Genomic DNA, 137,732 nt, shown 5'->3' on the forward strand with positions numbered 1-137,732 from the left:
AGTACAGGGACAGCCTGGGCAGAAGTGGGTGAGTTCTCGAGCATCTGTCCACCAGGAAGCCCCCAGAAATGGGTGGGGCCCGCCATTGTGGAGCAAGCCCTGAATCCATTCTCTAGAAGTTTCTCCTCCTGCAGGGCTGGAGAGAGAGGCTGCCCTTCTGGGCTGTTCTCTGTAAATGCTTCCCCACCATTCCCGGGTGGGGATTCCTCTTCCCAAAGCCTGCAGGGCCTGAAGGGTGAGCCCCTCACTTGGGCTCTGCAGCCTCCATCGTCAACACTCAGGGTTCCTGTCCTTCTCCTCTCCCTGCACCCTCCCCTCAGCATTGGGTGGGGGTTCCTGTAAAGCTCTGGGGTCAGGGTCTGGCCCTCAAACTCCTGTGGGTGGCGATTGCGACAAGCTGGTTCTGCTCAGAGCCAGGTCGCTCAACTCCGCCCCAGTCTCCTGGGGCAGCTCTGAGCTTCTGCACAGTCACCTTCAGAATCCAGGCACCTCCCAGTCCCTGGATCTCCCAGCCCTGTTTCATCCCATGTTGCGTGGAGCTCAGGAAGGGCCTAAGCTCTCCCCATCCCTGCCTCTGGCCCCACCCCTGCCTGGGTTGCTCAACAGCCTCACTGGTCCCCCACTGGAAGGCCCTTCCCTTCCATCGACCTGCACAGAGACTGTTGCTGGTGGGGGAGCCAGGGTGGAGGCGTCTCTCTGGGCTCCCAGAGTTTCTTGCCCTGGTCTGAGGGGCAGGAATTCCTGCCATGGACACGTTCCCTCCCGGTAAAGACAAATGGCAAAGAAACAGATGGCGCCCTTGAGCTGAGGATCGCAGGAGGGTTTAACAAGTGGCACGGGCAGTTTGTGGGGAAACCCAGGGACAGAATGGCATCCTGGGGCTGGAGAGGTTGAGGCTGCCTCCCCTCCAGACCAGAGGGACGTGGGGAGTAGCCCTGCAAGGTGCATGGGGGCCGACACTCCCTCCCCTCCTTTCCCTCACATCCTCCCCTCCCTCAGCCAAAGTCAGAGGCTCAGAGCCCATGGTGCAGCACAGGCAGCCACCAGAGCCAAGGGGAGGAGGGGATCACCGTGCACTGGCTGGGATGCAGCACACCTTCATAGTCACTCATTCACATGCTAGTGAGAATTTGTGTCTAAGCCACTTCCAAGGGAAGATATAGGGAGAAAGAAGGCTTGGAAAGACTGTGGGAAACAGAGAGCTGCACAAAGTGGCCCTGGGGATGGCGAAGGGATGAGACCACAGTACACCTCCAATGGACCAGTCCATCCTTTGCCTCTGCTCCTCCCCAGCAGACACATTCAGCTGCATCTCCCGAGAATGCGGGCCCACACTCCCTTGTCCAGCCTGAGAAGCCCCCAGTGACAAGGACAGTGCCCCAGGTAGCCCCAGGGTCAGCCCACCCCAATCTGATGCCAACTCCAGGCACACCTCCCACCAAGCGAGCATGGGAGGAAAATAGCAGATTTTCAAAAGTCACAAACGAGAGCATGAAATCCAATGCTTGACATAAGCCTTTTGTGCAGAAACCATGAGGCCCTCCAGAAGCATGGAAGCCCCCGTGGCGACCAAGCCCCTCCTACTGCTCTCCCGACAGAAGATCTCCCTTCTATCCACTCCTTCGTTTAAATAACTGTGTTTTAAAGAGAGCTTTCTATTTCCACTATTAGTGGAAAATCACTATCACTTGCCCTAAATAAACAATACCCTAATTGAACACAATTGCACTCAAACAGGCTCACCTGTCTCTACCCACATCCCATGGCCACTGAAGGCTCTGAGCCCAGTGCCTGGCCTCATTGTCAAAACAAGGACATTCTGAAGTGTCTGAGACTCAAGGAAGACAAACCAGTACTAACAGGTCCTTTCTCTGCACCCCACAGGTGTGCCATCCTTAGCCCTCACTCCAGGATACCACCTTGTTAGGTCCACCCTGCCTGCTTTCCCATAACTGCCCCAGGCAGAGGGCTGGCCCCAGGCAGAGGGCTGGGCACAAGGAACAGGCTGTGTGTCCTTCCCTGCAGCAAGACCCAGGACAGCACAGAGACCCACATCTCTCCGTGACCCGGGGAAATCCCAGGGCTCTCATGCCCCCTCCCTGCAGGGTCTGCACTGGTCAGACAGGAGGGGTGCATTCTGCCTGCGGGGCCGCTGTTCTGCTCCACCCCAGGAACCCCTCCCATTTATTAAGCCCATCCTTCCTTGGGCTTGTCCTCTCCTGCCCTGCCCCTAGATGCCCGGTCCCAGATACACAGGGAGGTAGGGGGACCTAGGGCAATGGCCTGGGGTGGAGGCTCCAGTTTCTTCCCAGCATGGAACACTCCTGTGGCATTTGACTTAGCGGTGGAGGGGGCATCCCCCAAGAGTGAGGTAAGAGAATACTCATGTCCCTAAGAGCAGACAGCAGCCTGAGAAGCCCCTTTGATGGCCCTCCTTTCTTACTGGAGTCACTCCTGAGAGGTAAATGGAAGGAGATGGAGATGAGCAAGAGGAAGTTAGGAGAAGATGTCGTGCAGAGATAGAAGACCAAGAAAAAGAAAAGATAGCACTTATAAGACCTATAGAGACATTTAGAAATAGAGAATCTGAAACATCAGCGAAATTCAGATCAAAAAGACAAAGATCAAAATCAAAAGATTTCAGATTTCAGGCTCAGGTCGAACATCAAAAGATCGCGTCGAGATCGAACAAAGATTTCAAAGACTCGAAGACTCCGAGATCGAAGACTCGAATCGAGACTCCGAGATCGAGATCCGAGATCGGAAAGACTCGAGATCGAGACTCCTCAGATCGAGACTCCGAGATCGAGACGTCGAGATCGAAGATCCCGAGATAAAAGAGGCTCGAATCAGCGTTCGAACCGGGAAGACTCGAAGATCGAAGAAAAGCTCGAGATCGAGAACCGAGATCGAGACTCGAAAGATCGAAGAACTCCGGAACCGAAAAGACTCGAAAGATCGAACTCAAGAACAGAACAAAGATCAAAAATTCCGAGATCGAAGAACTCCGAGACGAGACCGAGAAAAAGACTCGAACAAAGGAAGACAAAGGTCAGAAGAACTCGAGATCCGAAAGACTCGAAGATCAAAGGAAGAACTCAGATTTCAAAGACATAGAGACAGGGGAGAGACACAGAGACCAGGAGAGAGACAGAGACCAGGGGAGAGACACAGAGACCAGGAGAGACACAGAGACCAGCAAAGACACAGAGACCAGGGGAAAGACTCAAAGACCAAAGAGAGACACGAGACCAGGGGAGAGACTCAGAGACAGGAGAGAGACAGAGACTAGGGGAGAGACACAGAGACCCAGGGGCAGGTGCTCAGAGAGTGATGGGGACCTGAACCCTGAGAAAGGACTGGCAGATGTGTCCTGGAGGGAGGGACAGAGCGAGGACCATTCCAGCCCTACCCCGAGACCATGAGCTGCAGGCCATCCAGCACCTGTCAGCCCAGCCACGGATGGCTTTGTTCTCTGCACCCCAAGCCAAGCCACTTCTGAGGGGGCTCCACCTTTGCAGAACTGGTGCCTAGGCCAGCTGGGCCCCACAAGCGCCTCTGTGGCGGAGCTCCCTCTGGTGGGGTCCTGAGTGCTGGGGCCTCTGAGAACTTAGGGGGAGGGGCATTGAGCCAAGTCCCGCCCTTGTGACCAGGAGGGGCTCCATGGGGGGCACCTGAGGGCCTGAGGAAGGGGAGGGCTCCCTGTCAGATGCCCCCTGCTCCCACTTAGAGGTCAGGCTGTCACTGAGGAGGCCACACAGAGCCCCCGCCCCATGTGGACTCAGGGACAAAGAGCCCTCACCCTGTGGCCAGGCTGGCCACATCCAACCTCACTGGGTCCCACGGAGGGGGACCTATGGCTGGGAGAGACCCCGCCCCTGCTCTGCGCAGGTCTGTTCTGGGTGGTCCTGAGGCCCAGGTTCAAAAGGAAAGTGCCCTAAATGGGTGTCCTGCAGGGCCCTGCATGCCTGGGGTGGCCCCAAAGCCAAGCAGGAGGGGTTCCCACTGGAGGAGTCGAGGCCACAAGGCCCCAGAGCCTTCTCGAAGCTCCTGCCCCCAAACTGCATGTTTCTAGAGAAGAGAGCAGTGCTGGGGCAAGCTGCTCAGCCCTCACTCCTCCAGGGTAATTTGCTGACACTAAGATCCCTAGGTGGGGCCAGCAGGGTACCCTCCCCACAACACACCCTCTGGAACCCTAGGCTAGGCTTGGAGGCAATGGGAGGGAGGTGGCTGCCCAAAACCAAGAGGTACCCTGTAGAGGGGCCGGCCCTGGGCAAGGGGTGGGGGCGGGGGCGGGGGCTGCTGGCCCAGGCTCCATATCTCCAATTCCCCAGCAACAGTGCAGCGCCAGGGAGGCTAGGACTGGGCAGGTTCACACCTCAGGCCAAAATATTGGTCCCTGGGGAACAAAAGGCCTATTCCCGCCATGGGCCAGGCACCCAGCTCCCCTCGCTCCACACCGGCTCCCGCCTCCCTGCCCGCCCGGGCGCAGCGCTTACCTGGCCTCTATTCATGCCTGCTCTGCCCAGCTCTCAGCCCAGCAGCTCTGGCAAGGAGTTCCGCCTCTGGGATGGTCGGTCCGAGGTCTGTGCGTTCCTTCTCACTGGGGCCAGGGGGGAGGGGGCGAGGCTGGGAGCAGAGAGAAAGGGGCCGTGGCCTCATTTCCATGCGGAGGCCCCAGGCCCTGTGCTATCCCCACCCCATTGTGCGCCTGGGCGGGCTAACAATCGAGGTCTTTGTGGTCGGTCGCTGCACTCCCACCCTCAGCGCTCAGGCAGGCGGGGTCCCCGCCACCCACTACAAAGGGTGAGGAGGAGCAAGACCAGGAGAGGCCCTCCCTCTCCCCATCAGGCACGGGGCCCCACGACTGGCCTTGTCCAGACTCAAGCCCAGGGAACAGGTGTGGAAGGAGCACCTGCAGGTGGAGCCTCCCTGCCCCACCCCCCATCCTCGCCTCTGAGTTTGTGGGTGGGGGCAGTTGCCATGTGTGCACTCCCACCCCCTAGTCTTGGCGATCAAGCCGCCTGGCAGTGTCCCTGGAGCTCCTGGGGGTGGAAGAGGGCCCCTGCTGGGTGCGATGGGCCTTCGGGGGCCCCTGCTCCTCATGGCACCAAGCATCTGCCTGCCTCTGGGAGGTTTAGCCTGGTGTGGGAGGAATGGGAGGCCCCCCTACCCACAGGGGAGATGTTTGGGGTCACAGTCACAGGTGCTGGGTGGGAGGAGAACCCAGGCCTTGCTGCAGAGCCAGACAGAGGTCTCTGCCATCCCTGGGTGAGGCACTGGGTGGGGGCCTCTGAGCTCCTTTGACCACCCCAGCTGGAACTGGGAAGCTGTGAGCCACTGGGAGACAAGGGGCCCCACACACTCTGCCACCCACATCTGTACTGTGGGCACCTCCGTCTGGCCTCCTACATCCTCCCCACCTCCGCATGCTGCAGGGACTGGGTGGGGGGTGGTCTGCAGCAGACTCCAAAGGAGGGCAGGGTCAAGGGTCAAGAGGTGGTGAGCCAGCTGTTCCCAGATGTGGGCCGCGGCCTTTCCTCTTTCTGGAGGAATGACAGGCCTCCAGCAGAGGAGGAGCGGGTGGTGACGAGGGAGAAGGAGCGGAAAGGGAGGGGTTCTCCACGGGTTCTGTTGATTTGTTTAATCCCACGGTTTTCGGAGGCTTTCACGGATGGCAGACAGGAGGGAGGGGGAGAGGGTGGGGGTCTTGGCCCGTGTTCCCTCCCCTCCTCCTCCCGCTCCCGCCCCCGCCGGAGCCACCTGACCCGTAGCGAAGTTGCCGGCCCCGCTGCGCGCCGGCCTTTGTGCGCACCGAGGCGGCCGCCGGGAACCGGGAGCCCGAGTCGGCCCGGCAGCGCCGCCGCCCCCCGACCCTCGCACCCCTTTTCCCTCCCTCACTGTCCCAGGAGCTGGCAAATAAACAAATCCACAAACAAATTCTCCGTGTGCTCCGGAGAGTCGGCGGCGTGGGCGGCGGCGGAGAGAAAGCACCGGGCAAGGCAAGACTAGGCCCCCGCGGGGCGGGGTGAGCACAGACCCCAGCCCGGGCCCGGCAGCAGTAAGTTGACTTTAATGAAACCTATGAAGCTCGCGGGGCCACCGGAAAGGTCCCCACCGGAGTGGACGCTGCGGGGCGGGTGGGGCAGAGGCTGCAAGCGGGCTCCCCTTCCCGCGCGGCTCCTACCGGCCAGCTCCGCCCCCAAGCCCTGGACGGCCCTTCCCCCAGCCCTCCTGGCTGGGGGCCGCTGCACACCGGGGGTGGAAGTGGGGTGTCGGGGACCCCCATCGCTACTCAGGACTCCAAGAGGGGCCGGGTTCTCCTAGGGATGTACAAAAATCTGGGCTGACCCAAGGGAAGGGGGCGACCCCCATCCTCCCTCCTTACCACCCGCCCCCCCGGCCTGCCAGAGAGACCTCCGCCAAAGATAAGGTGGGCAGGAGGAAGGTGCTCTGCCAGGTGAGGGAACAGGTCTGCGAGGGGCGGCGATTCGCCCTGCTCCAGGTGGAGCCGGTCCTGTATGGAAAAGAGACCCAAAGAAAGATTTGGGGTCCCCGAAGCCAAGGCACCAATCAGGGGTGCTAACGAGTCTGTCCCCTTAGAATGGGAACAAGCTCCAGGGAGCTGGAATCCGGAGACGTCCTGGACCCGTCCAGGAAGCTAAGGGTGGGGGACGGGAGGGGAGGGGGCTGGGAGCCGGCCTTCCTGGCCCCAATCCTTGGTGGAGAAGAGGGCTGGGGGTAAAGTCCGAAGGCGAGGCGGAGGTTTCAGGGTTCCGTTTCAACACCATGGACAGCGGATGCCTCCGCCTGGGAGCCTAGGACCGCCCTGGGGACTGCCCCCGTTTCATTAGGGTGAGGGTCCGATCCCGACCACTGGAGGCCAAGGGCAACGGTCTCCAATGAAGCGGGGCTGCCGCAGCCTGGCCTCCCCAGCCCTCCAGCCCCTCCAGCGTCCAGCTTGCACCTGCTGGGGCTGCCGGCACCCGCAGGCTTGGGGCAGCTTCCAGAGCTTTGCGCTTGGAACAGAAGGTTCCCCTTGGGCTGTGGAGGAGTAGAGGGCTTGTGCGTGACCTGTGAGAGAGAAAGGCTGTCCCTGACACCTGCGAAGGGCGAGGAATTGCGGCTGGGAAGGGTCAGGTTGAAGCCGCACCAAAGGGGGAGGGGCGTCCTGATGGTTGAGGACCGGCGGAGGCGGTGGGGGCAGAACCAACCCGAGTTCCTGCCCCACTTCCTAACCGGCTGTCCATGGGCTGAGCAGTGCTGGAGAGGGTAGAAAAGGAAGGAAGCAGGACCTGCGCCCAGGGAGGCCCAGGCTCTGCTCCGAGGGCAGATGGCGCAGGGGCTGGGTTGGCCCTAGGAGGAAGGAGAAGGGGACAGAGGCCGGCCGGCCGCGCCGGGCCTGCGCTCCTTGCAGTCTGAACAAAGGCCCGCGGGGGAGGCTCCAGACGGTGAGGCTTGGGGAAGCCGCTGATCCCTGGCCCTAGAGGGCCAGATCGGTGGCGCCCCAAGGACCCTATCGAGCTGGCAGTGATTGCAGTCGGGTCGTGGAGTGTCGCCTGTGCTTCTGTGGTCCTTAGGGGCAAGAGCTCCCATCCCGGTCAGAAACGGTGAGAACCGCAGGCTCCGATGGGGGCGGGGAAGGACGACCTCTAATTCCCTCCCCCCCGTACGGAGCCCAGCAGAGCCATCTGCAGGAGGCCGGCGGGACCCTTGCCTTTCTCAGGACTGAGAGGCTTGGAGGGCTGCGGTGTGAGCTGCGCGGCAGAGTGAGTTCTGCGGGGGCGAGGCAGGAGACGCGAACCCGCGGTCAGGGCCCGAGTGCGGGTGCGTGTCTGCGGGTGCCGCTGGGCTGCGTGCCGGCGAGGCGTGCGCGTGGCGAGGCGTGCGCGTGGCGGGGTGTGGCTGGGGTGTCAATGTGCAGCTGGAGGGGCTGCGCGCGTGGGTGCAGGAGGGCCATATGAGGGGCTGGAGTGTGTGGGACAGGCGTTTCCTTGGGCCTTCCTGTGGCCGCGGGGCGCAGGGCACGGTCGAGGGCGCTCGAAGGCTGCGTCCGCGTGAGCCGAGGAGCGCGCGGGGCAGTACGCGGCGCGAATGCGCGGGAGGCACGAGGCGCGCAGTGCGTGTGTGCGCGTGTGCGCGGCGCGCGTGCCCCGCAGTTCTCAAGGACACCTCGGGGAGGCGGCGGCGGGGCCGGTGTCCGGGTGACGTCACCGCGCGCCCCAGTGATAATCGCCCGGTGCTGGAGCGGAGCGCGGATACGCGCGGAGGCAGCGGCGGCGGTGGCGGCGGGCGCGGGGACAGTCGCATCGGGGCCGGGCCGGGCCGGGCGAGCAGGAGCTGGGCGCCCGCAGCGTGGACCCCGTGGACACTCGGCTTGCAGCCGGCCCGCGGCGCTCGGGGACTTGCCTGGCTCCCTTCTCGGGGTTCCCGCGCCCTTCTCCGCCCAGGGCAGCAGCGCGCGGGGCCCCCGGGAGCCGAAGAGCAGGCGGGAACTGGCGGCGGCGCGGGAGGCGCAGGGAGCGGAGGCGGCAGCGGCGGCTCCCGCCGGGACTGGTAATTACGCTCGGGGCCGGGCCGGGGCGAGCCGGGCAAGCGGCCTCTCTGGGTCTCCCCGTCTTTCTCTCCACGAACAGCTCGAGCGCCTTCTCGCGGGCCCGCTGCGCGCGGAGAGGACGAGCTCGCTGGGTTGTAAAAAGAGACGAGTTTTCATCTTTGAGCATCAAGATTCGTTCTTTTAACCGCATTCGGTGCGCGCTCCTGGGTCGACACGGGCAGGGGGCACGGCAGGGGAAGGCAGCTGCGGAGGAGCTCGCGCCGCCCAGTCGGAGCGGTTCTGCGCCCCTCGGAGCCCCGCGGGAGGCGGCCGGGTGCGCACGCGCTCACCACCCCCACCCCCGGAATCGGTCTCCGCGATTCCCGGGCGCCCCAGCTCCAGGAACGCCCGGAGGGACGCACTCGGGGGCCCACTCTCTGCCGCGGAAAGGGGAGAAGTGTGGGCTCCTCCGAGTCGGGGGCGGACCGGGACCGCACAGTCCGCTGAGCGCAGCGCCCCCGCCCTGCCCGCCACGCGGCGAAGACGCCTGAGCGTTCGCGCCCCTCGGGCGAGGACCCCACGCAAGCCCGAGCCGGTCCCGGCCCCGGCCCCGACGCTCGCCGCCCGCCACAGCCCTGAGGGCCCCTCTGCGTGTTCACAGCGGACCTTGATTTAATGTCTATACAATTAAGGCACGCGGTGAATGCCAAGAGAGGCGCCTCCGCCGCTCCTTTCTCATGGAAATGGCCCGCGAGCCCGTCCGGCCCAGCGCCCCTCCCGCGGGAGGAAGGCGAGCCCGGCCCCCGGCGGCCATTCGCGCCGCGGACAAATCCGGCGAACAATGCGCCCGCCCAGAGGGCGGCCCAGCTGCCGGGCCGGGGATCTGGCCGCGGGACACAAAGGGGCCCGCACGCCTCCGGCGTCGCGGGGCGGGTGGGGGCGGCCGGGGGCGGCCGAGGGGGGAGCCTGCGGCCCGGGCCAGGCTGCGGCCAGCCGGCCCCCGGCCACGTGTGTCCGCAGCGCGGAGCGCCCAGGCGCCCGCAGAGGGCGGCGGGGGCCGGGAGACAAAGGGAGGGTCCGCGGGGAGCGGCGGGCGGGTGCGCGGGGCGGCGGGCTGGGGTGCGGCGCTGTCCGCGGTGCTGGCGGCCGGGCGGCCCCCGCGGGACGGGAGCGCGGCCAAGTGCGGCCCTGGCCCCCACCGCGGGCGCCCTGGACAGTTGCCACGGCAACGTGGGAGGAGGTGGGGCAGGGTCTGAGGTCACCGCCAAGTCTGCCCTTCCTCAGGCCGCTGCGCCGCGGGGCGGGGCGGGGGCGGCGCTCGCTGTGGCCCCGGAGCAGCCGCGGGAGCAGCCCCCGCAGCCCAGGACCAGGCTCGCATGGGGGCGGGGGTCTGCGTCCGCGTCCAGGGTCCGAACGAGGGCGGTGGACACGCCGGACCGCATCCCGCCCCCAAAGCCCGCTCTGGGTTGTGCAGGACCAGGCACGTGAGACTCCGCAGCCCAGGGAGAAAATGACAAATCCCTCCCCCGCCGCCATCTGCAGCCGCAGTGACACCCACTCGGGTTTGCTGCAGGGTTTTTTTTTCTGTCCCCGGAAGCCAGCGCCACCTGCTGACGCCCGGCACCGCCTCTGCGCCGCCTCCCCCGCGCGCATCCCAGGCCCCGGCTGCGATGCCCCGGGGACGGTCAGAGGACGACCCCCTCCCCAAGCGCCCCCTTCCCCTGGGGCGAGTGCCAGACCTGGCTCTGCAGCTTTGCCTCTTTTCTCTTAACCAGGTAGAGGCTTAGCCTCTCCTCCCCGGCTTCAATCCGAGGCAGGAGTCTGAGTCGCCTGAAGTTCTCCCAGCCCCAGGCCCAAGGCAGGGAGCAGAAAATCAGGATAAAAGGAACCATTTGAGTTTCAGGCAGTTGGCGTCTCCACTCCCCCCAACCGCTGCTGCAGGGCCACAAAGGGAGCCTGCCTCTGTGGCTCTCCTGAGCACAGACCTCCAGCCCCTCCACCCAAGTTGCTCGCTGCAGACACAAGCAGGAGCCACTGGTGCCTCCATCTTCCCACCCCCACCCCAATCAGCCAGGCAGAGTCAAGGCAGGGTCCACCAGTCTCCTCAGGGACAGGTTCCCCTTGGAGGGTGCAGAAGTGGCACAGGCAGCCCCAGCAAGCCCTGGCCTGACCACAGCACCGACCCGGGGGCTTGGCGTCCCCTTCGTCCTTCCTCCCGCTGCGAGGGGACAGGCAGCACCCCCCAGGGGCACTTCTGGTCCTAGAGAAGGAGTAGGGGCCCCAGGGTCATTCCAGGACAATACCAAAGGGACTGGTGGGAGTGGGGTGTTCCTTTGGGGTACAAGATGTGGCCCTAGCCTAGCTGGAGCTTCGTCTTGGAGCTCTGACCTCCAGCCTGACCCCTCCCTTAGAGGGAAGGTGGCCCCTGGTTGCTCCCTCCTCTGAGGCCAGGGATGGGGGCTGGGGCTTTGTTCTTGTACCACTTTCCTTCCTGGGGACTTGGCTCCTGGCCAGAATGGACCTTCCATGTCAGCAGCCTGGGGAAGGGGACACTTGAGAGCTGGTGGGAGCGCAGGGACAAACTGCCCTTGGCACTGTCCCTAGGCAGTCAGTCTCTGTGGGGTCTCCTAGGAAGAGCTTCCTGGACTGCCACGGTCAGGGAGCTACCTCTCCGACGCCTGCCCCCAGCGGCGCACCTGGGCCCCAGCCCCCAGGGCAGACTTGTGGTTTCTGGGCTGCAGCTCAGGGGGGACACGGGAAGGTGGGCAGCCCAGTAGGTACGGGGCCCACAATGGAAAGCTCACTACGCAGGACCTGCAGAGCTGAGTGCGCACCTCCTTGGGCCAGGCCTTACCGTGGCTGTGGCACGTCTGCCGCAGTGCGGGGAGGGCCCCAAGTGCCACAGGGTCCACTCGGACTCTCAGTGAGAGGCCCTTGGGGCAGGGGCCACCATCACCATGCTCTGCAGCCAACAGGGACTGCCCTGCGTGTCCAGCTCAGCCTCTCCTCCTCCTGCTCACACCCGCAGCCACAGTCACAGACATGCTCACACAGTCTCACCTCCCACGCACACACAGACACTGCCCGCCTCCACTCAGGAAGAGCTGGGTACATACCCCCGACTGAATCCTAAGCACCCAGCTGACATTCAGCACCCAGCCTGCATTGGGTCAGCTGTCAGGCAGTGAGCCTGGTGGACAGCAAACTTGAGTCAAGGGTTTGGGACACCCCCTGGCCAGACCATGGCACCCAGCAAGGCCAGCTCAGGGCTGTGGCAGCAGGGCCCTCCCCAGTGTGGGGCCAGAAGAAGACACTCCTTCCCTGGCCCAAAGATTTTTATTCTGAATAAAACCTAATAAAGCTGCTAAAGCTGAAGCCACAGGCCCCACACTCCCCTCTGAAATTCCTCCGAATCCCTCCTGTCTATGGGCAGCAGAGGTGGGAGGAGCTACAGAGGCCAGGTCACAATCAGCAGGGCCAGGGCAGCCAGTCCCTCCATTCTGCAGACCCTGGGCTCCACCCTGATCTCACCTCCAGGCAGGGCTCCCTGTGTGGCCTTTGGCCAGGGGCCCCTACCCTCCTTCCCCTCAAGTCCAAGCCCCCTGGCAGGTCTCTGGTCAGGGCAGAGATTAGGAGCTGGCTCCCAGCCTCTCTGCCCCGGCTGCCTCCTGGCCGTGTCCATAAGCCGGGCTCCTGGCAGTGATGATCCCAGAGCTCAGACCCTCACAGCCCAGCCTTCACCCCTGTTGCCCAGGCCAGCTGCCATTTCAGGGCTGTGGGTGCCAGGAACAGTTGGCAGCTGGGTGGGGTGGGGCACAGGGGACAATGTTTGGGAATGAATTAAAAACTAAAAAATAATGGCCGGGTGCGTGGCTCACGCTTGTAATCCCAGCACTTTGGGAGGCCGAGGTGGGCGGATCACGAGGTCAGAGATCGAGACCATCCTGGCCAACACGGTGAAACCCCATCTCTACTAAAAATACAAAAAATTAGCCAGGCGAGGTGGCGGGCGCCTGTAGTCCCAGCTACTCGGGAGGCTGAGGCAGGAGAATGGCGTGAACCCGGGAGGCAGAGCTTGCAGTGAGCTGAGATCGCGCCACCGCACTCCAGCCTGGGCGACAGAGCGAGACTCCGCCTCAAAAAAAAATAAATAAATAAACTAAAAAATAAAATGATACAGGGTGACTCCCTCCAACTTATTAGAGGGATGGAGAGGCCTTGTCCGACGGTGAGGGCCCAGAGCCCAGGAGAAGTTTGCCTCTGCTTGGTGACCCTGTCCCAGAGGCGCCAGGAGGGTGGCAGTGTCTTCTCGTCACCTCTAGCCAGGGACATGGGCCAGAGGCAGCCCCAGAGTCCAGCAGGCTTTGCATTGGTCCTGGACCACTCATGACACGCACGTGCTCACACAGACACCCTGGAGCCTTATGTCCTGAGGGCTCCAGGGCTGCCACAGCCAGAAAGCAGGACCCTCCCTCACATGTGCCGCCGGGAAGCGGAACCATCCCTCACATGCACCGCCATAGCCACACTCCTCCACCCTGAACTCTGGTCTGGCCTGATGGAGGCTGCTGGTTACTCACCAGATGGAGGTCCAGACTCCGTGTCTTCAGCCACCCTGCCCCGCCCCAGCATCAAATTCCCTCCGCACTGTATTTCCTCCTCGGTGGAGGGGAAGAGTAAAGCCAGTCAGTGTCTCCCAGGGCTGCCTGGGGGTAACCGGTGGTAACACCGTGAATGAGATAAAGAAGAGGCTCCAGGGGAAGCTGAGGCCAGGGTGGGGCCCAGCCCAGGACCGGGGATGTGTTTCAGGGGGAGCACAGCCAGGCATGCCCCCCACTTGCCATCTTCATCCCTGCAGGGCTGAGACACGCAGGTCATTCCAGCTCCTTCTCTGGAACTCGCATCAGCCAAGCCATGATCATCGCCACAGAGATGGCCACACCCCTCCTCTTAGCTCTGCAACCCCCACCCCAGCTGGCCAGGCCAGATCCCAGACGGCAGCCCTCACCACCCAGAAGGCTCACAGCAGGAATACAGGGATACAGGGGCGGAAATAGGCCCTGGTGCTGGGGAACAGGAGTGTTTCAGGGGAGACTCCCCCACCACAAGCCATTTCCACAGATGCTCTGATGGGGCCATGGGGTTGGGGGCCAGCTCAAAGCCGAGGGCGACTGAGCCCCCTCCTCAGGGCCATGAGTGGTAAAACCGAGCAAGATGGAAACACACAGCCCCTCTGACAGAGGGTGGGGCAGGGCCCCACCTTGAGTCCTCGGCAGATCTCAGCAGACCCAGTCGGGTTGCTCCTAAGGTGCTGTGGCCCCTGAAGCTCCTTCGTTCCCTGGCTCCCCAGCCCCGAGTCACCACCAGCTGGGAACATGGGCCAGAGACAGCCCCAGAATCCAGTGGGCTGGGCATTCCAGCCTGGTCCGGGGGCTGCTCTGCCACACGAGTTGATGCCACCACCTCTGAACACTTGGGAGGCACGTGGGCTGGGCTGGGGCACGGCCACTCTGGACCCTCTTGCTGAGAGCCTGAGACACAGACCCTTGGCCAACCCCAGGAAAGTCCAGCCCTGTGAGCAGGATCTGAGCCCCACATGAACCAACGACCAAGACCAGGCTTGGGACCAGGCTCCCAGCCCCAGGCTGCACCCAGTCCACACGGCACGTAGGGTCCGTGCTCTATACTGGGCACGTCTCTGCAGGGACAGGATGGAGATGTCCACGCAGCACACAGACCAAGCTGAGGTGAGGTCTCAACGTACAACCATGTGGCACACAACCATCCACCTGGGGCCCAGGCAGAGCTCCCCAGCACACCGCGCGGCTGCCTGGGCATGTGTGGTCAGGCCCTCCTGCAGGTGCCTGTGCTTACCACGTGAGGGCACCCTGGAGCTGCCACAGGATCCTGCACCTGGACAGGGATGGGGAGAGAACCCTGGCAGAATCAGGCCCCAGAGGGACTTCGAGCCTTGAAGGCCATCTGCATGAGCAATGGGTGGAGGCAGGCCCCTCCCCACGGGGAGACTGCCCTTTGCCCCACACACCTCAGACCAGGGGAGGAGGGACACACAGGGGCCCTTGCACACCAGGATGCTCTTTGTTCATTCATTCGTTCATTCAACAGATATTTCTGAACCTCTCCTAGGAACGAAGCCACAAGTGCCACCAAGGTCTAGGTGAGCCTGCAGGGATGGGACCTCCATGGGCAGAGAGGATAATCCAGGCTCTGCTTGGAACCCACCTGGAACAGAGTTTGGAACAGAGCAGGAGCATCCTGGTCACAGTGGGCAGGGAGGCAGGGCCCACTCAGCCATTGGTACAAGGACACAAGGGCATGTCTCAGGCTCCTGGAGTCAGTAAATGTGAGCAGTCATCATCACTATAATCACTGCCACCATCACCACCATCTTCACCATCACCACCATCAACATAACCACTGCCACCATCACCACCATCTTCGTCATCACCACCATCAACATAACCATTGCCAGCATCACCACCATCGTCGTCATCACCAGCAGCAGCAGCGGCAGGAGCACCATCACCATGGACCCTGCGGAGTGGGGCCACTTAAACTCCCTCTGGCTGGTCCTGTTCTCAGTTCTTTGAAGCAGTGGTGACGAGGGAGAGATGCAGATCCACTGAACTCTGGCCACCCAAAGGTCACTCCATAGACCCGTATACTTCTAAGAGGGTGACTGCATGCTGAGGACACAGGAGGGGAAGCCACAGGGCCTCAGTGCCAGATCAGCCTGGTGATGCTCAGGTCCCCGACTCCACATAAGGACAGCTCTCCTCCTGCCACGGAGGCCCTGGTCATCACTGCCCAAGCAGTCCCTGACCCAGCTAACCTTGGACAGTCTCCAATGTCCCTTCCCCACAAGTCTTCCCAAATGTCCAGAGAAGACCCCTGTCTTGGTCCCCAAAAGGTATTTCCCAGTGACTTCACACCCACAGAAGTGCAGAATCTGCTGGGGCAGGCAGTCTTGCTTAGAAGACATGGTGGCGCCGGGCGCGGTGGCTCAAGCCTGTAATCCCAGCACTTTGGGAGGCCGAGACGGGCGGATCACGAGGTCAGGAGATCAAGACCATCCTGGCTAACACGGTGAAACCCCGTCTCTATTAAGAAATACAAAAAACTAGCCGGGCGAGGTGGCGGGCGCCTGTAGTCCCAGCTACTCGGGAGGCTGAGGCCGGAGAATGGCGTGAACCCGGGAGGCGGAGCTTGCAGTGAGCTGAGATCCGGCCACTGCACTCCAGCCTGGGCGACAGAGTGAGACTCCGTCTCAAAAAAAAAAAAAAAAAAAAAAAAAAAAAAGAAGACATGGTGGCTACCCTGGGCAGGGTGGCACCCCCTTTCAGAGCCCACCTGCCAAAAGACTGGAGATGTCCCAAGAGCCTGAAGACCAAACAGCCCACAGAAAGGCCCATTTCCAGGCAAACCCCACCTTTCCTCACGTGCAGACCCCCAAGAATTACAGACATGAGGAGATGCTGTGGCTTTTTTTGCACCCAGACAGAGCAGAAGGTGGATCCTTCCCAAGGGGCTCGTTTATCTGGGACCATTATCATCTTTCCATTAGTTTTACAAGGCCCATGTGTGTGCGCCTGCGTGTGCCTGTATGCGTATGTGCATGTGTGTATACATTTGTGTGCGTGTGTGTGTGCATGCCTGGGGATGCCTGTGGGCATATGATCACACATGTCAGTGTGTGCCTATGGTAGGGCACATGATCACGTGTGTCTGTGCATTCCCATGGTAAGGCACATGATCACATGTGTCAGGGCATGCCCATGTTAGGGCATATGACCACGTGTGTCGGTGCGTGCCCATGTTAGGGCATATGACCACGTGTGTCGGTGCGTGCCCATGTTAAGACATATGATCATGCATGTCTGTACATCCCCATGGTAGGGCATATGATCACACGTGTCTGTGCGTCTCCATGGAAGGACACATGATCGCGTGTGTTGGTGCATCCCCATGTTAGGGCACATGATCACGTGTGTTGGTGCGTGTCCATGGTAGGGCGTATGATCACACGTGTCAGTGCCTGCCCTTGTTAGAGCACATGATCACGCATGTCAGTGTGTGTCCATGGTAGGACATATGATCACACGTGTTGGTGCGTGCCCATGCCCAGGGTAGGGCACATGACCACACATGTTGGTGCGTGCCCATGCCCATGGTAGGGCATATGATCACACATCTGTACATGCCCATGTTAGGGCATATGATCACACATGTCTGCATGCCCATGGTAGGCACATGTGTTGTGTGCACATGTTTATATGTTGTATGCTCTGTACATGCGTGCATGTATGTGCCTGTGTGCACTCAGATGCTCATGAATGTATGTATGCTTTTGTGTGCACCTGTGCATTTGTGTGTGGGGGTGCTGAGGTACAGAGGGCAGCTCCAGGGTAGGAAAGAACCACCCTGGGCCCTCTGGACTCCCAGAATGCTCAGGCCCTCCTGCCTGGCAGTCTTTGCCCATGAGGATGTTCTGGCTAGAAGGCTCTTCTCATGCTCAGGCTCCCACATCCCTTTCCCAACTCATCCTTCAGGTCCCAACTTGGTCTGTCTCAGAGAGGGTTCCCTGGCCATACCATGTGCGTCAAAGCTCGGGCACTCCTGAGGCATGGGCTCCCCTTGGCCTCCACTTCCCAAAGCAGCCCCACTCTCAAGTCCCTCACCAGCCACCAGGGGTGGTGACTGGCAAGGAGAGGCCAGACCAGGATTAGTCACCAGGTGCTGCTAGTCCACCTCCTTCTCCAACCAGTTTCCACCCTTCCAGGCCAGGTGGGGCCTCCTCCACCCCATTCTGACATCTGCTTGGTGGCATCCCTCCCCAGATAGCAGCCCGAGAACCTGCGGAAGGGGCAGGAGCAGAGCAGAGCAGGCTCCACGCTGCCTCACGCAGGGATCCAGAGCAGGCTCCACACTGCCTCACGCAGGGATCCCAGGCTGGGTGTGGCCCGGAGTGGTCAGCCCCAACATCAGCTGCTCCCCATATGGTCCTGGGGCCACGACACCCTCAGGGGCGTCTTCCATCCCAGGAAGGCCAGGTGGGACAATTTGCCTTCCGGGCAACACACAGTCCTGCCTCCCAGTACCCTGTGTCCCCTGGGCCTCCACCCACTGTGGAGCACAAGCGTGTGTCGACAGAACTTTGTGGCCAGGCCCCTGAGCGTCAGGAAGTCCCCTAGAAGGCTGAGCTGCCTGCCCCTGGCTCACAGAGAGGTGGGGGGCAAATGGTCTGCTTGGGGCAGGGCTGTGGCAGAGGGAAGGGCCAGCCCCGAGGGGCTCGGGCATGGCAGGGATTGGGTCTGCACTCCAGGTCTCTCTGGGACTGTCCAGCAGATACCCCCACCCTAGGCCCTGGCCTCCTCAACGCCACACTTAACCAAGTCCCCCCTCAGACCACAACCCCATGCCCTCACCTGCTCCTGACCCTCAGACACAGGTGCCCGGCTGCCAATGCCCTTCCCGCCTCTGCACCCCAAAATCCCCTCACCTCCTGCCCTGCCCTGATATGGGCTCACATCCCAGCCTCTGCACTCTCTCCAGTGCTGTGCCTGCCATCACCCCACCACCTGCCTCCCCACCTGTTGGATAAGAAGCAACTGTGCTTGTTGGGGAGACCGCAGACTTCAGGCCCCACCCCAGGGCTCAGCAGCCCTCCAGCCTGGCCCTCATGCACCCCTACCTCCTTGGGGAAGGCTCCAGGACACATACGGTCCATCACCAGCCTCCTCTTCCTCTGAGCAGCCGCGGCCAGCCATCCTTGGCCTCAGATCATGTTCTGTCAGTCCCGGTCCCCTGGTCCCACTCCCTTGAAGGCAGCCAGTGACCAGAACCCCAGAAGGTTCAGTTGCAGGTTCCAAGTGAATTTAGGGATGGGGAGACTGTGGGGAGGCCCTGCTGGTGCTGCATAAACGTACTTTCAGTGACCAGGGGCCTCCATGCTGGCCATGGAGCTGCCTGCACTTCATACAGCCCAGGGTCCTGCACTCTGGGCCCTTTCCTGGGAGAGGAAAGAAACCCAGACATCAGCCCTGGGGAAGTGGAAGGACCCCAAAAGGGACTGAGCCCCAGGCACTAGCCACTCACCGATCCACTGGTGAGCGGGGTTGCAAATTGGCCTCCGGCGGGATAGTCTCAGGCTCAGGCAGGAAGCACAGAGGCCTGTCCTAAGTGGAACCTCCATCTGCAGCAGGTGCCAGGTGTGAAGAAGCCAATCTCCCGGGGGTGGGGCAGGGGGTACGGACGGCTGTCACTCAGAAGGGCCTCCCAGAAGGGGTGGTCAGTCTCACAGACAAGGAGACCACCCTAGGCTTACAGGGACCCCAGGGGGCAGGGCCCCTCAGTGCCTCTCAGGAAGGCAGAAGGGGCTGTGGTCCTGGCCCTGTCCTGGGACTCCTGCTTGTGGCTGCAGGCACTCCCTTTCCTCTGTGTACTCGCAGGGACGAAGCCCACCTCCAACTCCACAGACTCTACTGCCCAGGGCTTCCCCAGACACAAAGGGGAGTTCGTGCCTGGGACAGTGACCACCCCCAGGACAGAAACACCCCCTCACGGGACTCCTCCAGGACCCACTGTCCTATGTGGGACCGTTCCACAGGTGCTACTCTTTCAGGGCGCAAATCCCTGCGTGCCCGGCGCCACACCCACGTCCCAAGGCTCTCAGGCTGTCCCTAGGCCTGCACTCCGCTGCACCCTGCTCCCACAGTGGGGCCCACTTCCCTGCTCCGCACAGCCCTGGCACCCCTTGACGCCTGCCCATGCCCCTCCAACCTTGTGCACCATCATTTCCTGGCTTCCTCCATGTCTCCATTTCCATTCCTTCCTCCTTCCATTCCTTCCTCCATTCCATTTCCTTCTTCCCTTCCATGGCTCCCCCCAATATTACAAGCTGCTCCATGAAACCCCCCATTTCCCCCAACCAGCCTGGCTGCTCCATGAAACCCCATTTCCCCAACCAGCCTGGCTGCTCCATGAAACCCCCCATTTCCCCCAACCAGCCTGGCTGCTCCATGAGAGCCAGTCGTTTCCCCAGCCAGCCGAACGCTCCCATGAGAGCCCCCCCCATTTCCCCCAACCAGCCTGGCTTATCCGCCAGACCCCCGTTTCCCCAACCGGCCTGTTGTCCGTGGCCCCATTTCCTTCCTCCATTTCCTTCCTCCATTTCCTTCCATTTCCTTCCATTCCCATTTCCTTCCATGCTTTCCGTCATTTCCCTTCTTCCTCCCTTCATTTTCCATTTCCTCCAGCCAGCCTGGCTGTCCATAGAAACCCCCATTTTCCCAACCAGCCCACAGCTGCTCCATGAAACCCCCATTTCCCCAACCAGCTGGCTCCATGAAACCCCCATTTCCCCAACCAGCCTGGCTGCTCCATGAACCCCATTTCCCCAGCCTGGCCTGAAACTTGCTCCATGAGAACCCCCCATTTTCCCCAGCCAGTACCCAGGCTTGCTCCGACCCCGTTTCCCCGGCCGGCGGCCTGGCAGCCATCGAACCCCGTTTCCTCCAGCCGGCCTGAAACATCCATGAGCCCCCATTTTCATCAGCCGGCCTGGTGCTCCATGAAACCCCCCATTTCCCCCAACCAGCCTGGCTGCTCCATGAAACCCCCCCATTTCCCCCAACCAGCCTGGCTGCTCCATGAAGCCCCAAGTTGGGGACTGTTCTCCTTGGTGATGACAAGGGTCCCCCACTGGTGTGGCCCCTCCAGACCTTGCCACGACCTCAGTGACCCCCTATTGTCTCCCCATCCTGCAACTTGGGGTATGGAGGCTTTTCGGTTGTCAAACTAGAACAACTCGAGGTGGGGACCTTGGCAGGGGGACCGGTGACAGGAGGATGGATGGCACAGAGCTCAGAAGAGGTGGTTGAGGCACCAGCCCCAGGGGACCCAGCAGGAAGGAGCCAGACAACTTCTGAGGCTCCCACTGAACCCAGACCCCACCAGGCTGAGGGGCTTGCACCTGCAGAGGAGGAGGCAGGAGTCACCATCTGGAGTAGGCAGGGGAGAGGTGTGGAGAGCAGTGGCTTTGCATCCTCCTGTTCTTGCCCAGGGCTCCCAAAACAAATGCCACCCCTGCACACACACCACACAGGCACATGTGCATATATACCACACAGGCACACACACATGTGCACACACACCACACAGGCACATACCTGTGCACAACACACCACAGACACACCACACAGGCACACACACGAGTGCACACTGGCACAAACATGTGCCCAGTACCACAGGCACACACACAGGCACACACATGTGCACACATGCTACAGAAGCACACGTATGTGCACACACACCAAACAAGTGCACACACACAGGCACACAGAGTGCACACCAGCACAAACATGTGCCCAGTATCACAGGCACACACCACACAGGCACACACATGTGCACACATACCACAGAGGCACACATATGTGCACACACACCAAACACACAAGTGCACACACAGGCACACACACGAGTGCACACTGGCATGTGCCCAGTACCACAGACACACACAGGCACACACCAGAGACACACGTGCGCACATACCACAGAGGCACACATATGTGCACACACACCAAACACAAGTGCACACACCACACAGGCACACACATGCATACAAACACAACTGCACATACGTCCTTACACAGACACACACTGGCATACATACTACATGCACATATCTACACATATACATACATGCACATAAGCATCACACTACATGCACAAACATGCAATACACATGCACACACACAGCAACCAAATGATCAAGGAAAGGGATCAAAATATTAACAATAAGTGAATCTGGGTGAAGAGTATTCTCTACACTATGCTTACTCTTGCAACTTTTCTGTCTATTTGACTTTATTTCCAAAGTAAGTTTTAAAAAAAAGGAATGCCCTCACCTCACCAGCCACCACTCCGTACCACCCCCTCAAATATACCTCAAGCAGCTCTTCTTGATTTTGGGACCAGGGTCCCTCTCTCACCGCTCCTCTGCAGGGATGCAGTGTCCCCAGCTAGTGAAGACAGACGTCTGTGCCCCCAGCCCAGCCCCAAGCTTCTGCTTGTCCCTCCAGGTGCTCACGCCCAGCCCCAGGGTGCAGCAAGCTTCCCAAAATATAAGGGAGAGGGGGAGGGAGGCCATCCCATCCCTGAGGCCTGGCAGAGCAGGTTGGCCTAGGGACCTGGTGTTCTGGGGCCCCATCAAGGCCACCCTCCTGTACACATGTACCCATACTGAGGAATGACCTCACCTGCCACTTGCCACCATCTCTGGAGACGGCTATGGCTACATTAGCCCAGCTCGGCCCAGCCCAAGCAGCAAACTGCACCTTGAGGTCTCCTCCTATGATGAGAAGATCACGGCAAAAGCTGGCACATGGGGGAGGCAGGGGAACCACGACACCAGCTCTGGACGCCCCTCCTGTCTGGGCTGGACACCGGCCCCAGGCAGTTTTCACACTGAATCACACCACTGCCCACCCCTGTGCCCTGGACCCTCCACAGGGCCAAGCAGGGGATGCTGTTCCGGAGAAGCAGCTGCCGCCCACCCACAGAAAGTCTCCTCTTCCAAGCCTGACAGTTCCACAGGACTGAGGCGACACTCTTCCTGGTCTCACAAGTGGTGGCCAAAGCCCAAAGCCCCCAAGGGCCTCATCACCTGTGCACCACCTACTCCATTCCCCTGGCCCCTCAGAAGCTGCCCCGCGGCTGCCCAGCCTGCAGGGGCCCAGCCCTGTCCAAGGTAGCGCGTGAAGGCTGCCCTTGGCCCTGAAGGAGACCCTTCCCATCCCACAGCTTCTCCCGGCACCAAGTAGTGGTGCTGCGGTGTCCGAGCTCCCCGTCTGCCCATAGGAGCCCCGCCATCACCCACAGGAAGCAGCACTGCAATCTCCGAGCCTCACTCTCCGCAGGACACCAAGAGTGTCAGCATGCTGTCATCCACAGAGCCCCGTGACGGGCATGTGCAGGGCTGTGGCTTGTCACAGCTTAGGACCAACTTCGGGCAGTTCGTCCTCTCCATGGGTATAGAGCTCGGAAGAGTCCCCAAGACACGCCTCTGTCCAGGATACACTGGATGCCCTGCGCCCAAGCTCTGCCCAGATGCTAGCAGTCGCTGGTCCTTCTTTGACTCTGGGTGGCCAGGACGCCTGGGGGAGGGAGGGTGCTGGCCCCAAACAGCCCCACAGGCCATGTGGACTTCCCAAAGGCAAAGGGGCCTTGTGGCAGACCTGTCCTGAGATAGGAGCCTCAGCCCCGGGCCACAGCAGGAAGCCAGCAGGTCCAGCAGGCACCCCGGAACTTACTGGAGTTGAGGCCTGGGCCTGATGCTCATTCCGACACCTGGAGCCTGATCAGCTCAGCATGTCTGGCTCCCTCTCGCACGAGCTGAGCGATGCAGCAGGGCAAGGCCTCGCCCGCGCCCAGTGCTGACGCTTCCACCTGGTCCAGCTGGCAACGATGTGTGAGACACCAAGGCCTGTGGCCGGCTGCCAGGAAAGGAGGAACCTAGACTGCCGTTCACCATCTGAATACCCCGTGACTTACCAGCAAGCAGGCCACTCTCTCTCACACCTCCACCACCAGGTTCCCCTCCCGGGTAATCCTTCTCAGTCATAAGGAGGAACTCTGAGAAGAGGCCTTCCAGGGAGGAGCCTCTGAACCTGACTTTTCTTCTTTTTTTTCTTTTGAGACGAAGTTTCGCTCTTGTTGCCCAGGCCGAAGTGGTGCGATCTCAGCTCACCGAAACCTCCACCACCCCGGTTCAAGCAATTCTCCTGCCTCAGCCTCCCAAGTAGCTGGGATTACAGGCATGCATCACTACACCCGGCTAATTTTTTTGTATTTTAGTAGAGACGGGGTTTCTCCATGTTGGTCAGGCTGGTCTCAAACTTATGACCTCAGGTGATTTGCCCGCCTCAGCCTCCCAAAGTGCAGGGATTACAGGTGTGAGCCATTGCGCCAGGCTTTCTCTTCTTCTCATCATGTAAGCACTATGAAGGAATAAGTGAGGTTTTTTGTTTTGTTTTGTTTTTTTTGTTTTTGAGACAGAGCCTTGCTCTGTCCCCCAGGCTGGAGTGCAGTGGCACGATCTCGGGTCGCTGCAACTCCCGTCCCTCGGGTTGACACCATTCTCCTGCCTCAGCCTCCCGAGTAGCGGGACTACAGGTGCCCACCACGCCTGGCTTTTTGTATTTTTAGTAGAGACGGGGTTTCACCGTGTTAGCCAGGATGGTCCTGATCTCCTGACCTCAGGTGATCCGCCTGCCTTGGCCTCCCAAAGTGCTGGGATTACAGGCGTGAGCCACTGCACCCGGCCAAGGTGCTTCTTTTAACTCCAGATGTGTGCACCTGAAAGTCAGCCAGTTATGTGACGAGCAACTCCAGGCTGCAGGGGAACGTGAGCGCCGGCCGCGGGGTGTGCAGGGAGGAGGGCGGACCACCAATGCCCTGCCACACTGCGTGGAGTCCACGGGATGGAGACGGATACTGAGGGGAGCCATGAGTTGTGGTCTGGTGACTGAAGTCACAGAGTAATGGAGCTGTTCCGAGCTGGGAACTGAGGTGCAGACTCCTTTCTCACGGGCCTCCTATGGTGAGAAGACCACAGCAGAAGCCGGCCTGGGCTCACAGCTGGTCTCCAGCCAGAGAGGGCATTTCTGTCCTACCAAAGACTGCAACAATTCTGAACAGCAAGGGGCCTGGAGGGACAGGATTCAGCCCAAAGCACCACTGGCCACACGTTTCCTCCATGTCATCCCCTAGCCTGGCCGTTTAAGACCCAATGCAGACAGCAACCTGCAGAGCTAGCCTGTAACCCACCAAGCTAGCCCAGTCGTTTAAGGCCCAGTGCAGACAGCAACGTGCAGAGCCAGCCTGTAACCCACCAGAAGCCCAGAGGACACGTGGGCTTGCACCTGAGCTACTACCCAGACCCTCCAAGGAAACTTCTATAGCCAGAGGCACCTCAAACAGCAAATCCAGCTTTTCCAATAGCTTAGAATTCATTATGACATATAAGAATTTTACCACACGCCGGGCGCAGTGGCTCACGCCTGTAATCCCAGTACTTTGGGAGGCCAAGACGGGTGGGTTACCTGAGGTCAGGAGTTAGAGACCAGCCTGGCTGACATGGTGAAACCCCATCTCTACTAAAAACACAAAAATTAGCCAGGTGTGGTGGCGGATGCCTGTAATCCCAGTTCCTTGGGAGGCTGAGGCAGGAGAATCGCTTGAACCTGGAAGGTGGAGGTTACAGTGAGCCGAGATCGCGCCATTGCACTCCAGCCTGGGTGACAAGAGCGAAATTCCATCTCAGAAAAAAAAAAAAAAGAGAATTCTAGCATGGTGGGCTTTGGAGATGGGTAGAGGGAAAAAGGAATAGGGCTAATGTGGCTGGCTTTTAGGGAGGCAGGGGTGAGAAATACTAACAACTTAAAGCTCTTTATAAAGCAAAATGAGATGAAGTCCCTCCCCCGCCCCCCTCCCAAATATCTCATTCCACAAACCTATGCCTTTCGGTTCTCCCTTCCCCTGGTGGGCCTGGCTCCTTGCCTGGCATCACCACGCACCAGGAATGCAGGCAGGAGGCCCTTAACACCCAGATACAGTGTCAGTTCTACAAAACTTTCCAAGCTGGCAAAGGGAGAAGCCACCGACTCCTCCCGTCTGGAGGCCTCAGGGGAGGTGCTGTCTAGACCGCACGATCCACTATCCATTCACAAGCCAGTCAGCAACTACCACCTGCCAGAGTCCCTGCCATCACCTCCCACTCTGTGGGGACAATAGCATCCACTTCTTCCACAACAACGAAACAAACCAAAGATAAAAGCACGGCACCCGCCGTCATGCTCGCCACCTTTCAGCACCTCTCGGCCCAGCATTCTAAAAGTGCTGGGATTACAGGCGTGAGCCACCACGCCCAGCCTCGGCCCAGCATTCTAAAAGCCAGGAACTAATCTTTAAAGGAGCCCAAGGACTCAAGAAAATGGCATAAAATATGAAGGAATTAGCTACTCAAGGTTGAAAACACACTTCCCTAAAGTAATAGCAGCATTTGGAGCTGCAAGTGGGAGTACACACAGCCTACCTCTAACTGGTCCGTCAGAACAGACACGTTTTCCCCTGTTCGCATTTTGTGTTTCCTTAAACCAACTACGAACTTCTGGCAGAGGCGGTGACTGCCTGGGAAAGGGTACGACAGGATTTTCTGGGCTCATGCTAATACTGTGTAACTTTATCACATACTTGTCAACTTCTGCAGATGTACACAATATGCATTTCAGTGCTTGTAAATTTTATCTCAAAAGGAAAACAAACTAAACAGGTATTAAACTCTTTTATCGCATAAAAAACAAGAGGCATTGGAGGATGAATGGAGGGAGATGGTGAGGAGCCAAGTCTGGAAAGGAGGAAGCAGTGCCCAGGTGCTGCACGCACTGCTGCGTCTGTGCATCCGTGTGCTGAGGGGTGGGCGATGGTGCCATGTAGTTTATAGTCTTAAAGAAATTAACAGCTCCCTCTTCCAAAGCAAGATAATGAGAATCCCACACCTTGAAAAACACAGGGGCTTTCTATGGTGACTCCCCGAATGGCTTTGCGGCTTAAAAAGCTCCAACACCTAAACTCATCGAGTAGGGTGAAGAATGAGGTGACACCAGGCTTGCTAAATAGTATTGTTTATTAAGGCTTGTATTCTCCTAGAGGAAAAACCCAATGTCGTCCAGGACTCCATTCAGGCAGTAACAGTTCAGAGGAAGTGACACGCTCTAAATACAAGTCTAATGATACAGCTGAAACGTTAACTCAGAGGGTCTTTTGGAGCAAGTAGTTTTCAGAAAGCATCTGCTCTCTAGGACAGTAAGGATCCTCTACAAGGGCACGTGCAGATCCAGGCGCTGGAGCGTCAGGCATGGGCACCATTTTCATGCTTCAACTCAAACTCCAGGTGGTAGTGAGCTCAAAGGTCCCTCATTCCACAAAACATGACAGCAAATTCATTTTCTAAAAAAGTTTTGTTTTGTTTTTACCCATTCAACAGGAAAAAAAATTAGACACACACAGTGAAATTTACACCCAGCAGCATCCCCCATCACACCGTCTGTACTACCAGACCCTACACTGAAAGCTCCGCATTATTGGTATAAAATACTAAGACTGCATTAGGATTCTTAAGAAAAGGGTAAAATTTAAAAAGATGTGCAAACAACGAAGAATGCCCGAACCTGAACCAGACCGAAGCACCTTCCAATTCCTCCCCACATCATGCCCCAACACCATCCAGCCCAACCGGACACCAGGACAGTGAGGGACGGGTGGCCGTTCAGTGGGCAACAGATCTGGAAGGAAAAATTTTCCAAAAACAAACAAAAAAAGTGTCTCCCAAATTTAAAAAATTAAAAGTTATCTGACTAGTAGAAAAATCAAATGGGTAAAATAGCACTTTAGACAAATAAAATGACAAATCAGAATGAACAAGATAATCATTCACCTTTTGATTTCAGTATTTTCAAGAGATTTTATCAGAATACTCTAAATGACAAAATGACTCATGGTTTCTTATGTTTGCTATGAAGCAATAAAGGGATGAGAAATATGAAGTCTCATAGAACAATATCAAATCACTGTGAATTTAAGAACATAATTTCCGCCAAAATAGATGCTTTGTTTATAAGGATACTTGTATTTCACATTAGATCAATCTGATTGATAAGCTGACAAAAAAATACTCCTTTATTAGTGACTTCTACAAGATTATAATACATAGAAAAAGTACAAATAAATGCAGATCCATCTGGGCAAAAATAAATGACAAGAAAGGCAAAGATGCAACACTCAACCCCCGCAAGGGACGACACACTGGAGCTGACCAAGCACACGTGTTTTAAACTGTTTTCAAAGTCAAACGTTAGAACATGTAAGAAACTGGTTCGTCCTTATTGTTTGTTTCGATTCTGCCGTTCCTGCAAAAAGAAAAGACAGCAATTGAACGCGCTGAGTAACCACCCAGATGAACCCTCCCAGAAGTGGGGTCCACGGCTGCCCGTAGCTGTGCCTGCAGATCCAGAGGCAAGACCCTGGATGGCACCCAGGCCGCACCAGCACACAACTCTGAGCTGCGCTGGGCCTGCTCTGTGGGGGACTGGCCACACTGGGCATGGCATTCTCCCCACCCCCTCTACCAGGAGAAAAGCATCACCCACAACGGTCACATGGGCTACTTGTCTAATGGGAAGCCTTACTTCCCACAGCTGTCTCTCCCTCATGTGCCACTATCACTCCACATGGAAAGACACTTAGCAATGTGAAAATCTCTGCACTCAGAGGGAGGAGCTGGCACGACCGGGCTCTCAAGCAGGCCAGGGAGACGGAAGCTGTTCTTCTGTATTTTATCTCATTTAAACTTCTCAGTGGCTCAAAGGACACCAAAATCCTTCCAACTGGCTAACAAAGTGCTGTGTCCTGTGGCTAATGAAGGGTAGGAGGACCCGTGTGGGCCTGTCCAGTTCAGGCCCTTCCCCCACTTCCCCATGGCTAGATTGGCTCAAGGCAAAGCTCCTCTGACCAAGTTTGCTGCCGACTCCCGTTAAGAGAATCATCTTTTCCAGAGAGTGTATGACACACAAGCTTGAGACTTACACCCGAATCTTTTCCCACACTGGCCTCCCTGAGTAGCAGTGTCTAGAAGCCCCTTCAGTCTCCTTACAAGGCAGCATCCAAAGATGAAAATGTGTGATCTAAGGAGCACACGCTGCACCACTCAGCTAGAGAGGTGTCCCAGGCCGAGTGTGGTGGCACGCACCTGTAATCCCAACTATTTGGGAGGCTGAGGCGAGAGGACAGCTTGAGCCCATGAGTTTTCGGCTGCAGTGAGCTATTATCTGCCCTGCACTCCACCCTGGGCAACAGAGAGAGACTCTATCTCAAAATAAAATAAAAACAAAACAGAAAGATGCATCCGAGGCACCTCCATCCTCGTCTGGCCCCTTATCTATTAAGACGCAAACTAATAAAGCCAGCGGGTGGGACACCCAAACATTTAACCTGAAACCTCTTCTTTTGCTAAAAATGGACTGAATGTGTCTTCCGGTTAATAACAAACTTTGCTGGGCACTGGAATAAACACCAGCCTCCTCGACTGTGGCTGCTCTCACAAGCCGCTGCGGTGTTCTCTGTCCCGAGAAGGCTCCAGAGTATTTGGATTAAGGACCTGGATAGGCAGGTCCTACTCTTAAGAATTAACATTTCCTCCCTACCCTCAAATGTAAAACTGGAAAAATTAAGAACTCTATATTTTGCATTCTCTTAAAAACTCTGTTTAAAAACTCTCTTCACAGGCTGGGCGTGGTGGCTCATGCCCGTAATCCTAGCACTTCGGGAGGCCAAGGCGGGCGGATTGCCTGAGCTCAGGAAGTCAAGACCAGCTTGGTCAATATGGTAAAACCCCGTCTCTACTAAAAATACAAAAAAAAAAAAAATTAGCAGGGTGTGGTGGTGGGCGCCTGTAATCCCAGCCACTCTGAAGGCTGAGGCACAAGAATTACTTGAACGTAGGAGGCAAAGGTTGCAGTGAGCTGAGACTGTGTCACTTCACTCCAGCCTGGGGGACAGACTGAAACTGTCTCAATCAATCAATCAATCTCTTAACAAAAGAGGTATTGCTGTTCCTAAAAAGCAAATGCCAATCTCTTGAGTTCAAACTAGCTGATGTTAAAGCCACTCACAGGGAAACACCCCACCTCCCTTCAGCCCTTATAAACAGCTACAAAGTTTACTGTGTGCTCTTTAAAAATACTATTCCTGGCCGGGCGCGGTGGCTCACGCCTGTAATCCCAGCACTTTGGGAGGCCGAGGCGGGCGGATCACAAGGTCAGGAGATCGAGACCACGGTGAAACCCCGCCTCTACTAAAAATACAAAAAATTAGCCGGGCGCAGTGGCGGGTGCCTGTAGTCCCAGCTACTTGGGAGGCTGAGGCAGGAGAATGGCAGGAACCCGGGAGGCGGAGCTTGCAGTGAGCCGAGATCATGCCACTGCACTCCAGCCAGGGGGAGAGAGCGAGACTCCGTCTCAAAAAAAAAAAAAAAAAAAAAAAAAAAAAAAAAATACTATTCCTCATAAAATTTCTCAAAAAAAAAGACAAAGAAGTACAGCTTGTTCTTTCGAGGAATGCTCAACAAGCATTCAGGAAATGCTTATGCCTGAGATTCTCTCTGCTCTTTACTTAGTTTCAAAGAGCCCGCCCGGAGGTCGATGTGGGGTCGGGTCGGGGGCACCTGCCGCCAGGGCAAGGACAGTTAGTCTGAGGAACTAAGCGATGCTCACCATGTGGAACGCTCACCACTTTCACTGTTTTAAGCTATGAAGTTTCTAGATTTTTTTAAAACCAAAAAATGTATCAACCCAGGACTTGGTCTGACTCTGCTGACATAAAAGCTACTGCTGTCCTAAGAAATCAGTATGTTTCCAAATTTATAGCTGGACAGCAATCTTGCAAAATGCTAACTCTATTTTACTTTCTCAACGTTCAACTTGTTTATGAGCTTTAGAGCAATGCGGCCAAACTCTAAATGACAAAGAAAAGGTAGGTCTGTTCTTCAAAGACCTGAGAGAACCTTGAGAAAACTGCCCGGGGGCTCCACCAGCACAACCGCAGTTTACAACCAAGAGGAAGGAGTTCCCACAACTCCTTCCTCTGGTGAAGCTTCCCCACAACTCTCTCTTCAGCGCACTACTTTGTTCTTAAAACTGCACTGACTCGGCCAGGCGCGGTGGCTCACGCCTGGAATCCCAGCACTTTGGGAGGCCAACATCACGAGGTCAGGAGATTGAGACCAGTCTGGCCAAAACATGGTGAAACCCAATCTCTACTAAAAACACAAAATTTAGTTGGGCGTGGTGGTGGGCGCCTATAATCCCAGCTACTTGGGAGGCTGAGGCAGAAGAATCGCTTGAACCTCGGAGGCTTAGGCTGCAGTGAGCTAAAGTTGCACTATTGCACTCCAGCCTGGGTGACAGTGAGATTGTCTCAAAAAAAAAAAAAAAGCTATTTGAAATTCCACCAAATATTAACAAATCAGGTTCTCATTTGTCACTTTCAATAATATGAATTAATGTTAACACTGACCCACACGGGCCCAGAGTTTCTTTAACAGTTTAGGGAGGGTTACCAAGGTCCATCCAGTGACGCTCCACCAGCACCGGTGGCTCTGTTGGACTTGCCTCGGAACACCCGAGGGGTCTGAGGAACACCTAGATCCTGCAGGCCGACACTCACAGGCCCTGCAGGCCGCCCACCAAGATGCTTAACCCAACACCCGACACAAAAAAGCAGTTATCTAAGGATCAAGTTTTTATAATGCAAGTTGTAGGACACTAGAATTTTAAAAACACCAACCAGGTCAGGAGTCCACACACTTTACAAAAACCCAAGTATCACGGTATTTAAGAAGAAAAACTGTGCGCACACACACACACAGCCAGCTTCCAGTGTAGCCAGCTAAGGCTTACCTAAACCTTCAGTAGCAATTATCCCTGCAAATTTAGCAATTCAGCATTTATTTTATACCTAAAAGAGCTATGTGTGTAATCCCAGCTACTTGGAAGGCTAAGGCAGGACAATCACTCGAACCCGGGAGGCGGAGGTTGCAGTGAGCCAAGATTGCACCACTGCACTCCAGCCTGGGCCACAGAGCAAAACTCCATCTCAAAACAAAACAAAAAAAAAGGGCTAAAACACAGAATTTCAGTAACTAATTCAGAATCCAGTAACTGGAAATAAATGACATCCTCTTCTCTTCTCACAAAAGAGAGGGACTGATACTCTTCCAAAGTTCTACAAGCCCCAAGTTGTTCAGGACTTGCATAACGTTAAGACTGCAGACAGTGCAGTCTTATGGATATACATATATGGATATACATATCCCCATATATGCCAAGTACACGCCTTTTGGCCCAAAATACAATAGGACACTTGGCGCTCACAGGTGAATAATCCCTTTAACATAGAGAACTGAAAAAGCACTGAAAACCCATCTATTATCAACTGACATTTCAGGAAGAGGTATTTTTTTAAAAGCAGGAGACAATCTCAGGATGAACTCTCTTGAATAAAGGAAGCATTATGAAGTATGTCAGCAGCATCATTTTCCCATTGCTGGTGCCAGTTTATGGGCGTCTGAGCCCTTCTGAGGAGCAAACACACTCAGTCCTGTCGTACATCACACGAAGGCACAGACTCAGGAGTTTGGCTACAAGTATCCCAGGAAATCAGGACTGTCTCAAAAAGGCCCAATCAATGGATTTTTGATACAGGATCCGTATTTGTTATTATAAAATGTCTGGATTCCAAACCTACCCCACCGCCATTTTCTTTAGGACCTAGATGGAGTGAGTTTGTTTCCAAAAACTGCAGGATACTGGGTTTTTAAAAGAAAAATAAAGCAACAACCTCCAGATCACAGACCGGAACTTTCCAGCTGCTGAGGGTCAGTGCCCTGGGAAACAAGGGCCCTTGGCCAAGTGAGGTCTCGATGCCCTATGTGCCCACTGCAGTGCTGCGTGAGTATCACCTAAGTGTTCCTCACGGACAGAGGCTGGGAAGCACTGTTCCAGAAAGTATCACGACTCAAAAAGGAGAGGAGAAAGTTACCCTCAAATTCTACACAGTGTACAGAATGTGTACACTGTGGCCCCAATTATTCAATTATAAGTGGAGAGTGATCAAAGTCGTTTGGTGACATCCACTCAAACATCATCACTGGTTACTAGCGGTACCCTCCGCGGGGAAAGCCCACGAGGCTGCCAGGACCTGGGCCCGCCCACCTGCGGCCAACTGGGAGCTGCCTGTCAGGAGACTCAGCTTGGCGGACCTGCCGCATCTGCTCACCACGCCACCTGGTCTAAGTGCAGCACCAAGGACACACCTGCATGGCAGCTGCCTGCAACACCCAGACTCACCTTGCGCACCACTTCCTCCTCCTCCTGGCGCTTCTCGTAGTGAGCAAAGTCGTCGAAGATGGAGGTTGTGTGCTTGTAGGAACTGATAATTTTCAGCACTTGTTTTGCTTTTTCTAAGGGCACCTCCTGGGTGTCCCGCGAGTTTGTGACCGGTTTGTTGTCATTATTCTCCAGTCTGATGTGCCGGAGCTGGTTATTGGGCACATCCTTAACAAAAATCCACTTGACATCAAATTTCCCCTTCCACTTGTCCTGAGACCAGACCCCAGCACTGGTGCCGTAGTCCACGGGGGACTTCATCTCGGCCACCCCACAAAAATGCCCACTCCCATTGACGCTGAAGAGCAGGTAGACGGGCCCCTTGCTGCTCATGCAGCGGAAGGCGCTGTCCAGGCGTTTGTTGCCGTGCTCTGTGCTACACCAGATGGAGTACTTAATGGAGCGATGGATGTCATCCTCAGAGTAGCTCTTGATGATGAACACACGCCCGCTTTTCAGATTCCAGTCAAACTCTTTAGGGTTATAGCTGTGAGCAGCCTTCAGTTTTTCAAGGACAGGGTGGGATTCGACGCTGGGGGTGGAATTAGGCTGGACATTTCCAGGAGAGTTGCTATCACTGCCAGCCCCTCCACTCTGCCCAAACGCCGCGTTTCTGTTGCGTGGGGCAACCCAGCGGGTCTGGGGTGGCTGCTGAGGGCTCTGATACTGCAGTTGAGCCACAGGTGGGGGCTGTGCTGGGAGAGGCTGAGCCACCTGCTGGGGCTGTGGGGCAGCCTGTGGGGAGGGTGCCTGTTGGGGGACTGGGGCCTTTGGCACAGGCCCCTTGTTATCCCAGGTGCCAATGTCCATGTTATGCTTTATAGGTGGAGGGGGCAGCGCACCCCCCAGGACAGGCCCGCTCTTTGTTTTCATTTTAGGCTGTGGTTTTGCAGGCTTGCTGGCAATGGCAGCCCATGAGGTCGGCTTTGAAACTGGCATGTTCACATTTGTCCCACCGTTGCCAGAAAGGACACCAGTCAGTGCCACGCTGCTGACAACGGAGCCCACCGTCTTGACAGCAGAGGAGCTGACGTCCCCAATCTTCAGGCCAACCATGCCCTGCTCCAGGCTGTTCATCCCGGGGGCCTTGCTGAGGGTGTCGCTGTGAAAGCCTGGCTGCCCATCCACCACAGTGCCACCCAGGGAGCTCGGCGGGTAGGTGTAGCTGCTCCCATACGCAGAGCTCTGGGTCTGCTGACCTTGAGACCCACTTGTCCCCCATGCTGAGAACGCAGGGTTTTCAGGGAAAAAATTAAACCTGTGCTGATAGATGTTGTTCCCCAGGCCCCCAGGCTGCCCAAAAACAGCATCGTGCATAAAATGATGGTCTCCGTTACTGAGCTGTCCGTAGGTGGTGAGGTATGGGATCGGAGGGTCCCCTGCAGTGGACCATGGAGCCTCATTGAGGGAGTAAGGAAATCCAATGGATGGCGGGTAATAGCTGGACAGGTAGGGGTCGCTCATTGAGGGGTAACTGTTACTCTGCAAAAGCAAACGTGACAAGTTACAGCACTTCCACAACACGAGGAGATGATGAAAATGCCAACCGCCTCTTGCTCAAGCACAGGCGGGGTAAAAGTAAGACCTGCACAGCACTGGGCCACTCCTTCCAGAAGGAAAGCTGTGGTCGCCAATGGGAGAACCAAATCAAGACAGAGAAATTAATGATGAACACAAACCAGGGTGTCGTCTCAAAATGCGAAGCATCATTTGCAAAGCTCTGAATTCAGGCTAAATGACTAAGCTAAGCCTCTCTAGAACTGGCAAGGGAGCAGCCCCTCCCTCTACTCTTACCCACAAAGGAATCCAGAGTTAGGACTAAACCCTTGCCCTGCGGACGACAATGCTTATGACAGACACGGATGGCATCATGGGCACTGAAACAGCTTTGTAAGGCAGAGATACTTCCATTGGCAAACCAGGATGTGCAGGGCCGTGAGGCAGTTTGCTCCAGAGAACAGACCCTAAGCTCACTAATTACTCAGCAGGCCCCAGGCGCCCACCTCTGGGCCTTGACACTCCTCCTGGGACACTCTTCCATACCTGGACCAAAGCTCTCCCAGACATCCTTCAAGGGTGCTTCAGAGGCTCCTTCCACACACCCTTCCTAGCAGAGAGCCCCTGCCTCTAAGTCCAAGGGGGTTCACATTCCCATGATTTCCTGGGCACAGCACTGGGCTCTTGGAGTAGGCCCCTGCACAGAGGGCCCTGGCTGGCTCCAGCTCCTTAGCCAAGAGAAAGCATCCTAAGTGGAGGACTCTGCACTCCGGGTGCAGAGCAGCCCTTGCTTTGGATGCCAACTCACCTGGGCTTCCTTGTGAAAACATGTCTGTGTGGTGACTGGAACCTCGGAGAGTGGTTTTAAAGTGACGGAACCTTGAGCCAAAAAGGTCTGCTAGAGAAGGTGAGTGCCTGAGTGCCCCATTGTAGGGGTCTCGGAAGAGCTGCCCAGGGCACAAATTTAGACTTAAAGTCAGCAGTTCTGGGACGCCACCTCCTTGGAGAGACTCAACCAAAGGTCTGGTCATGATTGGGTCCCTCCAATACTGCCTTAAAATGGCTTTCGTGTGAGGGGTGTGTGTGTGTACGTGCATTCGTGTGAGGTGTGTGTGCGTTTGTGTGAGGTGCGTTTATGCACACACACATGCACACAGGCAGGTGATTCGTGTGAGGTGTGTGTGCGCGTTCGTGTGAGGTGTACTTATACGCACACACATGCACACAGGCGGGCGAATCGTGTGAGGTGTGTGTGTGTGCATTCGTGTGAGGTGTGTTTATACGCACACACATGCACACAGGCAGGTGAGAAGGGGTCTGGTGTGATGCAAGAAGGCTCCCGCCTAGATGCATCGTCTAAGAGTGTCAAAATGCTATTACAGAAAACAGAGCAGGAAGTAAAAAACACGGAGCTCTCCAGTCTGTGATGCCCGTTTTTGGATTTGCAGTTTTCCTGCTCCCCTCCCCCCAGTCGTCCAAGTAACCAGAAAGTTCTACATAAAGAGAATATGCTCCAGACCTCATCTCCCAACCTCATCCCTGCCACGTTGACCTTTCATGTTGGCATCAAAGGCCACACTATGAAGGATAACAGCACCCAGTCGGGCACACCAGGTGGGAAGGCAGCTGAGGCAAGAGGGAGATTGGGATCTCAGACAATGAAACAGGCCTGCTTCACTGGAGGCGTGACCACAAGCAGCTCTCCCTGGGGGCAGTGTCCTGACACCAGCCAACACTGGTGGACTAATGAACCGGTGACCTAGCCACCACTTCCTGCCTCCTGCTCCCATCCTAGAAAACCAAAGGCTTCAGAAATCCTATTTTGTAATTTTCTTCCTGGTGACTTCTCCAGTTGTGAGCAGACAATTCCAGAACCTTTTTTTTTTTTTGAGACAAAGTCTCACTATGTTGCCCAGGCTGAAGTACAGCAGCGAGATCTCAGCTCACTGCAACCTCTGCCTCCCAGGTTCAAGCAATTCTCGTGCCTCAGCCTCCCAAGTAGCTGGGATTACAGAAGCACACCACCACATCCGGTTAATTTTTGTATTTTTAGTAAAGACAGGATTTCATCATGTTGGCCAGGCTGGTCTTGAACTCCCAACCTCAGGTGATCCACCTGCCTCGGCCTCCCAAAGTGCTGGAATTACAGGAGTGACCCACAGCGCCTGGCCCCAGAATCATCTTTCAAAATGCACTAACTGCTGTTTCCCTGTAATACAAATTTGAGATTCTGGGGGTATAAGAAGACAATTGAGATGCTATCAGTGTTGTACAAACATGAGATTAACCTGAGCTTATTCTCCCTCAAACAACTTTCATGATGCTGGGTCCTTTGCTGTAGCCTTTCCCTCGGGTGCTGCCCTGGCCAACAGGCCCAGACAGGAGGGTGAGCGAATCAGGGGACGGTCTGTGCAGAGGACTTGCTCCTTGAGTCGCTGGCCACAGGTGCCTTCAAGGACGGCAGGCAAGGGGACAGTGCCCCCACAGGGAAGCCAGCCCTCCTCCTCCCATCGGCTGGACACATGCTCCTCAGCAGCGCTGCAATCACAACACATCCTCCTTCTCACGCAAAAAGAGCAGATGAAAAAAAAGACCTCGATGGCCGTGTGGTACTGTAATCCACCTGGCCACAACACCAACCAGAGGAGTCAGGCCATGGACACATATGCCCAGGAACACTTCTGACTACACTTAAAGCCTTAACCAAGACAGGACATCACTTACCACATGAAAAAATGCACATTACATTAAGCATGTAACATCCTGAAAATCCAATTGAAGCATTAAATGGACACACCCAGCACACAGGCCACACAGACACAGAGCCCACAAATGACCCACCCAGCTTCCCTCTACCCAAGGTGCAGGGCCTACAGTTCTAGCTGGTACTCTGCAAACCCTTCAGCTCCAGATCACCACCATTCACACCCTGAGCCACAGAAGATGGTGACACTAATCAGCTCTGCCGGCAGCCCTAAACCCTCCTGACACTTCTGTCCTCACCGGGTTACACGGCCACACAGGCAGGCTGGATGTAGTGACCTGCGGTCCTGTGGGCCCGATTTCCATTTTTATCTCAGTCTTACTGACAGCCCATTTCCTGTTACATCTGCCATCCTTCCTTCAAAACTCTGAAGGTAAAGCAGCAGGTTAATTTGTAATGCTATGTGAAGTCAGTCATTCTGCACGTAAGAAAACCTGGAAACGCCGTCCTCTGCCGTCTTTATGAGCCACATGTCAGGCTGCTGTCCCACTCTCCTTCCCCGGTCAGAGACGCTGTCCCACTCACAGTCCTGGTCACAGCGCGTGGGAGACAAATGGAAACACAGTTTGGGCTGCCTGGAAAACACACGCAGCCTCCTTTCAGGGCCTTTGATCTCCCTTTGTCTCACACACAGTCAGGCACAGGTTCAGCGCTCACTTGCTGCCAAGTGCTGGAGGCGAGCTGTGCTGCCCCCTCAACATTCCTTAGCGCCATGGCTCCATGGGCACTGAGTTATGAGTGTGAAAGTTTACTCCTCAGGGATATAGTTGCATTAACTCCGGCCGCGGTGGCTCACACCTGTAATCCCAGCACTCTGGGAGGCCAAGGTGGGTGGATCACGAGGTCGGGAGATCGAGACCATCCTGGCTAACACGGTGAAACCCCGTCTCTACTACAAATACAAAAAACTAGCCAGGCGTGGTGGCGGGCGCCTGTAGTCCCAGCTACTCCGGAGGCTGAGGCAGGAGAATGGCATGAACCCAGGAGGCAGAGCTTGCAGTGCGCCGAGATTGCACCACTGGACTCCAGCCTGGGCAACAGAGCAAGACTCTCTCAAAACAAAAAAAAAAAGAACAAATTCAAAGCTTGTTCTTAACACATTACTACCTCTGAGCAAGCATATTTTGGTCCTGGTAAATGAGTGACATAAACAGACCTTTTAAGGACAATATAGGCAAAACCATGATCCTGCTACTCTGCAGCCACCTCCACACAAGACTGCTAAACACTTTCCAAGCTAGGCACCTCACTGCAGCCCCTGCGGAGAACTGAAGACCTCATCGAAGAAAGCCTAACACGTTTTCGGCCGGGCACGGTGGCTCAGGCCTATAATCCCAGCACTTTGGGAGGCCGAGGCAGGTGGATCATCTGATATCAGGAGTTTGAGAGTAGCCTGGCCAACACAGTGAAACCCCGTCTCTACTAAAAATACAAAATTTTAGCCGGGCGTGGTGGCGCGTGCCTGTAATCACAAGCACTTGGGAGGCCGAGACAGGAGAATCGCTTGAACCCGGGAGGCGGAGGTTGCAGTGAGCCGAGGTTGTACCACTGCACTGCAGCCTGGGCAACAAGAGCGAAACTCCATCTCAAAACAAAAAAAGAAAAGAAAAAAGAAAAAGAAAGACTAACACATTTTAAAGGAAAAATCAGAGTCCCCTGACAAAGGAAAATACAACTTTAGATTCTTGAGCCTCCTCCTGTGACTAACTTAAAAATGATAAACAAAATAAGACACTCAAAGAATTAAAGAAAACTTTAATCAGGGAACATATTATCTCCAGGTTATTTGAAAATCCAAACAGTAAAACACAAAAAAGCCCCAACTCTACATTAGAACTAGGCCGGGCACAGTGGCTCAGGCCTGTAATCCCAGCACTTTGGAAGGCCGAGGCAGGTGGATCACAAGGTCAGGAGTTCGAGACCAGCCTGACCAACATGGTGAAACCCCATCTCTACTAAAAATATAAAAATTAGCCGGGCGTGGTGGCAGGTGCCTGTAGTCCCAGCTACTCAGGAGCCTGAGGCAGGAGAATCGCTTGAACCTGGGAGGCGGAGGTTGCCATGAGCCAACAAAGCGCCACTGCACTCCAGCGTGGGCAACAGAGTGAGACTCCATCTCAAAAAAACAAACACACAAAAAAGAACTAAGAGCAGTTTTACATATTTACTCAAATTTAACGACATTATAAAAAAGAAACTTCCATCCGAATGAACAGAACCATTTTAAGTTGAAGTTAAAATGTTTACTTCCTATATCCATTTTTCTGAGATAGAGTTGGAATGACCAAGAGGAGAGACTAAAGCAGAAATGATCCCTTCAGAAGTCCAAGAGGAACAGAGAGAAGCATTTGCTTAATAAAAACACACACACACAAATAAATTATGTAAAAGGGAAAAGTATCGAGCGTACTGCTGAAAAGTGAGGGAGTGACACGGCTCCTGGGAACCAGCTCTGACCCAGGACAGGGAACAGGCCTACCAGGATGACCTGCGGCTCTTCAGGAGAAGCCTTAGAGAGCGCAGAGAAAATGTTAGAGGAAAATAACCAAAAAACCCTAATTTACCTACTTGGCTGCTCACTTTTCAGATCTGTTTTCAGGACTGGTCCTTCTGAGGCTGCAATTTCAGCCCCTCAGCTGGTGGCATCAATATGCAGAGACAGCAGTTTCTGACAGAATTCCTGCATTTGTTTCAGCAACTTGCCAATAAGAAGCATGTTAAGATCCCACTGTGTCCTTCCAGCTGTGTTTCTGGGAAGCCGCTGTGATGGCAAATGCCTACTTAGCAGGCTCTGCCACTGGGTATTTTAAGGAAGCCCATATTTTTAGATGTAGCCACAAGAAACTGACACTCCCCGGCTGGCCCTCAGGTCATCCTGGGCCTACCAGAGCTGCGCAGGCACAGCAGGAAGCCCTGTGCCAAGCGTCTCCAGGCTATTCTCAAGGAACTCCTAGACGCTCTGATGAGGCATTGTGTTCAGTGAAAAAAAACCACCCAAAATCTGATGAGCAATTTCATCAGTGTGTGATCAGTGTACTTACACAATTGGAGACGTGTGACAGTGGAGCCAGTATCCTTACCACACACTGAGGCCGTAACCTGTACAGTGTGTAACTGTACTGAATAATAGAAGTAACTATAACTTTAGTAAGTATGTGTGTGTCTAAACATATCTAAACACAGAAAAGGTACAGTAAAAATTCAGTATAAGAGATCAAGAACGGGACACCTGTACACTTACGGTGAATGGAGCAGGTAGGCCTGAAGTTGCTCTGGGTGAGTCAGAGAGTGAAAGTGAAGGCCTGGGCCCTCACTGGACACCACTGTCACCTTTAGAAACACCGTCCACTTAAGACTACACTCAATTTTAAAATTTTCCTTTCTTCAATAATAAACCCTAGCCTACTATAGCTTTTTTACTTTACAAACTACTTTTTAAAAAGCTTTAAAAGTTTTTGACTCTTTTGTAAACACAAACATATCACATATCTGTACAAAAATAGTTTTTCGTTATATCCTTATTCCATAAGCTTTTTTCTATTAATTTTTTTTTTAACTTTTTGAACTTCTTTGATACAAATGAAGACATGGCCAGGCACACTGGCTCATGCCTGTAACCCCAGCACTTTGAGAGGCCGAGGCAGGAGGACTGCTTCAGCCCAGGATTTCGAGACCAGCCCAGGCAACACAGTGAGACCTCATCTCTACAAAAAATCAAAAATGAGGCAGGAAGATCTCTTGGGCCCAGGAGATGAAGGCTGCAATGAGTCACCACTGCACTTCCGCCCGGGTGAGGGAGAGACCCTGCTTCAAAACAAAACAAAACAAAAAAACCAAAAAACCCAAAACGACACAAAAAACACACACACTAGCCTAGGCCTACACAAGGTCTGGATCTTCCACCTCCACATCTTGCCCCACTGGAAAGTATTCAGGGGCAACACCACACATGGAGCTGTCATCTCCTGTGACATCAATGCCTTCTTCTGGATTCCTCCTGAAGAACCTGCCTGAGGCTGCTTTCCAGCTAACTTTGTTCTAGTAAGTAGACAGAATATGCTCTTAAAAGTATAGTAAATACATAAAGTAGTAACAGTCAAGTATTACGCACTGTACGTAACTGTATGTAACTGTAGGTGTATACCCTGGTACGACTGGGGCAGTAGCTTTGGTTACACCTGCAGCACCTCAAACACATGAGTAATGCACTGCCCTTAACATGGCAGCTCCAACATCACCAGGTGACAGGAATTTTTCAGCACCATCATAATCTTATGGGACCACTATCATACTGTGGTCTGCTGCTGACCAAAACTTCATCCAGCAGCACAGGTACAGGTGCCATCTCCCCCATGCCCAGGTGGCCTTGGTAATTTCTGTCAGTGGGGTCACAGCAAACACACTCAGTCTGTTGGTCAGCCAGTGCGCAGGAGGCCTGGGGGGCCAGCGGCATCTATTCCCAACTCAGGCATCATGCAGAGACAGGGTCTTCTAACTCTGAGTAGGAACTGTTCTGGGTCATTTCACAGTCTTTCCTTTCAGAAAACAACAGAAAACTGGGAAACTAGAAGTCCCTGAGCAGGCAAAGCCTCAAAAGAGAAAATCAGCCAGGCACCATGGCTCACACTTGTAATCCCAGCACTGTGGGAGGCCGAGGCGGGCGGATCACCTGAGGTCGGGAGTTCCAGAACAGCCTGATCAACATGGAGAAACCCTGTCTCTACTAAAAATACCAAGAAAAAATTAGCCAGGCGTGGTGGCGCACACCTGTAATCCCAGCTACTCAGGAGGCTGAGGTAGGAGAATCACTTGAGTCAGGGAGGTGGAGGCTGCAGTGAGCTAAGACTGCACCACTGCACTCCAGCCTGGGCAACAAAAGCGAAACTCCGTCTCAAAAAAAAAAAAAAAGAGAGAAAATCACAACAATCAAGCCCAACCCAGAACCCTTCACTCCCAGTTCCTCTGCTTCCCCAACTCCCATTCGAGTCACAGACTAGAAGACAGATACTGAGTGGCTACAGTCGCAAGCACCTCAGGGGCAACTAGGACTGAAACTCTAGTACCAGAAGCACAGCAAGGTGGGTGAGGTGAGGCCTCTCTGAGGGAAGGACCCCCACCACATGGCAACAACCCTTCACAGCCCATTACAAGTTAAACCAACCTAACAGGCAGGCATTCTCCTAAGACTTTCTAAACCATTCTAAGTATTACAGTTTCACACAAAACACAGGAACCAAACTAGCCTCCAACTAGATACTACAAACCATACCTGGATTTTTCTCTTTTAAGTACCCAGGGTTAGGCTGGGCACAGTGGCTCATGCCTATGCTCCTAGTACTTTGGGAGGCTGATGCGTGTAGATTGCTTGAGCCCACGAGTTCGAGACCAGCCTGGGCAACACAGGAAGATTTCATGGCTACTAAAAATTTAAAAATTAGCTGGGCGTGGTGGCACATGCCTGTAGTCCCAGCTACTCGGGAGGCTGAGGTGGGAGAATCACCTGAGCCCGGGAAGTCAAGGCTGCAGTGAGCCGTGATCACACCATGCACTCCAGCCTGGGCAATGGAATGAGACCCTGTCTCCAAGAAAAAAGGACCCAGGGCTGATAGATCTGTTCACTATCGTAACCGTGGCCATGGCTCCACAGGCATGTCTGTTATGTTCACTATCGTAACCGTGGCCGTGGCTCCACAGGCATGTCTGTTATGTTCACTATCGGAACTGTGGCCGTGGCTCCACAGGCATGTCTGTTATGTTCACTATCCTAACTGTGGCCATGGCTCCACAGGTATGTCTGTATAAATCAAAAGTTATAAAACTGTACTGTATACATACAGAGCTAAGACACCCACTGACATAAAAATAATCTAATCCATTTGTAAAGAAATCCTTCCAAACAACACAAAAGCTCCGACTTTATAAAAATATTTTTGGCTGGGCATGGTGGCTCATACCTGTAACCCTAGCACTTTGGGAAGCCAAACCAGGAAGATCACTTGAGCCCAGAAGTTCAAAACCAGCCTGTGTACAATATACATAGACCCTGTGTCTACAATCAATCAACCAATCAATCACCAGGTATAGTGGTGCATGCCTGTAGTGCCAGCTATTCAGGAGGCTGAGGCAGGAGGATCGCTTAAGCCCAGGAATTTGAGGCTACAGTGAGCTATAATCATGCCCCTGAACTCTAGGTTGGGTAACAGAACAGGACCCTGTCTCCAAAATATACACATACATACATACATATACACACACATATACATAGACATATACACACATGCATACATTTTTAAGTGTACTGATGCAACCTCCTTTCACCTTTATTGGCTAAAATTCAGTACATAATACTATTAAAGTACTAAAATAATAACAACAGTAGAAAACAAGATATTCAAAAAATCAATTCATTTAACTTCCTGCCATTACCTCTATCCAAGGCCCATCACTGAAGTCAAGTCAGTTCTGCCCAGAGGGGGGACAGATTCTCAGAAGGCAACCAAGAGACAAGAAACAAAAGCAGGGTTGGAGCGGGGGGCAGGTCTGCCAAGGCTCCACCTGTACGAGGTTTCCTGGTCTCCAAGCGGCTTGATTCGCCAAGTGCAGTAGGAGTGAGGGGGACGAAGGAACATTCTAAGACACCTTAGAAAACGGCAGTCTAGTTTTATTCCTTCACAGAGAAGAGGTGAAGCCTGGTTTTACTTTAAAACATGCCCAGTAGCTGAGGGCTATTTGAAGCGGCGAAGGAAGGAATGCGAGCATCTGCTTTGTGCTGCCCCATGAGGCCTGCTCACCAAAGTGAGGAGCTCACAGAGGTGCAGCCTCTCATCCAAGCCACTGGCCTGGAGGCAGGGGAGTCTGGTTCCTGAGTTGGACTCTTAAGCAGATATGGCTTCTCTTGGGAGTTTTGCTGCAACAGTAGCACAGAGGAGAGAGAGCAGCTCCCAGTAGATTTTAACCAGGGCAATTGTATTCCCCCAAAAACATCAGCCAAGATAGTTTTGCTTGCTACAACTGGGTATGGGGAGAGGGAGTTGCTAATGGCATCTAGTGGGTGGGAAGCCAGGGAGGCTGCTAAACATCCAACAATGCACAGGACAGCCCCCAAAACAGAATGTTCCCGTGCAAAATGTCCACAGTGCCAAGGCAGAGAAAGCCTGAATTACCTAAGAAAACAGGGCAGCTATGACTCACTGGGCCCTGCTGTATCAGGTACTGTCTCAGCGCTTTATGTACACCATCTGATGTCATCCTCCCAACAATTCTACAAAGAATTACTCCTCTCTTTCTTCCACAGAAAAGAAAGTTGAGGCAAGAGAAGGCAAGCCACAGACACATGCCAGTCAGTGGTGGAGTTAAAAGTGAAATCAGGCTAGGCGTGGTGCCTCACGCTTATAATCCCAGCACTCTGTGAGGCCGAGGCAGGTGGATCACCTGAGGTCAGGAGTTTGAGACCAGCCTGGCCACCATGGAGAAACCCTGTCTCTACTAAAAATACAAAAATTAGCTAGACGTGGCGGTGGGCGCCTGTAATCCCAGCTACTCCTGAGGCTGAGGCAGGAGAATCACTTGAACCCAGGAGGCAGAGTTTGCAGTGGGCTGAGATCGTGCCATTGCACTCCAGCCTCAGTGACAAAGAGTGAGATTCTGTCTCAAAAAAAAAAAGACTGAAAACCAGGCGGCATCTGGCTCCACAGTTGCTCCACAGCCCAGCTCTCAGCTGCTTCCCGAGACCACAATTCCAATCATCCACAGCGAAAAATAACCAGTAAGCTTCAGAAACACACACAACTCCACTGCGTCAAAGGCAAGACACATCAGTGACCCACAAAAACTGGAGCCAACTAGACCTGTTTGCATCCCGGCCCCATTGGGATGCTGCCTCCTCCACGGGGTAAATCATTTTCATTCCACTCATGCCCAGGGTTAACAGCAGGCACATCTTCATGAGCATTCTATCATTTCTAATACTTTATAGTCTGCTGCTTTGTTGTTTAGGATAATTTAAAAATCAGAAATGACAACAAAGGTGTGTTACACGACAATTAAAACCAACTTAAAAACAAATATATGCTAACAAAATAAACTCACCTGATTTGACTGTCCAGTAAGGTAGGGCTCAAAGTCATTGTCATGAACTGTATCCTTCTGATGTAAAGAACCATTTTGTACTAGAACAAAAAGTTGCAAAATATTACCCTCAAATTTTAAAAGATTACTTTTAAGCACGGAAGTCAAAGTTAGTAAAGTCTATTTCCATCTATTTCTAGCAGAAATTATGCTTTTATTTTAAAAGGAATAAAACCAGTATACAACTGAGGTTTACACAACTAATTAGAACGGTGACAGGAAACTTTCAATAATTTAAGCTACATTTTAAATAAAGGCTTCAACATAATTTGGTGAGACTGACCAAATTAAGTGTTAACACATAATGCAAGGAACACATAACCAGGGTGAAACTGACATGGTCTAATAAAGACCTATGTGTGGCAAATAGAAGTGGAGCCTCCAAAAACCCAAATGCAGAATGTATGCCCAAATGTATGGCGAACTGAGGGAAGAAAACTTAGGACGGAAGGGGCTGCAACTGAAGGACTACTGGGAGTTATTATCTGACTCTCCACAGTGAACCCCAAATATCTGAGACAGGTCTCAGTCAATTCAGAAAATGTATTTTGCCAAGGTTAAGGACACACCCATGACACAGCCTCAGGAGATTTTGACAACACGTGCCCAAGGTGGTCAGGACACGGCTTAGTTTTATACATTTTATAAGGGGAGACGTGAGAACAATCAATGTCAGATGTACACTGGTTTGGTCCGGAGAGGCAGGACAACTTGAAGCAGGGAGGGGATTCCAGGTCATAGGTAGGTGAGAGACTGCATTCTTTTGAGTTTCTGATTAGCCTTTCCAAACGAAGCCATCAGATAAGCATTTATCTCAGTGAGGAGGAATGACTCTGGGTTCAGTCCTTTGTCCACCAGGAATTTCCTCGTGGGCAAACTGTGGGGGAGGTATGTAACTTTTTATGTCTTAGAAACTATCTTTTTCAAGAATAGAAGGGGAGGCAGGTTTGCCCTAAGCAGTTCCCAGCGTAGCTTTCTCCCTTTGGCTCAGTGATTTGGGCGCCCGAAGATTGATCTTCCTTTCACACCACTTTTCTTCCCACTGTTATTATGCTCAGTCAGAAAAAGAAAGCAAAGGTAAATAAAGTGCTGGGCCTTTTCCAATCTTAAAACACGATGAACCACAGTATTTGTTTACACCTGAGCTGACACACAAACTAGCTAAAAAAGTGTTTCAATTTTCACACCAGTGCGCTCTGAGGGTTTATCCCAAGCCATAATGTCACAGGAGATGCTAACAGACTTGGAAAACGGGCTGAAACTACCCGGGATATGGAGCTTAGCCTGCAGAACCTCGGACTGCCCCTCTCCTAGAGCAGCCCCTACTGGGCAGCAAAAGGCAAGTCGCTCGTCCCCTGCGGCCATGTCCACCCGGCAAAGCCTCCTCTCCTACCTCCCCTTCCCCAAAGCAAATCCACGATCATGCAGTGGGGACAGAAGGGCCCAAATTACTCTGAGCACTCATTTATTCACTTCTTGAGAAGCCCTTGTCTTCGACCTGCCAAATCTCCCAGAATCGTCACACAACCTCAAGTTTTATCTCCCTGAAGCTAGCGGAAGAGAGAAAGTTTCCGGTCCCAGACGCAGCTTCCTGCACCGTTCCTTCCCCGTCCTCCTCCACTCCAGCCCGCGCCGGCCGTCCCGGGACTCCGCTCACCTTTATTATCTTGTCCTTTTGTTCTCTGCACCGCCGCAGGCCGGGACGTGGGGTACACACAACCCGCGGAAAAAAGGAAACACAAAGTTATTCACCAGAGAACTGGTCTCCAGCGGGCAGCGAGCTCGGCAGGCCCCGAGGCGCGGTCACGTGCGACCCCGGCCCCGAGACCCCGGCCCCCGCGACCCCGGCCTCTGCGGTCCAGCCCCAGGACCCCAACCCAGCCCCCGCGACTCGGCCCCGGCCACGGCCCCCGTAACCCGGCCCCGCTACCTGGGTGTCCACGCTGGTGGCCGACATGCTTCATGAACAACTAGACGCGGGGCCGGGGCGCCCGCCGGCTCGGGCCTCCCCGAGAGGCCGGGCCTGTCACCCTAGCTCGCGCGGCCCCGGGCCCCGCCGCCAACTCCCCGGGCGCCGGCAGGGCGGCGGCGGCGGCGGCTGCTGGGCGCGCGGGCCCCTGACGAGGCGGCGACGGCGGTGAGCCCCGGACGCGGACGCGCTGAGGAGGCGTCGACTCCAATGGCGGCGGCGGCGGCGGCGGCGGCGACAGCGGCAGCGACGGCGGCAGCCGGGAACGAGACTGCGCAGCGTCAGCGCGCACGCGGGGCAGGCCGGGAGCACCGCACCGGGCCGCCACGCTTCGCGCCTGCGCGCTGCTGTCTTGCGGGACAGATTTCGCTCCTAGGTCGTAGTTTCGCGCGGCGGGACGGGGGCCGCAGCCGGCTGGGCGGGGAAGCCCCGAGCCGGGGAAGTCACGTGGGGCGTGTCCGGCGGAGCCGCGGGGCCTGTTGGGAAGGGGCTGGCGGGCTGCGTCCAGGTGTGCACCGCGCCCCCGCACCCCCGCACCCCCGCACCCCCGCGCCCCGGCCACGGCCGCAGGCGTCGACGCGCTACAGGCACTGAGGCCTCTGTGGTTTTCCCCAAGGTCTGAAGACTAAACGCTGCTCTGGTCCGACAGCCGGGCTACGGGTCTGTCCGGGGTCGGTCCGCCCTGCCCCCACGCGCAAAGCCCTGCCCGCCCAGAGCTGCGAGCCCCTGCGCCTTGCGGCGGGACCTGCGGGCTTTGTTCGCTTTGCAGCCCTGGCCTTCAGCAGCAGCGGAGCCCGGGGCCTGGTCCCGAAGGTCAGCTGTTCTGTGGATGTACCTCCGAACCTGCAAGAGGCTTGCCGGCTTATAACGAAGTTCGCATATTAGATTCTTAACCCCGATTTCATCACCAGGAGGAAAAGAGACGGTAGTGCTCTGTGCCGCAGCCTAGGCCGGGCCAGGGGAATTCTGGTCTTTGTTCGAGGATGGACAGCACCTTCTTAGCTGCATCTGTGGAAAGAGAGCCCAGTTCTCAGTTCCTAACCCCTCTGCATCCCCAGTCTGGACGCCCTTCTGGTCAGGCGTTGAATTTCGCTCCCTGCCGCCAGTGTCCAATCCTGCCACCCTTGTGGCTAACTCCCTACAGAGGCTTTGAGGTTGATATTTTTCTTTCCAGCTCTGGCAGGTGTAACATCTTCACATGGCCTGGATCTGGGTCCCGCTGAAGGAGAAAGACCTGGAATGGGGTGTCAGGCATTCTGACGTCAAAGGAGTGTTTTCCACAAAGTGGACCCGGACAGATGTGCTAGGCAGGACGGACAGTGACAGCAGGGACGGCAATGGAGTCCCAAGACGGCTCCAAGCCTGGACATCCTCATCAGTGGGGCAGCAGACAGCCTCTCACACTGCTGCAGGAGGAGGTGGAAACGGCCCCCAGTGGGCCAGTCAGCCACAGAGAGGACTGCTGCTCCAAGTTGCTCATCACCAGGCCTCCCTGGGGCCCCGCCTCGCCTAAAGCTGGGGAAAGCAGACTGGGCACGTTTCCCTGGAACAGAGCTCAGGGATGTCTGGTGCCCTGAGGATAAATCTGGATCCACTGGGACTTTGATATGCTTTGGCCGTGGGCAGGCACCTCAGGCCGGGATGAAATCTGTGCATTTGGGGTAGATCTGAAAATGAACAGCACATTTCCCGGATGGGAGCAGACATGGAGAAGATGTGTGGGGATTGTAGGGCCAGCGGGATTCCTGGGGGCACTCTGCCACCTGCCTCTATGTGATAAGGCCTGCGCATCCTACGCAGGGCCTGAGTGCCTGCTTCCCAGGACGCTGAACTGCTTGGCAGCCCTGACTGCAGCAAGGGAGTGTCTGGGTGGTCAGAGCCCCTGTCTGTCTTCTCCCCCAGCTCCCATCTCTCGGCCAGGATGGTACAGTGGTCACCACTGGAGTTCAGAGCCTCACAGCCAGTTACAGGGCCTTCAGCCTCAGGCCTCCTTTCCTCCTCACTGGTGGGGTAATTACTCCCCTCTCACAGGATGAGTGTGCGGAAGAAACTGGACGTGCAGCACTTGGCGTCAGGCCGGGACTCTATTAACACTGGCTGTTACCTGCTGCCTTCACCCACAAATGCCCAGCCAGTCACAGGAGGCAGCACTGGCCCTGCAGGAAGTGGCCACTCCGAGCTTAGGGGCCTTCTCAGATGGCTGAGTGCCAGCAATGCAGGACCGTGGGGGTGTTTCCGTTTCCTGGAGCTGTCTTAACAAAGTACCAGGAACTGGGGGGCTTAAAATAACGGCAATGTATTCTCTCCCAGTTCTGGAGGCCAGAAGTCCCAGATCAGTATCGCTGGGCCGAAGTGGAGGTGTGGGCTCCTTCCGGGGCCCTCAGGGAGGATCCTAGCCTCCTCCAGCCTTCGGTGGAGGCCAGCAGCCCTTCCTGGTCTTTCCTCCTCACCTCCGGCGCCTCATGGCCTTTTTCTCTGTGCCTGTGTCTCTTATAAGGACACCCATCTGGATTTAGAACCCACCCTAGTCGAGGACCACCTCATCGTCACGTGATTATATCTGCAAAGAACCTATTTCTAAATAAAGTCACACAGGTACCAGGTGGACATGAGTTTTGGGGGTGCGCTCCAGCTCACTACAGAGATCACTGGGGAGGCCTCACAGTGATGCCTATGGAGAGATTTTGGAAGGTGACTCCTGGGGCTGAGTGGGTGCTACTCACAAGTGTAGATGGAAGGAGAGGCCCCCACAGTGAGGCCTGAGGAGGCACCACCATGCCAGCCTAGTCCCACTGGCCAGGGAAGAGGCTGACAGGATCCCACAGCCACTGCCCGGACCCACCCCGGCTTTTGCCCTGAACTCCAGAAGGCTCCATGCTGACCCTGACAGAAGGAGACTGAGGGCTTCCCAGGGGCAGGACAGGTCAGGTTGGCGGGAACAGGGCCCTAAAGTGACTTGAATGCAGAGACTGTGGCACCAGTAGGGGAGGCTGAGGTCCCTAGGCCAGCCCTGGGGGGAATGCTTTTACCTTGGCCAGGCCTGAGGACCTGGGAGGGTGTCACAAGAAGCCAGCAGTTGAGCTTCCTGTAACCTTGGAGGGCCACATGCACTGCCCAGTCTGCCCAGGCTCACATCCCAGCCCAGCTCTTGGCCAGGAAAAGGGATGTAACCCACCACCGAATATCAGGGGCCAACTGTTTCTCCCTCACGGGGAGCGGACAGCTCCTCATGTCATGGATGGAAACGGGTCAGAGGGCTTTGGCCACTTCTCTGGGTGGCCCAGTGGTCTTGAGACAATGTCTGCCGTTTCTAAGCCTGTGCCCTCAATGACAGACAAGAGCCCATCCCCTGTGGGCTGTCTGCCTTCAGACGGGAGCCTTCTTGCTCAGAGAACCTGTTGCTCCTCCAAGACCCCTTCCTAGAAGCACCCCCTCCCAGCAGCACCGCCTCCCGGCAGCACCCCCTCCCAGCAGCACCCCCTCCCGGCAGCACCCCTCCCGGCAGCACCCCCAAGTGGTATGGGATTGTCTAAACATGACTAGCATTAAGAAGGTTTGGGTCTTTATTTATTTCAAAGTCATATAGGCGAGTGTTATCTGTGCTGTATGTAGGCTGCCTGTAATCCCAGCACTTTTGGGGAGGCCGAGGCGGGCTGGATCACAAGTCGGGGAGACAGACCATCCTGGCTAACACGGTGAAACCCCTGCCTCTACTAAAAGTACAAAAACTAGCCGGGCGAGCGGGCTTCTGTAGTCCCAGCTACCGAGGCTGAGGCAGGAGAATGGCGAACTCCAGGAGGCGTGCAGCCAGAGCTGGAGAGGACCAAGCACTGCACTCCAGCCTGAGTTATAGGATGGGAGACCGCTCAAAAAAAAAGCTTATCTTTGCACTGCATAAGGATATAAGGTGGGAAGCAAAAACCACCCCCCCCAAACCCCTCACAGAGGGAGCCTCCCAGATGTCACTGTGTGTGTGCAAGCAGTTCTGTCTCACTGTCTGCCCTTGCATCTCACTCACGTTCCATTTTGGGGATTCACGGTGCTGCTTCGAGTATCACACCCACTCTGCCCCACCTCCCTCTCCAGGGAGGCTGGCTCCAGCTCTTCCGGGTGAGGGTCTCGCCCCAACACACATGCACACGCAGAAGACACTTGACAGGAGGCTCTGCCCAGGGTCACCGGGTCCAAAGGTGCTTACACTGGCCTTTTTGCTCATGTTGCCAGATGGCCCCCAAGGAGGTGCTAAAATGAAAAACCCCGTGTTAAGAGGAGGTTTCTGAGCTGCGGAGGCTCAAATGCTGAGGTCTTAAATTCAAGATGATCCCTGCTGAACTAAACTCTCCTGAATGCTGGACACAGCTCACCCTGCAGCTGCCCTCTGGGGACTCTCAATGAAGACACCCATCTGTCTTGATGGGCACCAGCCACTCATGCAGCTGCCTTCTCCACGGATTCTGTCTCCGGTCATCTCCCCCGGCCAGCTCAACCCTGGGCTCATGCCCAGTCGGCAGGCCTCTCCGTGCCTCCCCACTCACCCCTCAGGTTGCCTTTGTCCTCCATGAAACCAGCTCCTGCTATCTTGGTTCCTCCTGCCTCCCTGCCTTTGAGCACCGACGCGGGAGTGTGTGGAGTGCTGAGTGCTGAGTGCACTGACATGGAATGAGCTGACGTGGAGTGCGCTGACATGCCTCCCATCATGCACAGCACTTTACAGTTTTCAAGCCTCGTGTCTGTAAGTTTCATTGGACCATTTGCCGCGCAAGTGTGAACTTAGCACATACTTACTATGTGTGTGGGGCGCGGGGGCATGAGGTGGCCCTCCCCGGCAGAGCTCCTGGTGCTGGGACCTTCCATAGCCCCGCAAAGGTTCGTCTAGCTCCACTGAGTACTTGCTGTCCTCCACACATGGGGATGGAACAGGCCAGGTGCTGCTCCTGCAACTCAGATAAGAGGCAGAGGTAGATGGGTCACTGTGGATCTGAGCTGTGATGGAGGTGGGACAGAGAGGAGCCCAGAGACTCAGGATAGGCAGGCATTCGCTAACTGAGGAGGCAGGCAGTGGGCAAGGTGTCCCCGGTGGATGGACAACAGGAGGCAGGACACAGCAGCACCTGCCTGCCCACTGGAAGGTCAGGTCCCTGAGGAGGGACCCCATGTCCGCTGCCGAGAGTGGGTGCTGGGAAGGCAGCTCAGCAGGTGGAAGGAAGCTCTGCGTTGCATCTAGAGAGCCGAAGGAGTTAGAGCAGCTCTGGGTTGCTGGAGCAGCTAAGCCTCTGAGAAGTTAATAAAATTGCCCAGGCCACATAGTTACTTTGGCAGCTCCCTGAGCTTTCACCTGCTCCTGAGCCCTGGCACCTGCCCTGTCCTTGACCCTGCTCCGTCGGCGTGGCATACCCCAGGGCCCAGCCGCCCAGCCTGAACAGTGAAGCTGCCAGCCCCGGTCCTGCTCGTCTCCAGGCCTCAGCTCCCTCCCTGCTTTTCCAGGAGTTGAAATGGGGCTGTATCGACTCCACTTGGCCAAGAGCCTCTTTTCCCACCACAGAGAACTGTCATCTGCCTGTAAATACCAGTGTCAGGTGCTCTGGGGCCGATGTCTCCAGAGCGTTGACCCCAAGGTGGAGGCTCAGGGAGCAGATGTGAGCGTGCTTTGCCCATCGCAGTCGCCGCAGACGGCAGGGATTGCAGGGACTGCAGGGATTGCAGGCCTGCATTGCACTTCTTCACCACCGGCCTCCGGGGCCACCCTCAGCAGTGAGACGACGCAGGCTCTGCCACGAGAGGTGCCTACTGGGCTCTGCTCTGGTGAGGAGAGGCCTCACCTGGCGGCCAGGCGGGATCCCAGCAGGGCAAGATGAAAACTCAGGGCCCTTGTTCAAACAGCAAGAGAAGACTCTTTCCTTCCTTCCAGCGCCCCTCTCTGCACCTGCAATGGTGTTTTTATTTGTTATTTGACGTCATGTGCTGTTGGGCAGGGGGAGGGGAAACTGTCACAGGCACCTGAACCTGTCCCTGTGGCTCCGTGCATGGGCCATGCCCCTGACCCCTCTGTGCCCACACCCAGGTCCCTGCTGGGATGAAGGTTGGCAGGGGTCACTGGGTGCCAAACGCCATTCCTGGGGGTGAGGGGAGGAGGGTTGTGCCAAGCCAGGCTCCCAGACCCTAAGTGCGGGCACATGCCACCATGTCATCAGACAGCACTCACAAAACACAAATTCAAAGACAAAAGTGTTAATATCAAGATGGTGACTACAGCACTCTCTGGGTGTGGGGCCACTTGGGTCACATCCTGTGAGGCCGGCCCTCATAGGATCTGAAAGACACCAGAGCAGTCCCTGGACGCCACCAGGACTCTGGAACTCTACCAGAGGTCTTCAAAGCGGGGGACCATGGGGATGACTGGCTAGAAAGCAGGGAGGAAACCACACCAGAGAGGAGTCAACATGATCAGGTGACATAGATAGGTACCTGCAGGCTCCGACTTCACAGCTACTGCAGGTGTCCCAGAAATGGAGGCCCCACAGTGGCTGCATCTACCTGGGCCAGCTTCCTGGGGAGGGCCCCAGGTGGGGCAGGAATGAGAGTGGGCAGGGCTGGCTCTAGAGAACAGGACCTGGGGTTGGGCAGTGCTACAGGGCGGTGTGCTGGGTGTTGAGTATTGCGCTAGCAAAAGACGCTGCCGCCTTCATCTGCCCTTGCAAACAGCAGCCTCTCCCCAGCGGAGCACCTGTCCCAGGACGGGGAGGCCACCTGGACTCCCGCACCCTTCCACATGGCATGCTAGTTGTCTTGGGTGACCCTGCTGGCCTGCCCAGCACGCAGCTCCCTTCAGTCGAGTGACCACATTCCTGATATTCTTTCAGGGCGTCCCCTCCTCAGCCCCTGTGGTTCGGGGGTGGATGCCTCACCTGGCCTGACTGGAGCCTGTGAGCACCCGTCCAGGACAGAGGCTGGAATTCTGGAATGGGATGCATTCTCCCTGGCAGTGCTGAGCTGTGAGCACTGCACCTGTCAGCGGCCGCCCCTGCCTGGAAATGATGCCAGCCCGGAGAGGGAGAAGCAAGTGAATGAAGATGCTTGAACGCCAGGATCCAGCCGAGTCTGAAATGGTCCACTTCTGTGCTTTTGGTTGGGTGAACCAATGCATTTCATTTTTAGCTTTGAGTTTCTGTCACCTGAGGCTGAGCCTCCTGACCACAGGCACAAGCATAACATATGAACCTCAGGCCTGGCCCACAGTTCCACAGAGGAGGGTGTCTGGACAGTCCAGGGACTGCCCAAAACCCAGCCCTGCTCAGATGCCTCCCTGGTTCCCAGCCCCTCTTGGACCAGGGGCTCCAGGTCCCCATGCACTAGCCCCACACACCTCTGCACCCCCATCTTCCTACAGTTCCCAGGATGCCAGCCACATCCCCTAGGGCCATGCTTTTCCCTCTGCCTGAAGTCGCCTGCTTCACCTCCTCTCCAAAGCCTCGTGTGGCTCCTCACAATCTTGTGCTCACCCTGGGGACACGTGGGACCACCGGGTCATCACTTGTCTGCAGAGACAGCTCCAAGGCCCCTGGTGTCACCTCTGTGCTGTCACCTCCTTTCTGTCCAGCAGAGGGAGCTCTGAATCAGGAGTTAGATCCTTGGCGCTCACCTCCCAGCTCCCCAGGGACCTGCCTCAGTTTCCCCAGCTGGGAGGCAGCATGTGGAAGGCAGTGCCAGAGGGGCTCACCCCACCTGGTGGGCATTCTGTAACTTGTGGGCTGCTGTGTCCAGCAGGTGCTGCTATTGAACCCTTGAAATTGAGGAACTGCACTTTCAGTTTTATTTAATTAAATTCCAGTGGACACACGCAGCTAGTGGCCAATGTCTTTGACAGCCAAGCTCAGACTCCAGGCAGTGATACTCAACGCTGGTCCTCCACACTCCCAGAAAGCTTTAATTAACACACATGTCTACCCCCCTGCCCCCCACCCGCCCCCAACAGACAAATTGAAGTAGTCTGGGGTGGAGTTGGTGACCTGCATGTCCAGGAGGCCTCTGGTTGAGTCTGAAACTTCCAGGTGAGCCTGATGGCTCCACGTGTGCCTAACACTCAACGAGGTCGGCAGACTCCTAAGACCTGCTCACCCACCCTGCTCACTGCTGCGTGGAGCTGGGGAGTGCTCACTGGCCCCACTCACTCTGTATGTGGAGTTGGGGAGTGAAGTGTCCAGTTAGCCTCTTGCAGCCTCTTGCTTCCACTTCCCTCTCCAGAGTCCTCCCTGTGGCCCCAGAGCTCCCTGATCTAGCCTTTCCTAAAGCTGACTCCAACTCCTGGATTCCCAGGCTGGAATCTGGGGCCAGAGATGGAGCATCTCATGTTTTCAAATGATGCCCAGAAGCTCACAGACAGCAGGGCTGGCCGGTGGATGTCTGGGCTCTGCAGGATTGTGGGAACAGAGGCCTGCTGCTCTCATCTTCCCGCCCTCCCCATCAAGACAGGCCTTCTGTCCATCCTTGGCCTTAGGTGGCCTCTCAGCTCAGCTTCACAAGCCACAGGGGCTTGGGAACGTGCAGGAAGGAGCCAGACTCAGCTGTACTGAATAAGCTTCTCCCCACCCCTGCCCCCCACAGACCTGGGCCAGGCTTGCCAGGGAAATAAATCAGACTAATGGACCCAAGTGGGGGCGCAGCCATGGGAGGTGCGGTCCAGACAGCTGCAGCCGCACTGAGGAATGTTGACCATCCAGACTGAGACCCATAGTCAGGTCAGCATCCAGCCCAGCCCAGTCCAGCAGGTGGGGAGAAGCCCATGGTGGAACCTGCCCTGGGCCTACGCTGGTCTTCTCAGCACGCTCCCTGCTGGCCTCTTGCTCTGCCTGTGGCTCTATAGCCCCTGGCTGGGAGCCAGCGCTCACCGCAGCCAAAGCCCAGAGGGATGGACTCATGCCAGGATGCTGGCCCCGTGGCAGGACACCTGGGGAGCCTCTGGGCTCTGGGAGGCCCTCAGGGGGGTGCCCAGGACAGTGACCCCTCAGGAACATACCTACTGCTCAATTTTGTTTTGGGGTGTGCTCTGGAGAGCTCCACCTAAGACTCGGGGAGGGGGCTGTAAACCGAAAAACATGAGAGGTAGGAGGGCTCAGTCGATCAGGAAGTTTATTTTGCCAAGGTTGAGGCCATGCCCAGAAGAAAAGCACGTGGAGCCATAGAAACAGTCTGTGGTCTCTGCCTTTCTCCAAAGATGTGTTTGAGGGCTGCACCATTTAAAGGGGGGAAAGCAGGTGGAGGGGCAAGAGGGAGGCCTTGGTAATCACATGCTGCAACAGAAGAGGAGCAGGCAGGGGAATCGTCAGCTGTGTGTGCCTCTCACGCTCGGAAACCTGCACTTGCATAAAATAAGGTGAACGTCTCCTGTAGAGATAGATGCTTGTCAGACAGTATGCTCGGGTTTTTGTGTCTCATGAATTGGAGGCCGAGATGGGCGGATCACGAAAGTCAGAGATCGAGACTATCCATCCTGAAAGACCTCGGGTGGAAACCCTCACTTACTAAAAAATCCAGCCGGCGGCAGGCGGCCTAGGCACCCCCAGCTACTCGGGAGGCTGAGGCAGGAGAATGGCTGAACCCAGGAGGCTGAGCTTGCAGTGAGCTGAGATCCGCACTCCAGCCTGGGCGTGCAGAGCGAGATCTGCCCCGGGAATGCGCTGTGGCTCAGCCTGTCCCAGCATTTTGGGAGGCCGAGACGGAGCGGATCACAAGGTCAGGGAGACGGGAGACTATCCTGAGCACACGGGCAAACCCCGCTCTACTAAAACACACAAAATTAGCCGAGGTGGCGGGCGCCTGTGGTCCCAGCTACTTGGGAGGCTGAGGCAGGAGAATGGCGTGAACTGGAGAGGCGGAGCTTGCAGGATGGAGATCTTGGCCACTGCACTCCAGCCTGGGCGAGCCAGACTCCGGCCTCAAAAAAAAAAAAAAAAAAAAAGAGAGAGCTGCTTCACCTGTATTATCTGTAACTACCTCGCTTAGGAACAAAAGAAAGGCAGCTTCTCGCTTCACATGACTGGCTTTAGTTTAATTTTTTCTTGTGTCAGAGCCGACCAAACGTCCCGGAAGTTAGTTTGTTTTTGTTTCAAACGGAATTTCGGTTTTGTTGCCCAGGCTGGAGTGCAATGGCGCAGATCTCAGCCTCACACCACACCAAGGCTCTCGGTTCAAGCTGAGCCTCTGCCTTCAGCCTCCTCCTGGCAGCAGTTACAGGCGCGGCACCACCACGCCTGCTAATTTTGTATTTTTAGTAGAACGGGTTTCTCCTGTTGGTCAGGCTGGTCTCAAACTCCCAACTCAGGTGATCCGCCTACCTTGGCCTCCCAAAGTGCTGGATTATGCAGCGGAGCCACCGTGACCGCCCTTTGTTTTGAGATGGAGTCTCGCTTCTGTTGCCCAGGGCTGGAGTGCAGTGGTGCTGACTCACCGTGTCCCTGCCATTCTCCCACCTCTGCTAGACTCCCCAGGATTACAGGCATGGGTACCACCACGCCCAGCTAATTTTTTAGTAGAGATGGGATCACCCATGTTGGCCAGGGCTGACCCCAAACCTCTGCCTCAAGTGATCCATCTGCCTCAGCCTTCGAAAGTGCTGGGATTACAGGTGTGAGTCACCGCGCCCGGCCCCTCCAGACCATCTGAAAACAGGAAAGTAGCCAGCCTGCCTGTCTCACTTTGAGCTTCTTAATGCCGTTGCCAGCCTCAGAAGCTGGAAGCCCCTCCTGTGGGCCTCTGATACGCTTGTCCAGATCCCTGGGTCACCTGAAGTGCTTGCTCTGTGGCCACGGGGAGGTTGCTCCAGTGCTGGCAGGCTCTGGCCCCCCAAGCTGGGGAGGAGGGGACTGGCGAGGGCTCTCAGGGTTCTCTCAGCAGGAGTGGGGCTGGGTGCAGGAGGGTTGCCCGTCTCAGGGGTTACCGGCCCGCCTTGCCCAGCACATACCTGCTGAACTTCCTGGGAACCCAGGCCTGAGGCCTGGACAGAAATTGGAGCTTCTCCTCCTCCCTCCCACCCTTTTCCTCCTCCTCCTCAGCTTATCTGGGCTCCAGGTCCAGCCTCATTCCAGCCGGCACAGCCCGGAGGCGGGCAGGACCTGGCCTCCTGTGACTGAAACCACAAGCCCAGCCTTTCATTGCAGCCACTGACCCAGAATCCCAAGACTGCCGGGACCGGAGGGCCCGGATGCAGTGACTGTGGGGCCCACGGGTGGGGGGCCCAGACACAGTGGCTGTGGGGCCCACGGATGGGGGCAGGCTGGACCCCGCCCCAACATTCTACTCCCGCAAACAGATCTCAAAGCAGGACGTGGGCAATGAAAGGTGGGGAAGGAAACCTGGGGTCCCTGCAGTGCCACACCAGGCCCCCAAGGCCCCTCGATCCCAGGCCCTCGTCAAGCAGATCTGGGTGTGGGGCATGGCTATGCCACAGCAGGCTAGGGTGGTGAAGGAGCCCAGAGATTTTCACCTTAAAATACGTGTGACAAAAAGAGCCAAACTCTGTACAATATTTAAAGAGGTTTATTCTGAGCCTAATACCAGTGACATGGCCTGAGGCACAGTCTCTTTATGTCCTGAGCACATGTGTCCCCGGTGGTTGGGTGACAGCTTGGTTTTATACCTTTTAGGGAGACATCGGCATCAATTAGTACATGTGAGCTGCGAGTTGCTCAGGCTCAGGAAGGCAGAACGACTCAAAGCAGGGGGTGGGGCCTTATGGGTCCTAGTTGGGGGCTTACAGGTCATAGATGGGGGCCTTACAGGTTCTGGGTGGGAGCCTTGCGGGTTCTAGATGGGGACTTTTCAGATCATAGATGGGGCCTTACGGGTCCTAGGTGGGGGCTTATGGTTCCCAGATGAGGACTTACGGGTCCTGGGTGCATTGTGGATCCAAAGATCTTCTGATTGGCACTGGGTTGAAGAGTTAAGTTATTATCTAAAGACCAATAGGAAGGAGCATCTGGGTTAAGATAAGGGGTTGTGGGCCAGGCGTGGTGGCTCAAGCCTGTAATCCCAGCACTTTGGGAGGTCAAGGCGGGTGGATCACAAGGTCAGGAGATGGAGACCATGCTGGCTAACACGGTGAAACCCCGTTTCTACTCAAAAATACAAAAAACTAACCGGGCGAGGTGGCGGGCGCCTGTAGTCCCAGCTACTTGGGAGGCTGAGGCAGGAGAATGGCGTAAACCCGGGAGGCGGAGCTTGCAGTGAGCTGAGATCCGGCCACTGCACTCCAGCCTGGGCGACAGAGTGAGACTCCATCTCAAAAAAAAAAAAAAAGATAAGGGGTTGTGGACACCAAGGTTCTTACTACGAAGATGAAGTCCCATAGGTGTCTGTCCTTAAAGACAATAGATGGCAAATGTTTGCTATGTAGACCTTTAGAAGGTGCTGGACTCTCAGGTAACCTCTTTAGGATTGGGAGGGCCCAGAAGGGGAAAGAGCTAGTTATGTTAACAGAGATTCCTTACAGACACAAATTTTCCCCCACACAAGATGGCTTTGCAGGGCCTTTTCTTCTTTTTTCTCTTTTTCTCTTTTTTTTTTAGATGGAATTTCACCCTTGTTGCCCAGGCTGGAGTGCAATGGCGTGATCTGGGCTCACCACAACCTCTGCCTCCTGGGTTCAAGCAATTCCCCTGCCTCAGCCTCCCAAATGTGTGGGATTACAGCCATACACCACATGCCTGGCTAATTTTGTACCTTTAGTAAAGACAGGGTTTCTCCATGTTGGTCAGGCTGGTCTCGAACTCCCAACCTCAGGTGATCTGCCTGCCTTAGCCTCCCAAAGTGCTGGGATTATAGGCGTGAGCCACCGCGCCCGGCCAACAGTGGTCTTGATTCTTTTTTCTTTTTTCTTTTTTTTTTTTGATGGAGTCTCACTCTGTCGCCCAGGCTGGAGTGCAGTGGTGCGATCTCAACTCACTGAAACCTCTGCCTCCCAGGTTCTAGCAATTCTCCTGCCTCAGCCTCCCGAGTAGCTGGGATTACAGGCACATGCTGCCACCCCCGGCTAAGTTTCTGTATTTTTAGTAGAGACAGGGTTTCACCGTGTTGCCCAGGCTGGTCTTGAACTCCTGAACTCAGGCAATCCACCCGCCTCAGTCTCCCAGAGTGCTGGCATTACAGGCGTGAGCCACCACGCCCAGCCAATAGGGCCTTTTCGAACTATGACAAATACACGTATTTGTGGATAAAATATTTTTCTTTCCTTGTTTGTCATGTGATGTTATGCCAGAGTCAGGCTGGCATTTGGGATCTTACAGTCTGTTTAGTCAGTTTTTTTTTTTTTTTTTTTTGGAGACAGGATCTCCTTCTGTCATCCTGGCTGGGGTTGAGTGGCCCAGCTCAGTGCAGCCTGGGCCTTTCTGGCTCAAGCTATCCTCCTGCCTCTACCTCCTGAGTAGCTGGGACCACAGGTACACACCACCACGCCTGGCTGATTTGTTTTGTTTTGTTTTGAGAGATGAGGTCTCGTTATGTTGCCTAGACTGGTCTTGAACTCCTGAGCTCAGGAGATCCTCTGGCCTCAGCCTTCCAAAGGGCTGGGATTACAGGCGTGAGCCACTGTGCCTGGCCTGTTTTGTCAGGCTTAAGAGCTCCGTTTTAATGTTAATGCTGGTCAGTTGTTCCTGAACTCCAAAAGGAGGAGGGTCTAATGGGACCTGTCTGGTCCCCACCTTCCTCTCATAGCCTGAACTCGTTTTTCAGGTTTCTTTGAGTACCCTTGGCCAAGAGGGGGGTCCATTCAGTCAACTGCAGGCTTGGAATTTTATTTTTGGCTCACATATGGTGCCCTGGCTTACTCACTGCTTTAAATCAGAGGCCACTTAAGGGCAGCAGATGCTGGAAGAGGCCCTGCTGTGATTTTCCCTTTTCTGCCTTAGGGCCGGCCCCACCACGGGAAAGCAGTCGCCTTCCACCCCTTCCCCAAAACCTCAGAAAAGAGGGCAGCAGCGATGCAGCCTCACCTGGACAGACTTGTCCCCCAGATAATGTCTCCTCTAGAGATCACTCGAATTCCAAAGGGAATCATTTACAAGTTAATTCCTGTCTCTGGAGTCCCTCTGTTCTCGCTGATGATCATTCACGCCCCATCAAAAGAACCGTCCACACTCCCCATCGCGCCTCCCTGATGAGGAAGGGCACAGGAGCACCGGCCTCCCGGGAGGTTCTCAGGCCATCGCCTTCCTGCGGCCCCACCCCACGCATGGGGAACGTGTCTCCCCCCGCAGCGACGGCCGCTGCCTCCCTGGACAGGCTTCCTGGGTCTGCATCTCTGCTCTCAGCCAACTCATTGTGCCCCTCTCTGAGCCTCGGTTTCCTCACCTCTGAAATAAGCTCTGCGCCCATCTCAAAGGGTAACTGAGGAGATCACTGAAGGAATGTGGGTGATGGCCTTAGCACAGGGCTTGGTACACTGTCCTGGTTGGGACCATCCCAGGGAATCCCAAAGCAAGCTGACATCTAGCTGTCAGAGAGGAGACCACTCCTTATATTGCCTTATACTTAATTTCTTCTTTGCTGAAAAAGTAGAAGTTAAAAGAATAGGCAGAAGTGAAAAATAAAAAAATCGTAGACAACGGGGCGCCACATTTCGGGCCTGGTGTTAAAATTCAACTCCTGACCTCACCGCTTGTGCTATCTATAGATTCCAGACAGTATGTAAAAAAGCATTATGAAACTCCCCGTTCTGTTCTGTTTTGTTCTGATTACTGGTGTGTGCAGCCCCCAGTCATGTACCCCTCACTTGCTCAATCGTTCACGACCCCCGCCCCCCGCACAGCCCCTTTAGAGTTGTGAGCCCTTACAAGGGACAGGAATTACTTATTTGGAGAGCTCGATCTCTAGGATGTGAGTCTGCCGATGCTCCCAGCTGAATACAGCTCTTTCCTTCCACAATCCAGCGTCAGGAATTCTGTCTACGACTCCTCCTGCTACAGCTGGAGGGAAACCCTCTTCCTTCCCAGCCCCAGTTGTCTCTTTGTAACCATGATAGTTTGCTGCCAATGCACACACGTCAAGTCTGTATGCTGAGATGCTGGGCTGCAGCAGAGAAGGGGTTAATCATAGGGTCACTGAAGAAGTTGCTGGGAGGGAACCTCAAATCTATCTCCCAGAGGAATCTGGGGCTGGGGTTTGTTGTTGCTGTTGTTTGGTGTTGGTTTGGTGTTTTTTTGTTTGTTTTTTGAGACAGGGTCCCACGCTGGAGTTCAAGGGCAGAATCATAGTGAAATGGCAAAGATTCCCTTGTCCCCTCGCCGGGCATGCAATGGGGGACTGGCTTGCTTCTTTGGTGCCCCCTGCTCAAACCCCTAGGGGAGCATATCGACGGGCAGGGAGCCCCACGGCAGCTTCTAGGGGTGAATGTTGATAGCTGAAGCCCCAGTGGGCATGTGCTACAGGGCACTCTCTTAGTTTAGCTGTCTGTAGGCGGCTTGTGTTAACCAGCTCAATTAGGCCTGTGCCTTACCACAAGGACAGAGGCCTGTATCCCGGGGTTCTTGCTGTACCGGAAGAATCGGATCACACGTGGGCTTGGAGAATGAGTGCAAAGTTTGATTGCGTGGAAGCAGCTCTCAGCAGATGGGGGAGCCAGAAGGGAGATGGTTTTCCCCTGGAGTCAGGCCTCTCAGCAGCCTGGGCTCTCCTCCGACCACCCCAGCCAAACTCTGCATCATTCCACCAGCCGATGGCCTGCCGGGGTCTCAGCGTGCTCTTCTGCCGGTGTGCTCCCCCCGACGGCCTCTCGCCATCCAGCCGCTTGTGTGTTCTGCCGATGGGTTCCTCTCCATGTCCAGTGCTTGGGTTCCTGCCCACTAGGTCTTGGAGTTTCTATAGGCACAGGATGGGGGCGTGGCAGGGCAGGGTGGTCTTGGGAAATGCAACATTTGGACATGAAGGCAGGGTGTGTCAGTCCTCACCTAGGTCCGTGGGCACAGGCCTGTGGGTGGAGTCCCAGCCACGGACCATGCCCTCCTCTACCCAGCACTTCCCTGCCCACCACTCATATCAATAATTCACTGCAGCCTTGAACTCCTGGGCTCACGTAATCCTGCCGCCTCAGCCTCCTGAGTAGCTGGGACCACAGTTGTGCACCACTGTGCCCAGCTACATTTTTTTTTTTTTTTTTTTTTTTTTTTGAGACAGAGACTCGCTGTCTCCCAGGCTGGAGTGTAGTGGCGTGATCTCGGCTCACTGCAAGCTCTGCCTCCCAGGTTCACACCATTCTCCTGCCTCAGCCTCCTGAGTAGCTGGGACTACAGTAGCAGTGAGGATGACCAGAGGTCACTCTCGTGACTGTCTTGGTTTCCGTGGGTTTTTGTCACTTCTTTACTGCAACCTGTTTTATCAGCAATGTCTTTATGACCTGTATTTTGTGCCGACCTCCTGTGTCATTCTGTGACTTAAAACGGCTTCACCGCCTGGGAATGCAGCCCAGTAGGTCTCAGCCTCATTTTACCCAGCTCCTGTTCAACATGGAGCTGCTCTGGTTCACATGACTAACAGTTTCACCTTCTGGTCAGAGCATTTGGACCTCCACAGGCTCTGACTCAGCCCTCTTATCCCAGGCTAATCCCATCCCTGTCCCATCCCTCTCTAAAAACCCCACTGCCTTCTTTCTGAGAAAGTTGAGTCTTGTTTATACTAAAGTGTTAATGACTCACAAAGCATTCCCAGAGGAAAAGTTAACAGGAAGAGACTCTGAGGCTCTGGTGGTGAAAGGTCAGGCATCAGCCCTGGGGGAGATTTTTTTTTTTCTGGAGGCCCCTCCTGACACCCCCATCTCTGCACAGGAATAGGAATGTGCCCAGCGGGTCCACCTATCTGCCCACGTGGCCCCAGCCCCAGGCTTCTTGGAGTAGAGCAGGGCTCATGCGTGTGGCACCCACACGCAGTTTCAGGCGTGGACTTTCTCGGATGGCTGGGTGGCTTCGGAGGAGGTGGGAGCTGTTGGTGGAGAATGCTGAGCCCAGCCCTGACGACGGTCCTCTTTTCCTGCCTTAATAGGCTAGTCCTCACGAGCACTGTGGGGGCCTCAATTTGGGGATATTCTCCTCAAACTCCTGCTGGTTCCGAATCTTGCAGGGAGACCAGCATCTCCTTAGCTGCAAATCCCAGTCGCTGCGGGGTCTTGGGGCTTCTGGGAGTCCCTGATGGGCCCAGGGCTTCCTTTCTCACTGACCTGGAGGCCTCTCCCCATGGCTCCCCATCTGACGTCTTCTTACCTGGGAGACTTAATTGGAAAGACTCACAGGGACCCGGGGGCATCACGGGGAGCCCTCCTAGGTACTGACAGATGTTTATTCATTTTGCAAAATGGGCAAATAGCAAATAAAGATGTTTAGGGTACGTTTGGAAGAAAACAGCAAAATAGTCACAGCAGTGCTTGCCACTCAGTGGGGAGAAGGCGCATGGGTTTTCCCATCTTTTATTTGGAAATCATTGTAGATGCACAGAATTGCAAAGAAGCCTAGAGGTCTCCATGCACCCGCCCCCTCCCCCGCAAAGCTGCAGGGCAACTGCCAAATCCAGACACACACGCCCAGCACCCACAGGGACGGCTCCGACAGGGAACTTTACTTTCTTTGTACTCTCAGTATTCCCCACACTTCTGGAATAGGCACGTGACCGTTAATTTTAGCTCCTTATTTCTTTTTATTTAATTAAATAAGCAACATATGGATACTCCTTGTTTTGAGAATTTTGGGCTGGCCGCGCACAGCAAAGAGGCTGAGCGCCCCTCGGCAGCTCTCTGCACAGCCATGCGCTGGGATGCGTGTGGAGATCACCCACTGGGTTTGGAGGTGCACAGGACCTCAGGGGGCGATCCCACCAGAGGAGCGGGGCTCGGCCTATGGCCCAGCTACCCCGAACTCCCCAGTGAGCTGCAGGGCCTTTCCTTCCATTTCCAGGAGTGACACCAATCTTGTCTCCTCTCCCAGCCCCAAGCAGTGGGAAGAGAGGGTCCCATAAAAGGCCATGGCAGTGGCCTGGGAGAGGCCACCCCTGCTGCCTGCCCACCTCAGAGGGTGCCCAGCTTGAGGATTCCGAGCAAACCTGGGTGCTGCATGTGTCCCTCCCCTGGAAAGAGCAGGCTGGAGATAGTGACCCCTCGTCCCACCTCCCGGGTGCACTGCGGGTGGACTGGGAACCAGGCAGCAAAATCCACCCAGCTTGAGGCCCGCGTTTCCCTGAAAGGGCCCCAAGCCCACACCCGGGGTGTTGCTGAAGTGACCAAAGGTAACCACTGTGCTGAGGGGGCACTGGAGGACAGAGAGGGGGCGAAGGCGTGGTACCCCGAGATCATCCCAGAAAACACGTTGGGAAGTTCTACTTTGTGTCTAGCCTGACTCCTTCTCCGGCGCCCAGGCCCTTTCCCGATAGACACAGCCCTCCCCTCCTATGTCCCTGAGCTTCCTGGTGCCTCTCCCTCTGCCCCCGGCAGCCCTGGCTTCTGTGCTGTGTCCTCAGCAGGGCCTGGAGACACCCCAGAGGCCTTAAGAGCCACACCCTTCACTTTGATTTCTGCAGGAAACGAGGTGGCTCTGGGCCTTGGATAGGAAAGGGTTGGGGGTCTCGCTGGGGCCCGGCAACACTGGCCTGAGTATGACCAGAACAAGTCACCAGAGGCCTCCTGGGAGGGCGGGTGCAGCCCCAGCCCCCGCCGTGAGTAGGAGGAGCAGGGGCGGGTGTGAAAGTGTGGTGGGCAGCAGCGGGTCTATGCGGCTCAGCAGTGGAAAGTGAGCGGGCCAGGCTTCCAGGCGAGCTCAGGGACGGTTTTCACTGCAGCTGACCCTGTCCTGCCCGCCTGCACTCCCCGTGGCAACCAAAGGCCTGCAGTGTGCGACTCCTCTTTATTCTTCCAAACCCTGTGAGCCTGCACGCTCCCATCCAGGACAGAACAGCAGCGGAGAGTGGCTGAAGGATGACAGGGGGCCTTTAGGGCCAGCTAGGTGGATGAGCTGGGTCTGCTAGGGTTGAGGGTTCAGTCAGGGGTCGGGGGGCGTTGAAGCCTGGGCCCCATCCAGCTGTCCCTGGGGTTCCTGTTGTGCCCCCGGCTTCTCTAGGGTTAAGTCCTCCTCCCCGTTCCCTCACTGTGGGGTTTAGCAGCATGGCACAGCTGTGGAGTTTGGACTGGCAGTCGGGGTCACAGCAGACTCAGGAGCTCCGATTCCGGGGCCAACACTGAATGCTCCTCTTCTGGGGACATCAGCGCCTCTCCCTTGGCTACTTGGGGAGGCTGGTATGGAGGGAAGTGGAGGGAGAAGGAGGAGGTGGAGGGAGACGTGGGGAAGTGAGGGGAGGTGGGGGGAAGGAGGGAAAGAGGGAGGAGGGAGAAGGGGAAAGGGAGGTGGAAGGAGAGGAAGGAGGAAGAGGAAGGGGGAAGGGGGAGGGGAGGGTAGGGCAGCTCAGGCCCTTCTGTCTGCTCTGATCTTCATGGCCTGAGGACAAGAGCTGCTCCCAGACCTGCGGAGGCCCCTTGGAGCTGAGGGATGTTTCAGAGAACACCCGGGTGACCTGCCTCCCTGCTCTGCATGACGAAGCACTAGGCCCCTGTGAGTCCAGCGTCACCCCTGCAAGGTGGGGGGTCACGGCCCCTGCCTGGACGGGCTGCGCAGCCCATCTGTCTTTACTTGGGCCTTCTCTGCTTCCAGAGGCTGCCCTGGGCGCCTGACCCTGGAACCTTCATCTCCAGCTCCCCAGCCCCTCCCCCACAGCCCTGGGAGGGGTCTCCACGCTCAGTTCCTTCCCGTCTTGTTCAAAGAGACACTGCCTGCCCACGTGCCATCAGCAGGATCCACAACCCTGCCAGGGGCCCCATGACACGCCCCCGCTGCACAGAGCATGTGACCCCAGAGGCCACCCTGGCCCGTTCCAGAAAGTGGTGGGCCCTGGGATACTCCCCTCCCAGGGTGTCTGGTGGCCGGCCTATGCCTATCCCTGCTGTCCCCGGGGTGAGCCCGGAGGTCAGGAGCTCCAGAAGGGCCAGCTGGGCATATTCTGGGACTGGCCATCAGCCCCCATTTCTGCTGCAGACCTGGTCAGAGCCAGTGTTCCCTCCATGGGGCCTGAAGACAGTGCCAAGTGCCTGCAGCATGGACCACAGCTGTGCCGCTGGGCAGCTGGTGACGGTCCCGCGCGGGAGCGCTGTGGACCCCGCTCTCTGGGCAGCCCTGCCCTAGGCCTGGACACCTGCAGAGCCTGGGACCATGTGGATGGGCAGATCCTGGGCCAGCTGCGGCCCCTGGCAGAGGAGGAAGAGGAGGAGGGCGCCGGGGCCATGTCGCCCAGGGGGCCTGCCTTCCCCGGCATGGGCTCTGAAGAGCTGCGTCTGGCCTCCTTCTATGACTGGCCGCTGACGGCTGGGGTGCCACCCGAGCTGCTGGCCGCTGCCGGCTTCTTCCACACAGGTCAGTCCCGGGCGGGGGGGCCTTCCTGCTGTGGGCCTGGGCACGATTCTGGACCCTTCCAGCCCAGGGCTCTGCCTCCTCCGTAGCATCCATCCCCCAACAGGAAGGGACTGGCCGGATGATGGAGCAGTAGTCCTGCAAGCCCTTCAGTGCCCATGCGCTCCTGCCTGACACGCTCTCCCGGAGTCTCTGCTGGCCAAGTGTGTCAGACTGTGGGACATGAGGAGGGGCTGCCTCTGGCCATGGTCTGGGGGTCTCAGCTGTGGAGGCCACCAGCTTGGTGCGCAAGTACCTTTTTGTGATAGAAGTGGGTGGGGCTGACATTGCCTGGGGCCCTCACCGTCCCGCTGCTGGTCTGCACGGCGGGAGGAGATGTTTAAGGAACAGGATCAGGGTGACCAAGGCAGGCGTGGTCAGCCGGAAGGTCCTGGCAGCTCAGCCTGTGGGGAATTTCTTCAGGACCCAACCTGCAGCCACTGTCTGGTCTTCCCCGACTAAATCAAGTCCCCGGAGTACCTATCCTCGTCTTGGCCTGGGCCCGCTCCTCGGCCCTACAGCTGGGGACCATGTGGTCAGACCTGAGTTCAGGTCCCAGCTCTGCCACTTCCGGGCTGAAGGACAGGGCAGCAGGGCCCACTGAGGGCTTTATGAGTACTGGCACAGCCAAGGTCATTGTCAGCAGTGGGCTCTGGGGGGGCACCATCCTGGTAAGGCTGGACCAACTTAAGACAGCTGGTCGGGGGGGACAGTGGCTGGGACAGTCAGGAGTCGTGGTGTGAAGGGGCAGGCCTGGCTCACCCAACTCCCTGGAGGTCCAAGGCTCAGCAGGTGAAGGTCAGGCAGGAGGCATGGCAGGTGCAGAGCCAGGGTCTTTGGGGCTGGTCGAGGTCCAGTGCCTGATGCAGCCCAAACCTGTGATGTCAGTGGCAGGTGACATATCGCATGCCTGCCGATGAGGGGACGGGGCCGTCAGGAGGTAGAGTGAGGAAGGATCCCCCACCCCCAAAGGGAGGCATGAGTTCCTAAAACCAAGCCTGGCCCCAGACTGGCCTTCTAGGGCAGCCTCCCTTCTTCCTCTCGCTGGGACTCATCTTGGGGAAGCAGAGACCTGGGGAGGGGCCCTTCTGGCTCCTGAAGCCTCAGGGCTATAGATGTGCCAGGCCCTGGGGGGCCCCCACTGCTCACTCTGGGAACAATGCAAATGCCAGCTCAGTCCTTTCCTGAACGTTCTCGCCCATCCTGGCCGGCACCCCAGACACCCTTGTCCCCTTTTCACCTTTGATGCTAGTGAGGTGCAAGTGTCCTCCCCCACCCAGCCCCCTGCCCACCCCCTCCTCTCTGTTGCCACCTGGGAGCTCCCCTCCAGTTGAAGCTCTCGCAGCCTTGGAAGGACGCACCGGGGGGCAGGGGGGCTGGGTGGGGCCTGGCTGGGGCCAGCATCTCTCTGCACCCCAGGCCAGCAGGACAAGGTGAGGTGCTTCTTCTGCTACGGGGGCCTGCAGAGCTGGAAGCGCGGGGACGACCCCTGGACGGAACATGCCAAGTGGTTCCCCAGGTACCAGCTGTCCCCGTGGGGCCCCGGGTCTGATCACGGGTCAGGGGTGGGCCCCAAAGGGCTCTGTCGACCCAACACCAGGCCTGCTTTGCCTCCCTGGCCCCACAGGGCACTGGGGAGGCCCCTCTGTGGATGGTGCTTCCGGCCGGCAGGCACCCACTTTTCCTGTGAGGGCCCCTGTTCGGAAGGGCTGCTGGGGGCAGAAGTGCCTCTCCTGTGGGACTACCCTGAAGCCCCACGGAGGTGTCTCCAAGGCAGCCCTCCTCGCCCATGCCCATGGGCACTGCAGGGCGGCGGGAGGAGGGGGCCCAACCCCAACCCCTGGGGATCCAAGGGCTTGAAGCGGACGGTGGGGGCCCTGAACCCCAACCTACATCTGTGGGGCATCTGCAGCTGCCAGTTCCTGCTCCAGTCAAAAGGAAGAGACTTTGTCCACAGTGTGCAGGAGACTCACTCTCAGCTGCTGGGCTCCTGGGTGAGCGCCACCTCCCCTCGGGGCTCCGGGCGGCAGTGGGGTCCTGCCCCTCCTATTTCCCCAAGGCACCGACGGTCTCTGGCTCCTTCCAGGACCCGTGGGAAGAACCGGAAGATGCAGCCCCTGTGGCCCCCTCCGGTGAGAGCCAACACCCTACTGACTCCTTGGGCACCTGCAGCCTGTGCTTGGCCAAGGCCACTGGGTGTCCCCACCCTGCCAGACAGCAGGGAGAGTGACGGGCACATGACCGGGTGTGAGGCTGCTGCCTGGGTTGGCTTCATGGGGGCTGTGCTGTGTGAGGTGGCTCGCGGCAGCAGGGGCCTCTGCCAGTGCCAGGTCCCCATTCTGCTTCTCTCCCAGCTCACCCCCTGGGCACAGCCTATCGCCCCTCGCCGCACCACCCCCAACAGTGCCCAGCACACAGTGTCTGCAGCCACTGCCAGATGGGCTGGATGTGCAGAGGGCCTTGGACAAGGGGCAGGCTCTCTGGTGGCCCCTCCAGGAAGCCTTTGGATCCTGTTATGCTGTGGGAGGGGTGGGAAGAAGTGTCGGGAGCGGGGGTACTCTGCAGTCCCTCCACTCCTGGCCAGAACTGGACCCCACAGGCTGCGGACCTGTCTCTGGGCCGGCCTGGCTTCCCCTTGGGAGCTAGGCCTCAAGTCCATCCTAACTGTCCACAGTCCCTGCCCCTGGGGACCCTGAGCTGCCCACACCCAGAAGAGAGGTCCAGTCTGAAAGCGCCCAGGAGCCAGGTGCAGGCCCGGGACCCCCTGGGGTGGGGGCCAGGGCAGGGGAGGGGTGATGGCACCTGGAGGGCTGGGTAACGCCAATCTTCCACGGGTCGCAGAGGGCGGGGGCCAGGGTGCGGGGACACTTTGCAGGCCTGTCCTCCTAGGGGGAGCCAGTCCAGCCCAGGCCCAGAGCGGGTGGTGGGTTCTTGAGCCCCCAGGAGCCAGGGACGTGGAGGAGCAGCTGCGGCGGCTGCAGGAGGAGAGGACGTGCAAGGTGTGCCTGGACCGTGCCGTGTCCATCGTCTTTGTGCCATGCGGCCACCTGGTCTGTACTGAGTGTGCCCCCAGCCTGCAGCTGTGCCCCATCTGCAGAGCCCCCGTCCGAAGCCGTGTGCGCACCTTCCTGTCCTAGGCCAGGTGAGCGTCCTAGCACCACGCACAGCCAGCCCTCCTGCGGAGATGGCCCTGAGCCGGCCGTGCCCGGCCCTCCTGAACCCACGGCAGGCCCTTCCCGGGTGGCATCGTCAGCCTGTCCTTACCCCGCTCACCAGGCCCCACTGATAGCACCCATCAGTCTTACTACCTGCCTTGACGCTTAGGTTGGGGCCTGGTCCTTCTCAGCACCATGCCCTGGCAGCCACCACAGCTCTGCCCGCCTGCGTTAACTGACGCCTGCTGGCTCCTCTCGGCCTTGATTTTCTTCAGTGGTCAAGGAAAGCCGGCTTTGGAGGCGTTTGGGGAAACAGAGTGGGCCGGTTTGGGCTTACACAAGTGAGACACCAGCCTGGCCTTAAACTGGGGCCAAGGCACGGTGGGAACGCCTGCACGGTGGGAACGCTTGCATGGGAAGGGGGCGTGTGAACCTGTTCTTAGAGAAGTGGGTGGGATGCCCCATGCTGGCCAAGGGACAGGTGCTGTGACTGCCTCGGGGCTCTCCAGGGCCTCTGTAGTTACCCCCGGGATGTGTCTGAAGATCTTCTGGAGGGGACAACGTAGTCAGGCAGGGAAATCTGGGAAAGGGAAATCTGGTATCTGAGGTCCCTGGCTCAGTGGGCCCTGTTGGTAGCCATTGACTCACCCACCCCTCCTCTCCCTCTAGGTACCGTGGTCGGCCAGGTGGGCTGCAGAGTGGGCTCCCTGCCCCTGTCTGCCTGTCCTGGACTGTGTTCTGGGCCTGCTGAGGACGGCAGAGCTGGTGTCCATCCAGCACCCACAAACCCTGATTCCCTGACCACCATCCAGGGTGGAGAAGGAAGCCCCTGCTTGGCATGGGGGATGCCTTTACTGTACCTGTTCGGATGCTTCTGAATAGAAATAAAGTGGGTTTTCCCTGGATGTACCCAGCAGCCTGTTCCAGACCACGAGCTGCCTCCCCACCGGCCCAATCTGACACAGGTCACCACCTCTCCAGGCCGGCAGGGCAGCACCTGCCCAGGTCCAACCAGCTCCGGGCTGCTCCCCAAACTTCCCGCACTCCCGTGGACACCCCCTTCCGGGCCCCTCGCCTCCTTCCCCTCGCGCTTGTCCTCCAGTATTTTCAGGACTGTTGGAACAGGCAGGCCTCAGGCCCCACCTGAGATTGTACCCGACTGTCCCCCAAACTCGGCATCTTCCGGAGGGTGGACGAGGGCCATGTTCCTGTTTATTTACCAACTTGATGATACCTGGGGGAGCCTTTGGGACTGTTTGCCCAAGACCCCTCTTTATAAGGGTACCGCCCCCTTGTCACCACCACGTGCCCTGTGGTATGCCTTGGGGCCTGGCTCTGCCGTTCTTGCTCAAGCCCAGCCCACACCCCAGGACTCCATCAGCCTCAGCTCCTGGCGGCTCTGGGGGTTCTTCTGGCACAAGTTTGGGGCTGGGCACCCTCCATGCTCAACTGGGGCCCTCGCCGCTTGCCGGGTCCCGGGCTCACATTCTCGGGGCTCACATTGACTTCCTGGGGGGCTGTGCCGTTCCCACCTCGCTGCGCCCCAGCAGCGGTGCTTGCAGCCTGAGGGTCCAGCGGCCCCAGCTGGGCACCTGAGAGAGGGGCTCCTCGAGGACAAGACGGCCTGGGGGCAGAGTTGTGTCTCCCACGTTGCCGGGGGAGGTGGGCATGTGGGGCTCTGCCTTTTCTTTTGTATGCTTGCTTGTTTTCTTTTTTTTTTTTTTTAAGAGAAAGGAAATTACAAACTCTCTTGAAGTTGTAGCCGGCTGTGGCTGCCGCCCTGGCTGGTGTCCAGCACTTAGAACCCAGGGCAGGTGCTGCCGGCCACCTGGAGGGTGCTGGGTGGGGGTGCGTCCCAAGGCCTGGGGGCTCCTGTCATTGTCGCTGGTTGGTTGCTGAGGCTGGAGGTCGCAGGAGCAGGATCAGCTGTTTCCTCACTTACGCAGGCCTGTGGGGACAAGGTCAGAGAGCACCTGGGGGAGAAGGGCTGGGGCTGCCACTGGGGGCTGCCACCTCCTCCCCTTGGAGAACCTGAAATGGAACAAAGTCCAAGCAGTGATGGCTTCAGGCCTTTGGCAGAAAGGAGGTAGGTGGGGCTGAGGCTCTGGAAAGCCACCACTGCCTCTCCCTGTGCCGGGCAGGTCAGCGTCTTGTGCTTGTTTGCTGACATCTCAGTGGGGTCTGGGCTGTGGGGCTGGGAGTGGAGTGGGGTGTACCTGGGTCCCTGGCTCAGGGCCTGCGTGTGACCCCACCCCTGCCCGGGTCTTTATTCCCCCGTTCTCTGACATGGGAGCTGGGCTCCTGCTACCTCAGACAGCCCCTGCCATGACAGCCCTCATTTTTAGGAGAGAAGGGCCAGCGGCTACCCAGGGGCGTGCCATCAGGTGTCTCTGGGGGCCTGGGCAGCCCAGGGGCAGTGTGGCCACCTATTCTGAGCCCCAAACTAGGATTATGTACAGGGCGGGCTGTGTGGCAAAAGCTATTTCAGAGGAGGACAGCTGGGAGCCCTGGCACCCCACCCCAGGGTCTGGGGTTTGCAGAACTGTGGACACTGCCTTTCAAGAAACAAGTCTGGTTCTGCCAGATAGGAAACCAGGGCCCCAGCTGCCTGCCACGAAGAGACCCCTACGGCAGCCCCATGCCGCCCGCTGGGAAGTGGCTCTTCAGGACATCCTTGCAGCCCCTGACTCAGAGCCGTCTCCTGGACCCAACCCTCTCCCACAGGCGCAGTCTCTGCTGGGCTCTGAGCTATTCTGGGCTGGGAGTGGGTCCTAGGTCTCTGCAGCCCCAGTACCACCCCAGAGCCTGGCATGAAGCAGATGTTAGAAAAGTGAGGGTGGATGGATGGACGGATGGATGGATGGACAGACAGGCAGGCCAAGGAAGGCAGCCTCTTGCTGTGAGCGCCAGATTGGCCAGGCTGGCTGCAGAGCAGGTTCTGCCGGCCATACTTACAAGTACGCCTGCTTGGACAAGAGGCTGGATGGCTTTTCATTGACATGGTAGAGAGGAAATGGATCAAATCCACCAATGAAATCAACTGAAAGAAATCAAGACCCAAATAAAACCCACACAATGGAAAAGATGGCAGAGCGGAAAACAGGCCCAATCACAGAATGAAACCCAAGGGGTCCCTGGGTCACAGACACGCCCCAAGTCCTGACACGACAGCAAAGGGGACACAGCCGGGGGACGGGGGGCATAGGACAGCCCGGGTCCTCCGGCCTGTGCGGGGACGGCCTGGGGGGACGGCAGAGGTAGGACAGCCCGGGTCCTCCGGCCTGTGCAGGGGCTGCACCGTGTTCTGCCCTCTCCCACCACCCTCTGTCATGTTCAGTCACGGTGGCTCCCTTGACACTGTCTGCATAGCCAGCAGGTGACAGGGGCTTGCTGGGCAAAGTCGATGCATTCTGAACTCCAGGTTCAAATGGGGTTCCCATCTTAAAATGTTTGAATGGAGCAAGAGAGCGGAAGCTGTTTGCCTCCTCCCAGGAAGCTGGCTGAGCCCTGAGTGATGGTTTAGGATCAGCGGCACAGTGGCTGAGGGATGCTGGGTGCTGGGGACGGAGGCTCTGAGGGCGTCCCCTGCCTCTGGAATCGGTCCTGGTCTGAGGGCAGGGTGCCCTTTGACGTGTGGACTGCTGACCCCATGGCCCCTGGGGTCCTGGAGACAGATGGCTTTGAACTGGATTCTGACCCTGGGGATAGTTCTGTCCATAGGAACCGTGGGCCCCCCAGGCACACCCAGACTCTGCTTGGCATCTGCCCATCCCCACCCAGCTCTATCCTCCACAGGGTCTTCCTGTGAGACCACATCAGGATGAGGGGCCCAGCAAGGGCACCTGAGTGTGGACGACTCATGTTGCAAATCACAGGAAAGCTGATGGGGGCTGGTGAGCAGAGGGAAAATGAAAACCCTGCCTAGATGGGTCCAGGCTGCCACCGAGGGCCAGATGTGAGCGTCCCGGCCAGCGGGGCCTGGTTCTGAGCTGCCTGGAGGCTGCAGCGGCCCAGGACTCGGCAGGTCTGAGCTCAGACCTTCTACCTGTGGCCACTGCGGGGATCATGAGGACAGGCCCAGCCCAAAGCACAGGAGCCCTTGGACCTGGGAGACAGCTGAACCCTGGGGCCCCCAGGCCAGGACCTCTGCTCGTCTCTTCCCTGTATGTAGTGAGTCCTCTTCTGCTCAGGCCTATAGTTGTGAGCAAGGCCCTGCTGGGCGTGGGGTCCCTCCCAAGAGGGGAGGTCTCTCTCCTTGCCCAGACAGGACAGACTCAGAGTTGCCACCTCTGTAGCAGTCTCCCACCCCGCTGCCTGCAGAGGCCCCATACTCACAGCTGTCCTCTTCCTCCGTAAACACGCTGACCACGTAGCAGCCACAGACAAAACCTAGAAGCTGAAAGACACCACAGGCGGAGGGGTGAGTGTGGCCAGGCGAGCCCGCGGGGTTTCACTGCGGCGATGCAGGCAGAGGCACCCGAGCACCCCTGACCACCAAGGCCCTGCCTCTCCTAGACCTCAGGTTCCTCCTCTGTGACATGGAGTGGGAGAGCTGACCCGTGGGCATCCTCAGCTCTCAAGTTCCAGCCGCACCCCTGCCTTCCGCCCCACCCCACTCAACTGGGTGGGGGGCAGGTAGGTGAGGATAATGGATATTGGGTGGGGAAGATGACCAGGTCAGCCTGAGTGGCTACAGGGAGTGGGGTGAGGCTGCAGAAGCCCAGGCGGGATGAACCCCAGGCCAGCCCAGTCCCAGCCCAGAGTCCCCTCGGGCCCCTCGCCTTTGGCCCCAGCCCACCCCAGCCAACAGCCACCAGGAGCTCCTCCTCCTCTGTGGAGCGAGCCGTCTGGGATTCTGGTTTTGAGCCCGGCAAAGTGCAGGAGAGACAGGCTGAGGACTCGGGGTCCAGCAGGCAACTCCAGGCAGAGCTGGGGGCTGGCTGCTGCCTGTGGGGCAGGGGTCAAGCAGCGAGAGGAGAGGGACTGGGAGTCCAGGGCAGAGGACAGGCCACACTGCAAAGCCCCACACACCTCGCAGACAACTGCATCCAGGGCCACTGAGGGAAAAAGGGCTCTGGCAAAGGGGGGCAGTGTTGCCACAGCCAGAAACACCAATGGCATGAGAGAGAGGGCCCGGCCAGGGTCACTCCAGGCCACAGACACTGAGGGAGGGGTTGGGGGCAGCCGGCCGCAGTGGGTTTGTGATTGGAGGTGCCCCGGAACGAAGCAGGACACCTTCCTGCCTGCACCTCAGGCCGACCGCTGAGCAGCCGCGTGACCTCGAAAATTCACTTCACCTTCTGGTCTTGGTTTCTTCCTCCATAGACCTGGCCCAACAGCCCCCCGAGAAGGTCCCGGTCCCAGGAGAGGAGACAGGACATGCAGGTCAGGCCCCAGGGCTGGACATGCTTGGGCTCCGTCCCCCCGACCCCCACCCCATCTGGTACAGGCGAGCTGGTAGCTGCTTTCCTGGAAATCTAGCTCCTTTCTAGGGGTCAGTCAGGGGCCAGGAGACCTCTCTTACCACGAGGCAGGCAGACCTGTCTCCTTGATATTGAGACAGACTCAAGAAGCTGTCCCAAATGGCCATTTCTGGTTCCATGCCATGGCCAGGGTGGGAGCAGGGGTGAGGGTGGGCAACCTCCATGGCTCTTCCCCCCCTACTCCAAAGGAGCCCAAGACGCCCCCACCACGGAGCTGGCCGTGGTGCTGAACAGGCAGCCGAGCTTGGGGAGCCATTGGAAGACGCCCCTTCCAGCCAGTGCCCCCCCCTCCCGGGGACCTGCAGGCCGCCTCTGTCCCACACCCCCGTGCTCCCCGCCCTTCACACGACCGCCTCCTGCCCATCCTCCTGGCTCCAGCCCCAGGTCCACCCCAAAGCTCACCACCCTCCCTGCTGCATGGAGGCCTGGGATCTGCAGACCCTGCCCTGCGCCTCACGCCCAGAGCCTGGCCTTGTCGGACAACTCTCTATTGCTACCATCAGCACAGCTGGGCAGGGGTCAGCCAAGCCACCAGCCTCTCCCAGACCCTCCAAAGCAAAGAGCAGGGGGGCTGTGCTCCTAGTGAGGACTAGCTGGCTGGAATTTAGATCCACATCCTATTAAAGATATTCCCATCCCTGGAAGTCAGGATAAAAGGCAACAGCAGGCCCCATCTCCCCAGCCACGCGTAGCGCTCACCCCTCCAGCCTCGGCTCCCACAGCACGCCACCCCCTCTGAGAGAATCTTCATTTGTTCCCCTCTGGCTTCCTTTTTGTTGCCTTCTCACAAAGCCTAATCTCAGGAGCTTTGATGTGCACACTTGGGACATTGGCTCTTTCTCCTCCAGTCACATGCACCTGGGTTCCACACATTTTGGGGGCAACTGGGGCTGAGTGGCTGTGGTGGGAGAAACAGGCCCTGACTAGTGCTGGCAGGGTGTGTCTGTAGCCCCTTGCTACGGGGCAGCACCTCCCTGGCCTGAGTTCCTGCAGGACCAGAGCAGAGCCCAGGAAGGAGCCCAGGGAGCTCACGAGGCCACCCATACTGTCACGTGTTCTCAGGCCATGGGCCCCTTCGATTTGGAATTCAGCTTCCACCGCCAGCTGCTGGCCACAGATCCTCGCTCCTGGAGGCCCCATGTCCACCTGATGTGCTGCATTGACGCCAGCGTGTGCACCAGGGAAAGTCAGGGAGCCTTGAGATCAGTCACAAGTTCCTCCGGCGATGGCACCAATCGTGCTGCAGTCACATCGGCCCCGCCCCAGGAGCTCCTGAGGTGAAACGCTGACCAAGCATCCTCCACACGCCCGTCTCAGCTTTTGCCTCCTTCTTCTGAGCACTTCGAGGAAGGCACTGGCACCATCTGCGTTTTATAGAGGCGGGAGCTGAGGCACAGGGAGGTTGCTAGGCTCACGGAGGTGGCACAGCAGGGAAGGGGCCTCGTGGCCAGACCAGGAGCAGCACTATAGCCCCTGTTCTCCACCAAACCGAGCAGGGCCGGAGAGGACAGCAGAGTCCCGTTCCCACACAAGCAACAGCTGCTCCTCAGCCCCTCCCGGGGCACAGAATCCCTGTCCAGGCTGCAGAATCCATGTCCCGGGCCGCGGGATCCCTGTCCGGGCGGCGGGATCCCTGTCCAGGGCCGCAGAGTCCCTGTTCGGGCTGCGGGATCCCTGTCCGGTCAGACCTGGGTCACGTGGCGCCAGCTTTGCCAAGTGCACACTCCAGTTCCAGACAAGGCTGAGGGGCTTCTTGCCAGCCCAGCCTCAGGCTCTGTCCACTTTCCGTGACTGGCATGGGCTTGGGGCAGCCGAGGGAACAGGCTGGACATGCATGGATGGGTTTGTCAGGAAGATGCTTGCCGCTCCTCCTTGGGGCCGTGAAAGCCAGAGGCGGGGTGTCTCGGCCTGATCCGAGTCCTTCCCACTCCCCACAGCAAACACCACGCTCAACTTGAGAAGGGGCCTGGGTCGGCCCCACCTGGGGGAGGTGGTTTGCAGAGGAGGCACTGAGGTGCCAGCCACATGGGAGCCCACCCGTGATACCTTAACCTCTCCAGCAAGGGTGGGGATGAGGAAGGCAGAGACAGGCCTGAGGCCTGGTCAGCTGGCCCCGCCCCAGGGAGATGAGCCCCCAGCTCTGTGTCCCCTCCCTCATCAACCCATCCCCACCCCGGGCCCCCTTACCCCATGCTCACCGCAATCAGGATCTGCAGGCCGCTGTGTAGGGCCTCCACAGAGCTGGGCTCCAGGGCACAGATGGCACCTGACACCAGGGCCTGGCCATGGGGGACCCCGAGGCCAGCTGCCGGCACCTCCTCGTGCAGACAGCCCGGCCAGTGCTCATGCCACCAGGAGCGATGCTGGGAGAGGCTGAAAGTCAGTAGCTCGCTGTCCTGGGGGTGAGGAGCAGGAGCAGGGCCGGTTAGCGCCAGGAGGTGGCTGGCCTCACCCACTACAGCCTGCGGGGATGCCACCACAGAGAGGCAAGGGGAGGTCCTCTCCTCCCGCCTCCCCTGTCCTCCCACTGCACCCTGTCCCCAGGGCTCCAGCAGTGGTGGGGAAAGGAATACCAAGGCCCTGCCAGCTGCTCCTATGACTGCCCTCGACCCACACACCTCCTCCTCCAGGAAGGCCTCCCTGCCCAGACCCCAGAACTCGCTCTCAGGGGCACTGGGTCCCTTCCTTGTGTCTCTGGCCAAAGCTGCCATGTGACGTGTGTCTGCCTCAGGACAGTCTCCCCGGCTGCAGCCCCAGGTGTGGCTCCGGGAAGCGGGGGCCCGTCTGCCTGGCTGGGCACCTGCCTTAGTGCCCACCTGTGCCACACCGGCCAAAGCAGAGAGCCCCCGGGGGAGACAAAACTCCACCCCACCCTGGCTTTGGAACTAACCTCTGAACTGCAGGCAAAGTGCCTGAAACAGCCTCAGTCAGGGTCGGCTCAGTGATGACCCCTCCACCTTGTTTCCCCTGGTTCCCTGCATTGCAGGAGGCACAAGGCTTTACCAGCCTGGAGGGTTGGTCGGGCTGGGACAAAGGACCCCACGTGGCCCCAGGAGGGTGGTGTCCATTCACCTGCACATCTCTGCCAGGGTTTGCCCTGCTCTGAGGCTCCTCTTCTCCAGCCGGAGCCCTCTCACCTGCCAACACCCACAGACGCCTTTCATTCCCCAATCAAATCACTGGTCTCTCTCCAAACCTTTACTGAGTCACCAACTACAGACCAGGGCTGTTCTGGGTGCTGGGGACAGAGCCATGCACAGACGGCCCCTGCCTCAGACGATGGATGAAGAGAAAACAGAGGGGGTGTTACACGGGGCCCGGCCAGGACCCCGGGGAAGGACCTTGCACTGCCTTCCGGTCTGTACTCACCTGTGAGAGGCCCCCAACTTCCAGGTAGAAGCAGATGATGAAGATGTTCCAGGTGACCCAGATGGCTGCCCACACCGTGTACTAGGGAGAGGGGAGGACAGGGCGGCAGCTGAACGCAGCTCCCGGGCACACCTGCTCGCACCTAGCCCCCGGGGGAAGGTCCATGATCTCACAGGAGGGGCGGCCTCTGCTCCCGAGTCTGGTGGTCCCCAGATGCACAGCGTGGAGAAAGGCGTCCCCCGTGCCCACCCTGCGACAGGTCTCAGAGCTTTCCCACGTGGGCACCCCAGGAATGAGGCGGTGGGACAGTCAGCTCGAGGGAGCCCCGGCGCAGGTCGGCGTACGGACAGAGCATCTCCAGCTGAGCTGCCACAGCCTGTCCTCACCTCGCCGGGCAGACGTTGCACACGGACAGCACAGGCCTCCCCAGCAGAGCACCCCCAAAGCCACCCCTAAGAGAGTGCCCCAAGGAGCTGCCAGCTGCCTTTGTAAATGAAGTTGTGTGGACACAGCCACCCCCATCTGTGCACACACAGCCCAGCTGCTTTGTAAATAAAGTTGTGTGGACATAGCCACGCCCATTTGTGCACACACAGCCCAGCTGCTTTTGTAAATAAAGCTGTGTGGACACAGTCACGCCCATTTGTGCACACACAGCCCAGCTGCTTTTGTAAATAAAGTTGTGTGGACACAGCCACGCCCATTTGTGCACACACAGCCCAGCTGCTTTTGCGCTGAAACTGCACGGGCCACAGCGCCTGAGGTATTTACCATCTGCCCTCTACAGGAAAAGTCGCCGCAAACCACTGGTCTGGACCGATTACTTGGTTCTGCACTGAATGAAAACGCTGACTGAGCAGAGACATTTTTCTGAACATTCTTCCAGCTTCTCCAGAGGATGCAGCAAGGACAGTATGGCCAGGGGTCTGCTGGGGTCCACGTCCCACCCTGGGCTTGAGGCAGTGATTTTGTTCCTGTTTTCCTATCTGTAAAGCAGGGATCACGGCAGCACCCATATCCCTGGCTACTGAGGGGATGAATTTGTGAAGGCCTTCAGTGCCTGGGGCTCCCCAGTACATGCAGCTGCTCCTACAAGCAGCCCCGGAAAAGCCCCTCCGTCCGAACCAGAATTCTAGATGTACAGCAGCAAAGAGGTCTGAACCCAGGGGTCTGGGTTGGCGTTTGGGGGGTGTTCAATGGTGTCCAGGAAAATAGGGCAGGATGGTGCCACGGGAGCCGCCATCCTGGTCACCCCAACCCACCTGCCCGTAAAGGGGTCCGGGCCCAGGACTCACCATCACCACATAGCGCGGCCGGTACTGGATGGTGCCAAAGAGTCCCAGGATAATGACGACGATGTGGGCGAAGTTGGCCAGGATGGGCACCCACTGGTAGCCCAGGAAGTCAAACACCTGCCTCTCCAGGGCGGTGACCTAGGGGCAGGGCGGTCGCGGTGAAGGGTGGACCTGAGGGAGGCTCCAGGCCCGCCAACCAGTGCCCGGGCCAAGGTGACGGGCACTCAGCCAGGACTTCCTCCCCAGACCTGCCCACCACACCTTTGCTTGACGAGGGATGCTGGGGCCCTAACTCCTGCTCCATGACCCATCCAGAGCAGGCACTGGGCATCTACTGTGTGCTTGGCTTTTCCAAGAAAAATCCCCAAATCAGCCTGACAGGCCCTAGCCGCCCCGTCCCCATGCATCCCATTGCACTTCATCCCCGCTTGTCCCTTCCACGCCCTTCCTGACCTCCCATGTGTCCCATTCCCGTGTGTCCCATCCCGCCCGTGTGTCCCTTTGCTCCCGCCCATCCCCATCGGGGCAGAAGACACTCACATGAGTAGGCCCCATCCCCTCCGTCCCCGGTTTCCTCATCTGGAGAATGGAACACGGGGTAATCTAAATCACAGAATCGTAGAGACCCGGGTGACACACACACACAGGCGGTGAAAACACCACTCGTGGGGGTCAGATGGCCGGGAGGGACTGACGCGGATCCACAGGGGTACCGGACGCCGAGGCCCCAGCCTGCCACCTCCTCGGCCCTTAGGGAACCCAGCTGGCGAGGCCGCTCTCTGGCAGGCAGGTGGTCTCCCCTCTACTTCAGGACATTGGGACTCCGCGGGCCGGCCTCCCACAGGGGCGGGAACAGCGGCAGGGGGAGGAGAAATACAGAGGAATATAAAGTGGGTATTTTATATTTAGGAAACCAAGAAAACCTGAGCAAAGCCATGACCAGGGTGCTAACAGGAATGGGCCTTTTCGGCTCCCTTCCGTCACCAAGCTCCTTTACGTGCTGAGGTGAAGCACACCAGTCAGATTCCAGACTCCTTCCACTCTTCCATTCCATTCCATTCCATTCCTTCCCTTCCTTCCATTCCATTCCATTCCATTCCATTCCCCTCTTCCACCACCACCACCATTCCATTCCATTCCATTCATTCCATTCCATTCCATTCCATTCCATTGATCCTTCCATTCCGCCACCGTCCATGTTATCCATCTTCGTCCACCATTCCAGATTTCTTCGTCGTGCTCAGGACATCCACCCAGTGCATCCAGGGAGGACCGGAAGGGACTGGCGTGTGCTGGAAAGGCAGTGACAAGCGACAGCAGCGAGGCTGGGGTGAGTGCCATGGCTGCACTCTGGATTTCACTGCAGGCACTGGAGGGGCTGAGACGCCATGAGTGGCCTCCGGGCCTCTGGCCTGGGGGTGGGATGGGAGGGGCACCCAGAGAGGTTGAGCCCTGAGGCAGGGGAGAGTTCTAGAGGGCCTGGGCACCTCCTCACGGTGGGGGAAGTGGAGGCTGGATGGGCTGAACCAAGAACAGGGCCAAGCCGGGAGGGCACCAGGGATGCCAGGTGGTGGGCGGCCCAGGCTCTAGGGGCAGCCTCCATCCCTGCCTGGTACAGCTCCTCAAACCGTACCTGGGGCACAGCGGGCAGGGTGGGCCGTTGTGGATCTGCCCCATGGTCATGCTGCAGGGAAAAGGAGGCCTAGCCTGACTCCATTTCGTCCCAACCCCTGACCCACAGTGGTATCCTTCAGGTTATCTGCTTTTGCCATTTCTGCACGTAGGCCAAGCTCACGACCGGAGGAATTCAGCTTGGTTTACCTTTCAAGCAAGGACGACCATAGCCCCTTCCCGAAACCACCCTAGAGAACAGGAGCTGGGCAGGGTGTGCACACAGGCAACAAGGCTGTGGATCTGGGCCCCGTGACCTGGCCCGGGATGTGGGGGCTACAGGCTGCAGATCTGGGCCCCGTGACCTGGCCCGGCATGTGGGGGCTACAAGACTGCACCCACCCACTGGTCCTGCCTCACGGTGAGTCCAATTCTGCCCACGGCAGCTTTCACCCGGCCCTGGCCCTCCAGCTGTAGTGTGGCTCCAGTGAGAAAGCTGGGCAGGTACGGAGCCCAGCACAGAGCAGGTGCTCAGTAAACGCCAGGAGCGGGGTACTGTGAGGACACCAACTGGTCCATGGGTTGCAGGGAGCAAGATCTGGCAAGTGATGGTCTGGGGAGCCAGGCGGGAAGCTGAGGGGTTGGGGAGCCAGGCGGGAGGCTGGGGGGCTGGGGAGCCAGGCGGGAAGCTGGGGGGTTGGGGAGCCAGGCAGGAGATTGGGGAGCGGGGCGGGAGGTTGACCACTGGCAAGGAGCCTGGGAGCCTCCCTCGAGCAGCAGAGGCTGATGGCCTTGGAGGGAGGAGGCGGGAGTATGGCCCCCAGGACACTGAGGCAAGAGAGAGGGTCCAGCTAGCCTGGCCTCCCTGTGGAGCCGCCTCATTCTTCAGCAAATCATCTCCAGCGAGAGTGGAGGCCGCAGAGGTCTGTCATGGCAGGTGGTTCCTTGGAAAACCCTTTTCCAACACAAATTGCTCAAAGCCACACCCTCATCTGTGGGGTGGCCGCTGGTGAGAAGCCACACAGGGAAGCTGAGCTCACTCAGGGGCCAGGGGACTCCGCTCTCCTAACCCTGACCCCCAGTTCCTGCCCTCCCAGCAGCCACCTCTTTGTGAGCCCTCGGGCCACGGGAGCCAGTGCACCCCATGGATACCCACAGGGACCACTTCTGCCCCACAGCTGTGGCCTGGTCCCCCACCAGCCTTGGAGCTCAGGACAGTGAGGCCCCGGGGCTTAGAGACCCACACTTCACCCCCTCCCTCTCTTGTGACATGGATGCCAGATGTGAAGCCTGAAGACCAACAGCCCCCTGAAATGACAGGATGGCAAGAGCCAGCCCCCTGAAAATACAGGAAGGCAGTGGCCAGCCCCCTAAAACTATAGGAACTATAGGAAGCCCCCCATGACAGGAAGGCAAGGCCTGGCCCCCCAAAATTACTGGAAGGGAGGGGCCAGTCCCTCCAAATTATAAGAAGGCAGGGACCACCCCAAATGACAGGAAGGCAGAAGCTGGCCCCCCAAAACCACAGGAAGGCAGGGGCCAGCCCCGAAGCCTCCTTCCACCCAGCCGCGGAGAAAGGGTGAGAAGCCGCGGGAGCTTGGGTCAGCAGGCTTCAGGCAGGTCCCGAGGGGCCTACCGGGGTCCCAGCTACAAAGGACACAGAGGCTCACGGACAGGGAGAGGATGGGCCCTGGACAGCGAGGCGGCTCCCGGAAGGTGTCAGAGCAGGGGGCGTGCATGCCGCACTGGGGCCGCTCACCCAACGCCGGCGCCTGCCGAACGCCCCGCGTGGGGTGGTGCTGGCCACAGCGGAGGCCACTTTGCAGAGCCTTCACCACATCACTCAGCAGGACGGGCGGCCACGGAGGCTTTGGCAGAGAACGGCGGGATCTGAGCTACGTTTTAGAGACGGTCCCAGGCCCGTTCTGCTCTCCCCCAACAGCCCAGACCAGACTCCCATGCCAGCTCACAGGCTCCCCACAGACAGCAGCGCACAGCAAACCTGTCCCTGCCTGTCCCGGCGGGACAAGCAGACGCTTTTAGGACCTCCTTGGCTCTAGCGCCCCCTGCTGATAAGACTCGGAATCTTCCTGATTTCACAGCAGCAAACAAGGCCCCACATCCCCAGGGTCAAGCCAAGGCCCCAGCCGACCAGGGTCTCCGGGCTGCCCCAGGCTGCCCCTTCCCGAACCGGGCGGAAACCAGCCTCCTGAGCTGCCATGGCTCTCTGCGCCCTGGGAAGCTAGCTCGGGCTGTCCGTCCAGCAACCCACCAGCCCCTGGAGAGGCTGGGCCCTGGCCTGGACAGGGGCGGAGCCCTCCCATCACCCTGAGGATCTACACCTGCCTCCCCAGGCGACCGCTGATCCCCAAAAAGGGGTGTTCACTGTCAGGACTGGTCAGGGACTCCCTGGGGCCAACGACCTGACACAGGCCAGCTGGGGGTCCTTCCCTGACCCCCACTCTTCCACTACCAGATGTCAGCCAGGAGGCAGGGTGCAGGGGACTTGTCTGTCCTCCCCGTCCATCCCGCTGAGCTCCTCCCAGGCAGGGACCAAGCTCCATTGTGCTCAGTGGGGACAGTCAGAGACGGAATCACTGACTCAGGCTTCGGGGGACGGGAGGGACCGCAGACGAGGGCAGAGCAGGCCCCGAGGCAGGACACAGGTTGTCCAGGAGGCAGCCCGAGGCAGCTTCAGGTGCCCGGAACCCACGCTGTGCACGAGTGCTGGGCTTCACTCACTCCGCACCTTGGGCCCCTCGTCTGTGAAACGCTGGCGCCTCCATAGCTGGATGTAGGTCCAGCCTCATAACCGTGCCCGGCAGAATGAAGTGCCAGCTGCTGCCGGCTGCCGTGGCTGTAGCAGCACACGTGTGCAGAGTCCCCGTGTGCAGCCTCAGAGCTGGTCTCACCCGCACCCACGTGACCCTCCGAGGAGGCCCCAGTGCCCGTCCACAGGCCCTCCACGCACTCTGAGTCCTGGGAATCTGCCCCCGTGTCCTCCACAGGAAGGGGATGCTGTCCACAGATGCGCCCACGGCGGTGTGATCTGCCAGGGGGCGGGGAAGACTGGAAATGTCCAATTTTGACAAGCCGGGTGCTGTCACGTGAGGACAGTGACTCCAGGCAACCAGAGGGCCTGCCTGGGACGCAGACGGGTCAGATGACATGTGGTGGGGACAGGCAGAGCGGGGGCAGAAAGGCAGAGGCCACGTCTGCACAGATGGCCTCAGAGCTTCCCTGCCAGCCCCTCCCAGTCCTGCGGTCTGCAGATGCCTCGAAGCCTTCGAAGGGAAGTTGTTCTTTCTGTGATCTCCGGACTTCCCCAAAACCAGAGCCCCCTCAAGCTAGGACCCCTGCCTGGGTCAGCTCTGGGCCTGGAACGCAGGGTCACTGAACCCTGGAGTTTGATGGGGGGCACTCAGTGGTGCTGGGACTGCTGGCCTCACAGCCTGAGGGGACAGACTGAGCAAGGGAGCTGCTGCCCAAACTCACCAGCCGGGCAGATCCAGCTCCCTGCGTTGTCCTCCTGCCACACCAGGAGGATGGGGTGTGGGGCATCACCCTGAGACCCCAGGCTGGCCCCTCCTGAAAGCAGCCCAGGTCCCACTCCCATGGAGCTTCCAGACCGGCTTCTTGGTTGCGGGGGTTCTCCAGGGTCAAGGCTTGGCACCCGGACAAAGCCCCTGGCCTCCCAGGTGTGGCCTCTTCCCCACCCTGCCTCCATCCTCCGTCCTCCGTCCACGGACATCGAGCTCTTCAGGCTGTGCTGGTCAAAGGTGGGGCCCAGGGCCTCCCTGCTCACCCATGTCCTCCTGTGTGTCCTGGGCCATCTTAGGCATGGCCAACCTCACCCAGCTCCATCCCCCAGCCCTTGCTGCCAGCAAAGGCTCCTGATGAAGAGGACGGGCAGGCACAGCGCATGGAGGCTATAACGGACTCGCAGAATCACTGAAACCCACAAGACAGCCTCCTCCAATGAGACCCCCACCCCGCCCTGCTGTCCAGCACCCACACAGTGCCTTGTCTCCTGAGGGAGACCACCACACGTGCTGCGACCCCAGGGAGGGGCAGCCCCTTGGGAAATGACAGCTCCAACAGCCCTGCTTGGGGGTGGACCCAACACCAGGCCTCACATGGCCTCAGATGGCCTGACCACCGCCACCTTGGAGAGACCCTCTCCTCGGCCCTGTTCTCCTGTCCGGGAACCCGGGGTGCTGGGGGCACCTGGGTCAGAACCAGACCCACAACTCTCCTCCCTGAGCTTCCGTGCAAGGCCGGTCAAGAAGGACAGAGAAGTTGCCCAGGGCACCCATGGGGGTGGGGGGCCCAGGGTCCTTTCCCTGTGTGGCGTCCCCCGGGGTCTGTGAAGGGGGCATCACAGACAGTTTCACACTGGAGTCACAGCTTAGACACCAACAGGTCTTAACAGTCACCTATCAACGAAGACAGTAAACAGAGCACGTCAGGCAAACCGAGCAGGCCTGAAACGGCACGGAAAACACCACTGGCCATGAAGGGCCTCAAGACTCACCTCCACCTCCTGGGAATAAAAGGCCCAGCAAGCGCCCGCTGCACCCGATACCTTCTGCAGGAGAACCCACCCGACAAAGACCTGGGGAAGGGCTCGTGTCTCGAGGCCTCGCTAAGCGGGTGAATTGCCAAAGGCACCCCAGCCACCCGGCCGCCCCCCAGCAGAGGACAGAGACAGCAGCAGAGGCCTAGGGGGCTGTAGCTGCCTCCATCCAGCTGCTCTCCACTGCAGATGCCTGTTCCCCCGCAGGATGGGGCGCCCGCAGCCCCGTCACCCATCTCTCCCCACATCCCCTTCAGATACAGCCGGAGCCCTTCACTCGGGTCATGCGGCCCGTCCTTCTGACCTCTCACCTCCACCCCTGCTGCCCCTGCGCCACCCACATCACAGGCGGCATCTTCTCAACTCCTGGGACAGCCAAGCTCCCACCTCACTCAGGACTCAGGGTCTGTGACCGTGCCATGCCCACCCACCACCAGCACCTCAACCCCATCCCACTCCTCACAGCACCGCAGCCTCTGTCCACGCCTGCCCACGTCTGCCCGGCGCAATCACGCGATGACCTATGTGCTGCTTTGCTCACGTCAATCATCGGTGGGGGCTGCTGGAGGGCAGGGTCTGCCTGTCTCTGCAGATGCCGCCAGCCTGGGCACTGCCTGGCATGGAGGGCATGCTTTCCCTAAGGGCAGGGCCCAGCTGTCCGTGTTGTGGTGGGGCCCCAGAGCCCAGGGAGGCCGGCTCATAGGAGATTCTCAATTGCGTACATATTGGGAAAAGATCCTGGTACTGGAGGGCAGAGGCCACAGAGAGCCCCAACCCTGGGCAGTGTCCTGGGCGTGGGGGCTCAGCCTGAGCTCTCAGTGGCCCCCATGGACAGTCTCTACGGAGAGGCCGTGTGTGAAGCCTTGGCCACGGAGGGCTCAGAGACTGGATGGTCCCACACTCATGGGCAGAGAAGGCTCTGGCCAGGTCCAGGTGGGTGCAATTTCACCAGGCTCCAGTGACTTGGGTGTTGCCATGGGGAGGGGCACCAGGTGGAGGGACAGGCTCCAGCAAAGATCTGGAGGCAGGTGGTGGGGGGCGGAGGAAGAGAGGGGGAGCGTGAAGGGCCTGCACTGTAACGGGTGCCACCTGGGACAGGACACGTGTGCAAGCTCACACGCCTTGCAGGCAGAGCTGGCTGACAGTATCTACTCTAGACACAGAGTTAAGATTAAACTCTTGGCCGGGCGCGGTGGCTCACACCTGTAATCCCAGCACTTTGGGAGGCCAAGGCGGGTGGATCACGAGGTCAGGAGATTGAGACCATCCCTGGCTGCAGTGAAACCCGTCTACTAAAAATACAAAAACTAGCGAGGAGGAGGAGGAGGGGCCCGAGGTGGCGAGCCTGTAGTCCCAGCTACTGGGAGGCTGAGGGAGCGAGAAGAATGGCGGCTGACTTGAGATGAGCTTGCAGTGAAACAAGATCAGTATGCCAACAGGCGACGACAGATAAAGGGTCAGCGAGTATGATGGCTCCGGGAATAAAGCGGGTGGAAGAGGTCAGGGTGAAACCATCATGCGTCGAAATAAGGTGTGGTGGTGCGCCAGATTGAACTGGTGACCAATCTCTGCTGAGGCAGAATAAGCCTTGAGCCAGGAGCCAGACTTGCAGTGAGCCGAGATGGTGCCACTGCCTCCCAGCTGGGCGACAGAGTGAAGACTCAGCCTCAAAAAAAAAAAAAAAAAAAAAAAAAAAAAAAGATTAAACTCTTAGTCCCAGGCCTCCCCATCCTGCCCAGAGGACGCTAACCTATGAGGAGGGATGTCTGCCCTACCGGAGCCCTGGCGGGGAAGGTATGTGAACCCCCCAAGGGGGGCAGTTCTTGCCCTGGCCCACTTCGCCTACACAGGGCACAGTCCTGTGAGGTCTGGGCTGGCAGCAGGGATGAGCTGCATATATTGGCTAAGGGGTCTCAGCCTGAGGACCAGCCTCAGGTCAGGCTCCGGAATGGAGACCCTGCAGCACAGAGCAGCAGGGAGCGTCTTCTTCATCTCGAAGCCAAGGCTCCCAGAGGCTCAGGGCTCCATGACATGTGGCCACATGCGTGAGCAGTGAGTCTCATGCCACCATGGAAGTGGGTGACCCTGGTGGCCCTCCCAGTACCCCGCCCCGAACCCCTTCCTGAGCCTTTGGCTCCTGGGGTCTCCTCAATGCAGCAGGGCAGAGCCCGGGAATCGGACGCGGCACAGCCCTGCTCAGAGCTGGCAAAGTTCACACTGTTCTTTGGGGAGAAAGGCTCCCAGAAGATACCTGGGCCCTTTGACCTGAAGCTTGGTAACACAAAATTCTCAAACTTGTCAAAAAAAAAAGAGGGGGGCTGCCCAACCCACCCCCATCCTCCCAGGTCCCCCACCCGCATGCAGTGACTAGAGCTGTGGTCAAGGACTCTTCTTGCCCAAGGCAGAGGAGGCACAGTGGGCTGCCAGATTGCCAACCTGGCCAGGACAAAAGGCCTTTGACAGCTCCCTGCTGCGATTCAGCAGTGACCCTAGAGGCTGGCCTGAGGGGACACGACTCTGCCCAGTCCCTGGAGAGTCCCCAGGTCTGCTGGGGAAGCCCTGTGGCCCTCAAGCCAGGATGACTCTTTCCCTCTTGGCTGCAACCAAATTTCCAAGGGCCTGCATTTTCGCCCTGCATCTGTCTACTGTCCACGGCAGAGATGAAACAGGGACACGACTCCACCTGCCCCTCTGCGCCCCGAGGTCACATCCGACCAGCACAGTCGTGCCTCACTCTGCACCTGAGACTGAAGCACCCATTTCTCCTGCCCAAACCCCAGCACCATCAACCCCAGCACATTCTCACACCACCTTCAACAGATGGAAACCAAGGTCACCAGTATCCCCCAAAACAGCCTCTCGCTTTCTGATGCCCAAACACCACCAGCTGCCACTGGCCAGGCTCCAAACTGGGGTACCAGCCAGGCTGGTGCCTGTCCTTCACGTGGTCAACCGACGGGCATTCGAGTCTTCGAGTGGACCGCCCTTGCCCTCCCCATGCCCACTTCCAGCCCCTCCCCACCCAGTCTCCTAAGGGACTCCTGCCACTGAGGAGTCACTCACTGAAAGATACCAACTCTTTCAAGGCCTGAGATGGTCCTTGGGCCCCCAAGCCTGTTGCAGGGCCCCAGGTTATCTCCGCAGCCCTAGCGAGCCTCCCAGGAAAACTCCGGAGGCTCCTTCCTTCCTGGAGGAAGGACACGATGCCTCCTCGGCCGTCCCCAGGTCCGCCCGCAAGCCTGTGCCCCTAAGCCGAGGACGGGACACCCAAGCTGCACAGCCGCGGACTCCGAGGGTTTTGCGGCTCAGAACTCTGAAACTGCCCCTTCTGGCCCTACTAGCTCCAGGAGGAGGAGGGGGGCGCGCAGTCCAGCTGCGCTCCGCAGCCCACAAAGCATCGTTTCCTTTTTAAGACGGGAGACCCAGGGCCCATTAGCATCGAAGCAAAGCAGCCTCCCGAGCCCGGACTGTGAGGCCTTTGTTCAGCCCCCTCCCCCCTCCCCCGAGGACAGCGGGCTCCGGGAGAGAATTCGCCTCCCGGGCGTCCCAGGGAGCTTCGGACTCGGGGCAGAATGGAAGCTTGGCCGAGGGAGCCCCGGCCAATCCCGACACAGAAGACGCCCGCGCTGCGCCCCGGGCACGGGCTCCAGCCCCTTCTCGCCCCCGCACCGCTCCACGCCGGGCGGCATGGTGGGCAGCGGGGTAGGGCAGGGTCGGCTTGCTCGCGGGTGGGCAGGACGCTCTCACCCCCCGCTCCCCCACTCGCAAACTCGCAGGCACAGCCTCCGTCATCGCCCCACCCGGCTCTCAGAATCCGAACTTGGCCGCTCACTCGGCGCCCGGGGCCGGCTGCGGGACACGCTCGTACAGATAGAGACACGCGCGCCCGGGGGCGCACACGCCTCTCCCGGCGATGGGGTCCAGGCGGCCCCGCCCGAAGGCTTCCGTCCCGCCCGCCCGGCCAGCCGCTCCCCGGCACCTGTCCCCGCCGCTCCGGACCCGCGGCCGCCCCCCCGCGCGCGCCCACCGGGGACGGGACCGGGCGCCGCGGTTCCCCACGCCCCGCAGGCGACACCACCTTCGGCCGCAGCAGCCTGGGGTCCGAGGCGTCCGCGTCGGAGCTGGCGCGGGACCCAGCGAATGGGCCCAGGAGCGGAGGGACTCGCCGGGACCCCGCAGCCGCCGTGGGTCGGGCACCCGGAGCTCCAGGAGGCCCGCAGAGGGGTCGCCACTCACCAGCTGAAAAGTGCAGAGGACGATGAGCGCGCAGCGGCCGGAGCAGGAGCCCATGGTGCCCGCCTATACAGGAGGCCTCCGGGTGCCCCGCGCTCGGCCCCCGCCGCCGCCCCGCCTGCTCCCCCCGCGCTGCAGCCTCGGCCCCGCCCCCTCCACGTCCCGGCCCCCGGACCCCCCGCCCCTCAGCCCCCGGCCCAGCCCACCTCCGAATAACAGCTGCGCAGCCTCTCCCCACAGCCCCCGCCTGCGGCCCCTGGGGACTTCGCGCCGGCCGGAGAAGGGGACCCTTCTTAAAGGGGCGATGGCGCGGCTTCTCGGGTAGCGAGGGGCGGCGCCGAGGCCCCAGAACAGACCCTCAGCTGAGGGCAGCCCGCCCCGGACGCGGCAGGGATGACCGGCGTCCGCCTTCTCCTCCAGGATGACCTTCCCGGCACCTGCTCCCACCCTGGGCCCGGCATGAGATCCCCATCAACCTTCCCCGTGGGGGTCCGAGCGACCCCATCCCCGAGGCGTTTGCTCTGAAAAGTCTCAGAGATTCCTTGACTTGGAGAAGTCCTGGACCCGGGTCCAGAGCTCAGAGGTCCCCTCCACGGGCAGGCGGGCGGAGGACTCAGGAGGAGGGAGTGAGCCGGGCTCGCCCACTGCCCACCGGGAGCTCCTCTGCTGGAAGGCTGAGATCTGAAGGCCAGATCTGCTCTAACTGCTGGACCGGCCGCCTGCCTGCGCCGGAGGGGCTTGGGGAGCCGCGGGTTGGGACAGCCTGAGGCCCTGTGCATGGTGGAGGCAGGTCCCAGCTGTCCAGGGCAGGTCCTGGGGTCTGGATGGGGCTGAGCCTGGTAAAGCCTGTGCTTCCGGAAGAAGCTTGTGCTGGAGGCAGGGGACGGTCCCAGCTAGGCCAGAGAGGAGCAGGAACTGGACCCAGTGAGCTGGAGCCTGTGGGGACAGAACAGCAGGAGATCACCGTAGGCGGCCGGGCCAGGGCTGCCGCTTGGTCTTTACTCAGTGGCAGGGCAGGCTCCCTGCCACCCACCGTCTGAGGAGCCTGAGATGGGTTTCCCATGGCAACCTGAATTCCTGCTCCACTGGCAATTTTACGAATTACTGAGGATTCTTGCCTTCCTAATTTTGGATGTATGTCCCGCAGTCCCAGAGATCAGGACGGGTTAACAGAAGACCAAGGGTCAGGTTTTCTGCCCTGGGGGGAGCCGCTGCACATCTGGAATCCAGGTTCATGGGGGATGGGTAGCTTCCAAGCCCCAAAGGTCAGAGAGCAAAGACGTGGCCGGCTGTGGGGGGGGCAAAGGTCAGAGAGCAAAGGTGTGGCCGGCTGTGGAGGGAGGGGGGGCAAAGGTCATAGAGCAAAGGTGTGGCTGGCTGTGGAGGGAGGGGGAGGCAAAGGTCAAAGAGCAAAGGTATGGCCGGCTGTGGAGGTGGGGGGCAAAGGTCAGAGAGCAAAGGTGTGGGGGGGTGGGGGGGGGGGGGGGCAAAGGTCAGAGAGCGAAGGTGTGGCCGGCTGTGGAGGGAGGGGGAGCCAAAGGTTGTTTGCAGTGTTGGGGAGATAAGAATATTCAGGAATTAGATGGTGGTGATGGTTGCACAGCTGTGTGAATATACTGCAGACCACTGGGCAGTACACTCTAAAGGGGTGAATATTATTGGTGTGGGGATTGTATCCCAATTTTTAAAAGATGTGAAAAAATTAATGTTTATTTGTACAATATATAAGACATTGATTTTTAAATACAGTGGTACCATCCCCGCCCCCGTATCCCTGGTTCCTCCAGGCACTTGGAGCCATTGGTGGAAGGGAGGACGTGGACTCCCAGAAAATGATTTGCAAAGGTGCCACGTAAGCAGAGGAGCCCCGTAAGCAGAGGCCCAGTACCACATAAGCAGAGGAAGGCCTGGAGCCGGCTGCTGAGGTCCTGAGGGAGACGGAGGGGCACCTGCTCAGCCTTGCCTGTGTGTGTGAATCCTTCTCTCTCAGTCTCTCTCAGGGGAGGCTGCCTGGACATGCATGCGCTTTGCAGTTCTGTCCTTCCAGGCTGCCTGTTCTTCCTCTTGAAAGCAAAAGCCTTCACTTGCTGAGGATGCGACGATGCCCCAGTGCCCCTTGCAGAAGCCAGTGTCAGAGCCAGGAGCCGTCGTGGGCATCACCTGCTCCAAAGTTACGAGTTCTGGTGAAGGGGTCGGGACGGCCCCTCTGAGAGTTCAGCAGAGCAGGTCTGCACAGGGCCCACGCCATGCACAGCCCACACTCCACATGCCTTGGTGCACACTGATGGCGGCAGCCAGCCACGGGGACCCCAGGCACAGCGTCGCCCGCATGGACGTTAGAGCAGCCTCCAGAGGCTGGTTCCGTTTCCACACCTGGTTCACGGGTGACACAGTTGTAACTTGGCCCAGGTCAGTTGTTGGGGCCTGGCCAGCTGTGGGTGGTGAGGTTTTCTCAGACACTTCATCTGCCCTCGCTCTTGTTAGAATTCTTTCTACCTAAGAGCGACAGCTTTAAAAGTGGAATGGCACCACGTCTCCATCCTTACACAGAATCCCACATGGGAAGACCGTAGTCGGAGGCCCCCACCCTTGCCCAGAGCTGGACTTCGGGGCAGCAGGAAACTGCAGTGAGCGTGAGTCACACCTGAGGACAGGTGGGCTGTCTTCAGGCTCTCAACAGGTGTGTCGCCTAAGGGACTGGGGAATGGGGGCCGGAATGCCACGGCCTGCCCACCTTGGGGACTCTGGGCAGAGCTGGAGCAGCCAGGCAGGAAAATATCCTCCAGTTTCCAGAGAGTAAAAGCTGATGGTCCTACCGAGGCATGAAGGACAGTGATGGACAGTGATGGAAGGTGATGGACAGAGGAGGACAGTGATGGACAGAGGAGGACAGTGATAGCAACAGAGAGTGAAGGACAGTGATGGAGAATGAAGGACAGTGATGGACAGTGACGGGCAGTGATGGACATCAAAGGACAATAATGGACAGCGGAAGACAGTGGAGGACAATGATGGACAGCAAAGGACAGTGGAGGATAGCAGAGGACAGTGACGGACAGCGAAGGACAGTGATGGAAAGTGATGGACAGCAACAGACAGTGGAGGACAGTGATGGACAGCGGAGGTGGACAGTGATGGAAAGCAGAGGACAGTGGAGGACAGTGATGGACAGAGGAGGACAGAGAAGGACAGCTATGAAAGGACAGCCACCCCAGTCAGCACAAATGAAGGCCGAGTGGGGCCCATGCATTCCTGGGAGGAGTGGCAAGCTGGGAAGGGCCGCCAGGGCAGGGAAACTCAGGAGAGTGACAGCTTGTTCAGGCCAGGATCTTGTGCATCTTCTCCTTTTTTCTTTCTTAGTAAACCTGGTGTATTCATTGTCTGGGGCTGCCATAACAAATTCCCATAAACCTGCGACGTAAAGCCATGGAAGTTTAGTATGTCACAGTTCTGGAGGCTAGATGTCTAACAGCCAGGTGTGGGCAGGGTTGCACTGCCTTCAAAGGTCTGGGGAGGGTCCTTCCTGCCTCTCCCAGCTCCCGTGGCTCCCAGCATCCTTAGCCTGTGGCTGCATCGCTCTGGTCTTTGCCTCCACCTTTGCATGACCTCCTCCTCTCCTGTGTGTCACTTTTTATGATGCTTGTGATGCCGTTTAGGGCCCACCTGTGTAATGCAGCATGCTCTCATGTCAAGATCGTTAACCACATCTGCAAAGAACCTTGCCCCAAATTCCTGGCTTCAAGCAATTCGCCTGCCTTGGCCTCCCAACGTGCTGGGTTTGCAGGCATGAGCCACTGTGCCAGGTCTAGATTTTGTGGGCCACCGTTCAGTCGCTGCCCTTGGAGTGGCGAGGAGGAGGCTCTGCTGTTCTCCCACACCTGCAGCAGCCCCAGCCTGCCCTGCAGGGCAGACCTTCCTTGTGGCAGAAACAACAAGAAAAGGAAAAGAAGAGGAACCCAGGCCTGGGTTCCCAGCAGAGCTGTCCGCAGGGCCTGTGAGGGGCTGCAAAGGCCCCTCTGTTGTCAGAATACCCCTGTCCCTGTCACCAAGAGCAGCCAGAACTGCCATAGATCATTTCAGATGAAACTGGGAGAAATTTCAACTGCAGCAAACACTCCTGGAAAAGGAGAGGCCAATCCCCGTGGCTCCATGGAGAGCACAGCCCGACCCCTTCATCCGCACCCACAGGCAATGCTGCTGACTGCTCTTCCTTTGGAAGAAAAGGGTGCTTGTTGGTTTCCGGTTTACTGCAGACACAGAGAGGCCCCTCTCTGGCTCGGAGCCTGGCCCGGGTCTGTCCAGTCCCAGCTTCTCCTTCCCGAAAGGAACATCCTGCCCAACAGTGCAACACCATGTGCACTCCCAGTGTGGGAATCAGGCTGAGCTGGACTTCAGGGGCAGCCCAGGATGCTTGCATCAGGTGGGGTGTTTCCCGGAGGTTTCTTGAGAGCTGCCTGGGAGTGGCCGAAGCTTCTTCCCAGCTGGCTTCAGCCCAGGCTTCCTGGGTGAGATTCTTGTTCCCTGGCCCCTCACGGTACGCGTGGTCCTGTTACCCGCAATCCCCCACCCCCTTGAACTCCGTTCCCACACTCAGGACCCACCCAGATGCCAGCTCCCCGCAGAGCAGTGTGGCCCCCCACTTCCAGCCCTAACAGCTCACATCCTGCCCCCCACCTCCATTTTGGAATTTTTCTTCACCAGAAATACCGTTTCCCACCCTGCCTTCTTATTCTCGGAGGCAGAGGCACTTCAGCTTCCTGGACCCTCTGTCACCGAATCGCCCTGGTTTCCATTGGCAGTGCCGCCTCTCCCTCACTCGGATTGTCCTGAAACGGTTTCCGTGCGGCCATGCGGGCTGTGCGTGCATAACCTCAGGGGGCACATCAACCACGTCCTCGGGCTGGCGGTAGAGACGTGGCCTCGGCCTGAGCGTGGCCGTCGGATTCTCCCTGGGACTATGAGCCCTCGGCTGAAGGGGCAGAGGGGCAGCTAGGATCGTGGCCGCAGCTCCCGGAGACGAGCCCCCAGCCACCGGGCTGCCTTCCTGAGCCTGCTCCCCAGGCCGCGCCTTTCCTGACTTCCCTCCAGCTCCTGTTGCCGGCGACCACAGTGCCAGCCCCGGGGCTTTCCTGTCCTTCCTGTCCGGGGTCCTTTCCCAGAGGTGGCAGCTCTGGGCGGTGGGCCTGTCCTGGGGGAGTCACGTAGCTTGTTTAAGGAGAAGATCCCCGTGGCTCCTGTGCACACGTGTGGCCTCTCTCCCCAGGGGCTGCTGTGAGCCTGGGAAGTCCCGGGAGGTGTCTCAGGCCCCAGAGAGCACCTCGCACGCCTCGCACATGCCCTCCTGCGGGTCGGCTGACTTTCTCCTCCGCCTCAGCCAAGTCTGCCACGCAGAGCAGGTGGGAACCAAGTGGAGGCCTTGCAGGATTCTGAGTCCCGGCTCTGACACCCACCTGGCTCAGCACCTGCCTCCTCAGCCTCCAGCTGCACGGGTGGCCGCAGGCGTCAGGGTGTGATGGCAAATGTGGTGGCGAACGTGGCCGGTTCCGTCAGAGGTCTCTGCATCCTCCACACCTCTGGCCAGGTGAGGCCCAGCCTGTGTCCCTCCCAGCTCTACTGACGGATGGCAGGATGCTGAGAGCCTGAGCCCGTGTATCCTCAGTTCTTGGTGCTTTGCAATGCCCCTGGCCCTGGCTGCAGCCGCCCCCTGGCTGGGCCCTGAGCCTGCCCGCCCTACAACACTCACTCTTCGGGAAGAGGGAGTGTCGGCCGAGAGGAGAGCAAATACATGTAAGGGGAGAGGGTGCTTCCTGAGACACTCAGTGGGGCCAGGGCTCCTGTGGTCTCCTGCCTCGGCCATTCCGTCAATCTGTAGGAGGGCCTTGGCCTCTCTGCTTTTGGAGCCAGGTGCTGGGGCTAGGGGATTGCAGCCACAGCCACTCCACTGCACTGGTTGGGAGCTTGGATCACCTGGGTGCAGAGGAAGCTTTGATGGCAAGGGTTGGTGTGGCTCATCTCGCCCACCCCACAGTCATTGCCGCCCCACAGACACCTCCGGATCCCAGCCTGCCGTCCCTCCTCCTGAGCCTATATTAGGCTCCATCCTTCCCCAGGCCCCATGCCACCAGCAAGAACAGCCCAGCCAGTGCAGACTGCACCCCTCGGCCTCAGCTGGGACTGAGCACCCTGCCCTGTACTTGCCCAGTGTGCTCTCCCCGGTCCCTGAGGCAGGTGGCCTGACCCCGTATTCAGAGGGGAAAGCCAACTCTCGGGGAGGCCACACAGCCATGGGGAGTGGGCACAGAAGGAACCCAGCTCCATGCCAGGCTGTGTCAAGCTGACGTTTAGTGCCTGGAAGCAGCTGCGGCCTCTGCAGGGCTTCCCGGCGCAGGTGTGGGCTCTTCCAGCGCAGAACGTGGGCTGCACCAGCTTTGGGATGCACCGCTTATGGGGTAAGGCCATGCCCGTGGTTGCTGGCTGATGCCAGGAGTAAACGCTGACACCAAAATAGCTCAACCCAGACCCAGCTGGGTGGCAGGCGCTGCCGGTGCCTCTCGAGGGGGCAGCAGGGGCAGCTGCAGATGAGGCACGAAGCCTCAGGACTGGCCGCCAGCCCTCAAAGAGCCCCCTGGGTCCCCCCAGCACGCGTCTCTGCGTGAAGCCCCCAGCAGGAGAAGGGCTTGCTGCCCTGAGCCCAACACAGCACGAGACAGAGGCCTCACTGAGTCCAGGCCCCGCACTGGCCCTCCCCTGGATTGTGAGTCCAGGCCCCAAGCCAGCCCCTACCCTGGATCTCCCCAGACCCTCTCTGTGGGAACCCAGGGGCCGGGGCCGCTCGACCACATCTTGGTAGCTGTCATCTGGGACCTCATCTTTAATCTCAGCAACTCAGGGATCAAAGAGAAAAGCAAGGCCGAGGCAGGCGAGGCTGGGGTTTCTTGCTCAAGCATTCGGATCATTAAACAAATGAAAAAAATCAAAGAGAAGGATAGCCAGGCTGCTGCCTGTGGATCTGTCTGCCCTCCCCGGAGGCCAGCGCCACACACCCCTCCCTCCCTCTGCCTCCCTCTCCTCTCTCTGTCTTTCCTGATGGAGGTCCCGGCGTGGGGTCCGTGTTTGGGGAGCGCCTCACTCTGTTTGTGTCGCTGTAACAAACGCCTCGGACTGGGTTGTACATAAGCACGGAGTTTTTCTGGAGGCTGGAAGTCCGGCACTGAGTCTTTAGCAGGGTCGCTGCTTGGCAAGAGCTGCTCTCTGCTTCCAGAGGGCGCCTGATTGCTGCCTCCTCCAGAGGGGTTGAAGGCCGTGGCCTCACATGGTGCCAGGAGGGAGGCAGAGGGGGCTCCCTTCCACCTGGAGCCCGTGCACAGGTGCTGTCCCATTCCCCCAGAGGCCACACGTCTAAGTGCTGTGGGGGGGGACTCTCTTTGAACACAACTTGTGGAGGAGATGTCACTCAAACCAGAGCGGGAAGTGCCAGGAAGGACTCAGGAGTGCCCCACGGCCATGTCCTGGCTTTGGAAGCACAGGAAGCGCCCGGCAGCCTCCCATTTGATTTTGCTTGAGGAGGAAACACCAGTGCCCCCTCCCCAGTCTCTGCCACTCCCTCTTCCTGCCGGAGCCCGGGAGGCACCACCCTGCACTGAGAAGCCCCCACAGCAGCCATAGCAGGGACTTCCTTCCGTCCCTATCATCCTCCCATCACCTCATTTACTTTTACAAGAACCCCCGGAGGAAGCAAACATCCATTCTCCTGTTCTGCAGATGAGACGGGGTGGGGACGCGCTGAATGACCCACAGGAGACAGAGGTGGGGACGCGTTGAGCGACCCACGGGAGATGGGGGTGGGGACGCACTGAGCGACCCACGGGAGATGGGGGTGGGGATCATGATGCACTCCACGGGAGATGGGGTGGGGATCAGCGAGCGACCACGGGAGATGGGGTGGGGATCACAAGGAGCCACTCCACGGGAGATGGGGTGGGACGCAATGAGCCGCACTCCACGGAGATGGGGTGGGACGCTGAGCCACCCACGGGAGATGGGGTGGGACGCTGAGTGACCCACGGAGATGGGGGTGGGATGCGGCCATGGAGTGACCCACGGGAGACAGAGGTGGGGACGCACTGAGTGACCCCACAGCTCAGAAGTGGAAGGACTGAGTTTCACTCCAGGTCCTGGGACTCCCAGTCCCCAGGGCTGGGGCTCTGGCAGCGCCTCCTCACCTCGGTGTGGGAGTGAACGGCACAGGACGCCTGGACTGCAGGCGCAGAGAGAGAGGATGCCAGGACTACAGGTGCAGAGAGGACGCCTGGACTGCGGTATGGAGAGGGCGCACCTGCAGACAGGTGGGGGCCCTCAGCAGGAGACCCCTGTGTGCAGGAAGTAAGCTGCACCTCGTCACTAGTCACCCACGGGGCCACACACAGACCCTCGTGCTCCCCTGAAACCCCCTCCTGCTGGCCCCCAGTCAGTGCTTCCCCCCCAGAAGGAGTGTCAGAGACAAAACAACACCACATTTAGTTTCAAGATCTGAGTTGGGTTTTATTTGCGACTCTAGAATCGGGCAACACCTCTTTCCATAAAACACAACGAACGCTCTAATGAGCTGAGGGGAGGTCGGTTTCACAGACAGAAGAGGCCCAAGGAAAGCAGACAGAAACCAAAGGCGTGCTGGTCACTTCAAAGTTACTTTTCTTGTAAAGGTTAAAGCAGAGGATTAAAGCCCACGCCTGTGATCCCAGCACTTTGGGAGGCCGAGGGGGGCAGATCACTGGAAGTCAGTGGTTCGAGACCAGCCTGGCCAACATGGTGAAACCCTGTTTCTACCAAAAATACAAAAATTAGCCGGGTGTGGTGATGCATACCTGTAATCCCAGCTACTCAGGAGACCGAGGCAGGAGAACTGCCTGAACCTGGGAGGCGGAGGTTGTAGTGAGCTGAGCTTGAACCACTGCACTCTAGCCTGGGTGACAGAGCGAGACTCCATCTCAAAAGAAAACAAAAAAGCCTGGGTGTGGTGGCTCACACCTGTGATCCCAGCACTTTGGGAGGCCAAGGCGGGCAGATCACTGGAAGTCAGTGGTTTGAGACCAACCTGGCCAACATGGTGAAACTCTGTCTCTACTAAAAATACAAAAATTAGCCAGGCGTGGTGGTGCACACCTGTAGTCCCAGCTACTCAGGAGGCTGAAGCAGGAGAATCGCTTGAACCCAGGAGGCGAAGCTTGCAGTGAGCCAAGATCATGCTGCTGTACTCCAGCCTGGGGACAGAGCGAGACTCCGTCTCCAAAAAAAAAAAAAAGGGTTAAAGCAGAGGTGACTTCCTTATCATGTCGGCTTCTTGTTGGCTTCTGGTGGCTGTTTGGGGACTCGGCTGCTATCTCTCCCTGGTTTCTGGGAAGGGTGGGGGCGGTCAGATACAGATCTTAGGAACCACAGCATGAGTGACTCCATTTTGGTTTTGCCTGTTGGGCCTCCTGCAGGAGCTCCGTCCAAACCAACGGCCTCTGCGTTCAGTTTTGACGGGAGCAGTTGTCGGCCCCTGCCCAGCACTGGTGGGTCTCGCCTGTTCTGGGGGGGTCTATGTAAGTGGATGGCTCAGCCCAGACCATGTCCAGTGTGGGTCTCGCCTGTTCTGGGGGGTCTATGTAAGTGGATGGCGCAGCCCAGACCGTGTCCAGTGTGGGTCTCGCCTGTTCTGGGGGGCTCTATGTAAGTGGATGGCGCAGCCCAGACTGTGTCCAGTGTGGCGTGAGACTCGTCTGTGTCCTGGTGGCAGTGGTGTGCTTGTTTGCGTGGCTGTGCGGTCCTTAGCGATGTGGACACGTGGCGTCCGCTTGCCATGCCCCTGTGCATTTTCTGGTTGCTTCGGCTGCTGGCTGTAGTGGGGACGGCAGCTGTGAGCCTCTAGACTGTGCTGCTCGGGGACTTCGGGGCCAGGCACATGCCTAGCTGTCCGTGTCTCCAGCACACGAGCTTGTGGTTTCTTCAGGCTCAGAAACACACCAGCCTTCCTGCTGCTGGGCCTTTGCTTCCGCACTACCCCACAGCACCCGGGCAGGGCCAAGGCCTGCATCGGGGCCGCCCGCCTGCTCTTCGTGGCGCTCACTGCCGTCCGTCTGGTCATCCCTTGAAGGGGGACACTCTGAGTTGTGCCTGCCCCGCAACATGCTACCAGCGCAGAACCTGGAACCCAGCAGATGCTCAGAAATGTCAGTGTTGAGTGAATCAACACGGGCGGTGTTGGATGACTAATTAACAAAGTAATCTCAAAACAGAGGTGTGAGTTGGGGACCCAGTGAGTATTCCTCAAAGTCTCTAAAGAAACAGATCTCGGCCGGGCGCGGTGGCTCAAGCCTGTAATCCCAGCACTTTGGGAGGCCGAGACGGGCGGATCACGAGGTCAGGAGATCGAGACCATCCTGGCTAACACGGTGAAACCCCGTCTCTATTAAGAAATACAAAAAACTAGCCGGGCGAGGTGGCAGGCGCCTGTAGTCCCAGCTACTCGGGAGGCTGAGGCCGGAGAACGGCGTGAACCCGGGAGGCGGAGCTTGCAGTGAGCTGAGATCCGGCCACTGCAGTCCAGCCTGGGTGACAGAGCGAGACTCCGTCTCAAAAAAAAAAAAAAAAAAAAAAAAAAAAAAAAAAAAAAGAAACAGATCTCATTTCTGAGACTTGGCCCAGCCAGAGCCGCCTGCTATAAACTTGGGATTTCACCAAGAGCTCCCATTTCATCCTTAAAATGCACTTGAATTTCACTTTGTAATGTACTTAAGCTTGTTTTAATATTGAAACAATGTTGTTATTATTTTTTTTCTAGATGAAGTCTCGCTCTGTCACCCAGGCATTGGCATTGGTGCGATCTCGGCTCACTGCAACCTCCACCTCCCGGGTTCAAGCGATTCTCCTGCCTCAGCCTCCTGAGTAGCTGGAATTACGGGCGCCCACCACCACACCTGGCTAATTTTTGTATTTCTGGTAGAGACAGGGTCTCACCATGTTAGTCAAGCTGGTCTCGAACTCCTGACCTCAGGTGATCTGCCCACCTCGGCCTCCCAAAGTGCTGGGATTGCAGGTGTGAGCCGCAGCACCCGGCCTGAAACAATATTTTAAACTGCTGGTCAGGTCAAGCGTTTATCTGCCTCTGCACAAGCCCCGCCCCCTTTCCTGGGCAGGGGTTGGATGGGGAGATGTCTCAGTGCCCTCGCAGCCCAGTCCCTTCTCTCCCCCCACTGTCGCTGCCCCCGACCCTCACACTGCCTGGTCCTGCAGAAGAGAAGCAGCCCAGTTTGGGAAGCTGGTAATGCCCACCAGTCGGTCACCAGCATTGGTACAGCTTTGGCTGTTGGAAGCCAGCTGGGCCTGGGAACACATGGGAACAACTCCCATCGCACAGGAAGAGTCTCCTGGTCCCTCGGGAGCATGGAAGCACAGCCACACAGCGCCTGTTTGAGGCAAGGCTCTCAATACCTTGCCCTCTGTGCCCAATACCTTGGTCTTCTGCTAGGGGTCCTCACAGTCTGGGGAAACTGAGTCCACATGGGCCTCAGGGCTGGAGCTTGGAGCCCAGGGCACCCAGTCAGCACATTCTATCCTCCTGGCCGGTGATTGTTTGGACGTGGACACACGACCCCAGCTAGGCCCCTCAGGGTGGAGCATGAGATTTTGGCTGGGATGCTGGTGCAAGGTTACTCTGTCTTGCTGGAGGCGAATCATGAAGCTTGCAGCCTTAGAAGCTGCCAGAAGCATCTTGGGATCTCAGGATGAAGATGGAACTGCACACGCACACAGAGCGCTCAGCAATAGTGTTGAGCTGCTGGATCAAGTCACACCTGAAATTGAACTTTGTTCTAGACTTTTCATCACACAAATCAATACATTCCCTTTGCTAAGCCATTTGGGGTTGAGATTTTTGCCTCTAGCAACTAGAATCTGGAAAGATTCCTGGCTAAGATGCGCATGGGAGGGGCCAAAGCAGGAGGGCCCTGTGGGTCCAGCTGTCACAGCCCTGGGATCTAAGCTGTCAGTTCTGCAATCTGAGGAGCTGGCCCTGTCTCAGCACATTCTTAACTGTGACTCCTTAGCTGCCGTGGCCACGCATAATTCAGCACAGCTGCGAGTTTCTTGGAGCTCAGGACAGAGCAGCTCAGAATTGTCAAGCAACATTTGTACTTCTGGGCGATGCACACACCCTGACATTCCTCCCATTTCCTTCTGTCTTGGGCCCCAGTTCTTCCCGGACACCATGCACAGGCAGCAGCGGGGCGGGGTCAGACAGGGCTGGAACCAGCCACGTGTAGTCCCACCATGCAGCGGGTCAGAAGCCAGGACCAAGGCAGCACCGTCGTGGGCAGCCCCGGGTCAACCCCACGCGCTTCTCTCCAGGACCAAGACGGCATCATCATGGGCAACCCCGGGCCAACCCCACGTACTTCTCTCCAGACACAGGACAAAGCCGTTTCAGAAGGACCTGGTGGTGGAAGGTGATCAACAGGAGACAAAAATGGGCAGAGAAAAACACAGGCATCCACAGGACATGCCATGGCCAGGGTGTGTTTGCTTGGCCTCACCACCATTAAGACGATGAAAATTAAACAGCAATGGTAACGTGTGTGCTTAGAGCCTGGCGGAGACAGCCCCCTTGATAATGGAAGCCCGGGAGGGGATGCAAGGAACAGGCACAGTCCCATCAGCACATCTGGCACGGGGTTTGGAGGACAATTTGGTGGAATCTCCCGGAACTTACCTGGCACTTCCACCTCTAGAGGTCTATGCTGTGGAAATACTCGCACAAACAGAGAGAGGTCACCGTACAAATATGTCCATTGCAACATCGATGGTAAAACAAAGTAATGATGATTGTGACAGGAGAACTCTGTCTTCCAAGCAGAGGCCAGTTAGAGAAGGTAAGAGACGCCAGTGGTTAAGAGGAACGAGCGAGCCTCTGCTATAGAGGAGACACAAGAAAGCCACCAAGCGAGGGGTGAGTGGCAGGGAAGCCCACGCCGTGTGCCTGTTTTAGCAGAAAACAAAATCTGGGCAGGTCCACCCCAAACTGCTGGCCGTGCTCCATCTGGAGGTCCTGCCCAGGACCAGAGGGGCTTTCAAGCCTCCGAGGCCCCCATGGTGCCCTGGGTTTGCAGGCTCCCTCCTTCCTGGAAGCCCCTCCTGCGAGTCAGCTCCCCTGCCTCACTTCTTCCCACCTGTCACCGCTCAAGCTGGCCGTGATCATGGTGGCAATGCAGGACCCAGCAGTTGAGCCACAGGAATTTCCCTGGAGCTGCCTCTGTGTGAGCCCTGGCCGGACACACCAAGAGACAGGGAGGGGGTGAGGGGACGAGCCAGCCCTCCAGCCACTCCCAGACAACGGGGCAGGGCAGGGCCAGGGGAGTGACCAGGATTCTCTCAGGTGGAGGGTGCAGAGGGCGTGGGTGAGTGAGCAGGGGTTGGAGGCCCCCAGCAGCTGCACGAGAGGGCGGGGCAGAGACAAGACCAGAACCCAAGTTCCTGGGAGGCCTGGAATGACGACTTTATTCCTGGGATTTTATTCCTAGGATGACGGTGCTGAGCGAGGTCTGGGCAGAAAGAAGGAACTACTGGACAGGAGAACTTCCGGGGACTGTACCAGGCAGCGTGGAGCTCTGAGCACGGAGCAGCCTGAGGACGGAGCAGCCCAGCGAGGAGGGCTTTGGCTCAAGGTGACCTGACTTGCAGGTTGACGCTGGTGATGGAGAGGGCTGCAGAGAGAAAGGCGACGATCCAGGAGGATTTCCCCTTTGCTATGCTGCTGGCCCCTCCCCTCCACCCCCACTAAGAGATGCTGGCACCCATCACAGCACACGGCAGCCGAAATGCCAGCTGGGAGGGCTGCTGTCGTAGGTCAGGTTCCCTGGAGGCTGAAGACAGGGATTGCTGTGCCAGTGATTCTTTGGGAGGTGCTTGTTTTAATCTGCTCGGGCTGCTGTAACAAAATCCAGTAGATTGTGTGGCTTATAAACAACAGAAATTCATTTCTCACAGTTCTGGAGGCTGGAAGTTCAAGATCAAGGCATGGGAATATTCTGGGCTGGATGAGGGGCTGCTGCCTAAGAGCTGACACCTCCTCTCTGTGTCCTTGCATGGGAAAAGGGGTTGGGTCTCTCTGGGGTCCCTTTTATGAGGGCACTCATCCCATTCATGAGGGGTCTGCCTTTGAGACCTCATCACCTCCCAAAGGCCTCATCTCCTGAAACCATCACATTGGCGGTTGGGATTTCAACATAGGAATTTAGAGGAACACCGACATTCAGGCGTGCTCCCCGACATTCAGGCGGGCTCCCCGGCATTCAGGCGTGCTCCCCGACATTCAGGCGTGCTCCCTGACATTCAGGCGTGCTCCCTGGAGAAAGGCGGGCGGGACACAGGATGGGAGGAGCTGAGCTGGGAGGGGCTCTCAGCCGGATGCATGGCCATGTCTGCTGGACTGAGCCTCAGTTTTCAAGGTGAGCTCAGAGTCCGGGGGAGACTAAGGGCTCTGGTGACACTAAGGCCAGATGCGCCTCTCATGGGGGCCTGGAGCCCTGGACAGTTGACGAGACCAAAAGTCATTTCGAGACGCCCGTTGGTCCTGCCATGCAGGAGGCTCCCGGCCACTCCTTAGATGCAGACAGCGGGGCTTCCCAAGAGCTGCACAAATTGCTGGAGTGGGAGGTGCTTTGACCGCGCAGGGGCCCCGTGGAGGGCGGATCAGGCAGGAAGGGACATGGTGCCTGGGGCCCCTGACCCTCTGGCTATACTGGAGGCATTCCAGCAAGGCTGCCCGGGGCCTCTGGGGTGGGGGTGGCCTGGGGCCCCATCTGTGTGCTGCTGCCACCCACTGTGGGACTTTGGACATGTCTCTCCATAGCCTGATCCCCAGCCTTGGCAGCTATGCAACGTGTGGATGCAGCGGGACCTGCCTTGCAAGGAAGCCCTAGGAGGGCGGCTGCCCTTGGGGATGCCCCATAACTGACCCAGTATGGTGACCCTAAGCTGATGAGCCTGAAGGCGTGTACCCATACATGCAGTACCCATGCACAGAAATGCACGCACACACACACGTACATGCACATATACACACACTGCACATACGTGTGTGCACACACCCCAGCCTTGGGTAGCTCTAGCTGCTCCCCAGGTTCTGCCACCCCTGCTGGGAGCTGGCTGGACGCTGTGGACAAGGCTGACTGGCTGTGAGGCCCACACAGGGTCACAGAGGACCTGTGCTCAAGGCCCTGCCCACTTTCTCTGTTCCTTGTGTTTAGAACGAAACCTCTGTGGTCCTCACCCCGGAACTGACGCTGTATCTCCCCATCACAGGGCACGCCTGGCCCTGGCCTAGTGGACAGCTGGTTCCACACACCCTTCTCCTTCCAAAAGGGGCATTACAGACTTCTGGGTGCAAAGCTTCACTCCACCACTTACCATCTTTTTCACTTTGGGCAAATTATTGAATTGTACTGTGCCCCGGTTTCCTCGTCTGAACAATGGGTTCATATCAGAGTGCATGGTTGTGTGGTTTAAATGTGCTCTTCTTCATCGAGCCCAGGGCTGCGATTCTGGCAAGTGCTCAGCCAGTGTAGGCTTGAAAGGGAAATTGGAGGCCTTGTTCCACAGATGGGTGACCTGGGTCTAGGGACCTTGTTCCACAGATGGGTGACCTGAGTCCAGGGAAAGGCAGTGCTTTGCCACAGGTCCCACGACTTCACAGGTGACCTGGACTCCTGCCTGGCTCACAGCAGCTTCATTCCTGCTCAACTGCCTGTGGCCCAGGCAGCTCTGCACAGCCATTTACTCAGAAGTTCTCATTTCACTGTTTTTGTATTATTGTTTGATTTTATTCACATCAAGACCTTCAAGAGCCTCAGGGAGAAAAGCACAGAGATGATCACATTACTATAACTGAAAATTAATGGACTGCTGGCAGTTCTAGAAGAAAAACAAATTATCTAAATATTTTAGATGGGAAAATAGAATGTTTTCAATTTGCAGCTGCAGGTTCCGCACCATTCCCCACTCCATTGCCAGATCCCGCCACCGAGTGAGCTTTGGCCCCGCTGTGAGTTGGCCACTGCGAGCCAGGGATTGCAGGGAGAGGCGAGGCTGCTGTGGATGCTGTGAGGCAGGAGCTACCCTGTCCTTGGAAGGGCCATGCCTCTGATCTGAGCTGTAGGAACTGGGGCCTTGCTCTAGGGGTGGAGGTAGCCCCAGACCTCCCAGAGTCTGGGTGGGCCTGGTTGATGAGGCAGCACTCTGACTACTGGCTTTACAATCAGAAAACTGCAAGTTCAGCTTCCACTGGTCACCCAATGCCAGATGTTGGCCCCAACTGTGCCCCTTCCAAGACTGCCTTCCCTTTTCCTCTCCTCCTTCTCAGCTTCTCAACCTTCACAGTCCACCTCTTCCAGGCAGCCCACTGTGACTAATCCAGGACATGGCTCCCACTCTCTGAACTCATGGCACCCACACAGTCCTGACCATGAGATCCGGTGCTGAAATCTACACTGTTCCAACTGCCACTTGTGTTGATGCTGCTGGTAGATGTGCCTGTGCACATCACCTTGGCCCTCTCCTTTCTGTGCACACCAGTGGTTTCTTACTGCAAGAACTGGTGACTCCCTCCTGAGGGCAAATAAACGGCATTGAGACACCATTTTGTACCCACAAGTCCCGCTGCCGTCAAAAGACCAACAATACCCAGTGTTGACAGACACGCAGAGCAGCTGGACCTCACACATCGCTGGCGGAAGCGTGAAATGCTTACCATCTTTTTTGTTGTTGTTGTTGTTTTGAGATGCAGTCGCGCTCTGTCGCCCAGGCTGGAGTGCAGTGGTGCAATCTCAGCTCACTGCAACCTCCACCTCCAGGGTTCAAGCAATTCTGCTTCAGCCTCCTGAGTAGCTGGGATTACAGGTGTGCGCCCCCAAGCCCAGCTAATTTTTGTATTTTTAGTAGAGATGAGGTTTCGCCACGTTGGCCAGGCTGGTCTTGAACTCCTGACCTCTGGTGATCCGCCTTCCCCGGCCTTCCAAAGTGTTGGGATTACAGGCGTGAGTCACTGCGCTCGACCACTTAGCATGTTTTAATAATGTTCCATACCCACCTACCCAGGACCCAGAAATTTCACTTCTAGGTAATCACCTAAGAGGAAGAAAAAATATGCCTACACAAAGACCTTTCAAGATAGTTTTACTCATACTAGCCAAAACTGACACGACCCCAGTGTCCAAAGTGTGAATAAATGAAGGAATGTGGCGTTTTCCATGGCACACTGCTCGGCAATAAAAAGGAACCAGTTATGGATACGTGCAATGTGGCTGAATCTCAGAGACATCACGTTAAAGGAAAGCCATCACGAAGGTATATTTTGCACAACTCTATTTGTGTGATATTCCAGAAGAGATAAAACTAAGATATGGCGATATTGGAATCAGAAGAGTGGCTGCCTCCGATGGAAATGTTCTATAATTGACTATGGTAGACATTACCTGGGGGTATGCATTTGTCAAAACTCATTGAACTGCACGTTTTGCAGTGTGTAGCTTATACCTCAATAAAAATGTTTATTCTCCATCATTTCGAAAGTCACCCAGATCAATGAGGAACACGTGGAATGCACAGAAAAAAACAAAGTAAAAACAAAACAAAAAATTACCTGCAACTAACCTCCCACAGGTGATCGCTTTTTCAGCTGTGTACCTTCCTAGTGCAGACTCGGGTCCCACCATTGCACACCTGCACCCTGGGGCATCTGCGTGGCAGGGGTGGGGGCCTGCGGACCCTCTCAACCCCGCCGCCTCCCACCAGGGCCCAAAGGCTCGGGTGGTGGAAGAGAGACTCAGACCCCAGGGCGGGAGCACAGGCCCCAGGACGCAACCCTCCACCCCCGCGCCGGTCCCCCGCTGCCCGCTGCCCGTGACCCTCGCCTCCCTACCCGCTGCCCCGGTCCTCCTACCCGAGTCCCCCTGCCGGTCCCCAGCTGTCCTGGCCCCTCTGCCCCCGCCCCGTAGACCTCGCCCCTCTGCCCGTCCTCCATGGCCCCCGGTCCTCCTACCCCCGTCCCCCTGCCTGGCGGTTCCAGCCCCGCAGCTCCCGCCCCAGGCCCCCACCCGCCCCGCCCCCGTTGTCGGCCCCCGGTGAACGCGCCGTCCCAGAAGCACCTCAGTTTGGTTCCACGAATGCACGGACGCTTCTCCCGCCCGGCCCCCAAATGCTGCTGTCCTCCGCGGCCACCGCGATCAGGTGCGGTCCGGGGCCTGGGGTGGGAGTTGGACGGCGCGGCTACGCGTCTCCATGGCGACCGGGCGAGTGCGCGCCCGGGGGGGGGGGGGCGCTGGGGCCTGAGGCGGAAGTCCCGCCCCTGCCGGCTCCCATGAGACCTTGCAAAGCGCAACGTAGCCGGAAGCTGGTGGCGGCTGGTGGGCGACCGGGCGCATCCCCGTTGCAGTGCGGCGGTCCGAACCCGGCCCTGGCCTGACCCCAGCGGCCCTGCCCGCCCCTCCCGTCAGGTAAGCGCGCGGCTCGGCGGCCCGGGCTCGGCCTGAGGCCCCGGCTGCCGCGGCGTCGTCCCCGGCCTTCGCGGGCGGACTCCCCGCCGCAGCCTCCCCCGCCCGGACCCCGCTCCACCCCAACGCTGATGCCCCAGAGCTTGGGGGCGCCCAACCCGGCCTCCCCCAGTCCCCTCGGCGCTGGACGGCGGGGCCCTTCTCGCGCGGACGCCCTGCTGCAGCCGCCCCTCCGCCGTGCCGCCCCCCGCCCCTCGCCCCTCGTGCCCCCTTCCCTCCGAAGCTGCCCTCCACCCGCACCCCGGATCTGGACTTTCCCACCGGTTACGGGAGTCCGGAGGGTCCTGCCCACCCACGTCGCTTCCCGGGGTGCGAGCAGGACCCTGCCCCGTCTCCTTCAACACCCTCTTCCCGAGCTCCTTGGGACACAGGACTCGGCCTGGACACATCCCAGTCAGGTGGCCTCTGAAGCCCGGTGGAGCTTCCACCCGCTAAGAAGTGAGGGTCCTGCCCAGCAGGTGTTGGTGAGCCCAGTCTCATCTGAAATGGCAGCCTCAGCTCGCTTGGTTTTCCTCCTTACCCTTTGACGTGGATGACTGTCTTGAGGGAGAAAAAGAAACCAGGAAGGGGCTTTTAAAACTTCTCAGTTTATGTGTGTTTAGAAGACCTGTGCTTCTTGCCTGTTCTTTTAAACAGTTTTAATTACAGCCCACCAATTCTGAGAAGTAATTCTGCTCATTTTTTGCAGGTCTAATATTCCTGTCATGCTCTGCTGATTATAGCACCAAAGTTCGGCTGTAAAGTGGCCCAGGGAATTGAAGCCCTTAGCTTTGTTTTGGCGTCCCTTTCTGGGACCATGTCCTTGTCAAAGTTCAGAAGTAATCCGTGCTTTAGCGAAAGGGCTCTTCTTCTTAGACGTGGGTAGTTGAGGCGCTTCAGACAGTTTCTGGGAACGACTGCTAGTATTTCTGCCGGTCACTGTGTTACAGCCCTAGGGTCTAAACAGTGTTCTTAAATATCCCTTTTGATCTCACGTACTGAGAATGTTCCAACTTATGGATCCTGAGTTTTGAAGTCTCCGGAGCTTACCGAACTAACACAGAGTGTCCTCACTGGGTTTGACGTTTGCTGAAGTCACATCCACTTGCAGAAGGAGGTATATTTTTGCATCTTGGTTTCAAGATTATGGATTTTTGGATTATGGAGTTTTGAATTATTTTTCAAGATAAACCATATTTGTGCTTTGAAGGTTAGGAGGTATTTGCTTTCGTGTTATTAACTTTAACATTTCAGGGAACTAGGGCTCTTGAATATCCACAATGAGTCACCTAGAGGAGTTCCTTTTAAATCCAAGCTGAGTCCTTTCCTTTTTGCACGTTTTCTTCCTCCGGTGGTTCTGCGAGTATCCTGTATGTTTTACAGTTAGAAATTCAAGCCATCTCCTCATGGTTCTGACTTTTGTTTGCTTGTGTCTGTTGACCAAGACATAAGCCCCTGAGGGCAGGCATGGTGCTGTGGAAAGAGTGCAGGACTGAGTGTGGAGACCTGGATTGGTCTCGTCCTGCTTTGGCGGCTCACCTCCTCTCCGTGGCCGTGGCTTCTGCGTGTGCAGTAGTTCTGCCAGGGCCGTCGGCGGCTGCTGTACAAGAATGTGTTCCGAGGACACTGTAAGCTCAGCCTCGCTCCCCGCCTGCCAGGGCCTCTCCCCACACAGGTTCTCCCTCTTCCGTCCTCAGTCGGCCGTACCGGTGGATGCTCAGTTTGGTGACGGTATCCGCCTGAATGAGTCATGCTGGGGTCCGAGTCCTGCGATCAGGAGTGAGCATTCACTGCCTCATGATCTGTGGTTCCTGGACACTCTCACACAAGGCACAGAGAATTATGGAGCAGAAGGGAGCCCAGGGTGAACTTTTGATTTTGTTTTTATGAACTGCAGAAAACAGGTGTTTATTTCCTGACTTTGAAGGGTTTAAAGTGGGCACTGGTCAATATTAGGAGTCATGGGCTTCAGAATTCAGAAACTTTGGCTGTGTGGAGTTGGGACCCCCCCAGTGAATACCTTGTTTCTGGATACTGAAGATTAGAAATGAAATATAGGACAGAGGGGTTTTTTTAAAATTTTTAAATTTTTTTAAAGCTTCACCTCAACATAAAGTTCCACCTACAACGTTAGTGGGAAAGCTGGTCTACACGGTCCTCTTAAACACAGTGAAGGAGGGAAGGGCTGGTGCTGGGAAGGTCCCATGGCTTACAGAGTTCTGCGTGTTCTCCGTGTAGTGAGAGGTGGAGGGAACAGCACATGGCTCCATTCGTATTGAGAGGTGGGTGAGCCTCAGAGAAACAGTGCACTGAGGCGTGGGCTGGTGGGGATCCAGGTCTGCTGCTTCCAGGCTGGACTGTCTTCTACAGTTTGCTCGGTGCTGTTGTGTGCAGGACCGCTGGGTCATTCTCCATTGACGCTGGGGTTGGTACCACCCCTTCCTCCTGCTTAGAATCTTAACTATGTCGATTTTCCTGGTCCTGAATTAGATGGGCCATCAGTTGAAGTTGTACTTTGCTAAAGCTAGGAGAGCTACAGAGACATCAATAGGTTTTCTCTTCACCCTAAACCTTGTTGCTACTGTCCCACTAGGGTCCCTGTGAGTCACCGTGGCGGGGCTGATGGTCTGAAGCCACTCTCCTTGTCCTGCAGCAGCCACACTGTTGCCCCCATGCCTCAGAATGGCCCCAGAAGGCCCTACCTGCAGGTCCCCCAGCAGGCTGGACTTTCCACACACTCCAGGCAGGGTACCATTTCTGCCCCGACACGGGCAGGAGCCTCCCTGCACTGCGTTGGGGATGTGGTGGGGAGGGTGGAGCGCTGAGTCCCTGGGCTCCCTGTCGTTGGCAGTGATCAGCCCAAGTGTGGTGTGTCGCCTTTTAGGTGGAAAATCGAATTTAGCAGCCAGTCTGTGTGTGTTGTTAAAGACTACCCCTTGCTGTGAATTTCACCATTAGAAGACAGGGCTTTCTATAAATGATGCGGTCTTGGTGGTGGATAACCGTAAGCAAAGTGGCACCAGTAATTACGTGGTCTTCCTGGCCATCGCCCTGGCCACAGCCTGGGAGCCTCCTGGGGGTATGGGGAGCAGAGTCCTTCAGTACGTGGTCCTCTCGGCCCCTGCAGCGGGCAGCCCTGTGACCAGGGCTTCCCAGCAGCTCAGCAGATGGCCTCTCAGGTTTTCTGTTGTGTGGGGTTTTTGGACAGACGTTATTTTCTTTTTTGTAGAGTAGCCTGTTTGTACGTTTAAAGTGTTTGTTTTTCTCCTTCGCAGCGTCATGGCCAGCCCAAGAACCAGGAAGGTTCTTAAAGAAGTCAGGGTGCAGGATGAGAACAACGTAAGCCTCTGCCTCCCACCCCTGCCCCAAGCCTTGGTCAGGGTCAGCGAGTCTCGGGAAGTTGTGCTCTGAGCCCGTGGTTCTGAGACCCTCCTGGAGTCGATGGTGGTTGGCGTCCTCTGGACGTGTGTGACTTGTGCTGGCTGGTGGCCTGGGTGGCCGGCTCTTAGAGTGGTGCCATTTCTGGCGCTCATCAGTGCTGGCTGTTGGGGGTGGGGGCTCCTCCACATTCCTGAGGCCACATCGCTCTAAGGACAGGTCCGCCTCATCTTCCCATCTGAACATTTTATTACATGGGAGGCTCTTTCCCCTCACGCCCTGCCCTGACCCACGCCCCCGGCCACCCTGGGCAGCCCTCTGCATTTGCTTCTTGAGGCCACCTGTCGGATCTTTGGGGTCCCTGGGCTTTGCCCTGAGCCACCTGGTGAGTCACTTGTGGCCCCTTTGCAGGTTTGTTTTGAGTGTGGCGCATTCAATCCTCAGTGGGTCAGTGTGACCTATGGCATCTGGATCTGCCTGGAATGTTCGGGGAGACACCGTGGGCTTGGGGTGCACCTCAGGTCAGTGTCCTACCACTCCGGCTCTGCGGAGAGCCTGCGGCCATCCCAGCGTCTGTTTCTGACACTGGAGGTGCTGACGCCGGGGAAGCTTGGAGGCCGTCTCCCATTGAGTTGCCAGTGTCCACTCCAGTGACGCCATGGCACAGGGTTCCAGCTGCTGGCCACTCGGCCTCCCTGCGGCTGCTGCTTGCTGTGTCTAATCCTCAGGACGATGCTGGGTGGAGGGTGTCCCTGGGTGTCCCCGGTGCTGGTTGATTTGCTCAATCCTCTGGTTTCCAGCTTTGTGCGCTCTGTTACTATGGACAAGTGGAAGGACATTGAGCTTGAGAAGATGAAAGCTGGCGGGAATGCTAAGTTCCGAGAGTTCCTGGAGTCTCAGGAGGACTATGATCCCGGCTGGTCCTTGCAGGAGAAGTACAACAGCAGAGCCGCGGCCCTCTTTAGGGATAAGGTAGAGATGGGCCCGACTCACTCTTGCCCATGGTGCGGCGCTGCTCTGCCTTTAGTGGTTCTGGAGTTGGTTTTTTTGCTGGTTCTGACACACCCACTGGGCCACACATAGTCCGGGACGGAAAGGAATGTCATGGTCCTTGCTGCCCTGCCCAGAGGGGAGGCAAATGGCTTGTGGGAGAGATGGACCTTCCCCGCCTCCAGGGGAGAAAGTAGCTGTGACCGTTTACTGCCTCTGTGACATGTTGGGCACAGTGTTTCTAAGAAGTTTGGAGGCCAAATGGGTGGGTCCCCCTGCGTTTGAAGTTGGAGCTGCACCAACTAGGAGCTCCCCAGCTCCGTTGTTCATGTAAAGGGAGCCCTGGCCTCGCGTCCACGCCTGGTCTGTGCACCTGAGCAGGGGCCGTCGAGGGGGGCCAGGAGGAGGCTGCGGGTGGTGGGTGCTCCAGGTGGGCCGAGGGAGCTGCGCTAGAGTCAACGGTGCCCAAGGGTGTCGCCAGGCACCTTTATGCTCTCTGATGCCCCGTGTCTCCTTGTCAGGTGGCCGCTCTGGCCGAAGGTAGAGAGTGGTCTCTGGAGTCATCACCTGCCCAGAACTGGACCCCACCTCAGCCCAGGACCCTGCCGTTCACGGCACACCGGTAGCTGCTCCTCATGGGGCCTCAGTGCAGTTTCCACTGGTCCCCATTCTTAGTCGACTGGGTTACCCCACAGAATTCCCTTCTTTGCTGTTGTGACAGCTCTTTTCCCAGAAGTCAGTGGGAAAAACAGATTTTTTAAATTGCCAAAACAATTCAAGCTTTTCGTAAATTTCAACCCATAAAGCTGTCTCAAAGAGTGCCCCAGGTAAGCTCTGCACGCCTTCCAGATGTGCACACAGCCGTGTGCGCCGTGGCGCTGTGGGATTCACGACTCCGTCTGCCCACAGAGGTGCTGTCTCCCCTTCCCCAGAGTTGCCCATCTACCTGTGGCACTGGCCCTGCCACCCTTGAACTGACCCCTGTCATGGATGCATCCCACGTCCCACTGCAGGGAACGTCCCGGGTGAGGTGACTGGATAGCACGAGGCCTCCCCACCTCACCCGGAGCCCCAGAGCCCCGCCAGCCAGGTGTTTCTGGCAGAAGGCTTTGCACTTCGGGCAACTCCAGCTTGATTCCAGGCCCTCGGTCCTCTTGCCCCACCTCTCGCCTCTGCCTCCTGCTGACGGGGAGAGTGCAGAGCCCACCGCGGAGGCCTCTCGTGTTGCCCATGAGGCTGGCATTGCTGGGTTTCAGCACCTGAGCCTGAACATCCGCTCAGAGCTGAAGGCCACCCTGGCCTTAGGTGCTCTTGGGTGACGTGAAGGCGCTGCCCACGTAGGCCACATGGTTCTGGGGGTGCTGCTGGGGTTCCCTCAGACTTCACCCAGTTTTGACCTCACCAGCCTTTGATTCTTGGTTTCAGAGCTTCTGGCCAGCCGCAGAGTGTGACCGCCTCCTCGGACAAGGCTTTCGAAGACTGGCTGAATGATGACCTTGGCTCCTATCAAGGGTAAGGACTTGAGAGCTGGGGATGCCTGGGGAAGGCCAGACCCACGGGGTTCAGTCTGCTGGGTAGGGCTGCTTCCCTCGGGGCCTCCCGTGTGCAGTGGGTGTGGGACCCGTACGTGCCGGTGCAGGGTCTGACTGCAGTGAGCCCCGGCTGCCCACCCGGGTGTGGATTGGGGGTCTTGGGTGTAGAGAAGAGCTAACACTTAGAAGAAAAGCATAACACATTTTCTGCTTGGAATTTGCTGGACCTATACGTGAATTTTTATCCCTAAAGCTGTCATATTAAGTTGTTTTGATCCTTCTTCCAGTACTTTTGTAACTGGGTTTGGGGACTTGCCAGGGACCCTCTCTGGTGATGTGGCAGGAGGGTCTTTTTAAATGAGCAGGAAGCACGTCTGTCTGCTGCTGGGGAGCTGCCAAGGCTCCTGCTGCTACGGGAGGCAGCGTGCACGTCCTGTGTGTGGGGACGCTGGCACATCCCTCAGAGCCTCAGCCTCACCTCTGTTCAGGGCCCCATACCTTCAGGAGGAGCAGGGTTCACGCCAGTATCTTCAGCCTCTTGTCCGCTTTGTTTTCAGAGCCCAGGGGAATCGCTATGTGGGGTTTGGGAACACGCCACCGCCTCAGAAGAAAGAAGATGACTTCCTCAACAACGCCATGTCCTCCCTGTACTCGGTGAGGACTTGTGGGCCCTGCAGAGCATCTCCCATGGGCAGACCCGGACTGAGGGCACGCCGGGCCGTCGGGGGCAGTGTGGCAGTCCTGGAACACGTGCTCTTTGCCTTGCTGTGATCTAAGGACCCCTCCCTTACCTTCAGTGACGTTTTCTTGCAAAAATGTGGCTTAAATTTTTCAGATCCCAAATTCAGTCACTTCTTTTTTTTTAAAAGACGGAGTCTTGCTTTGTCGCCCAGGCTGCAGACTGGAGTGCAGTGGCGCAGTCTGGCTCACTGCAACCTCTGCCTCCCAGGTTCAAGTGATTCTCCTGCCTCAGCCTCCTGAGTAGCTGGGATTATAGGCACCCACTATCACGTCCAGCTAATTTTTGTATTTTTAGTAGAGATGGGGTTTCACTAGGTTGGCCAGGTTGGTTTCAAATTCCTGACTTCTGATGATCTGTCCACCTCAGCCTCCCAAGGTGCTGGGATGACAGGAGTGAGCCACCGCACCCAACCAACACTTACTTACTTCTGACACAAAATGTGTGTATTTCAAATCTAACAGCGGACGTTCTTCCAAGGAACCCAAGGGCTCTGACGGCAGCCACTTGGCCGTGTTCTCTGCAGAGGGAGTGCTGTGTGCAGTGGGAAGCTGGCTCTGTGCTTGGGGGTCTGGCCGTGCTGGGAAGCCGCTCAGGCGCTACCCGAGGTCACTCAGGGCCACCTCTGGTCTGGGGGTGCCTGGAAGCTCCAGGTCAGATGTTCAGAGTAGGACACCCTGGGCTTGTTGCCATTTTCCTATTAACGGAAATACATGTTGTTTGATTTTCATTTTCCAAGGAAATTTTTACCGTCTTTAAAAAATGATTCTTGCAGGTGTGATGGCTCACGCCTGTAATCCCAGTACTTTGGGAGGTGGAGGCGGGCGGATCACCTGAGGTCAGGAGTTCGAGACCAGCCTGGCCAACATGGCGAAACCCCGTCTCTACTAAAAAATATAAAAATTAGCCAGGCAGGGTGGTATGTGCCTTGTAGCCCCAGCTACTAAGGAAGCTGAGGCAGGAGAATTGCTTGAACCCGGCAGGCAGAGGTTGCAGTGAGCCTAGATAGCACCATTGCACTCCAGCCTGGGCGACAGAGTACGACTCAGTGTCAAAAAAAAAGAAAGATTTTTATTCATCGCAGCATTATTGTCTGTGACACTAGCAACCTGAGACTCTGGCCACAGGGGCCGCGTGAATGGGAGCTTGCGCTGAGAGCCAAGGAAGGACTTGTTTATTTATTTATTTATTTATTTTGAGACGGGTCTTGCTCTGTTGCCAGGGCTGGAGTGCAGTGGCATATTTATAGCTCACTGCAGCCTCGAACCCTGGGTTCAGGCGATCCTCCCACCTGGGCCTCTTGAGTTGCTTAGCTTCCCAAAGTTCCAGTATTACAGGAATGAGCCACCATGCCTGGCCAGAAAGGATTTTTTAATACTAACATGACAAGATCTTCAAAGTATGTTAGCTAAAAATAAGCAGGTTTAAAACGGATGGCTTCATCTGCAAGGAGCCCTGCCATAGAGTCTTGGGAGCCCCCAAGTGTGTGTGGCTTCCAGTTGCTCGGGGTGGCCTGGCTGCACCTCGGGCCACTGACGGCCATGGTTGCTTTCTCTTGCAGTCACTGCTGCATCGTTAGGAAAGAAAAGTGCATTTTCCAGCCTGTGTGTGGCCGTTTTGCTGCCTTTTGCTGGGCATCTGCTTTCTGGGGAAGGCAGTTCAGCTTAGTGATCTCTCAAGTGAGGGTCCCTTTGTGTTTCCTTTAGGAGGAAGAGGATGATTTGTGATTGAAATGAGACATTTATTTTTCTAAATAGCTTTAATTATCTCGGGAGACTCAGGAGGAAACCCTGAGCATAGATGAAGGAGAGCAGGTTACGGCGGTCATGACCCCACACGCCTCACCTCTTTCTGTTCCTCTGGGGAGGCAGGAGGAAGCGCCAGCCGTGGGGAGGAGAGCAGGTTAGAGCAGGTTACAGCGGTTGTGACCCCACATGCCTCACCTCTGCCTGTTCCTCTAGGGAGGCAGGAGGGAGCGCTGGCCCTGGGGAGGGGTCCTGCCCTGCAGTGTGGGCTTGCTTCTTGAGGGTGGTGGGATCCACAGGAGGCTGGATTGCACCGTGTTGGGAGCACTGCAGTTGGCGAGGTTGGGGTAGAGGGCGCGTGTCCGTTGTCCCTGGGTCCAGTTGTACTCCACCAGCAGCCTGGCGAAGCAGGTGCTGTGGGGTCAGGACGGGGCGGGGGCCTGGTCCTCATCCTTGCTGAGATGCTCTGCTCAGCGCCGGGTTCCTGGGTCCCAGTCCTGATGCAGCTGCTCTATGTCGCCTTCCTCAGGGCTGGAGCAGCTTCACCACTGGAGCCAGCCGGTTTGCCTCAGCAGCCAAGGAGGGCGTAAGTCACTGTCCCCACCAGGCCCTCAGGACACCGGCCGCTTGCTGGTCTGTGAGGGCCGCTGCCTCTCAGAGCGTAGGAGGGGGCTGTTCCCGCCACGTTGCTCCCCTCCTCATGCCAGGGTGGCTGCCTCATGTACCCGCTCAGGGCCTGCGGGGCCAAACTCGTTTGCTGTTCACTGGTAACTGGTGCAGGTGTGCAGCCACTGCGCTGGCCACCTCGTTCTGGGAGCTGCAGAAGGGATGTGGGACACAGAGGGTTTCTGGGTGCTCCAACCATGGGCTTTGCCAACGCAGTACCAGCCAGGGTGGTCCCAAGGCCTTGGAGGTTCTGCAGGAACACAGCAGCCCAGGCTGTCAGGAGCCGCTCCTGTGTCAGACCAGCTGCTGGCAAAGGGTTCCCGCCCTGATGAAAGTGAGGGAGATGTGAGCCCCATTGATTCCTAGACTCTACCCTAACCAAGCAGGGCAGGTCTCGGGCGCCCTGTGCCCTAGAGCTTCTGGGGCTCAAGTCATGTTTTGGTATCGTTTTCTCTCTTTTGCCGCTCCTCAGCCTGAAACGGGAGGATTTGGGGCTTTCGTCAGGGTAGACAGTGGAGCATTAGGCAGAGACCCAAGAGCAGGCCTGGCATCAGGATGGGGCGTGGGCCCCCGGGGGCTGGGCTGTGGTGTGAAAGGAGAAGGGGAAGCCCAGAGCAGGGCAGCTGGGTGCCTGCAGCTGCCCAGACAAGCAGCCAAGGCACCCAGTTTAGGGCTCTTATGAGCGGAAGTCACAGTGCGTGCCTGTCAGATGTCCCCATGGTCACCCTGGCCCCGTGGCTTCCCCAGTCACAGTGCGCACCTGTCAGAGGTCCCCGTGGTCACTCTGGCCCCGTCTCTTCCTTGGGAGAGGCAGGCCTGGGAGCGCCCTGGAAGGGGCAGCAGGCCAGGTGTCCAGGCTCCAGCTCTCATGGCCCCGTGACTTTGCCAAGTGTGAGGTTCTGGTTCCCGCCAGGGCCTCCGTTTTCCGTCACCACGGGAGGGCTGCGGCCTGGGGAGGCCCAGGTACCTTCCAGCCAGTGTCACGGCCAGGCCTTTTCTCCTCCCCCAGAGCGTAAAAGTGACCGAGGTGGCTGGACTGTGCTTGGCATGGAGCTGCCCCCGCAGCGGGGTAGATGAGCCTGGGGCAGTGGCGCCACCCATTGAAGACAGTGCTGGTGTGGCTTCCCCAGCCTGTCCTCTGCTCCAGCAGGTCCCCGCCCTGTCCTGAAGTCTGGAGGATGGGGTTGGCCCTGCTGTTCCCTGGCCTCGCACACTGCTCACATGTGCCCTCGCCCCAATAGCTTGCTGGGCTGGCCTCCCTCCAGGGAGAAGCCAGCATTTGTGCCAATCCAGGCCCCACTGCAGCTCTTCTGGGCATCTCAGAGTTATAGTCCGCCCCACCCGAGAGCTGCTGGCAGCCCAGGGGCCGTTGGGAGACAGTCCTGGACCTGAGTCTGTGGGCCCCGAGGAAGGAGGCCTGGCCGTCCGTGTGGAAGGCCGTCAAGCCTTGTCTGTTTTTCATTGTAGGCCACAAAGTTTGGATCCCAAGCAAGTCAGAAGGTAACAGGAGAAGCTTCTGAACCCTGGTGCTTCTAAAACTATCCTGAGTCTCTGACGTCACGTGCAGTGCCTGAAGCTGCCTGGTTCCCTCTTCTCAGGCCACGCGCTCAGAGTGCAGGAGGGGCTGTGCCCACCGTGTTGCTCCCTCCTCGTGCCGGGGTGGCTGCCTCACGTACCCGCTCAGGGCCTGCCGTGCCAAACTCGTTTCCTGTTCACTGGTAGCTGGTGCAGGTGTGCAGCCACCGCGCTGGCCGCCTCGTTGGGAGCAGGACTGCGTGGCTTGGCAGATGACCCACACTGGCGGTGGCCGCTCAGCCGGAAGGGCTGTCGTGGGTGGTGCTGTGCCTGCGGCACGTAGGATGTATCTGCATGCTGAGGCAACGGAGGGTCCCTTTGCCCTGGCCAGGGCATCCCCCAGTTGTAGGCAGTGTGGCCTCAGGCCTTTGCATGTTTTTTTTTCTTTTTTTTTTTGAGATGGAGTCTCGCTCTGTCACCCAGGCTGGAGTGCAGTGGCCGGATCTCGGCTCACTGCAAGCTCCGCCTCCCGGGTTCACGCCATTCTCCTGCCTCAGCCTCCCGAGTAGCTGGGACTACAGGCGCTGCCACCTCGCCTGGCTAGTTTTTTGTATTTTTTAGTAGAGACGGGGTTTCACTGTGTTAGCCAGGATGGTCTCGATCTCCTGACCTCGTGATCCGCCCGTCTCGGCCTCCCAAAGTGCTGGGATTACAGGCTTGAGCCACCGCGCCTGGCCTATGTTTTTATATTTTTTAGGATGTGGGTGGGGGCCCCACAGTCCCCACTTGGTGGTCAGGGCTGTGGTCTGGCTGTCCTTGGATTCAGAATCACACCCAGGAGGCAGTGCCCACGTGAGGCCCACCACGAAAGCTCAGGACTGCAGGCGTGGAGCTGTGCGTGGCTTTTTAGGACACGCCCTTGCCCCCGGGCGAGGGGGTCCGTTCTCACAAGGTGCCCATCAGTCACCCCCGTGGCCCATAGCACCCACTTCCTGTCTGAGGGAGTCTCCCCACGTGCCCACCCCCAGCTGCAGGGACGCCTGCCTGGCTTTGCCGCAGGCCTCCCAGGGTCCTGAGCTGCAGTCGCTCAGCAGTTCCTGCAGGTGGTGGTCAGTTCCCGGGCAGGGAGCGGCTGCTCCAGGGTTGTGTTGCTGAGAGCCTGCCCGGTGCTGCCTTAGTGCCGCAGCGCCCCGTGGCGGGTTCGAAGGCGCTGCTGGTTACTAATGCCGCCCCTCCCCTTGCTCTCTCCTCACCTGTCTCCTTGCTGTCGGGTAAAGTTTTGGGGTCACAAGCAGCAGCCGGAGCCGGTAAAGCCCGTGTCTGCTCGTGCATGCCGCCCGCATCTCTGCCGAGAGTGTGCTTGGCCTCCTCGGTCCCGCCGCTGCTGCTGTCTGGTGTCACCTCACGCGTGCGCACGCTCAGACCCTCTCCCTGGCCTCGGTCCCGCTGCTGCTGCTGCTGTCTGGTGTCACCTCACGCGTGCGCACACTCAGACCCTCTCCCTGGCCTCGGTCCTGCTGCTGCTGCTGCTGTCTGGTGTCACCTCACGCGTGTGCACGCTCAGACCCTCTCCCTGGCCTCGGTCCATGGCTCCTTTAAGATCCAGGATCTGCATCAGGCTTGGTTGTGTGTGCCTGTCGGCCCTGCACAGTACTACTGCGCTCCACCTTGGGCAACTAAATGAGACCCCCATCTCCAGAACACACAGACCCCCGACCCAGGCTTGCTGTTGGGGAGGCTCTGGAGGGAGGGCAGGGGCACTGAGCGCCGAGCTGCTGAGCAGGGTTTCCAGGCTGCCTGCGCTCCCTCAAACACAGTGCAAAGGGGAGGATCTTTGCTCTGTGGTGAGTTCTTCCCTTTCCGGCCTTTGATCCGTGCTGCTCCCTGCCTTTGAGGGAAGAGGAGGCCTCACACCACATCCCCAGGTGGCCTTAACGCCACTGACCCAGGATCAGGAGAGGCTGAGCTCCTTTCTCAGCAGCTTCTTCCTGTGGCCCCGGCCTGCGTGCCCTCTTCCCTCCATGGGGGACTCAGTGCCTGCCTGGGGAGGCGGAGCTGCGTCCTAGGTCAGCACAGGGTGGCTATAGCCGGTGTTGGCGTCAGGCACAGGCTGCACGGGGCATGTTCCCACCAGCCCAGCCCTGCTGGCCGCATGGTGGCCCGTGAGGGAGGACCCCGGAGGGAGCTCCCCCTCGTCCTGAGGGCACTTCCTGCGAGAATAGGGGTGGGAGAGCCACGGTCTCCACCTTCTAGATGTGGCAACCGACTGCGCTTCAGGTGTTGTGTGCGAAGCCTTGTTTCCTGCTCCCTGCATTTGTATCCTGCTGCCTTCCTGCCTTCCTGCTGGTGAAGCTCGCGCTGCCCTTTGCTGGCCTGGACTGCCACTGACGACCCGTGTCTCTTGGTGGAGCTGCCATGGGGCTCACGTGACTTTCCTTCCTGCAGGCGTCCGAGCTGGGCCACAGCCTGAACGAGAACGTCCTCAAGCCTGCGCAGGAGAAGGTAACGGGCAGCTGCGGGTGGTTGATGTGCTGCTTGTGCCTGGAGCTCTTCACTCTGGGGGATGTGGGTGCGTCAGGGACGTTAGGGGATTTTTGTCCAGCAACTGGGACTCAGAGAGGTACCTCTCAGACCCCCCAGCTCATCCCTTTCCCTGGCCTAGGGCCTCCCTTGCAGCCCCCCAGCCCACCTCCATTCCTCTGCCTCACCCCTACAGCTGGCCCCGGAGCCCAGCACCCCCAGCCCACCTCCGTCCTCTGCCTCACCCCCACAGCGGGCCTTGGAGCTGTGCCCAGAGGAGGCTCTGGTACGGGAATGATGCCCACTATCCTCGGGGGTCGAGAGCCCCACCAGCTCCCTGCCTCCTTCGGGGCTTGACTGGGACAAGCAGGGCAGGCACCCCCGGGGCAGCATGGGTGTCCTCAGGTCATGTTGCTATTTGTCAGCAGCGGCTGGCGGGGGCCACGTCTGCAGACACCAGGCCTCGCAATGATGTGGGCTCTTGATGCTGGAATCCGTTTGGGGCCACTGTGGGACTTTCTGGGGCTCAGCCTGACGGGTGTCCCCAGGCCCCTGTTACTTTGGATGCCCTCACCCTGGGGATTCCTGCACTCCTGAAGCTTTAAGCTAATCTCTGCCGCCCCCATTAATGCTGCCGTCTTAATCCGTGTAGGTGAAGGAGGGAAAGATTTTTGATGATGTGTCCAGTGGGGTCTCTCAGTTGGCGTCCAAGGTAGGGAGCCTGTCGCATGTGCGGGCACAGTCAAAGCCAGTCTCCATATTCCACGGCCCTGGGCATGAGAGCAGGGTGTGCCCCGTGCAGCCCCCAGCCCGCCTTGGCAGTGGCCGCTGTCCTCTGAGATGGGAGGAGGGCCGCCCGGCCTGATGGCCCGAGGAATATGGAAACAGCTTGGCCCACCGCGGCCCGGTCAGCCACTAACTGTCACTTCTCCTGCTCTTACCTTGCTGCCATTGGCCTTTTCCTCGGTAAGTGCCAGCGCCGTCTTAGCTGCCATTGGTCTCGCTGCTCTGTGGGCCATTCGGGGCGTGCATTTTGTCCTGTTTCCTGGCATGAGGTGCTCTGCAGACGGGGAGGGAAGAGCAGGTCTTGGTCCTCTCCCACGTGGTGGGAGCTCTCGAGGTCTGTGCCCGAGGCTGTCCTCACTGCCATGTCCCGCATGCACCTGGTGCCACTGAGGCGTGGCTGTGCGTGTCTGTGTCTGTACTCGTGTGTGCGGCACCCCTTGTTTCTGGATGTTTCTGGATTTTACCCGGGTCTTTTCAGCAGGATGGCGTGTGCCAGCTTGCATGTGGGGGCCTCCCAAAGCTGCCTGTGCCGTGACAGAGCCTTCCTAACCTCTCTTCCCATCGCCTTCCAGGTCCAGGGAGTCGGTAGTAAGGGATGGCGGGACGTCACCACCTTTTTTTCGGGGAAGGCAGAGGGCCCCTTGGACAGGTACGCTGTGTCCCCTCCTGGGCCTTGCGTCTCGCTCCCCTGCCTTGGCCACTCCTCCCACAGGCTGTCGGGGAGGTGGTCGGCATCGTTGCTGGGGAGGGGAGGGGGGCGCTGTGGAAGGCTCTCTGAGTGCTCTGCAAGGCCTGTCCTGCCTGTCTCTGCCCTGACTGGGCTCCCCAGGCTAGGGTGGGAGGGAAGGTCTCACCCACACGCCCCCACGTAGGAGGAGCTGGCCCTACTCTGCTGTTCCTCTGTCTTCCAGACTCTGGGTGGGTGGAGCAGGTGGGGGGCCGGGGACAGGAGGGCTGGGGGCCCCAGAGACCTGTCCTGGCCCCCATGTCCAGCTCTGTCCTTAGCGCTGGGCACCCTAGGCATTTCTGCTGGAAGCTGGCTGCTTTTCTCGGCCTCTGACTCCAGCAGGGGAACCACAGGGGATCTCTTAGGGCCTGGCCTTGTGCTGTCTACTGAGAGGCCAGTGCTGGTGGGCACAGATGCGCTGCCCCCTAGGTGGGCCCAAATTTTCCTGAGACGCCCTTCTCTTCCCTCCGTGTGCGTGGTTTTTCAGTGATGTGATTGCAGCTGAGGACAGAGGGCAGGGCCTGGTTCGGGGCCGTCGTAGCGGAGGACAGAGGGCAGGGCCTGGTTCGAGGCCGGCGTAGCGGAGGACAGAGGGCAGGGCTCTGGTCTGGGGCCGGGCGTGAGCGAGGACAGAGGGCAGGCCTGGTTCGGGGTCAGCGTGAAGGAGGACAGAGTGGCAGGCCTGGGGCCGGGCGAGCTGAGGACAGAGGGCAGGGTCTGGTTCAAAATGGGCGAGCGGAGGACAGGAGGGCAGGGCCTGTCTGGGTCAAGGAAGGAGGACAGAGGGCAGGGCCTGGTTCGGGGCCGGCGTAGCGGAGGACAGAGGGCAGGGCCTGGTTCGGGGCCATGGAGGACAGAGGGGCCTGTTCGGGGTCGGCGTGAGAAGCTGGAGGACAGAGGGTGGTGGCCTGGTCTGGGGGTCGGGGTGAAGGGAGGGCCAGAGGGCAGGGGCTTGGTTCGGGGTCAAGGAAGGGAGGACAGAGGGCAGGGGTTTGGAGCCCAAATGAAGGAGGACAGAGGGTGGTGGGTTTGGAAATGGAAATGGGTAGTGGAGGGGTAGGGGTTTGGAAACAATGGTGAAGGGAGGGACAGGGTGTCGGAAGGAAGGGAGGGACAGAGGGTGGAAATCGGGGCCGGCATAGCTGAGGACAGGGCAGGCCTGGTTCGGGCCGGCATAGCTGAGGGTGTTGCTCAGGAGAGCCTGTGTCCCAGCTTGAGGGCAGTGCCCCTGCCCCTCCTCACTTGATTAAACCACTGTTTTATCGCAGCAGTTTGGAGCTGGTAGAAAAAGAAGTTTTTAGTAGAACTATCCTGCTGTTTGGGTGATTGATAGAGTGGGCCCTGATTCTCCAGCTCCCCAGCAGTTTCCACTGCTATGAAGTGGGAGAAACAGCTCCCGCCTGGTGGGGCTGCTGTGGACCCCGAGCCCTGGCCTGGGAAGGTGGTCACTGTCCAGGTGCAGAGCTCTCGGGGGCACAGAATTCCCAGTGGTGGGCTAAGTAACAGTCATTCAGAATCCCCCTTCTGTCTCTTTAAAAGCCCCTCGGAGGGCCACAGTTACCAGAACAGCGGTCCGGACCACTTCCAAAACAGCACCATAGACCAGAGTTTCTGGGAGACCTTTGGAAGTGCTGAGCCCACCAAAGCCCGCAAGTCCCCAAGCAGCGACAGCTGGACGTGCGCGGACACCTCCACCGAGAGGAGGAGCTCGGACAGCTGGGAGGTGTGGGGCTCGGCCTCCACCAACAGGAACAGCAACAGCGACGGTGGGGAGGGCGGGGAGGGTGCCAAGAAGGCAGTGCCACTGGCCGTGCCCGCCGACGATGGCTGGGACAACCAGAACTGGTAGGGCCCACCGCGCCCCTGTCCCCAGCACCCCCAGGCGACTTCATGTTTGCACTCTGCCCTCATCGTTCCTCCTCCTTTCATTTGACCCAAGAATCAGCGACTGCAGTGTGAGGACAGCGTCTCGGGAGGCAGGACCCCAGGGAGACTCGGGTTCTCACCGCCTGCCACGTGGGGTTCTCGGTGTGTGGGAGCGGCCTGCTCTCCAGCCTGGGCGGGGGCCATCCCGTCCTACACTCCCCTGGGCATTCTTGGACTCAAGGCAGGGGCTCTTCGTGGTTTGCTGGGAGGTGGGCTGCAGCACAGAGCCCTGTGACTGTTCGGCGGCCGGTTCACTACGCAGTATCTCGGGGCTGGGACCAGCCCCGTGCTGAGCTGTCAGCGACGTGAGGTGTCCCTTCTCCTTGAGATACTTAACTTTGGGTTGGCTCTAGTTCTTTCTTTTTGAAGAGAGTGACTGGAGTGGTAAAGATGGAAACGGTAAAAGCGATACTGGCGCTCACACTGCCGTCCGACCACCCTCGGCTCCCACGTCCACACCTGCCTGGGCCTGTGCGGTCAAACCTGCGTCGGTCGTGACCCTCCGTGGCTTCCCTGCATCCGCACTGTCCAACCACCAAGTTCACCAGACACAGCCCCCACAATAGCCACACCCACACCTGAGCTGTCTCAGTGCTGGGACTTGGCCATCCTGGAACACCCTGGAAGAAAAAGTGCAGGGTGGGCCCTCGGCCCTGACGCAGTAGGGCACGACAGCAGTGTGGCCCGGCAGGAGAGCCCCGGGCTCAGGAGCTGAGCAGGGATGCCTGTGCGCGGTGCCTGGGGCTGCCCTACAGACTGGTGCCCGCCACGTGCCGACCCTCACCTCCCCGAGGACTGGATGATGTGCTGCCGTGTGTGACTCATCTCCGTTGCCCAGCCCGTGTGACCCTGGGCCTTGGCCAGCTGTGCATGCACCCGAAGCTCGTGCAGTTTGTATGTGAGGTGCTCTCTCCCCCGCCACCATGCTCATCACTGTGGCCTTGGCCACGCTCCTTGGTCACCCCACTTCCCGGTCGCCATCTGCAGCGCTCCTGGAGCAACCTGGGCCCTTCAGCCCCTGTGCTCGTCCCACCCTAGGGACTCAGCCACCCGCGAAACAGGATGGGACGAGATTTCAGCGAGCCCTCCTGGCGCCCGGTCCTCCCTGTGGGCACCAGCCCTCTTGGTAGCCGGTGTGGAGGGCCGGTGTCCTTGGCTGCCATGGAGGGACTTGGTCACCGAAACAGCCACCTGCTGTAATTGGACCTGAAGTCAGAGGCCAGGGGTCAGAGGCTCATGGTGCTGAGAAGCCACTGGGCAAAGTGGTCAACACAAAGGTCCCAGGAAGCCATCCCCCGAGAGCTGAGCGTGAGGTCTTTGCGTCTTTCTCCAAGCTGAGACTTGGGTGTGCGGCATGCGCGTGGTGTTTCCCGAGGGCTGCTTGGACCCTGGTGGGCTGAATGCTCCGAGGAGGGGTGGACTCCACTGGACACTGGGATGTGGTGGTCCATGTGCCTGTTTCCACGTCAGCACCTTTTGACTTGGCAGCATGGAGCCAAGCTCTGCCCCCGCCCAGGAGGGTGCCTTTCTTGGGGGTAGGGGGACGGCCCCCTCTGCCTGCCCCAGATCCCCTTTAATGGGAGGTGCAGCCAGCAGTGTGGAGGTGTCTGGGCCACCTTCAGAAGGTGGATGTGGTGGCCGAGACCCTATCCACAGAGGGTGACGGCCTTTCCCTTCTGCAGGTGTGGGCAGGTGGGCCTGGGACAGGTGCTGGGGCCTCTCCTGGCTGTATGTGAGGGCCCATGTGGAAGGCGCGGACCTGACAGCATTCCAATAAAGCATAGGGAACACGCAGAACATCTGGGTGCATCCCAAGGGGCCACTTCAGTGCTGTGTGAGTAGGGTCATGGGACCCCCAGGAAGGCAGGAGTGGGACACTAGGAATCATGCGCAGGCCCCTCACTGCTCCTGGCCCCTCCACCCAGCCCTCCTGGGGAGGCCCTGGCATCACTCCATCTGACGCAGAGCTTCTGGGGAGTAGGGCAGTAGGCAGCTGGGTGACCCAGCCAGGGAAGAGGTCAAGGGGCCCTGACATGTGCCTCTGGCTGGCCAGTGAGACACTGGGGTGGGGTCCAGGGACCCTTGGCCTGGAGAGATAAGCAGCGGCTCCTGTACTGGAGGATGGCACCGGGGCCTGTGTCTAGGAGGGCTCCTGCCCCTCCCAGAGATTCAACACCCCCCACGCTGGGGAGGATCTCAGCCCGTATCCTGGAAACTCAAGGTGCCACCTGATACCGGGGTTGTGGGGCAGGGAGGGTGGCTGTAGGCAGGAGAGGCCCACGGAGGTCCTGGAGTCTGTGTGTCTCAACTGGGTGGCTCCGAAGGGTCGTCCTGCTCTGGGGCAGCACTTTAGGGCAGGTGGGCTGAGGCCAGAACTGCTGGATGGGGAAGACGAAAGTGGCAGGTCCCAGCCCAGGCTTTGTGGGCCTGGAGTTCTTGGCTGAAGCCTGGTCTCGGCCTCTGGCCAGCTTGGTGGGGCGTGGGCAGTGATGCTGCACCGTCCCTGGCCTCCAGCATGCAGTTCCACCCCCAGTGCTCCGGGAGTTCAGGCTGACAACGCTGGGCACCTTCTACCACCTCTCCCTTCCCTTGAGCCAGCCTCTGCTGTCTGTCCCCAGACACTGGCCTGACCCAGTGGACACTCAAGGCCAACTTCTGACCTTCCAGAAACTTCTGAGTGCACTGGGCTTCCCTGGCCACCCACTCATCGTGCCCACTGGCGTTGCTGTCCCCCTGTTGAGCTTCCCGGGGGCAATCCCTGCCCCGTGAGCCTCCATTGCTGGCCGACGGGGCTGGGTGAGGCTGGCGGCCGACAGAGGGGCTGGGTGAGGCTGGCGGCCGTGGGGGCTGGCCCTGCTCTGTTTTGACCCAGCCCACGCAGTCGGGCGGGGATTGGGGGTCAGCCCCCAGAGCACCGAGGCTTCTGCGGGGCTGGAGGCTGCACAGGAGGCCACTGGGGCCATGTCCTCAATTCTGGGACCTCTGGGCCTGGGATCCCCACGTGGAACCAGGTGATATGTGACTAGCCACAAGCATGCAGGGGGTTCCTGTGGGGTTGGGCCTCAGTGAGGCCACAGTACCCTGGAGAGGACAGTGGCTGACTCAGGTTCTGTCCTGTCCCTTTGTCAGTCATGACCTAGGCAGCTCTCCTGCCCTGCCTGAGCTGGATCACTGCCAAGAGGTCTGAGGGGTGCTACGGGGCGGGGCGGGGTGAAAAGGCAGATGGGTCTGCCCTTGTGGAGCTCACGTTTCGTGAGCCAAGAGTGCTGAGTGCCTGACTGCCTGGTCTGTGATGACTCTGACGCTGGCTTGCATGTGTGGGATGAGGGTGCACACACGTGTTCCCAGGAGCCTGTGAGCCGGGGCTGCACTCCTGCCCCCGTGCCTGGTGCCTGTCTGCCAGGCTGGGTGCCTTCCGCTGGCCGCGGCCAGGACTACAGGCACCTCTGGCTCCCTGGGAGCCCATCACTGCGACGACCTGAACCATCTACCAGGCTGCTGCAGGGACAGCTGGTTGATGGATGGGCTGTGCAAGAGGTGGCTATGGGCCGGGCGCAGCGGCTCACGCCTTTTATCCCAGCACTGTGGGAGGCCGAGGCGGGTGGATCACCTGAGGTCAGGAGTTCGAGACCAGCCTGGCCAACGTGGTGAAACCCCATCTCTACTAAAAACAAAAATTAGCTGGGTGTGGTGGTGGGTGTCTGTAATCTCAGCTGCTCGAGAGGCTGAGGCAGGGGAATTGCTGGAACCCGGGAGGCAGAGGTTGCAGTGGGCCGAGATTGCGGCATTGTACTCCAGCCCAGGCAACAACAGTGAGACTCCATCTCAAGGAAAAGGAGGTGCTCATGAAGAGGTGTATCCTGAATCCGAATCTGTGTGGCCGAGGGATCCAGGGAGATGCAGGAGAGGTCGGCCCTCTCCTCTGCAGCATCCAACCCAGGCCTTTCCCTCCAGCAGGTGTCGCCTCTTCCTCTGTGGCTGCTGTGCCAGCGCTGGCCTCCCACCCACCGCGCACCTCCAGCTCCTCTTGCCTCTGGAGGCTGAGCCCTGGCCAGGCCAAGCGGTTTCTCTTCAGCTACTAGAGCAGCAGGCCGGCCGGGAGAGGCAGGCTCATCCTCCCTCAGGCCTCAGGCAACGCAGGGTCGGGAGGCCTCGAGGGGACTGGCCCTCTCACACTCCTGAGTGCAGAGGAGGCATGGGCTTGGGGACTGGGCTCACAAGGCTGACAGCTGCCTCCAGTGGCCCTGAAGCACCCGTGCAACGCGTGGTATTAGGCTGGGGTCCTTAAAGGCAGAGGCGGGGACAGGCATTTTGGTGCACTAAGGGGTCTACTGGGGAGGCAGATGCCTGGGCCGGATCCACCTTGAGCTGTGGACAGAGTTTCTCACGAGGCTGTGCAGTGGGGCCAGGACGCCCACACTTGTGTCATCACCCAGTCATTGGGCAGGGGCCTCCGGGGTGCATCTGTAACCTCCCAGGCAGTCCTGGGGCAGGGACAGCCGTGAGTGGCTGGCAGTGATGCCCCAGCCCCAGGGAATGGGTACTGGGCTCAGAGAAGGGGACTCAGGGGCCCCAGCAGCAGCTCCAGGGAATGTTGACACACCCATGGCCCAGCAGAGCACGGGCTGCCCGCCGGCTGCTGTGGTGTGGTGCTGGGGAGGGAGGTCTGCAGCGGCCAGAGAGGACGGCCCTTTACAGCTGCAGGCGCTGCGGGACTCTGTGCTGCCTGGGTGGGGCCTGTGGTGGGCGGAGCTGCAGCAGGGATGGGGCAGGGGTGGGGCCAGGTCCCAGTTGGGAGCAGCCCGGGGTCCTGTGGGATCAGAGGCTTGTTTTCCAGGCCTGGGTACCTGCTGAAGCTCTGGTTACTGGCAGCAGTCTGCAAAGTGGGTTGGGTGGTGGGAGCCTTCAGGATGGGCTGGGAGGGCATACTGGGGGAGGGGAAGGGTTACCACATGGGTGGGGGGGTCCAGGTGCTGCCGCAGCCTGCTCCCCACAGTGGGTGGCCAGAGCCCCTAGTATCCAGCACCCACACGTGGTGGCCTTGGCATCTGAGTGGCTTTCCCTGTGAGCCCCTCCTTGCAGGATGGAGCCTCTGGGAGTGGGGAGTGAGGAGTAAAGGTGTTGGGCTGTGCAGCCCCTGCCTCCTCACTGGTGGGACCCTGCCCTGCTGTGCAGTGGGGTCCTTCATGCTGGGATCTCTGTGGTCCCCATTCTTGGAGAGATGCCCAGAGCAACAGACAGAAAGGGTGGAGGGCAAAGTGCGGGGAGGAGAGAGAGGCAGGCCGAGGGGTGGGTCGGGGGGTGGGCTGGGGCAGTGACTTCCATGGAGGAGAGGCCTTTCATAAGCTCCAGACTTCCTGTGGCCACAGCAGGACCAGAGTGGACCAGCGCACCCCAGGAGAGAGGACTGGGGTCCTGGGAGGAGGAGAAGGTGAGTGAGTTCCCTGTGGTCCTGAGGCTGGGTGGATAAGGGGCTACCAGGATTTCCACTCAGCCTGTGATCTGAGGATGACTTTGACTTTCAGAAAAGTCGAGATAGAGACCAAGTGCCCATGTGAGCCACAGGACCGGGGTGCCAGGCATGGGGTGTGGCCAGGAGGGGCTGGGGCGGTGGGAGCCTGGGGCTGCCTGAGCTCTCCCCAAGGGCTCCCTTCTGCGGGTCTCAGACAACATCAAGGGCCGTAGGGGAACAAGAAGAGTGGACGTCGAGCAGAGAGCGGCTTGTACTTCAGGCTGGACGCCTGTGGCCCTGGCAGGGGTCCCACTGAGTCAAGCCAGGTTTCTGGGGTGGGAGGGTCCAGGGACTGGGGAGCTCTTGGGCTGCCCACTGGTGCCTCTGTGATCAGATCAGGAGCCCAGCCCACAGGTGCCTCCTACACCAACGCCTGGGTCTTACCTGACTGCCCTTGGCTGGGGCGGGCAGCTTTCCCACCTAGTGAGGTCTTTCCCTTGCAGAGGGGCTAAAGTCCTGATTTAAGCCAGCAGCTTTCCTGCCGGGTGAGGCCTTTGCCTTGCAGAGAACCCGGGTCCCTGAGTGGGATACTGGGGGTCACACACACTAGGAGGGAGGTGGCTGTGCAGTGAGGGGGTGCCTGCTCGGCTGCAGGGAGTGGGAGGGCCTGGGTCACTCAGGACCCTGGAACCCTACTGTGTGGGAGGTTGGTGCTCCTAGACCCAGGGCCTTCACTCAAGTCATGCCCTCAGCTCGTGCCCTCAGCTCAGCACAGGGGGGTAAGGGGCCCGACCGGGAGTACTCTGCCTCCTAAAGGCCAGCACTGGTGCAGGTGAGGGGCTGGGAGTGACAGTCGAGGAAAGGCAGGAGTGCAGGGGAGAGGGAGAGATGGCGGGGGAGGCGGGAGTGCGGTGAGGAGGAGTGCCGAGAGGGGCCGAGGTGCGGGGAGGCAGGAAATCAAATTCCGGATTTCGAAATCAAAAACAAAAGTCAAAATCAGAAATCAAAAAAATCAAGCCTCGATCAAAGTCAAATCAAATCAGAATCAAAAAATCCTAGGGAAACAAGTCAAAGGAAAGAGAAGTCTAGAACGAAGAGTCCTAGAGGAAACAAGGGAAGTCTAGAAAGGGAAAGCAAGGAAGAGAGGAGTCAGAGGGCTCGAGGGGCACAAGAGGAAGTCTTGCAGAGGAGCAGGGGAGAAACGCAGAGGAACAGGAGTGCAGGTGCAGAGGGAGTGCAGAGGTCGGGTCAGGAAGGGCAGCAGACGGGTCCCTAGCCTCTGAAATTACCCCCTCAGCTGCTCCTCAGAGCACCCTAAATCCAACCTCCATTCCCAGCCCCTTTGAGCGGGCCCAGCCTGGTTTTCCCTGGTGCTCCTTGTAGCCCACTCAGCTCTCCAGTGGCCCTGGCTGCCTCCCTGTCTCGGCCTCAGAGCGGCTTGCCCATGGCACACACACCCTGCATCCCCGGCTGGCGTCCCCCAGACCCACCCGCTGCCCACTCCCGCTTGGGCAGCTGTCACTCTCCTCCACAGGTCTCTGATGACCCTTCCGCCTCCAGGGCCAGGCTGGGGCCACAGGGACTCCACTGTTCAACAATCAGACATTGCCTGGAAAGCTCGCGCATGGCCTCAGCCCTCCACAGCCCTGAGGAGCCCCAGGAGCAGGAGGCCCCGTGCCCGTCCCAGCCACCCCTGCACTGGGCTTGGGGACAACTAGGGGCTGGGGGTCCTCCTGTCAGAGCAGCCCCCAGTGGTGTAAATGCCAAGAGGAAGGAGGGAGTGGGAGGCAGACCCAGCTCCAGCCTTGGATCCTTGAGTTTCAGGCAGCTGGGAGGTATCCCCTAGACAGCAGGTTGAAGGCCTCTGGTCCCCACACGTGAGGAGTGGAGCCTGGTGTGGGGACAGCCTGCCTGGCCTTCGAGGATGTGGAGAAGCTCTGGTGTTGTGGTCAGGGAGGGGACAGACCCGGGGACGGCTGAATGGCATGGCCTCTTCCCCTCCACAGCCCGAGCACCATGACCTCCCGAGCCCCTGCACACCTCGGCCTCGGCCTCTGCCTCTGGCTGTGGCTGAGCACTACCCTGGGAAGAGAGCAAGGACAAGGTAAGGACACAGGCAGTGGACCCCTGCTTGCCCCCAGGCCACACCTGCCCCACCAGTGCCCACCAGGGCGGACGAGCCCTCCGCCCCTGCGCCCGGCCTTCCTTATAAGTTGAATGCCTGCTGAATTCCGAGCAGCTCCCACAACAAAGGGAAGAGGATGGGACGGACGGGAGGGAGCGTGTGCTCCCGCCAAACCCTCAGCCTCGCCTTGGGAACGCACCTGTGTGGTTTCGTTCTTTGTTACATCAATGCTTGGCGGAGAGTTACTCCACGAACACCTTTTGGAGCAGTCTCCAGGAAGCAGGAGGCTGGGGTGAAGATGGGGCCGCCTTCCCTCCTGCCTGCTTCCCACCGGCGCCTCCCACTGGTTTTTTGGGCACATAGCCCTCTGGCTTCTTCCAGTGAGGCACCCGCATTTCCACGGAGCACCACCTCCTCCGTGCACATCCCTGGGCGACTGCACCACAAGCACCACGTCCTCAGAAGGCCCCTCCAGTCTGGCTGCTGCCGGTTGGGGCGTTTGGGTAACGGAGGGCACCGCCCATGGCAGCAAAAGGAAATGTCAGAGGTGCTGTGGGCTCACCTGTCTGAGCAGCTTCTTCCTCCCGTTGAGAAATGTGGGTTTAGATTGATTCCAGGAAGGTGAATCTCTGTCTGTGGAGAAGGCTTTGGGCCTCGGCCACGCTATAAACTTGTTCCTGGGCTGGGCCAACGCGGCCCCTCCCGGCACCTGCAAGCTCCTGGGAGGTTTTGGGCTCCCACTGAGTGATGGTTTTATTCCGCTGGGGTGAAAAGCAGGAGGCGGCAGCTCCCCCTTCTAATGTGCATTTAAAGGACCACCACCAGGGCCTGACAGGCCGGGCGAGGGAGCCTCCACGGGTCGCTGCCGTTGCAGAGGGGCGGGTGAGATACGGGAGCCCAGGTCTAACATGCTTCCGGATTTCATGGCTTGTCTCGCGTGCTGAGGTGCCCAGTTTGCCCTGCACGCAGGCAGCAGGCTGTGGCATGAGCAGGTGCCTTGGTCCCCTCAGCTCAGGCAGGGTAACTCTGCCCTGAGGCCAGTGGAGGCCGAGATTTCAGTTTGAGAGAAGCTTCCACTATCAGTTTGAGACAAATCAGTAAGTGGTTCTACAGAAACAACTTGAGTTTAGGCAAATCTAGTTCTGTCTAGTTCAGGATTCAGCACGATGGGGCCGCCCCTCACAACAGCCTTTCAGAGACCATTGAGTCCCCGAGGACAGCCAGGTGGGCTGGGGGCACTGCGTCCAGCCCAGGACGGGTGGGAGCCCACACGCTGGGGCAGCCCTTCCCAGGATGGCCGCAGTGCGGCCACAGTCCAGGGAGGGGAGCGTGGTCCTGGTCCCATCAGCCGCTGTCTGCCCAGCACCCTGCTCAGGCCCCAACGGTACTGTCCCCCAGCAGGGAGCTGGGGAAGGGCTCCCTGACATTCTCAGGCAGAGTGGAGCAACAGAAGGCTCTTCACAAGCAGGGGCTGCAGGAGGGGCCCTGCTCACAGCTGGCCTTCAGAGCCCCCTTCTCATCCCCCACACATTCCTGCCTTTCAGCCCCATCCGGAGACCCGGCCCAGCTGCTGCCCGCTCTGAATGGGTCATTGTGTCTGCCCCAAGTGCCCCCCAGCCCCTGCCCTTCTCCCTGAGCCCCAGCTTTCCGGGGGGCAGCCCAAAGAAGCCCATCTCTGTCCCCATTTTCCAAAAATAGCTGCCCCTACTGCAGAGCCCCGGAAGCTTCCAGGGGCCCCAACCCTCTCCAGAGCTCCAGGAGGTTGGCCAGGCCCCTGCCGCCCCCTCCTCCTCTGAGATGGCCTGGCACCCATCCCCCACCGTGGGAGGCAGCCCTGTCTTGGGGGTGCGGACACACACACGTGCCAACGCGCACGCACTTCCAGTGTGGGATTCTGCACCCACACTCCCCACTGAGGGGGCACGTGCACCTGGCAGTGACCTTGGCAGCGAGGGGTCTGCAGCTTGCATGGTCACTTGTCCCGGGACCCAGCTCAGGGGACTCAGCTTAGGGGCCCCAGCCCAGGGACTCAGCCCAGAGGACCTAGCCCAGGGGACTCAGCTCAGGGGACTCAGCCTGGGACTCAGCCCAGGGGCCCCAGCCCAGGGGACTCAGCCCAGAGGACTCAGCTCAGGGGCCCCAGCCCAGGGGACTCAACCCAGGGGACTCACCTCAGGGGACTCAGGGGACTCAGTTCAGGAGTCCCAGTTCAGGGGTCCCAGCTCAGGGGTCCCAGCTCAGGGGACTCAGCCCAGGGGTTCCAGCTCAGGGGACTCAGCTCAGGGCCGTGGGCGTGTTGCCAGCTGCTGTGTTGGCTCCGGGCCTCCGGTCACCAGTGGGGCAGTTGCTGCCCTCCCAGACGTGGGCCTGAGCCTCTTCCTGGTAGGAGGAACCCCGGAGAGCCAGGCCGGGACCTCCCTGGTGGGACTGGACTCCCTCTCACCAAAGCTACCGGGGTGGCCCTGTCACTGCGGACCCCGGGGAGGGCCGGGTTCTCCTCAGTGCCCGGGCGAGGCCTCGTCTCCCCAAGTGGGGCTGAGTCCCACTCAGACACCCTGGATGGGCTGTGTCTCTTTGGGGTCCCCCGGGATAGGACTGTGTCCCTCCCAAACACTGAGGGCAGGATGCCTGTAACCCCCACAGCTGGTTAGGTGACTGGGGAGGCCGGGTCAGTCCTGACCACTATGTCCTGTTTCTGTAGCAAGTGGCCACCTGAGGCTGACTGTGCTGCCTGAGGACCGGCTGCAGATGAAGTGGAGAGAGTCGGAGGGGAGCGGCCTCGGCTACCTGGTGCAGGTGCAGCCCATGGCAGGTGAGGACCTGCACCCTCCCAGGCCCCCTTCCCCATTAGCACATGCTGAGGTCAGTCAGTGTGGCGGCCGCAGCCACCACTCAGGCCCACGGTGTCCCTCCCACCAGCCCCTTCGTGTGAGCAGCTTTCTGGCCTCAGTGTCTGCTGTCCCCACATTCCTTTCCAAGCCCTGTCGTGTACAACACAGAACAGGGAATGCGGCTCGTCTGTCCCTGGCACGCAGCCCCTGCAGAACGCATTCAGTACATACTTTTCATTTTTTTAATTTTTAATTTTAATTTTTAATTTTTTTAAAGACAGGGTTTTGCTCTGTTACCCAGACTGGAGCGCAGTGGTGCGATCACAGCTCCCTGGAGCCTCAATCTCCCGAGCTTCGATCCTCCCACCTCAGCCTCCCGAGCAGCTGGGAGTACAGATGCACACCGCCACTCCTGGCTGATTTTTGTATTTTTTGTAGAGAAGGGATTTCACCATGTTACCCAGGCTAGTCTTGAACTGGGCTCAGGTGATCTGCCTGCCTCAGCCTCCCACAGTGCTGGGATTACAGGCATGAACCACCACGCGCGGTCTGTATTTTTTAAATAAATGACTCCCTCCTCAGAATGAGTCTCAGCAACTCAGGGGCATTCAGAACAACCTGGATTCTGTACAGCGAACCCCAGAAGCACCTGCTCCCCACGTGTTAATCCTTGTTTACAGGAGCAGGGCCTTGAGGACACCTTTTCAGGGAACCCTGTTCCTAGAGCACGGAACAGCGCTAACCTGATGATGGGTGCTAATTTTAAAGCTTTTCAAAACTCAAGTGGAAAAGCACACAGGCGTAAATGCTAACTGTATGAGTCAGCACAGTGGGGTGGCCAACACAAACCCCTCCTGGGGTGAAAAAAGACCGTCCCGGGTGTCCTTCCCAACGTCCACCCTCCCCTGCTGCCCGGACGGCCGCCTCCGACAGCACAGACTAGTTTGCCTGTTTCAGAACATTCTCTAAGTGGAATCACACTGTGGTGACTCCCTCATGTCCGTGTCTTTGGTGGGCATTTTGTGAGGTTCACCCTGTGGTGTGTAACAGCCATCCGTTTTCTTTGCTGTATAGTATTCCCCTGTGTGGTTTGTTCTGCTGTTGATGGACGTGTGGCTTGTGTCCAGGTTGGCTGTTGTG

General features: G+C 58.2%; 5 protein-coding genes and 1 long non-coding RNA gene across 27 annotated transcripts in view; 4 read left to right on the top strand and 2 right to left on the bottom strand.

Annotated features, from left to right (window-relative positions):
• Positions 1-26,222: 26,222 nt before the first annotated feature.
• On the bottom strand, positions 26,223-47,250 carry YTHDF1 (YTH N6-methyladenosine RNA binding protein 1). The gene is made up of 5 exons (XM_003904508.3): positions 46,875-47,250; positions 46,602-46,626; positions 44,906-44,985; positions 32,518-34,038; positions 26,223-27,522 (listed from the first exon to the last, which is right to left on the bottom strand). The coding sequence occupies exons 1-5, from the start codon at positions 46,899-46,901 to the stop codon at positions 27,496-27,498; spliced, it is 1,680 nt and encodes a 559-aa protein (XP_003904557.1). The 5' UTR covers positions 46,902-47,250; the 3' UTR covers positions 26,223-27,495.
• A 19,557-nt stretch (positions 47,251-66,807) lies between these two features.
• BIRC7 (baculoviral IAP repeat containing 7) lies at positions 66,808-70,512 on the top strand. The gene is made up of 6 exons (XM_031656906.1): positions 66,808-67,339; positions 68,795-68,894; positions 69,288-69,369; positions 69,462-69,507; positions 70,050-70,121; positions 70,265-70,512. Exons 1-6 carry the CDS (start codon positions 66,991-66,993, stop codon positions 70,510-70,512), a joined length of 897 nt encoding a protein of 298 aa, XP_031512766.1. The 5' UTR covers positions 66,808-66,990.
• A 1,212-nt stretch (positions 70,513-71,724) lies between these two features.
• On the bottom strand, positions 71,725-91,247 carry NKAIN4 (sodium/potassium transporting ATPase interacting 4). Of its 3 annotated transcripts, XM_003904505.5 has the most exons (7): positions 91,101-91,247; positions 80,678-80,815; positions 79,383-79,463; positions 78,212-78,409; positions 74,866-74,926; positions 73,486-73,570; positions 71,725-72,478 (listed from the first exon to the last, which is right to left on the bottom strand). In XM_003904505.5, exons 1-7 carry the CDS (start codon positions 91,152-91,154, stop codon positions 72,469-72,471), a joined length of 627 nt encoding a protein of 208 aa, XP_003904554.1. In that variant the 5' UTR covers positions 91,155-91,247; the 3' UTR covers positions 71,725-72,468. The 3 variants fall into 3 exon arrangements, with proteins under 3 accessions (XP_003904554.1, XP_003904555.1, XP_021777494.1); XM_003904506.4 differs by lacking the exon at positions 73,486-73,570 and having other exon boundaries at positions 91,101-91,205; XM_021921802.1 differs by lacking the exon at positions 71,725-72,478 and having other exon boundaries at positions 73,470-74,926; positions 91,101-91,205.
• Positions 91,248-104,008: 12,761 nt separating this feature from the next.
• Positions 104,009-105,121, top strand: LOC108580557. Of its 2 annotated transcripts, none has more exons than XR_004179145.1 (2): positions 104,009-104,082; positions 104,654-105,121. It is a non-coding gene; the product is annotated as an uncharacterized LOC108580557 (long non-coding RNA). The 2 variants fall into 2 exon arrangements; XR_004179146.1 differs by lacking the exon at positions 104,009-104,082 and adding an exon at positions 104,484-104,530.
• A 4,368-nt stretch (positions 105,122-109,489) lies between these two features.
• ARFGAP1 (ADP ribosylation factor GTPase activating protein 1) lies at positions 109,490-128,006 on the top strand. 19 transcript variants are annotated; one of them, XR_002515453.2, is made up of 14 exons: positions 109,490-109,624; positions 112,936-112,999; positions 113,450-113,559; positions 113,839-114,010; positions 114,550-114,650; positions 115,454-115,540; positions 116,118-116,214; positions 118,574-118,630; positions 120,178-120,210; positions 121,503-121,532; positions 122,671-122,727; positions 123,398-123,711; positions 124,104-124,180; positions 125,798-128,006. XR_002515453.2 is itself a non-coding variant. In XM_009215767.3 (14 exons), the coding sequence occupies exons 2-14, from the start codon at positions 112,940-112,942 to the stop codon at positions 126,105-126,107; spliced, it is 1,251 nt and encodes a 416-aa protein (XP_009214031.1). In that variant the 5' UTR covers positions 109,490-109,624; positions 112,936-112,939; the 3' UTR covers positions 126,108-128,006. The 19 variants fall into 19 exon arrangements, 18 of the variants coding, with proteins under 18 accessions (XP_009214031.1, XP_009214037.1, XP_009214039.1 ...); XM_009215767.3 differs by having other exon boundaries at positions 123,398-123,457; XM_009215773.3 differs by having other exon boundaries at positions 123,398-123,457; positions 124,110-124,180.
• Positions 128,007-132,935: 4,929 nt separating this feature from the next.
• Positions 132,936-137,732, top strand: part of COL20A1 (collagen type XX alpha 1 chain) — a 36,013-nt gene continuing 31,216 nt past the window's right edge. Inside the window, 2 exon segments of the mRNA XM_031656034.1 lie at positions 132,936-133,740; positions 136,463-136,573. Of these exon segments, the coding sequence (XP_031511894.1) occupies positions 133,617-133,740; positions 136,463-136,573 (235 nt within the window). The 5' untranslated portion in view covers positions 132,936-133,616.

The sequence above is a fragment of the Papio anubis genome, chromosome 16 (genome assembly GCF_008728515.1).
Source record: "Papio anubis isolate 15944 chromosome 16, Panubis1.0, whole genome shotgun sequence".
NCBI lineage: Eukaryota > Metazoa > Chordata > Mammalia > Primates > Cercopithecidae > Papio > Papio anubis.

Coding starts and splice junctions, on each gene's coding strand:
- ARFGAP1 (XM_009215767.3), top strand. CDS start 112,940: ATGGCCAGCCCAAGAACCAGGAAGGTTCTTAAAGAAGTCAGGGTGCAG. Junction 113,560..113,838: donor GGGCTTGGGGTGCACCTCAG/GTCAGTGTCCTA, acceptor TCTGGTTTCCAG/CTTTGTGCGCTCTGTTACTA. Junction 115,541..116,117: donor GACCTTGGCTCCTATCAAGG/GTAAGGACTTGA, acceptor CTTTGTTTTCAG/AGCCCAGGGGAATCGCTATG.
- YTHDF1 (XM_003904508.3), bottom strand. CDS start 46,901: ATGTCGGCCACCAGCGTGGACACCCAG. Junction 34,039..44,905: donor TTACTGGACAGTCAAATCAG/GTGAGTTTATTT, acceptor TTGCTTTTGCAG/AGTAACAGTTACCCCTCAAT. Junction 27,523..32,517: donor AGGAGGAAGTGGTGCGCAAG/GTGAGTCTGGGT, acceptor TTCTTTTTGCAG/GAACGGCAGAATCGAAACAA.
- BIRC7 (XM_031656906.1), top strand. CDS start 66,991: ATGGGGCCTGAAGACAGTGCCAAGTGCCTGCAGCATGGACCACAGCTG. Junction 69,508..70,049: donor AGCCCCTGTGGCCCCCTCCG/GTGAGAGCCAAC, acceptor AACTGTCCACAG/TCCCTGCCCCTGGGGACCCT. Junction 70,122..70,264: donor TGAAAGCGCCCAGGAGCCAG/GTGCAGGCCCGG, acceptor CTGTCCTCCTAG/GGGGAGCCAGTCCAGCCCAG.
- NKAIN4 (XM_021921802.1), bottom strand. CDS start 91,154: ATGGGCTCCTGCTCCGGCCGCTGCGCGCTCATCGTCCTCTGCACTTTT. Junction 80,816..91,100: donor TCCTCTGCACTTTTCAGCTG/GTGAGTGGCGAC, acceptor CCCTGCCCCTAG/GTCACCGCCCTGGAGAGGCA. Junction 74,927..78,211: donor GCCTGCAGATCCTGATTGCG/GTGAGCATGGGG, acceptor GGTGTCTTTCAG/CTTCTAGGTTTTGTCTGTGG.